The sequence below is a fragment of the Thermobia domestica genome, chromosome 3, assembly GCF_964235325.1.
Source record: "Thermobia domestica chromosome 3, izTheDome1.hap1.1, whole genome shotgun sequence".
NCBI lineage: Eukaryota > Metazoa > Arthropoda > Insecta > Zygentoma > Lepismatidae > Thermobia > Thermobia domestica.
Genome location: NC_137456.1, coordinates 335228561 through 335372739, shown reverse-complemented (window position 1 = coordinate 335372739; position 144179 = coordinate 335228561). Strand labels below are relative to the sequence as shown.

Sequence of the window (144179 nt, the reverse complement as noted above, 5' to 3'; positions counted from 1 at the left end):
GGCGGGAGAAAGATTATTGCTTGTGTTTTATCTGGGTTGAGTTTGAGACGCAACTTCGTACACCAGGTGAGAAAAGTTTGAATTGCTGCATTAACTTCAGTACTTATACGATGAATAGTCCGGCCTAATGTAAGAAATGTAGTGTCGTCTGCATACTGAAAGATATGTGTGTTTGGCGGCAATGGTGGCATATCTGCTACATATAGAAGATACAGCAAAGGTGATAAGGCAGACCCTTGTGGTACTCCAGAGAGAATAAATATCGGGTGCGAGAGAGTGTCATTAAGAGCAACATAAACAATACGGTTGTAAAGAAAATTATAGATAAACCTGATATATGATATGGGAAGTGTCAGACCTATAAGTTTATATATGAGACCTGCATGCCATACCTTATCGAATGCCTTTTCCAGGTCGAAGAGCACTAGACAAGATGGAAATTGTGTATTAAACTGATTGGTAATAATATTAGACAGACGAAGCAACTGATCAGTGATAATAAAACCGGGGCGGAAACCAGAATGATGCAGAGGGATTATATTACGTTCTGTTAGATAAGAATGAAGGCGTCGAACAAGGATTCTTTCAAGAATTTTGCAGTACACAGAAGTAAGTTGAATAGGCCGGTAAGAAGAAACAGTATTTGGTGGTTTTGTGGTTTTAGGAACATCAGTGTTTTGGAAGTCTTCCACTCACAAGGAACAAAGCCTGTCCGAAGGATGAATGTATAAATGAGAGAAAGAAGGTAAAGCAACTGATAAGGCGCTTCTTTAATATGTCGATAAATAATCCCATCGAAACCACGGGCAGTATTATTCTTGTTCTGGACAGTTCGATTTACGTCCGTTACTGTAATTGGTTGTGTAAGAGCAGTCTTGTGCGAGAGAGTGTGATAGATGTTAGGTTGAAGACGAAAGATGTCGAATTTAACTTTCTCAACCGGATGAAGACGCTGAGAGTATGCAGGTGGTAACGGAGTAAAGATTCCCTGGAGATACGTTGCAAAAGCGTCGGCTTTATCCTTGTCACCTTGTAGTGGGGAATCTTTATCTATTAACGGATATGAAGTACGAGTGGATTGTCCTGTGAGCTGACGGAAGCGCTTCCAGTGTTGTGTTGGATGAGCTGTTTCGGCTAAGGAATTACAGGCTTTTATCCAATTGCGTAATTTATAAGCTTTAAGGTAATTGGAGACGGTGCGTTGAAGTTGACGATGATGACGAAGAGCTTCTTCGTTTCTGGTATGGATATATTCTTTGTAAAGGGCTCTGGAACGTCGTATGAGAGGTAAGTATTGCAGAGGTAACGGAGGACGGCTTGGACAAGTAAGCTTGGTAGTAGGGATGTGTTTATTCCCGGCATTTTGAAGTGCTGTGTTGATAGTATCTAGTGTAGTATAAAGTGCTTCTTCGGTTTCTGGACTAGGAGTTTCCGCCAACGCAGTAGCTATATCAGTTCTATAAGCTTCCCAGTTTGCTTTATCGAAACGCAGGATACGTCGAGCAGTATGACTGGATAGGGTTTGAGAAGATTTTAAACATGTGATTGTTAACTTGATTGATAAATGATTGCTACCCAGATTCCCCATAACTGTAATATTACAGCGATTATGAAGGGAGGCAGAGGTAATCACAATGTCTGGGGTGGTTTGTGAGATGGGTCGTGTGTGCGCTGGAAGTTGATGAACGATGCCTGTCGTGTTTGTTTCAATGAAGTTAATGAACTGTTGTTTCTCTCGCTCTGGCCGACTATGAATGTTAATATCTGCCATAATGATATAGTTACGGAAGTTATTGGAGATATAATGAAAGAAGTTAAGTGGGATATGGTGACCTGGACGTATATAGATGGTTGCAAGAGTGACATACAGTTGGCGAAAATAGGTCGTGACTATAAGGTATTCCGGGAGTCGAAATGTGAGGAAATGTTGTCGGACAAGAGTAACAGAATACCCAATAGCTACGCCGCCATTTGCGTGATGTGCTGGAGCAGTGTTATCGTGACGTAGAAGTTGATACTGTGGTATCTTACAGCTTTGCTTGGATGTAAGATATGTTTCACTCAATAGAAATGTGTTAGCTTTTTCTTCAAGAAGAAGATGCTCAAACAAAAGTTTGTGCGTTAGTAGCGATCGGATATTAAGAAATATAAACACAAGTTCCATAATCACTTTATGCTTAGACTGCTGTTTCGAGGGGGGCAGCGTGGAAATAAACAGATTGTCCGGTGTATGTGGCATTGAGGTTAATATGAAAAACATTTCTGGCAGCATATTGGATTTGTTGAAGAACATGTGGCCTATCAAAGGGATGTATGTTTTGAAGAGCGATGGTTATGAAGGAGAGTAGCTGAGCTACAGTTACAGTTTGTTGCGTTTGTGTAGGAGGCATTTGAGTTTGCTGTGTTGTATGAAGCCGAACTGGAACAACTAGACTTGGTTTTGTGGTGTCAGGTGCTGGGCGTGATTTACGTTTAAAGCTGTATGTCGGATGACTCTCAGGACAGGCAGAGTAAACAGGTGGCGTTTTCAGATTTGTACACTGATTAGTAGCATGGGGACCAGAGCAATAACCACATTTCGAAGCTCTCTTACAATTAGCTGGAGGATGGTCGTTATATGTTTGACACCTCTCACATCGAATCGGTAAGGGTTGTGCAGTTCGAGAAGGTTCTACACGGTGGCGTTTCTTAAAGATGTATACGCCGTTGGAAAGTAGTGTGTCAATCGCATCTTGCGAATTCGTTAGGACTCTCACCATGTAAGTCGGGCCTTGGTTATTGCGAATACGCATGCACTTATGGATGTCAATGCCTTCTAGCTTTAGTTCTTCCTCGACTTCGCCGTCTTGGATGATAGGGTCGACGCCACGGATAACTACAGATAAGAAAGGTGCTTTCCTGGGCGGCGGAGGTTGTTTAGCAGTTGGTGGTTGTAGCTTTTCAAGCTTGGCTTGCTTGCCGAAAATCTCGTAAGAGAACTTATTGCGAATGATGGTTGCAAATCGAGGATCAGTAGATCGAATAATAATGCCATTCCGGGTTTTGATAATTTCCGATACAGCTTCCCTTCGAAGATATTTAGTGATCTGCTGGAGCAGAAGTTTTGGATTTTCGAATTTAGTATCATAGTTTGTGAGTTTGAATGGATACCACTTCGGTTTCAGAGTAGACTCAAGGGTTGGGAAGTCCTGATCGTTATCGCTATGGACGTCATCGGTGTTTCGATTTGTGTGATGGCGTTTTGATGGAGGTGTACCTGGTTGTACAAAAGTATCGCACACAAGTGGTGATCGAGAACGCGAGCGTACCGAACACGATTCCGTGTTGCAGGAAGAATTTGATGCAGTAGAATTTCTTCTGCGAGCTTTGCGTTTCTCACTAGCGGGTGGATCGAGAACCTGAGCAGGTAACCCTGGGTGGAGTCCCGTGGCCATCATAGGAAGGACCTATTTCTTTGCAATGAAAGAGTAAGTAGAAAATATATTCTTTAGCCGGTAGAGATGCCAAGGTCGTCAACTGTTTTTCGGTAGCTCTACCTCCGAAGAGGAGAGAATAAAACAAATCGAAAAGCCAAAGAAATAGCAAGGTCGTCAACTTATGATCAATTACGCCTGTTTAGCTCCGTGGAGGCTTATAATCAATTCGACGGTTGTTTCCTAAATCCCAAAGAGGCAAGTAATCCAACCGTATATACGAAGATCGCGAATAAAATCAACAATTGGGGATGGGAAACCTATATGACTTGCTTATTTTTCTCCGCCAGCTACGGATACTCTATTTTTTTTTTACCTGGTTAGAGATTCCAGGTGGCCAGTTCGTATGTACGAATTTTTTTTTTAATGCTAGCCGAAGGCTAGCTCCCTTGCGAGGGTTACGCCCTCTATCCGGGGTGAGTGCTGAATGTATTGGGGTAGTAAGGAGATTGGAGCTGGTCTATGGGATGTAGGAGAACTGGAACATCATGTATTTAAGTAACACTTTATTATATTTCAACTTTATTTCATTGTATTATAGTATTCATCAGACATTATGATCTTGTGATCATAATCATAAGGGCAGGAAAAGATGATGGTGAGGTGCACTTCACAGGACAAACACAAACAGGTTGTTAAAAAGACGAATGCTGGTTATCTTCTTGTCCAGGGGCTACTCTGGACAGTGATGAAGACATGTGAAGCCCTGTTAGTAGAATGGATTTACAGTGCAGTAAATGTGGGTGAAACATGATGGGGAAGATGATCGGAAGAATAGGCAGATGCGACAAAATGGTCGGGGTGATCAGGTGGAAGAGTTTTGAGATAAAGGGAGAAGAGCAGAGATAAAGGACAGGTGATGAGTATGTACGAACCGTTTAATTGCATATATATAACCTATGAATATCATAAATCCTGTGAGCGCCGAAATAAATATTATAAGCTTTATCCGTCTTTTACATTATATTGAAAGTATCAATCTTCTGTAAAAGATAAATTGATTCTCCTTGATATTGCTAGAATAGTGTTATATTCTTCTTTCTATTTTCATATATTTATAGGCTATTCAAGATGTTGTATGTTCTGCCATCTACTGACCAGATATTAACTATTAGAAGAACTGCTTTCAAGCCACAATTTGTTTTCTTAGTCACGTTTTACGTTAATGCTACTACATGAAAAGTATGGGTCTCTCTCTGAGGGGCGCCCGAAGAAGATTTTGTACGGGGACTTCTCCATGGTTGCTATATTAGGTATGGTATTTCTTGTTTTTAATATAAATCGTTTGCTATATTATGTACATATTTTCGTGAGCCAAGCGTCCCTGACGCTCCTCGTCGGATGCCCATGGTCTCTCTGGTATGTAAAAATGAGGAAGGAGCTACTAGAAGTTGCTCCTAGACCCCAATTAAATTTACGTAAAATCCTATGGTAAATCGTAAATTACTTAAATTAAGATCTAGCAGGGTTTCTAGCTCCTGCTGTACAATCAGTGGCGGCGTAAGGGCGAAGAGGACGCTATCCCCGACCCGGGCCCCACTTTGTTAAGGCCCAGGACAGTAGGTAAAGAAATAATTACTAAAGAACCTTGTCAGCATGAGCCATGCAAGAGCCGTCAAGGTTTATAGTCCACATCTTCCCTACAAGTAAATGCAATTAATTGTCAATCAATATAACACCAAATAAAGGTGAAACAACAGAAATATCTATCTAATAAAACTAATCTGTGCCGGATTTCGGTTTAAGCTGAACAAGCTATGGTTAAGACCTCACTCTCATGCGGATCTGCAAAATAAATTTAAAGAAAAAACTCAATGAAAATTAAAAGTAATTAAAATAACAGTTTCATTATCTTGGGGGACCCCGAAAGAAATTTAAAGAAAAGAGCTGAATAGATCTATAGGTGAAAATTAAATAAAGTAAACGTTTCACTTTCTTGGGGGCCCTAAAGAAATTTGATGGAAAAGGCTGAATGTAGGTGAAAAAATAATAATACAAACGTTTCACTATCTTGGGGGAAAGCAAAACAAAAAAGAAAATGTCTGATCTAGGTTAGAAACAAATAAAATAAGTTTCACTCTCTTGGAGCGACAAAGAAATTTAAAGGGAAAAATGTATGGTGGACTATAATATGAATAAAATATAGATTTCACTCTGTTCAATAACTTCAGAAAAAATTGAAGAAAAAAGCTGAGTGTAGAGTAAGATATAGAAAAGAAAAGTAAAAGTATACTGTGTTGTTTAATTTCAAGCGGGTACGATGAATTATATGCGCTGTCTATTGATTCCAGAAATGATACGTTTCGAAAAAGTAAAGCTAATAGTCTACCCCACAAGACTAAGAGTTTCAAATTCATTTTTGCTGTCTCCTACATTGCCCTAAGTTCTACTCAGAATCAATTTTAAAAGGATAATGCTTCAAAAATAAGAAATTGACAATTCAATAGCAGTGCGAACTGATAGAGGGTTTGAAGAGCTACTAGTGGATGAAAGAGAAATTACAGAGCTCTCAAAATCGACCCCCCTTCCCATTTCCAAGTGAGTTATAATTATGACCACGGAATCCCAAACTTCAGTTTGAATATGAAATCTCTGATGAGCGCATTGTGGGTCCCAAAATTTTTTTCAAAAGTATTCTTTATTTTCATTTTTTGAATCAAGCCATAAGTAAACTAGAAGAACGGTCTTCTCAATTAAACAACCATCATGACCATTTTGGGTTTTTATACAGGATCAAAAATGAAGAAAACGGTTCCCTGATGAACAAATGTGCTGACCTTCAGCTGGCTTTAACAAATGAAGAGCATTGTGATATTGAGAGTTTTCAACTTCAACAGAAACTATTGGTGTTACTCTCAATACTATAAGGTGAAAAATGCTAGAAGCCTCCTTGAAGCATTAAAAAACTTGAGAAGTAAACAGCTGACAGAAAATTTCCCTAATGTATTAATTGCACACAGAATTGCCCCTACTCTTCCTGTCAGTGTTGCATCAGGCGAAAGGAGCTTCTCAAAATTAAAATTAATTAAAATTAGTTGAGATATCCCATGTGCCCAGGGCCGGATTTAGCATTTTGGCGCCCCTAGGCCCAATAATTTTTTCCGCCCCGTAGTCTGGTTAAAGTTACTTTCCTAAAAACTTTATTAAAAAATTATATCAGGCCTATATGTTAATTGCTTAAACACCACTCCACGATGCAATTTTATCATTGGAAGTTTTTTGAGGAATTTACTTGGTTCTGGGCTTAACAAAATACCGTTAATGTATTAACAAAAGATTGGTGAACTTTACCAACAATTATTTGTTCCAATGAACTTCAAAATCAGAATGCTTAATTAGCATGATTTTTTACTCAATTTAAAAAATATGTTAAGTTATGGCTATTTATTTTTATTTCTAGATATTTTTAATTTTTTTTTCTCTCGGCCGTGCGCCCCCTGGGAGCTTGCGCCCATAGGCCCAGGCCTACCGGGCCTATTGAGAAATCCGGCCCTGCATGTGCCAAAGGCGCCTCGAGGGACTCGCCATGGCGCGCCATGATGTCGATTGAGTTCGACATTGTTCAAGACATTGACATCGATGCCATTGTCAGATATTTTGCAGACATAAAAGCTCCAAAGGTTATTTTCTAATTATTGTGAGGTGTTGAAAATAAATGTATTTAAAATTGTTTAATCTTTTGCTAATTTTCAGTATTAATGGAATGTAGTTTTCTTAACTTAAGTTATGCTATTAGTTATCACGCCTGACGCCAAAGATCGTAAAATTAGGAAAACAATATGTCTAAATGACTTTAGATTTTAAGGTTCTGTTTTTATAGAAGAAAGTGGTAAGAATGCTTTTTCATAAAGTTCCCTGAATTGACTTTGATATTTTTTACTTATCAAACTTTTACGAAAGTTTGAGGATTTCTAATACTTAACAAAATCTGTTTTTAACCTTTAGTCTTGTAAGAGTGTTTAGGTTTTGTACCAATTCACGAAATACGTTTTACGAATGGACTTCGACTACTAGGACCTACATAAAAAGGATTGTTATATTGCTGTGCGCAAAACATGTTCAACATATGTGAAATGTATTTATTAGTATTTAACGTTATTAGAATATATTATTACATAGTTGGATATATGATAGAATGACTCCTGATGTTATTGAGTTACCAAAATAATTTAAATATTGCAGTAACCATGTCACTATTAGTAGTATTCAATAAATGTTGTTCGATATTGCTTTTTTATATACATATCGGTACGTAAATATTATTATTATTATTATTATTATTATTATTATTATTATTATTATTATTATTATTATTATTATTATTATTATTATTAACTAACTAACTAACTAACTAACTCTATGGCCTATGGAACCCGGAGGTTCAGTGCCGCGTTCACAAAAGCTCTCCACTGACTTCTATCCTTAGCTAATTGGATCCAGTTTCTACTTTGTATTCCTATCTCTGCGAGATCCATCTTAATATTATCCTCCCATCTGCGCCTAGGTCTTCCTAATGGTCGTTTTCCTATGGGTCTACCAGTCAAGACTTTGAAAGCGTTTCTACTTTCTTCCATTCTAGCTACATGACCTGCCCACATAAGCCTCCTAGACTTGACGACCCTAACAATGTTGGGTAAACCGTATAAACTATGTAGTTCCTCGTTATGAAGCTTCCGCCATTCCCCATTCTCGTTCCTCTTGGGTCCGAATATTCTTCTCAGGATCCTGTTCTCAAATACTTTCAGTCTATGTTCTTCCCTCAGAGTAAGCGACCATGTTTCGCAACCATACAGAACAACAGGCATGATTATCGTTTTATATATTTTAAGCTTCAAATTCCTCGACAGAATTCGCGACGACAAGAGATTTTGAACCGAATAGTAACACGAATTCCCTGCTTTTAGTCGACATTTAATTTCTTTGTGAATATGATTTTCTTCTGTTAATATTGATCCTAAATATTTGAAAGTATCCACTTTATCAAAAGTATTATTTAATATTTTAAGGCCTCCATAATTTGCCGTATTACGGTCCCGACGCATTTCCATGTATTTAGTTTTCTCTGCATTTACTTCTAAACCCATGTCCCTGCAAGCGTTTAATAATATCTCTGCATTTATTTCTACTGTTCTCCTATCATCCCCTATTAAATTTACATCATCAGCATATGCCATAACCTGGTGAATGCCGTTCAACTCTAGGCCCTGGTTGCTATCTTTGATTTTCCTTCAAATAATAATAATAATAATAATAATAATAATAATAATAATAATAATAATAATAATAATAATAATAATAATAACACAATGTAATTGATAGATATGTATATTTTCAAGAACTAAATACACCTATATCATGTATTTGAGTATGTTATTTTTGACAAATGGATTTAAACATTAAAATCATTGTAATAAGATATAAAATTAGGCTAGAATTAGGGGGCGCTAAAGTCACTTTGCCCGGGTGAAAATTTTGCCTTGCTCCACCCCTGTGCAAATCTGTCTTCAAAATTGGGAGGCACGAACGGTATGACCGTTCCCATGACTTTTTTTAATCGATTTGCAAAATATTAATGAAGTTGAAAAACAATGGCGTCGAGGATCAGGGGAGCAGAGTTGTCTTCAACATTGGAAGGTGGGTAGATTTGAGGCTTATTCTGCGGGGACATTAATTTTATCTTACTTTCCTTTGTGGCAATCGGACACAAAAAATCACATTTTTTCTATAAAAAAATAAATAAAATAAAATAAAATAAAAATAAAAAAAAAACATTTCAAATCGGATTATTGGGGGGACAGTCCCCCAGTTCACAGATTGGAAGGGACAAGTCCCCCTCATCTCCCCGGAATTTGCACCAGTGAGTTAAACAATATGTGGATGTGTATCAATATTTGACCGTAACTGTATACTACTATTCAAACTTTCCTGTGGTAGCTGTCTGTGTACAAGGGCGATGAAACGTCTTTTCAGTTGTATCATGATATATATATAATATGTGTGTGTGTGTCTGTGTGTAATAAGTACACTTGACTTCTGTCCTTGAGACAAATTTAGCTTAATAGTTGAAGACTTCTGGAACTGTTCGGTGTTTTCTGCAACGTCCTTGCTGCCTAGAAATGCAATCAAGCGCTTCGTGTGACTCAACTGTTTCTTTTTCTCTGTAACTCAAGCCGACTTTCATAAGAACCGCAATGCAGTTAACAAAAAGTAAACATTGCACATATGGATGTTCTTTCATTAGACGGCTAATATTAGTTACGGCAGTAGGCAAACAATTAAAAATATACAAACTAGCCAAGAGAGAGAAATCAGGGATTCTAATTTTAAACCGAATACTTACACACATGCTTCATGCATAAGCGTAGCTACACACACAGCCACAGGTGCGTTGGTTGACACAAAAAAATGCATAACTTCTGTGACTCTAGCAAAACGTTTAGATGCATAATTTTTAAGGATGCAACTAAATGCATAATGAAAACTATGTTAATTGATGCACTTGTGTGCATAAAATTCATTATTCAGGTAAACGTTTTGCTGAAATCACAAAATGTTATGTATTTTTTTGTCTCCTACTGAAGCATTTACATGCATTAATTGAACCAGCGGTTTGTATTGCTGGTTGCATATTCCCTAAATATACAGGATTTCCAAGGGTGTGGAAACGATTAAATAAATTTAGAACACTACTAAATATATGTAATCGAGGCTTTTTGGGTGATGCAGGACAGAATGCAAATATTCCATATTACATGAGAACCTCTATGGCTATTTTGGAAGTTGTGATACTGGATTTGAGTTAATTAAGTGAAATATAGACTTTACGATACACTACTATTTTTGAAATAAAGTGTGATTTTTAAAGACATTAACAAGAGTGTTTTCTATATTCTTTGTTAACGAAATTTTAATCACATAGGTCTAGAACGTATACAAAAACTTGTCATTGTGAATTTATGATCATAATTTTGTTCAGGATGCAAACAAGCAGAGAGGAAATTACTATACTATCATTACGAAATCACACCTTATTTCAACACTAGTATCGGATCGTGAAGTTCCCATTTCACTGATTTAATTAAAATCCAGTATGATACCTTCCAAAATGGTCGCAGAGGCTCTCATGTAAAGTGGAATATTTTCACTCTGTCATGCATCACACCAACAAACCTCGATTTCATAGTTTTGGTAGTGTTCTAAATTTATTCCATCGTTTTCACACCCTTGACAACCCTGTATATCAGATGTGTAATATACAATTTAGGCCACTCAATTTATGAGACCCATCTAAACTATGTCACAACCATTATGAGAAAATAGTTACAAACATAAGGCCTTCAAATAGTATATCTTACAAGTCAAAAAAGGAAAAGAACTCAATTTATTATACCTAGGTACATAGCTTTTTTTTACAGGTTGCTCTACAAGAGCAGGTTTGCCATTTTCACTAAAGCTAAAACCCCAAATTATCTTTGGTAAAATAAAAGAACATGGGTCAATGTTAGAAAAATCGTACCGATAGCAAATCTAGCGATGAGAAACACAAAACTTTACAGAGTTAAAAAAAAAAAAAAAAGTGGAAACTACCAACTCAGATTATAAATCAAACTTTGTTTGTCTATGTTCTCTGAATCTTTCTATCGCTTTTTATAATATATTTTAGTATACTAATTTATGCCCGTTTAGGCTTTTTCCGTTTCGTCTTATGCCCTCAAAACATTCTGCCATACAACCGATAAGGATGTTATCTTAAGGCGGAAAGGGAATTCCCGTTTGGCCTTTTCCTGCTTGACCTTATAACATAGAAGGGAATTTTCACTCTGTTTCTGTAACAAAGAGGGATTTATCTTATTCTCAACTGCAACGTCTCTTCTATTCCAGACAAATTAAACTCAAATATCTTAGAAGAATATAAATTTTATTATCACACCCGAAATAGCATATCAAGTTTCTATGTGGATATAATATGAAACATCATCAGTATATGAAATTACATCAATTTCACTGTTCCTAAGTCTATCTTTTAGGCGGTGAATCCTGTCGTCAAACCGTCTCTACTTTAGCTTTCTAAGTGTTTTCTGATAACCCACTTGAAGAAGTACTCGCAATCTTTTATTTTCCCGTTGCCTGTCTTTCATTAATTCAATGAAAGAATGTATGTCTAAGTGATCCCTTGATGCATTTCTTCGTAATTTGACGTGCCACTGTCCTGCATTGTTAGTCGTTCGTTCTTGATCGTTTTCCAAGTGATTCTACAAGTCACTACAAATAGGTAAAAAATACATCATTAGCACATTAAAAATTCAAAGGATTTGCAGGAGAATCTACGTTAGAAAGTCGAAGCAAAATTTTGGGTGAACCTAATTTATTTCTTTTGTAAATCAAAAGAATGTGTTCTTTTAATAATTTACAAATCAGTGTATACAGAATCTCCAATACATGCACGTCGCAAGAAAATCTATATTACACTTTACATGAGGTGTTAATGGGGAAAATGCTATACTGTAGAGTGCTCGAATAGCTTAATTAATGATTTAATACTTAAACAAAACTTGCACTAAACGCCATCTATTTATGTAGGAAAGAAAACATACTTAGAAAATAACGAATCACCATCATCCAGCCAATTGTCTACAAGATAATCATGGAACTCCTCCTTACATAGAACGTCAGACGCATCTTCTTGCAAACGTAAAAACACTACACCTAAATGGGAAATTGGTACCAGAGGTAGTGCTGCTGCATGTCGAATCCATCTTTCCACTTCAGTGCTTTTTTTGTACAATTGAGGAAGTCCTAACGGCTGAAACTTCCTCCAACAGACTGAGAGAAGTGAAAGGAACATCCTCTGATTTTAACCAGGAAATACTTTATTTACAGCATTGATTGCTACTTTCTCAGGATCAATAGAAACTTCTTTCAATTTGAAACGCAGTCCAAATTTCTCAGCTTCTTCCCTGATTACCTCCTGTAATCTTACATGTGTCTTGCTTTTTACTGGGAAATATGCAGAAGAGGAGAACAAATACCTGGCCGAAATATTTTCCGTGCAGGGTGTACATTTGGGAGAAAAGGCGAGCTACAGTCTTAAGTGTCCCATCCATTACAATCCTGTCGCACTGACGAAGAATCTCCAAAGTTCCAACAGTGCCGAAACCCTATTGAAGATAGAAATAACACAGACATTCTAAAGAAAATGCTTTAATATTAATATTCTTACTCCTATTACTATTGTCATATCAGATTTTCACAATTTCCACAAAAACGCAAGAAGAAAGTAGGAAACGAAAAACTATTTTCTTGACTACTAAAATATGACTCACAAGAATTATACTGGTGCCAACGCCTTCATCCCTCAATAAAAGTTTTTGCCGTCGTGCGTTTCGCTCCACGATCCTTTCACCTCCAATTTACTCAATCTTTGCGATTGTGGTGCCCAGTTCATGCTCATACGTAATATAGAGAGTGTTTGACGGCACGAAAAATAGGGACAACAGATGCAGTTTCACTACAGTAATTTCCCTTAGCAATCTTCTTCCTGGAGAGAAGAAAATAAATTCATTTTAAACATCAACAGAAAAAAATGTCATACTTGACGGAATATTGCTTAACTACGACCGGTTAATTGTGTTACACTATAAATAAAAAATGGACTATGTATTTGTGTGCTAGCTAGGATGGCATTTAAGAAAAGTTCCATATCTAAAGTTCTAAAATAACTTTTGGAGAAGTTGCAAGAATAAATATCAGAAACATGCAGAGAAGCTTCAGTGTCACTTATACCTTATACCTTATTACTTATTACAAATATTATATATACTTACCTATACTTACCTATATGTCTTAGTAATTGTTGATGTTCGTTCTTCCGCCGCTCTCTTCTTCATATGTGAGTCACATGTACAAGGCTACATGAGCATTTTTTAAACAGTGACGCAAATAACACAGTATTCTGAATACTTGCTTTGATTATACGCTGTTCTGTTCGTTCAAACGTAAATACTACTAGCCTTACAAATGTTTTCCAAAATGACACTAAATTTCCCTATCATGATTTGAAAATTTCCTTCGCTGGTGTAAGGCGAAATGGAAAGGACAAACGGGAATTCCTGTTTCGCCTTACAATCAAATTAGCATATACTATCTTAGCATCATAGCCGGAAGTAATGAAAACAGGCCCAAGGTGAAACGGGAAAAGGCCAAACGGGAAGACACCCAAAGTTTCATTTTAAAATCATCTGAAAGAATTGATCACTTACATTTTCCTGTGTTTAATTTTTAAAGATATATTTTGCAAACGGAAAAATACGTGGACGTTTCGAATTAGGTACAAAAATATGAAAACTGTTTTTGTGATGTATAATTACAATGTTCTAAAAAAGTTATATTTCTGGGATAAAAGTCTGTAGGTCTATAGTAATTTACCATGTTAAATTCAAATCTGAAATTAGAATTTCGCTATCAGGTTTACTTTCTCAGTAATATATGATTTTATGTAAGTACACGACGCATGTTCTGAAAAAAAAACTGAGAATGGAACAGTAACTAAGGCGTTACTGGTTTAGCCTGTAGCATGTTTTGTGGTGGATATGTCTCTTGTCTCTACTGACACATCATCAGAAGCCTTCTGGCATGCTGATTTATGTTTCTTTCATTTCCCATTCATGAAACAACGAATTTTAATTAAAAAGAAGTAACAGTCAGTTTAAATCTCATAATCAAATTGAATTCAATGGAAGAACATAACACTAGTGGAAAATCCTGTTAACCTCTGAAAAGATAACCTGATAGTGTTGCCAGAAATTACATTTGAAATTTCCTTTTCTTATTATACGCTGTGTTCAAACGTTACTATTTACATTTCCCTATCGTGTCCCTGAAACGGAAAGTTTGAGGGAAAAAAATGAGGCTTTTGGAAAAAAAAACCCTTTTTTCTATTTTGGGTCCCTCCGGAACACCCTGTGTTAACACACAGATCTCAAAATCTACTGAAAAATGCTAAATGGAGTACGAAACGTGTGTACAAATTTTCAAGCTTCTATCTTGAATAGTAAATATGAAAAAAAAAATTACCAATCAGCTAACAACATCCCCCCAGTGGCCCAGATCACTCAAAAAGATTCGGATGTAATACAAAAGTTTTCTGAGACATCCTAGGGTCATGTTTTACACTTCATTCTCTTAAGAATACAACGGTTTTTCAAACGGTACCATTCATATGTTTCCGTCATGTATCTGAGGCGAGAAACATTGCAAAAAGTGGGATTTTTGTTTAAAATATCCAATTTTTCTTAGTACCTCTGGACCCCTCCTCTCTTTGTTGACAAACAGATCTCAAATTCAACTAAAAAATGTTAAGGGCATAGTGAATATGTCTACAAAATCTCAAGCTTCTATTTAGAAAAGTAAAGTAAAAAAATAACATATGTGCTAAGAATATCACCACAATACCCCAAATTCCCGCATAAAACGGAATTTTTTTGGACATTTCAATTTATCCTAGGATCATGGTTCGTACCTCATTCTCTTCAGAATGGAAAGTATTTTCTAACGTTACAAATCACATGTCTTCATCATGTATCTGAGGCGGGAAAATCTCGAAAAAGGGATTTATTAAAATATCCCTTTTTTAAAACCTTTTTAGCCGTTTGAACACAACTTGTAGCAACGCAGAGATCTGAAATATATCTGCAAAATACTAAGGAGTACACTGAATGTATGTGCAAAATATCAATCTTCTAGGTGCAAAAGTAAGCCTGCCAAAATATAATATGCCCACAGTACCATAAATTCCCGTTTAAAACAAGATCTCAGGTAAAATTTCCTGAGACATCCTTATTTATACTAGGATTATGGTTCGTATCTCATTCTCTTCACAATAAAACAGCCTTCTAAAACGGTACATCGCATGTCTCCGTCGAGTATCTGAGCGGGAAAATAGAGAAAAAGAGAATTTTTGTTCGTCTTCTTCTTCTTCTTCTTCTTCTTCTTCTTATTATTATTATTATTATTATTATTATTATTATTATTATTATTATTATTATTATTATTATTACATTCTTGCACCTCTGAACTGCCCCTGTGATAATGTAGAGATCTGAAAAATATTAAGGAGTGCACTGAATGTGTGCAAATTTTCAATCTTAATAGGTGCAAAAGTAAGTCACCCAAAAAAATAGTAAAAATAGGCCTAACAAAAAATTCTTTTGTTTTAAGTTATGACGCCATCACACCCTATGTTTCGACCCAGAAAGGCTTGAAACCATACGTAACGTGTTCTACAATGCTTGCACGCTAGAAAAAAAAAAAGCTTTATTAGTACTTTTGAAATCGAATAATGAAAATACTACCTTAACGTATAAACATATACGACGTATGTAAGGGTTAATGCCGTCCTACTATTTTTAATCTTCAATTTATTTCCTGCTCAATTGTAGGCATACCCGTGTTTTGTCAATATTTACTTCAATATTATGAAATCGGGGCTTTTCGCCCGATACTGTAACCAAAACATCAATATTACGTGATCATGTGTGACCTTTAGTAGTTAGTTTACTATTGGTATGTGCAGGACAAGGGCGCTGCTTTTTGTGTAACTTTGGGAGGCCCTACCCCATCAGGATGCCACGGTCGGCAAGAGGGATTGCCGCCGTCGACGGTGGCAGGCCGCCGGTAGGCAGCCGGCAACGTCCGCGGCGGCACGACGATCTACTTGTTCAAAATTGCCGACCTTTTGCCGAGGCGGCAAGCGGTCAAAAATCGTAAAAAAAAAAATGCCCCTTGCCGACCCTTTTCCGACTGCTGCCGACCGTCAAAGTCGGCAAAACAGTCGGAAAGACCTCTTTCCGACCCTCTGCCGACTTCTTATGCCGGCCTCTTTTCGACGGCGGCGCCGGCGCATTTACTGCACCTTTACGGCTGTTTGCCGACTGCTCAGCAAGGCAACTTTCCGCCGGCGCCGCCGGCGCATTTAATGCTCATTTCCGGCTGTTTGCCGACTGCTCGGCAAGGCAACATTCCGACGGCGGTGCCGGCGCATTTAATGCTCATTTCCGGCTGTTTGCCGACTGCTCGGCAAGGCAACTATTCGACGGCGGCGCCGGCGCATTTTATTCACCTTTCCGGCTGTTTGCCGACTGCTGGAAAGTACCTGTTTTCGACGTCGGCTTCCCGATTCTCTCACAGGCGGCATCCGACTTCTTGCTGCCGTCGAAAAGTGGCCCTTTGCCGACTGGAAATCAACGCTTCAGGAAGGCAAAATTTTCATCAGTTTTTACATTAGTCTTGCCTCCTTGCTCCATGCTATGATTTCTCGACAAGGAGCACCCTTGCAAGTTCTTGAAGTATAATACTTGCATTTTTTTTGCGTGTCCTAGTATAAAATTTGTTCCTTTTTGCTTTTTTGCAGCACTCTAAGCCAGAAGAAATGGGACATGGAAGTATTATATACTTTCAGAACTAGCAATTGTGCCCTTCATGAGAAATCATAGCACGGAGGCAAACTTAGGCAAAGCTACTGTAAAAAGTGGTGAAAATTTTGCCTTCCTGAAGGGTTGATATTCAGTCGGCAAAGGGCTACTTTTCGACTGCGGCAAGAGGTCGGATGCCGCCTGTGGGAGAATTGAGAAGCTGACATCGAAAAGAGGTTCTTTCGAGCAGTCGGCAAACAACCGGAAAGGCGCATAAAATGTGCCGGCGCTGCCGGTGGAAAGTTGCCTTTCCGACCAGTCGACAGACAGCAGAAAAGATGCGTAGCACAGGTCTGTGAAGTTGGCCTACCCAAATTAGCTTACCCACTTTTATCTACATGAGCCGTTAGTTCCTCGTTAGTTCCCGTTAGTTCTTACAAAAGTATCGTTAGTTCCGCGATTCTAAAGAAATTATACACGAAAGCCAATGGGTAGGCCAACTTCACATGTGAAGTTGGCGTACCCAACAACCTTTCATACGTCTTTCAACATAAATCGTTAGTTCCTCGTTAGTTCCCGTTAGTTCTTACGAAAGTTCCGTTAGTTCCGCGATTTTAAAGAAATTATGCGCAGAAATCAATGGGTAGGCCAACTTCATATGTGAAGTTGGCGTACCCAACAACCTTCCCCAATTTTTTCCACATGAATCGTTAGTTCCTCATTAGTTCCCGTTAGTTCTTACAAAAGTTCCATTAGTTTCACGATTTTATACAATCTAGAGCATTAAAAAATGTGTGGGTAGACTAACTTCACATGTGAAGTTGGCGTACCCAACAACTTTCCCCAAATTTTTCCACATGAATTATTAGTTCCTCGTTAGTTCCCGTTAGTACTTACAAAAGTTCCGTTAGTTCCACGATTTTATACAATCTAGAGCATAAACAAAAATGTGTGGATAGGCTAACTTCACATGTGAAGTTGGCGTACCCAACAACCTTCCCCAAATTTTTCCACATGAATCGTTAGTTCCTCGTTAGTTTCCGTTAGTTCTTACAAAAGTTCCATTAGTTCCACGATTTTATACAATCTAGAGCATAAAAATGTGTGGGTAGGCTAACTTCACATGTGAAGTTGGCCTACCCATTTTTTCTGCGTATAATTTCTTTAAAATTGCGGAACTAACGGAACTTTTGTAAGAACTAACGGGAACTAACGAGCAGCTAACGATTCAACGGGGAAAATGTGGGAAAGCTTGTTGGGTACGCCAACTTCACATGTGAAGTTGGCCTACCCATTGGCTTTCGTGTATAATTTCTTTAGGATCGCGGAACTAACGATACTTTTATAAGAACTAACGGGAACTAATGAGGAACTAACGGCTCATGTAGATAAAAGTGGGTAAGCTAATTTGGGTAGGCCAACTTCACAGACCCGCGTAGCACTGCAATGAAAATCATGGCGGATTCCCACCAGTAATGTTGCACTCGGTACATACGCAGTACATTTCTACAATTCTCAGTACGATTTAAGTGCTAGATAGAGGGAAAGTATCTGGGAATTACTTACAAATGCTTAAAAGCGAACTAAAAATAACAACTGAACAGCTAATAATGAACGTTAAGAATAATTCAATTAGCATGTCATCAAAAACTTATAATAGTCAGTACATTTTCCCCCTGAAAGCACATCTTTCACTATCACGACCACTAGGAACAACACTGTTCTGTGCAATCAAAATTTGCTAGTTGCAAACGCTTTCTTCGAAAAAAAAAAAAAAAAGCCGCAGCAATCCGTCGGAATACGGTCTTTTCAGGTTGTCGTTTTCCCATCAACTATTGGAAAAGGATTTTAAACGTCAATGATATTCTAAATTTTTTAAAGTACAGGGGTCACATTCCCAATGGAAAATGAGATTTAAATAAAAATTAATGAAGTAAAAATTATAAATAAAAATACTGTAATAAAAGGTATGTGGTGGCGGAGATATTCAAACCGAGCCTACACGCAAAGAAAGATTACTAGTAAACAAGAAAAAGGTGGACAGTAACCAAGTTAGTTTGTCAATATATGGAAAACAGAGACGTGTGTCCAAGCAGCCAAGCCAAAAAGGTTAACGAGAGAAGGTGATAGCAACCTTGCGTTACAGGTTAATATTGGTAGATTACAGTGTAATAACTCACAGGGGAACGCTAACAGATCACGTAGTTACCACTATCTATCATAGCCTGTAACCGATAACCTAGTTAGTATGTTGGAATAACCGACTGCTCGGTTAATGAAACAGGCTGCATCAACTGCAGTAACCGAGTATTTTGGTTAATATAACATATTCAATTACTTAAAGTAACCCATTTACTGGTTTAAAGTAATACGGTAGGACAAAAGTATAACCAAGTAGATCGGTTCATATAACAAATTAAATTATTTAAGATAACATATTTACTCGATTAATGTAATAAGGTAGGGCAAATGTTTAACCGAATAGATCGGTTAATTTAACCTGTTCAGTTAATTGAAATAACCCGTTTACTCGATTAATGTAATAGGGTAAGTTAATTCTAGTAACCGAGTATCTCGTCTAATATAACATCCTTTATTAGTTGAAATAACCATGACTCAATTTGTTATAACCTCTTTTGCTTTGTTGTCCATATATTGACAAAGTTTCCAGGGTTAAAATTGTGTTTAACCTTTCTGAAGGTTAAAATTTTATGCCCAATTCAGAATTGTTCTCGCTTTATAATTTTTGAACCACTTAACGTAGCGATGTGAAACAAACGTTTATGTACAAAACTAAATTTTTCTCTAGTTTATAAAACCACGTAAAGTGACGTATTTATTTTCAATATGAAGCCGAGGACGGTGTCTTATACAGAAAGGTAAAAGCATTGTTTAGAATGATTCAAAATGAATAATTGGAAACGTTAATTAATAATAGTATAGAAAAGGGTTATTAATGCAATGCGAAATGGTCATTCCTTAATTTCCTATAGCAATTTGCTAATTGAAATTTGAAAAAATATTTCTACTACAACATAACAGATTTCTAAAAGTACAGTAGAGGGTCTATTTAATAATCCATAAAATTATGTTACTACCTTTCTGTATCATTTGAAGAAAGACGGAAAATGTATAGTTTTATAAAAGGGACAGAATTTAGCTTTGTGAAATGGATTTGTTTCACGTCAAACTTAAGTGGTTCAACGGTTTATACTGGGACACATTTCTGGGTTCGACATAAAATCTTAACCTTAAAATCAATACAAAATTTTAATCCTGAAAAATATAAAGCACTTCATAGTCCTGTAAAATATAAAGCTTTTATAGTCCTGTAAAACAGTAGAACAGGAGCTCTGTGAGTTTTTACACATTGTGAACAATATGAAACAATTGAAATAAAAGCAGAACAATGTTATAAAGAGTCATGACAGTATCCCATCGCCCTTAATGAGAATTCTACTTTCCATTTCCATACTGCAGAGTTTTTGATATTCTCTTCGATTTACTGCAAATAGATGGTGAATATAAAATTAACTCGAAAAATTATTCACAGAGTCAAACTAATTAAAATATAATGATACTGCAAAATATCCGTATAGCTCAACCGTTAGGGATTATGTGTATGAATCAAGCTTCAAATACTAGCCACAATGTTAAACATTTTTCACTAGCAATTCCACGCCTGCGTCTCTGAATGCATTCATTTTCTTATACTACACTGAAAACAAAAATGTCTCTGCATTTGTAACTTTGGTAAAAAAAAAAAAAAAAAATGTCGCCGGAGCGATCACTTGTCTGCTTGTCCGGCTATGGTCGAAAGTGCGGGGCAATAATTTAAAATCCCCGATACTAATGCATCATGTATGTATTGTTGAAACCAGGGTCAAGGGCGCCGATCCTGGAGGACCTAGCCCCTTCTCAAAAAGCTAATGTGGGCTTCCTCACATTGTATTTATGAATATACCATATTTGGTATAATTTGAATGCAAATTGTCATTAAATCTCTATGTATGCCTTTTGCATGTGGATGCCCCCTTCCCCAAATTTACAGAGAAATCGGCACCCTTGGCCAGGGTACAGCTTTACTTGCACCCAGGGTTAAAAGTGTATTTGAAAATGTAGGGAGACGCATGAATTCCTCCGTACCTATCTTTGCACATTGTAATTAAGTTAGAAAGTGGGGGTACGCCACGGATATTTCCTGGAAGTGAGGGGACGGCGTCCACCCGCATTGTCCACACTTTTACCCCTACTTACACCCATGACTATATTCGTAGAAACCAAACACTGAAATGCACTAAACACAAGTTCTAACGACTAAGCTATCAGTTATTTTTTTTTGCTAGCCATGGGCTAGCATCCTCTTAGAGGGCTACACCCTCTTCTAGGTGGGGGAATTTTAGGTGATAGGGCTCAAGGATTAGCGGGTTGATGGGCTAAGTGATTTTGTATATTTATTATTTATTTATTTATTATCACAAACCGGGACATTATGATCTTTGCGATCATAATCATAAAATTGTGGTAAGGTAAACAATTATACATTAATTAAATGATGAGTTGTTACGTTAAGAATGAAAGGAACCTAAATAAAGAGATGAAAATATGAAGAAAGTAACCAAAAAAATTAGATAAATAAAGAAATATAAATATATCGAAAGTAACATGGAGAAATATAGATATTTGCATGCACATAAAACAAACTTCGAAATATAAATATAAAATATTGATGGTGTAGAGATTGGTATATGTTCAGCTATGGTTTAGAATATAATGAAGGTGAGTGATGGAGTGAGGTGCGATACACAAGACAACACAGGAGATGTTAGCAAGACAGGTGAAGTTATCTTCTGCCTAGGGGCTGCTCTAGGCTGATGAAGACATAGGGAGCCCTGTTAGAGACAGAAGGACTTACTCTGCAGAAAATGATGGAAATACGTGAGGTAGATGGGCATGAATTTGATAGTCGTCGAGTAACAGTAAATCTGGGTGCTCAGGTGGCAATGTATAGCAGTAGAGAGTGAATAGCAGACTGAGTGGGGAGTAGGCATAGCGAGGACGAACAGGATGAAGAGCATGATAGTGCATAGTATCGAGAAGTAAGGGCTGGTGAGAATTATAGCGGACTGTTATGAACTTCTGGCGAAGGGATTTAAGATGAATCGTGATGTCGGGAAATATGATGAGATTATATAAGTCGCGGGTTGGACTGGGTAACTGAATACAGTGTGCGATGCGGAATGCGTGACGCTCAAGGACTCGTAACTTTTCGTAGTATGTAGGAAGAGCGGAAACCCAGGCGGTAAAACCGTACGTAAGGACTGGGCGCATGAACGCTTTGTATGTGTTAAGAACTGTTATAGCTTGTAGGCCCCAGGTTGTGCCAGTTAGGCGCTTTAGGAGGTTCAGGCGCTGATAAGCTTTGGCAGCTACTTTCTTCAGGTTAGGTTTCCATGTGAGTTGTGAATCATAAAGAATACCCAGATAGGTAGCTGTTCGAGCTGGAACAATTGGAGTGTCATTAACTGTGAGTGAGAACAGTGACGGATTGCGGTGAACTCTAGATCGTTTTCTGGGTAGTATGAAAGTAATGGCCTGTGTTTTTGCGGCATTTATTGAAAGACTCCACTTTCGACACCAACTAGTGAACCGATTAATCGCTTCCTGGAGAGCGTGATTGATCTGGTGAATAGTATTTCCTAAGGCCAAAAAAGTGGTGTCATCTGCATATTGAAATAAATATACATCAGGAGGAAGTGCAGGAAAATCGGCCACAAAGATGATGTATAACAACGGTGAAAGAGCAAAACCTTGGGGTACTCCTGACAAAAGGAAGATAGGATGAGAAAGTTGATTATTGATGCTGACGTAGGATGCTGACGTACAAGAAAGCGATAAATGAAGCGAATATAAGTAATGGGTGAGACGGTCCCTTTCCCGCTCATGTATAATTGTTTATATTAGTATGAGATCGTTGGGATCTGAGGAGCCAAAATGGCGCCCTGTTTCGAGTTCGATCCAAAGCCACATCAAGTGTTCGTTTATAGTCCTCGCTGTGCGTGAATGTGCTGCCACCAAGTGAGAAAACATAAAAAGGAAAAACAAAGGACATCAAGTTTTTTTTTGTAAAATTTAATTTGAAACTATTCCCAGTAGGTAATTAATTTAGATATTCTTACTTTAATTGCAATCGTTTTAATATATGTATATTAGGTCGATAAGCATGTTAAAATTTCAAATATTTTCCGGTAATCTGTACCAATCAGGAAAAAGGGGGCGAAGTGAAGCTATCCTCGCCGGGAGGGGATAGCGTCCTTTTTCGGTTTTGACTATGGCTTGTGTTAACATCCCAGGTAGCTACGGTGGACTGAAACCTTGAAAAAAAGCGGAAACCCACTGCGTGTAATATGTGAGTTATTAGTGAAAACTACAATTAGGAAGGTGGGGTGAAGGCCTAGAGGACAACTATGAAGTGAGACAGCCATAATTCGAACTACGACAGAATTCCTCGTCCCTGGTGATGATGCACGTGGCTTACCCATAATGGATTAGTTCGCAGTGGATGTAACAAATTACAAGGTTTGACCGTTGGTTTCCAGGATTACAAGGTAACATCAATGCTCTTTTTTTATTATAATGCGGCTGAAGTAAAATTTAGAAGATCAGTTGTAAAACTGGAAGAAACATGCGACTCGGAAGATTCCAGGCATGGGGGAAAGTGATTGCTGCCGTCTAAATTCAATTTCGGACGAATTGGCTGATGTTTTATATGTTACGGTATCCGGGCTCGATCCGTGTACCTTCCCGATTGAGACTTTTGTCCCTGTGAAGGGCTTAGCCATTCTATTACGGTCCTGGGTTCGAGCGGCATAGTGCTGCGCGGTGCACACCATCCTCAACCAGCCTCCGCAGAGAACTCTCACTACTCTTCGCCCTCAAATAATATAATTTTGCACTATTTTATTTGAGGGTTCAGAAACTTCGTCCCCACGACTATCGTTTAAGGAAGGCGCGACACACCTCACCGTTACGGTCCAGATCCGGACGGAACCACCTGGGCGAAGATCTAAGGCGGGTTATGAAAAATAGATGATAACATCACCTACTCTCATAGATTACTTACAAGCGATACAATGACTTACTTCTTACTTCGTCATGCGATCTAGAAAAAGAGAAAACGAACAAATCTAAACATTACAGTGCCATTTATTCAATAGATAAACATACCAGCGATACACTGATTATTTTGGATATATAGCCCCGGTTACGTAGTAAATTCGTAAAAACGCGTTAAAATCGTCCACAATGACAGTTTGGTCCGTCGTGGCGCCAGTTACTTTAGTCACATTTGTTGTTCACTCACCGAATCTGAAGTAATCTCCACATAGAAATTGTCCTTTCTTCAAATTTCAAGTGTTTATGTAACAGTCGTTCCCGGCCGACTTAACAACAGCATTATGTAGCAGCTACCGTTGGATGATACAAGTTATTCAGACATTTTGGTTTAGTCTGTAATTATATGTCCATTACCTCCAAGAGCAACCTACGAAGTTCTTCTTTTCACTCGTACTCTCGATCACACGTCCCCCTTGTCGTTATAAAATATTACTTGGGGCTGATTTACTTTAATAACGACTTACGTAAAAAACACCAGAATATTTAGATTAGCAGTATTATTTCTACTGAGCATTTACGCATATTCGAAGATAACGATGGATTTTCCAAATCACATGACAACTTCTACTTTTTAAATAACGTCTGGTTACAAGATCATGACATGATCAGCAAAAAATAGCTGAGTCATTAACATCAACACACACCAACACTTACAACGAAAAACTAACTATTACCTCTCTCTTCTTTCCTTTTCTTCTTCTTCTATCCTGTCTTTTAGCACCACTAGGCGGCAGCACGATCAGTGAGAAACATTTACCACACAAAGTGTACGAATCCAGATGAACGTCACATAATGCACCAACGCAGAATTTGCGTTTATACGAAAAATATTTTAAGTAAAATTTTGGTACAGTTACATTGGCGGTCGAAAGGAATGTACGTGCACCATTGAATAATGGTAAACGTTCAACAACCCTGACTGTAGTTTCACTTCAATAATTAAAACTGTTCGAAAGTGAAGATGAACACTAGTTCACAAAGAAGTTTATAAGAACTTTCGCCGAGTTACGCTTCATCAGATGAAAAAAGTTTCATTTAACGTAGTAAAACGACATACGCGTGGGGCATTTATACGCTTACATAAATGTTTCATGGGGCTTTTATATGTAAAGTCTTTAGTTTTTTTTTTTTTTTTTTACATTCGGCACTGTCACTAAATTAAACATTTATAAGTGCATGACTCACAATTGATATACAAATAATTCTCATGATATAGTTTTGATATTTGTATTGCAATATTGCTATATGCGCTCTTATTATTAAAAATAACACAAACATTATATGAAATCATGGCATTATTTAGACGTAAAATTTCACATTACTTACTTTACGATATTATATGAAAACTATAGAACATGAACAAATCATTATCATGAATAACTCAACTTTTCAACAAATAGATAAAACAAACATTATTTGAATAATATATTTCAATATTCCACAAGAGGAAATGAACAAACTTATTCTACACACATTATACTTAAACTGCATAAATGACGAAGCATACTTGCACTTCTCACGCTATTCTGACAAAGAAGTTACGAAAACAAAATTGTTATTCACAAATACAAGGATTACACATCATTTAAACATAATAACTACATGAAATAAATTTATTACCACTCTTTTGTACTGTTACAATAAGAGTGAGGCCGGATAGAAGTAAGTCTGCCACACTTTTACGCTAATAAGCGCCTATCCACTTAAATTTTTAAGTCTCCCTTCCCCATTTTACATTTATATTATCATCCCACCCCCTTTGGAATGGCAACAAGACCTTCTAGTGAGGTAAGAATATAAAACAACATAGAAAAATGAACCCAAAGGTTAAAAATAAATGAAGGGGGGAGTTGCCATTCATAATTCAATGCTTGTGTCACAGTGTTCCACTGACACATAAAAACTTACTCTCACTCTGACAAAATCAGAGCTTATCATCGTTTACATTTGTAATAATACATGAATACTAGACAACTCACCTCATACAATTGGTGGTTTAAGATCTTTCAGTTAGTCTTGATAACTTATCGCAAAGGATCAACAAGACAATACAATAATTTATGTAAACAAGAGCTTGTAACTCATGTTTCCTTTACATATGAATACTAATAAACATCATTCTCATACATATTAGCATTTAAGAAATAATCATATGAGTGACTTTTTTTACATGTCACGTCTGTTTAGCTTAGGATTCAGCAAATGATTTAAAGCTAACATAAGAATACGATACCGACAATCTAGCTTATCGTTTAAATATTGCAAATATGTATCACATTTCAATACCTCTTTCAACAACAACTGAACATTGAACTTATTACTTTCGCTCTGGTTGAATACAGACAAACTAACTTTTGTTATATTCAAAGAATTAACATTTACTAAAGTCTCCGGTTCACAAGAATCAGTTTTTTCACTATTTTCTTTTACAGAATGAAATTCTCTTTCATGTATATGTTTCTTAGCTAATTCTAACCAGATGTTCCTAGTTTTTTGAGTGGGTCTCCACACCCTCATACGATCGATAGAATGTATGCCACAAGATTCTCCAGTTAAAGGATCTACAAGTTCAAAGACTTTGTTTGAAATTTTATTTTTACAAAATAGTGGACCTTTGTGAAGCATGAAAAACTTGCGAATCTTTTTGTCTAATGCTGAACTCAAATGAGATTTCAACAAAAATACCAAATCATTTTCTTTTATTTTATATTTTCTTTCTTGGGATGCATTATATTTCTCGTTTCTTTTTCTAACTTTTTCACTTCTGCGGTAGTCAGCCATTATGAGTTTATTTTCCCAATTTACAGGTTCACTTTCATCATAGCTTTCGTTTGTTACAATGCCAAAATGCTTCAACACAGAATAATTTGCTTTCACATTTAAATGAAGACTAGCAGGGCTGACACCTAAACTACTACACACAGAATAGTTCAACAAAATGACAATTTGAGGTATGTATCTCTCCCAAGAAGTATGTTCTTCGTTACACAATAATTTGAACAACCTATTCGTCTCCCTATGGATTCGTTCTACAATTGAGCTCTTAGGATGGTAGGGAGATACATAGTGAATTTTAACACCATACTCTTCCATTTTAGATTACAATTTTGCCGATACAAAACATCCACCATTGCCTACTAGTATGGATTTTGGAATTCCCATGGTTACAAAGTAATAATATTCTAAACATCTCAAAACACATTTGGTCGTTGCATTTCTGATTGGGAACATTGTGTAATATCTGCTAAATACATCTAAAATTGACAATGCAAATTTATTTCCAGTATGAGAAGGTGGATAAGGTCCTAACAAATCAATCGAGACCATGTCTCTTACATTCTTTACAGCTACAGTTTGTAAAGGTCTAGCTGGTGGTGAAGTTTCAACTTTCGTACGTTTACAGACAACACAATCGCGCAAATAGTTGCTGATATCTCTACGCATGGACTTCCAATAACAACAATCACTTACAAAGCCTAAAACCTTTTCAAAACCAAAATGACCTTGTTCATGATAATTTTGAATTACATCGTTCACAAGTGAAGGAGGAATACAAATTTTCCATTGATTAGGAAAATGGTAACTCCGATTCAACAAAATTCCATTTTCAATTTTGTAAAATTCACCAATATTACGATTCTTGACTTTAACATAAGGATCATTGGGATTCTCTAAGTACTTCATGATATTTTCATACTCTGGGTGTTCTCTTTGTTTACTGATCAAATCTTGTACAGACAAATGTTTAAAACAAGATGGCAACACTTCGTACTTATTAACTTCATGCTTTTCAACCTCAGGAAACAGAATGATACGTGACAATGCATCGCTAGCTTGATTATCTTGACCTTTAATATATACAATTTGTACATCAAATCCCTGAATTTGTAAACTCCAACGAGCAAGTCTAGAATTCCACTGTCTCATTTTGTGCAAATATACCAATGAATTATGATCCGTGTAAATTTTTACATGTCTTCCATACAACAATTGAGACCAACGTTTGAGCGCGACTACAATTGAAAGACACTCACGTTCAGTCACAGTGTAATTCTTCTCAGCAGGTTTTAACGTTCTACTATAAAACCCTAAAATATGTTTCTTACCGTCTACTTCTTGAAAAAGAATGTTTCCCAAAGCAACTGAACTACAGTCTGTAATTAAACAAAAATCATGATCTAACAAAGGATGTGCAAGCATCACCTCTTGTACTAAATCACTTTTCAATTGATTGAAACTGTCTTCACAAGATTGATCCCAGATCCATTTTTTATTTTTCCTTGACAAACCAAACAAAGGTTCAGATTTTTGAGCGAAATTTTCAACAAATTTAGCACACCACTGGAACAAACCTAAAATTCTTTGTAATTCTTTCAAATTTCTAGCCCTTGGTTGGTCTTTGATACACTGTACATAAGAAGGATTTTTTGTAATGCCTTGCGGACTGATGTCAAACCCTAAAAAACTAAATTTCGTGTTACAAAAAGTACACTTTTGTAGATTTAAAGTCATGCCAGCCTCGTAAACTTTCTGAAATATTTGATCCAAAAATTGTAACTGTTCTTCAAAAGTCATAGAAATTACAGAGACATCATCGATGTACGAGACTACTTTTTCATATAAACCTGCCCCAAGGACATTTTGCAAACACAACATAAAAGCAGCTCCTCCGTTTATGTAACCAAACGGAACTCGAGTATACTGATACATTTTACCGTTCCAACAAAAAGCTGTGTATTGTTTACTTTCTTTACTTAAACATACTTGTAAATAACTTCCCACAAAATCTAAACAAGATACGAATTGAATTCCTTGAAATTTGATGAGAAGATCATCGATCTTATTGACTTTTAACTGCTTTAATTTCACAAATTTGTTCAATTGAGTTAAATCTACAACAGTACGAAGTTTACTAGTGTTTTTCTTAGCTACACACAACAAAGGATGACAATGCACAGAAATACATTCTTCCACTACGCCACATTCTAGCCATTCAGCTATTTCCTATTCAATATTTTCCTTATATTTAAAGGGTAATGGGTACTGACGTTTTACAATCGGTTGTTCAGTTTCTACTTCGATAGTGTATTCAAATTTATTACATTTACCTGGCAAATCGCTTAAAACCAATCTATGTTTCAATAACAAATCATAAAGTTGTTGTTTTTGAACATTAGATAAAATTTCAATTTCAAGAACTTTTGTTCTAATTTCAGTAACAGAAGGAAAGTGACTTTGGGTATTACGAGAAATTTTACTTGAATTACAAACAACCTGATTTATTTTTAAATTATTATGAGACTTTGGAATTTCCTCATCCAATTTATGAATTTGTTCCCCATAAAAATGATACAAAAAATTAACTTCAGCAGCTTCGTTCAAACGTGCTTGTTTTATTTGCTCTACATTTAAATCATTGTTGACAGTATACTTATTTACGTTTTCAAATGCTTTACTGTTTTCTAACATCCATTCCTGCGTCAGCTGTTTCTTATGCATTTCTAAATTCTTAACTATTGGACACTCTAGCACAGGTTCGACTACATCTTCGTTTTCGCTTTCAATAGCAGAATCAGTGTCAACACAATTCACGTTTTTTAAATGAAAACCAACCTTATTAACACTCTCTCTAGTAAGTATCTTTACTTTACCTTTACTTTCTTTATTCAGAAGGGGGTCACTACCAAATCCGTGCTCATACACTTTCATTGGTACCTTACAAGTGTTAGGGTCGTAACCTACAGTAACATATTTCTCGCCAAAGTCTAATTTCGCATTAGCTAGCGATAAGAAATCTCTGTCTAGCAAACAATTACAATTAAGGTCATTGACAACAATAAATCTAACATCACAAATTAAAGGTCCAATTTCTACACAGAGGGTAACCTCACCCTTAACTGATTTCGTTTTTTTTCCACTACAATCTACTAGAACAATTTGAGGAGCGGGTTGTAATACAGCGTTTGATACTATATTAGATATTTTCTTCCATGCATTATAACTTAACAAACTAGCCGAAGCACCTGAATCGCACAGAGCGTACAGATTCTCGTTCATGATTTTGACAAGAATTTCAGCAGTGGCACATGAATTTACATTAGTTTTACAAAAATCTTTACTTTCCTCTTCGTCAGATGAGAAAACATCATCCCACTGTACTAAGTTTATTAGATTTTTATCAAGCTTTACAAAAACAGTCTGACCATTTGGAAGGAGTGCATTATTTAACTCATTACTACACGTTTGAATTAATTCCCTGCTATGAGCACTCTTCAGGCAGGGTGCTTCTAGTTTGGGGGAGGAAATCTATTTTGAAACCCAAAATTGCCTGCAGTAGTATTCATGAAATTTGGTCTCGGTGGCCTAAACCCAGTTGGATTACCAAAATTCGATGGATTTACAAAATTTCCATTACTGAAACCGGTCTGAGGTGAATTCCTCGTTTGGGAATTACCATTCGCTGGCCTATTATTCACACCGCTAGTGGCTTCACTTTGGTTTACTTTAGCATTGTTATTATCTACATTTGAACCATGATTACAAAAACACACACTTTCTTCATGCCTATCAGAACTACTGTCATTATTCCACTTTTTCTTTTTGTTTCTACGAAAGGAATTTTTTCTTTTCCGATTATTCCTGTTGTTTGAATTTTCGTTCGAATGTACCTGATCTGACTCATCACAGTCATTAACGTTATTCTGATTGCTTTTACGCTTACCATTCTTATCAACAGACACCTGGTTGACTTTCAGAAACCTATGATTATTGCCGTTGTTACGGTTATCAGACCTGGGAATTGCTTCCAATCTTTGTATGACGGACAATACAGAAGACAAATTCATAGTGGACAAAGTTGTTAACTGACGTCGGTAGTAAGGTGGAATCAAATTGAGAATCATACTGATAGCTAACGATTCTTTTATGTCGGGATTAATTTCTTGAATCTTATTACATCTATATGACACAAAATTGTATACACTTCCGTCGACTTTTGCATCATATGGTTTGTATTGCAATACCATTAATTTGTTAGCACGAACCTGTTCATTCTCAAACTCTAATTTGAACAATTCGGCAAAACGATCGAAAGAAGTGAAAAACCCACAATTGTTGATGTACCAATTTTGCGCAGAACCAGTTAACAAAAACTTGATAATGTCTAGATATTGACTACGAGAAATTGACATAAGCGAAGCTTGATCTTCAAACTTGCGCAAGAAAGCAGTGGCAGTCAATTCATTTTCGTGACCAGAGAATTTCTCGAAAGAATCTAAATCTCGTAACTTTATAGCTACTTTTCTTTGACGCTTTTTCCTCCGTTTGATAGTTTTTACCCCAACAAAGCTATTATCACTGTGAAAATCCGAAGAATCATTTTCACTCAACACAGAACTAACATCGTAATCAAGAAAAGGATTGGTGTTTTTACGTACACTGGTGTCAACTTTTTCTTCTTTAATTTCCACCTCAGGTTTTACATTTCCCACAAACGTTGATGACCTAATTTGGCTTTCAATCATACTTACGCGCAAGTTTCTGACCTCTTGATTCACTATCTCGAACTTACTTTCTACTTCACCCTTTACATCATCTATCATCGTTTGGGGATGATGAGCTATTTCACGGGTTGCTATACTTACATCATAAATCTCACGAACATTTTGGTCTAACTTCATGATTCTACTTTCGTGTTCACCTACTTTTCCCTGCGCTCGCTCAGCTTTATCATTTACTAAATTGACATCGGAACTTAAATCCTTAACTTTATTTCCAATCGTTATAATACGTTCCTCAGTGTCTCTAACTTGGTCTCCTAACTGATTAGCTTTAGCATTTACTAAACGTATTTTCTACGGCAAGCTTAACCTCATCAACCTTTGTTTCTTGCACATTTAATTTCTCCTGAAACCGTGCTGACAGTTTTTCAAAGTTATCCGCATAAGTACAACTAACCCTGTCTATTTCACTTCTCATTTGTACTAACTCAGTCGACAGTATCTGAATTTGCCCATCCATCCTATGTTCTAACATTTCTAATTTACCTGTAAGGTCGTTAGAGAACTTTTCTATCTGAGCTTGGGTTTCAGTTTTCGACTCGGTAATGACATCATTGAGTTGTCGCTTAGTGTCATTTACACTACCATTAAGTGATTGCATTTGTTCTTTAGTATCGTTAACAGCAGCGATAATTTTATTAATAGCTTCAAACAAAGTTTGCAAACTCGAATTTTCACTTTCTGCCATGATTACCAGTTACAAATATACAAACACAACAAACACCAATAATATCTTCAAGTTAGCGCATATAGCATATCATGAGGAATGAAACCTGTCGAATATTACACCTAGATCTTCTCCCAGATGCTACATCCATTACGAATCAATTAATAAAAACGTGAATTATTATTAATTGATCCGTCCCTGGAGGGAAACGCCATTCTATTACGGTCCAGCATAATGCTGTTCGGTACCCACCCTCCTTAACCGGCCACCGCGGAGAACTCTATATACTTTGGCCTCAAATAATATAGCTTTGCACTATTTTATTTGTGGGTTCAGAAAGCTCGTCCCCACGACAATCGCTCAAGGAAGGCGCGATGCACCTCACCGTACGGTCCAGACTCGGACGGGAATCACCTGGGCGAAGACCTAAGGCGTATTACGAAAATAGACGAGAGCATCACCTACTTTAATGAATTGAACACAAGTTATTTAACAATCACGTTCTCACCACGTCATGCAATCTGTGAAAGAAAAAAACTGACAAAATTACATATTATAGTGCCATTTATTGGAAACGAACAAACGTACCTGAGATAAACAAACTTTTCTTTACATTAGTCGCCCCATTTGCGTAATGAATTCGTAAGTATACTTTTATTACTCACTTCAATATTTTCTGTCCGCCATGGCTCGTCGAGAGATGTGATCACATTTTAAGTTGAAACACTATATATCCGTCGAATCCACTCACAAAAACCGTCCTTTCTTCCGATTCAGAGAATTTAACAGACAGTCATTCCATGCGAACGCAGTGTCAGCATTATGTTGTGATTTCTGTTGAAGAATTGACTTATTTCGACAAATTTGTGTATTAGTCGCTGACTATAAGTCCATTACCTTCAAGTGCAACCTGCCAAGTTCTTTGTTTCACTCTTAATCTCGATCACGCACGCCCTCGTCGTTATAAAATATTACTTGGGGCCGATTTACTTTAATAATGACTTACTTAAAATCACCAAAATATTCAGTTTTGCAAAACTATTTTTAATGAGTTTTACGCATATTCAAAGATAACGATAGATTTTCCAAATCATATGACAACTAACACTCCTTTTTACATTACGTCTGGTAACAAGATCATAACATGATCAGCAAAAGAAAATTGCTGAATCATGTTTCACACACACCAACACACATTGAAGTCCAACTAAAAACTGTATTCTTTCCTTTTTCTTTTCTTCTAATCTGACTTTTAGCACCACCAGGCGGCAGCAGATCAACAAGAAGCATACACCGCACAAAGTGTACAAATTCAGATGAACGTCACATAATGCACCAACGCAGAATTTGCGTTTATACGAAAAATATTTTAAGCAAAATTTTGGTACAGTTACATGGTTGCCCTGGCGACAAATTGGCGACGGACGAAATATATGGAAAATGTAGCTACTTTTGACAACCTATCTTAAAACTTCAAATTTTCCGCCATAGCTTGAAAGAAGTTAAGAAATTAGGTTATTACAAAACATTTATATTAGGTTAGAAAACATGTGACAAAATTTAATCAATTTGGGCTTTATGCAGAGTAGTTCTGACGCGTGATTAGTGTGATACTAAAGAGATCAACTAACATATTTCCTGCAATAATCAGGCTTTTAGTATTTCGCTAATCACACGTCAAAACGATTTTGCATAAGGCCAAATCTATCTTCTGCATTTAGTGCTGGTCAAGCCTTAATCAGAGTATTGTTTTGGGGAAAGAGGGTTCACTTGTAAGGTATAAGTACTATTGAGACAAAAGTATAGAATTTTTTATGAAGTTAAATAGTATTATATAGTAGTTTCTTGGGGAGAGAAATTAAAAACAAAGTAGGATTAACGAAAAAACTTCTTTTTTTAAAAGTAATTGTAATGAAACATTTTATAAATTTTATACTTGATACATGTATCGACATTATTTGCACGCTAATCTTTGTTTAATTTATGTCAAGTGACATTATTGTAATTATTCTTACATTATAATTTAGAAGTTATTGTACGCAGTAAGAATAAAACATATGTGTCCCTTTTCTTTCATTTCTTCTATTTTTAGAAGAAAAAGATGTTTACAATTACAACTGATGTTACATAATGTTAATACGTTAGTATAAGATGAAATGAAATCATTCCGCCTTATGCAGAGACGTTTCGAGGTATGATTAGCGTCATACTAAAACACTGACTACAGGCGGATTTTCATGCCCGCGTTAGAACGGAAGCATCACATGTAGCGTATTCACCGTAAAATTATTTTCGTTTTCATACATCCGTGCGTATATTGCGCCAAATTACTACTCCCTAGCTAATGCGCATGCGTAAAATAGAAAGTTTGCGACTTCCGCCATGTTAGTCAGTGAATACAATAGTGTACGCGCGCTACTTCCGTCAGAATTGAACAAATTTCTACTCTGACGCGAGTGTAGCGCGCCATCTCCGATGCGTGATTTCATTGGCTGTTTAGCACAATCGCTCGCAACTCACGGAGGTAAAGGACACATGAAAATCCGCCTTACTGCTACTGATGTTAGTCAAACTCTTTAGTATGATACTAATCGCGCTCAAAACGACTCTGCATAAGGCCCTTTGAGTTTTACGTTCCTCGATTATGCCACTGAGGCTAAAAGATACGGTGATTATGAGAAATGGTGGAATGAAGAAGGTGGAAGAAAACCGGAGAGCCCCAGAATACACACAAGCACGGCGTTTGTCCACCACAACGTCCACACGGCACGAGCTGAGATCGAACCAGGGACCGAGCTGAACGATCTACCACTGAGCATCCGCTTCTCCTTAATATGTTAATAAACAAAATTATAATAAAAGAATGATAAGTATTGACCGTGACCTTTACTTTAATAATATTAACTCAAAAAAAACTGAAATTCATTTTTTTAATTCATGAAATTTAGTGAAGTACTAAATCAGGGTTTCCGTTTAGAATTTAGTCCTATTATTAATTTGTGAAATATTTTGCACTTTTGTTAACAGCGTTTATTTCCTTTTTTTTACAATTTATGTTTAATTTTATAATGCAGTGAAAATAGCGGAATTTCAGCAAGGGTAGCGGAAAGTGGCGGAATTTTGGCGGCCCAGTAGTGACTTCTCGATTTAGGGACCTGGCAACAGTGGAGTAATTATTCTGAAATTTTTAAAGATGTGATTGCAAGTATAAAATTGCTTCTATGAACGTTCTTGTAAGCCATTTCATTAACACATGCACCATAAAATGAAATGGAAGTATCAAGCATAGTTGCAAGTTCGTATTAAATTTGTAGCCATAATGGCTGGTGAAGCATCTGTTAAGTTGGAATTTTTGTACAAAGAAGAAATTGATTATGGTTTTCCTCAGGAAGATCCACTCGAAGGGAAAGGATGGACATACGAAATGATAACTGACAGCAAAGAATTAATATTATCTTCAACCGAAGGAGAGCAAACAAGAGAGAAAGACGTAGCTATGTATTCTTCGGATGTCAAATTAAACATTGGTACGATGAAATCTGAATTTGCAGTAAAAGACCCTGCCTTTGAAAATAATATAGAAACACTAAGAAAAGTAGATATTGAAGAGACTTGCGCTTCATACTGTGATGACTACACACAATTTACTACAAGTAGTTCAAATACAGTTGGGACAGAAAGGTAATGTTAAATTTTATGTACAATAACTGGTTCAGATTGATAATACAGATACATGGGTACGAAATTTTATAGTTATAAGGAATACTTTTCGAGAAATAGTTACGGGAGGTAGTCCTACGTCTAACGTAAATTAATAATCAACAGTTTGGAAGTGGCGCGGCACACGTAGACTAGTTGTACCCAGAAACACAATTGAGTGCACCCTAGTGATGGGTAAATTCCCGGGAAGATATTTTTCGGGAAGATTCCCAAAATGGGAAATTATCCGGGAATTTATGTACAATCAGAAAGAAAATTGCATTCTATTACTATATTATGATTTCAAAGTTGAGTTAATTTTATTATATCACAGCATATTATTACTGTTGTCCACAGAGGATTCTTTAAAATGTATATTCTGAACGGTACTATGTTACTTTATTAACATTTTATTAGGATTGAGTATAGCCCGATCCCCCCAGTGATTTTTAACAAATCATAGTGATTTTAACGATTCATACTTGTTCATAATGAATCGGAATCGCATGTTATAAAGATTTAAGATGTAAATCTTGCGGTAAGGAAGCTCTTTTATTATAAGTAGTAGTAGTTGTAGTAGCGGTAGTAGTAGTAGTAGTAGTAGTAAGTAGCAATTGTAGTAGTAGTAGTGGCAGTTAGTAGCAATAGTAGTAGTAGTGGTAGGAACGGGTTAGAAGCCCCGCAGGGGTTGGTTGGGATCTGTTCTCGATATAAGTAGCAGTAGTAGTAGTAGTAGCAGTATTAGTAGTAGTAGTAGTAATAGTAGTAGTAGCAGCACTGGCAATAGCAGTGGTAGTAGTACTGACTCTTCCAGTTCCGGTGACAAAGAACTGGGGGGAGCGCGCTATACACAAGCCTTTTATTACATCTAGAAAGTACGCACAAATGAATATTTACAATATGTTCTCTCAATTAAATATGTGTAAAAAAATTATATAGTAACAGTTTTAATTTATATGTAAGTGGATTTGCTCGACTTGACTCTATTACTGATATTATAAACACATTAAATTTATAAATGTTATAAACCAATTAGATTGGGTAAATGCTAGAAGATACATGTCTCACCAATTTATCAATATTTGCGCATACATATTTATGTTCACAAAATTTGAAAGATACTTACTTATCTTTATATCTTAGCACGCAACATTGCCATACACGATCTATCATTCTACCTATTTCTCGAAATTCCATACGTTAATTCACATGTAAAATGAGTTTAGTACTTCTTCAGAAATTCGAGTCAGAGAGAGGAGACAGCCCGACGTCTATTACTAATGGTGGTTCAGGGTTTATTAATATTACTTCATCTCTATTTCTACATAATTATAAATTACTTTACAAAATGGTTCTTTTCATCATTTGTAAATTAGTACTTTGCTAATTTTAGCTGCTATTTAGCATTGGGGGCCAGCTTTTGCACCTACCTTTTTGCGATATTCTATTCCGATGCGTTTGTTTTATGTTTTCATGCGTTAAATTACGTTACCAATATTAAATTCAGACAGCGTTGCAGAGCGAGTGTTAGCGAATGAAGGCGGTTTAGAGCCCCGCATGGCACGTTCTTTTCTACCTTCGTTACCAACAGTTCACTTTCTTTTCCCACGAAAATCACTTCCATTTACCTTTCCGTTTTGTATAAATTCCCTACTGCCCTAAAAAAAATGTGTTCGAAACTTTCTTGACTACTTGAACATCCCTATCAACTCATTTCTTCCATAAATCATCCTGCTTTTTGCTACTTTTGGCCGCCCAATTGTAAACAATTACCTTACTTTTTAGTGCAAATGGTAATGGAACTTAAAACAATCGTATTATTAGTTATATAAAGTATCGTCAAATAATATTAATTTTTTTAACCTCCAAATTCTTTAAAACTTAGAAGTAAATCATAGTATATTAAAATAAAGTAATTAGTCATATGGTTCTTATAATTTGGAACATAAAGTAAAGAAATGGAAATAAATTCCTTCCCGAGAAATTATAGGCCAGGGAAAAAAACCGGGAATATTCCCATTTTTAAATTCCTTCCCACCGGGAATATTCCCACTGCCCATCACTAGTGCACCCATGTTAATGGAGGAATCATTACCTAAAATTGAATACACATTTCAAACACACAATTCTAGTAGATATTTTTGATATTGGTATTTTGCGATAGTGTTCCATATATAGTGGCCGAAAAACAAACGTGATTTCTTTATACCGGACAAAACGTATAGATGTTTGTAATTTTATCCCCACGTTATCTCGAGTACGTCACTTTTCCGAAGGACTTCCAAAGTCAGTAATAAAACATAAGTCTAACTAAAAAAAGGTGGATATTTATTGAAAAACCTATACATAAACTCATTGCATATTTTACTTCGTTTGCTGAAAATCGGCTCTTTTTATTTTCAAAATCAGTTTTGGGGGACGGAGTTGCACTCATCCATATAGTTTGACATCATAGCGCTCTAGTGTACGTATACGATAAGAATTATTATGTAAAAGACACGAATCAAATTGTGCTGGCTCTCCACTAGAAAGAAGTAAGGCTATGTAAGTCAGGGCAGAACCGCAGCATGTTGGCCGGAGAAGGAGCGAAGTGTTGCGTAGGGAACAGGCTTGTCACAAATGGTCAATATACATGTGAACAAGGATAGGACAGAACAGTCTAAATGGCACAAAGTGTATTATTTTTCATTCTGAATTGTGTATTTGTACGCTAGTAAAGATGTTGTATGAAACATTCCAATATATTGTCATTTCTTACATATTTGCGTTCCAACATAAGACATTACTAACGTAAATCTTGCAATTGTGTTGATCCCTTAAGTCTCGGATATTTCTCTAGTACCGCGACAATTACATTTATACTTCATTTCATTTACAATGGTTACTAGTTTCTTTGTGTATGATTCCGCGCATAACAGGTTCGATCTTGATTAATTTATTTTTATGAACGTATTTATCTTACAAGTAAGATATTTACGATATCTATGTACTAGACTATTAAAATATTATTTGGAATTGTGTCAAGATTTTAGTTTGGTTCGGGCAGTGACTTCAATCGGTTGTTATAGATTCAGTCAGTTCCTGGAACTGTTTCTGCCTCAGTCAGTTGTTGGAACTGTTTGTGCCTTTGGAGCTTTCACGTGGTATATAGTCCACTTTTCACACGCAAATTCACTAAACGTTTAAGGACCGGACATGGATCCACCGCTGCCAATTATTCAAAATTTTCAATTTCTGTCCTTTTTTCACCCCTAATTAAATTTCTGTTTTGATTTGTCGCGTACCACAGGCCAACATTTTGTGATTTGATTGTCCCTTTTGGGTACATTGATACCTCGCGTTTGCAGAATTAACGTCTTAGTTTTACTTTCACAACACTTTCTCTAATTATTTAATTAATCAATTACATTAATGAATTTCACACAGTCCACGTTTCTATGACTTCATTACACAAAATCACGCATATATATATATATATATATATATATATATATATATATATATATATATATATATACGAAATACGATTTGCATATCTTCCCTACACATTACATATGTTAATACTTGAAAGTATAAGACATTGTTCATACACAGAGCAAACTCAAATGTATCTAACGTTTCTTCTCTTGTTACATTTGTGGTAGATATGAGGATAAATATATATTGGAGGGCTCGACGTTTTTATGTATGAGTACACTTGAATATCTAAGAGCTTTTATTTTAGATATATATTTACCATTCTTACAACTCACTTACTCTTAGTATATGTACCTGTATTTATTAGTATTTTTATAAACTATATAACTATTACTTTTTAGAAAATTGAAAAACTTATAATAGCAAAAAAAGTTTTTCAAATTCGATACTATTGTGCTGCCAAAATGTCTTAAACCGTGGCAAAAATTCGAACTAAAGCTCACACCCCGACACCCATGCGTTTAGCCAATAAGTGTTCAGCAGCTGCTAAGCGAGAGATCCTTAGCGAAAGAGAGTGGAATTCTTTAGCCGATAGCAGCGCCTGAAACGGAAGACTAGGTGTCAGGTCAATGTGGTATATTTATAGTCATGAATTTTGCTGAGCATAAGCTAACAGTCTTTTTTTCAGGTCTTTGAAAAGATGCTTACAACCTATGGTACTTTGGAGAACACTTGTGATGTAACCTCTCTTGACACAGAAAACACATTTTTCTTGTATTAGATGTGCACACTACTCATCGTTCTTGTGATGCATCTACAATGTAATGCGTGTCAGAGTTTCGAGCTTCGATAGGGATATGCGATCTTGGACCTGTCCTAACTGATGCCATGTTTCCAATGCGAAGAAGACCCATGGTAACTTCCCTCAAAAACTAGATGTGTGTGTTCATTGTTCGTGTTAAATTCGCAATGCAATTTCCAAGAAGAATCAACTGCTAAATTGAGCGCATTATTGAAAAAATTCCACCACCATTTCTTGGATCTGAGTTTGGGTCTGTATGATGCATGAAGACCATCCATAACATCAACTCCTCCCATTCCTTCATTGTACTTTTGAATAACGAATGGTCGACTAATTGGAACTTTTATTTTATGTACACTAGAGTATCTCCTCACTGATTCTACTGGCAAGTTTGTAAAACAGTTTGAACCAACAATTAGAACCGCACTCTAATTCCACCTTACAAAGCACACATAACCATCACTTTTGGCGTCAAACTTTGCTCTTTCGTCCTTAACAAGTTTTTCTGTGGAGTCACAGGACACTGTTGAACACGATTATCTCTTACTGTTTTGTTAGTCGATTGCCTTTTCCTTCTAATTCTAAAGGAACGTCATAAGACGTGAAGAAATTATAGAAAGGGACTTCGTGCTGGGCATTATTTTCTATGATTGATGTGAGGCTACGAATAACTCGTTCTAATGGGATATCCTCAGTAACGTTATCAGTACTATTGTCTTTTACACCATAGAGGTCCATTGCATATGGATAACCGACAGAAGAACATAAAAAACATATTTTGTAATCAAAACAGAGCATTTTCGTCAGCATTTTTAAAAATTATTTTCATGCAACTGCTGGTGTTTCAACTGCAAATGATGAAATAGAAGTTAATGCCGTTGACAATAACAATTTTTAGCTAACCAAATGCAATAAGAATTATTTATTTTAAATTACTTTTTGACAAAGCACACAAGAAATATAATTGCAAAATGTATATTGATAATCATACTCGTTGAGTATTTGAGGAAATCACAGCATGCAGTTTTTTTACTGATATGAAGAACAAACCTAAGAAATACTCTTCCTCTTTAATATTGAGAATATCGCCAATGATCCGTAATGTTTCGAAACCCGCTTCAAGGAGGAAAAGCTAGGAAATAGGTCTTGACATATCTAGGTCGATATTTACACTCCTATAGATTCTAGAAAAGATATTAACCCATTACATTGGTCTAACAAAATTGACGTGATTTCAAATTGTACCCTATATTAAAAGAGAAATAAACCATTAATCGTTCATAATTCAAGGCGTGTATCTAATAGAATTATTGGTAATTTTTTCATGCCTCATACCTATGCCTTCGTACACTTTTCCAAATTCTAAAAACAAAAACAACTCAATTTGTTTCATTGTTGAAATTTCAATATGATTATTTAAAATGAAACACTTCCATGATAGTTTTTTTTCATATTGGCGTAAATAACAGGTCAAAATTTAGAATAAATGGAAAATAGAAGAGGAAAAGAATTTCGTTGTTGGTATCTGATGACATTTTTACAGTAGTTTGCACAAAATTATATATATATATATATATATATATATATATATATATATATATATATATATATATATATATATATATTTACTCACGTAATAGATGTAAGAAAATTTCAAATTATATCCTTTGCATTGAGAAACAGAAAATCTACCATTACAAATTCGAAGTTCGATAACATTTAAAATAGAATGATTGGTAACTTTTTCGTAACGTTTTCTTGACTTGTAGTTTTTAATCGGAACCATTCAACTTCAAAATGCGAAACGTATAATTTTTTTATCTTGTAATTTTTATGAGATAATTGTCGTAAATTTAAGCTTTATCTTTCCGGATGTGAGAAAAATGTAAGAGTGTATCTAGCTACAAGTTACAAACAGAGTTTGGTTCGTTCTATTTCAAACACATTCTGGCTTAGAATATCTTGTTTGTACCTTATTGGAAACTATCGTCGAAGTATATATTTGACATGACAACTCTACTGGCAAGCTATGAAAACATTTTTGATCGTTGTATATAATCTTGTTGGAAGGTTGGGCATCTAAAGTGCTGCTTTTCGGCTTGTAACTGCGGGTGGTTAAAATTGAGATCCTGTCATTTTTTCGGTGAGTGACATAAACTGATATCATTTTTGGGAATTTAGGAAACATAAAAGATCTCTAGTACAAGCCACGAAGAGTTTCCCAACCGCTCTATTTCAAGTATATTTTGAGCTTCAACCATCTTCTGTATTGCATTTTTTTCTTCTAATTTCAGAAAATGGAACCTGAGGTCGTCTTTATTACTAGATGAATAAAATAAATCATGTGTTGCTGTTTTTCTAGATTTTGGACGTGAGAATGACCCTAGATACAAAAAAATCAATTTTTTTTTTATCTGTTTCATTTGAAAAGTCTTTTGACATTATGCGGATTATTCTCGCCACTGTAGCTTGCATTTATATTTACTTTCGGCCTTATTTTACTTTTATTATACGAGTGAAATAAATATTTTTGTAATCTCTTAGCAGTGAATGAATCACACTGCATTTTGTAGAAATATTTCTTGTATGCTTTGGTAAAAAATAAAATTAAAATCAAGGATTTTTTTTTTCATTTCTTAAAATGGTTTTGAATCTGAGATAATACCATCTCTAATTTTTTGAAATGTATACAGAAGTCTTTTTGGTAAGTTATATTACATAATGTCCATAAAACCAAAGCAGCTTTTGAGACTTTTAAGGTGTTACGTGCATAAGTTTAATATATTTAATAGAAAATTTTAATATATCGAGAAACGAATGTTTGTGCATGATTCATCGTCTTAGCACAACATTCAAGGCTATTCAAATTATTTATTTATTTAACAATTACCAAATACAGCTCAGAGGCCATTTTATAGTGGATACCTAACAACAACAATAAAAATCAAAAGGAATAGGGAAGATGTGGGCGAGGGCCTATTTACTTCGTTCTATCCTGGTATTTGCCTAGTAGGACTGAAGGGGACTGGAAAACACCAGTCAGGATGGTCGACAACGGGAATGGAACCCAAGACCTCCCGAATGCGAAGGCAACGCTCTACTACTTGCGCTATTTCGCTCAGTTCTCCCGAAACGGAAAGTAATTCAAATTTACTATGACGTCCGGTTCATGACTGATTCCCGTACAAGATAAACGGTCAAGTCTTTCAAGATGATTTTATTTTAAGTATTTCAGTGTCTTAAGGATAGGTCCAATTTTGTCCGTTAACCCTGTTTTCAAACCGAACTTTATTCAGTTTAGTCATTTTGATTTTAGCCTTTATTGCCACAGAAGGTAGCTGTAACACACAACGAGAAGCGATTGTTTCTAACGATTCAGTATCATGACTGTCTTTAACTCTGTCAAAACCGGATGTTGTTCAAATTCACAATTACTTCAGCTTCTTACATTTTCTGCTAACTACTATTCAAACCGGAGCGATTGAAACCGAGTATGATGCGTTTCGGTTTAAATATTTGTCACCATAGAACCGGAACGATAACAGATATTGACAAATGTCTTCTTTTTACATTCAATAGACGGTCTAAAGAGGACATACTTCACGCGCAACAATCTAGCAAATTCGGAAGTGTTTGAAATTTAATAATATAATTCTATTCTATACTGACTTCTATCTACAAAAGACGGTAAGGGATATCGAGATATGCTTTGTTACAATCGGTTCAGTTCCCAAATGTAGGTTCCATTTTCTCCGTTAAGCCTTTATTCCGACCGCTAGTTTTTTAAATGACCATTTCCAGTTTCAACATTATAGCTTCTGAACAATAACAGACAAGCGTGTGTATGTGGATTTTTCTTGGTTCTTTTTTGTTCATTTCAATATTTCATTCCTTTTTCATCATTCCTTTGTCCTTTAGACTAGCCGACATACTCGTGAGACGTGAATCTAAAGAACTCATTTAATTTAATTTTTAATTAAAACGGGTCAATTTTTGAACATTCACCTCTGATACACCGAGGCAGTGCTACGATCCTAGCTTGCGCCAATCGGACTTTGTGGTAGACAAACACCGTGTAAGTAGGTTTCCTTGGGGTTCTATTTTCTTCGTTTCGATATTTCATTCATTTCTCATAATCCCTGTCCCGTTTAGCCTGGTCGGCATAAGCGTGTGGCATAACACTTAGATTTCATTTTCGTGTCAAAACGAAAACGGTAGCAGGTAGGGTAATGCGGGTCTGTGAAAACAATTCGGCGTTTAATTGCAACATATGATAACGAGAAACACATTTGTGCAGAGGATTCAGCTTCGCAACACAATGTATAATGACTATCCTCAACATTCTTAAAGTGAGGACGCACTGGCTCAGTAGTAGAGCGTTCGCTTCTGGTGCATGGGTCCTTGTTTCGAACGCAAGTGCTGCCAAGTGAACTTTGTGTTGGACAAACACCGTTTGCGTGGGTTATGTCGGGCTTATTCCCCCATCCCGCTACTATCATTCCACAATTTCTTTCATTTCTTATCATCACTGTCTCCTTTAGCCTAGCCGGTGGAAACGTTGACCATAAAACTCAAAGAATTTTAAAATGGCAAGTTGATCCCATTTACAATTACATCCAATTTCAGAACTGATTTTTTTTACAGCAGAAGCGCTAAAAGCTATTAACTTGCGGTTTCTTGCAATCGATTTGGCATTTAAAGAACATGTTCAATTCCTGCGTTGAGATTCTATTCAAACAAGAAGTGATTAGAAATAACGATGTGTGGTTTCAACATTTATCGCCACACAACAAACACTAGTAGATAGGGAGAAGTATTTTCTTCAAACGGTTCAACCTGACTATTTACAGCACTATAAGAGAAACGGAAATCTTAGATTTACCATTGCGGTTTAACCCTTAACTGTTTTTCGTTACCATATGGTTACAAAATAATCGAACTTGTCTAACGTAAACGCTAATTCAATATTCCGTTGTTGGTCATTGTTACCATATGGCTGCACCTTTCCGCTTCGTACGCTGACTCGTTCTGACACCTTGTAGTGGGTTCGGGTAACTTTACGAGGGAAAGATGTTTTGTGTTTGTTAGTAGAAGCCAGAATTCACAGAGGGTGAAGAGGAAATATTCCTGGTATTAGGTAAGTAACCGTAATTTTGTTTTGTTGACTTCTAGTTGTTTATAAAGCCTAACTGAAAGATTTTAAATTTAATTTTATCAATTATATCACTTTACGAGTACGTTTAGGGCTGTTAAACCTCACGTAACCCTATGGTTACATTGTTCAATGAGGAAATAAAATTATAATATTTATTGAGCTGTATTCTTCTCGATTTTATGTACAAGTGTATTTACTGAATTGTCGATATTCATACATGAAACAAATGCTTTATGTGTCTTTACTCTGTGAAATTTTCCATATTAGAGTTTGGTTCATCAATTTGTTTCATTAAGGAGTGTCCATTTTCATTTTCGGCTTTCGTAAATCTAGTGAACTGTGATCAGGGGCGTTGTCAGTAAAGGTTTTGTTGGTATTACACCATTTCTAATAATACTTTTATATGGGATATCGTTAAATGTAAATGTGTTTTAGGTACAATTTGTGTACCCCTTTTTCTTTTACCCAGATCTATCCTGAACGCTGATCTATGAGAAATAAATTTATAGCTTACTGACTTATTATATTTTTTAGTTTGTTCATTTCAGAGTTCAGTTCGTCGTCGCTCAAAATGGATGGGGATTGTATCTCGGTCAATGTGTTTTACGAAAAAGTCTTAAGGAGCAACAGGTGTCATATCCGATTCATCGCAGTTGCCTGACATTGATTCGTCCGAATCCGATGAAGACCTAAGTTCCTCAAGATCAAGATTATGTACCTGACAGTGAGGTATGTTGAATCATTTAGCACCTATATATGTTTATGCATCTCGTAGAAGTATTCTGCTGTTGCAAATTTTCTTTGTGTTGCTGCTAAATTGTAGCATATTATATGCTTGATATTGAATATACATTTCAAAACTACTAGTAGAAAGTGGATATAAACCCTTCCCTTTTTGTTTCCTACATATTCACTATTCACATCCATTGGCGTAATATCTATCACTTGCTACTGGTATTTTCAGTAAATTCTATGTAGCATAATACAATTCTAAATCACGTTGTTTGAATCCAGATATTTACCAAAATCTATTTCATGCTTGAAGGTTTTACTTCATAAAAAGACAATCGAAAAATATCTGATTTAGAATAATTTTACCTTTGTTTCTTTTTTTCAGAATAATAGCATTCCAAAAGGTCTTACATCTCTACCAGATGACATAATCGATTCTGATGCTGACTCCAAAGTTTTAAAGAGAAAGTGCATGTTTAGTGCCTAGCTATTATCAAATGATAAAACAAACATATAGGGGCAGTGAATAAATCAAATATGCTAACTATAATTTATCGTACAATGAAAGCCAAACATTGGTACCTCAAAATCTTCGGCTACATCCTAGACTTGGCTGTAGTAAACAGCTGACTGATATGCAGGAGAGACCGTAAAATGGTTAGAGAATTAGACATATATTTGAAGGTATATCGTTCTGATATTACGTACGCACTTGCTACGTATGGGAAACCAAAGAGAGAACGGTCCTCTGTAGAATCGATAATAAAACCGCAAGGAAAGACAGGTCGACCACTGAAAACTTCGCCCGAGTGATGATACTACAACAGATAATATACCCCACTGACCTATCCATACGTCTAAAGGAAGGTGCCGGTTTAGAAATGTGGTACTAGTCGAATTACGTTATGAAATGTGATGCAAGGTTGTCTTTTACTGAAATAAAAACAAAAACTGCTTCCTGGTATTCCATTCATAGAAACTAGCTATACTGCTCTAAAAATTTTATTATATGGTAAAGAAATATGTCCATAAGCACTACATTACAGTGCAAGAAAACATCCAATACCATAACCATTATTTATAATTTATTTAGTCCAAATAAATACACTGTCATTTTTATACTAACTGGCACTAAAAAAAGTCACCATCATTTCTTGACAAGTGTCTGTAAGTTGTAATTATATGCCCCAGATATTTGATAACATGACTATTTAGGAGCTGTAACACAAAAGTATTGTTTGTAATTGAACACTGTTTAAAATATATTCAGTATTTTGCAACTGGCCTTATATTTCAATTTGCTATCGTACTGCTCTAGTAGAAATGGTTTTTACATAACAAGCACACCATATTGACCAATGTTACCATATGGTTACACCTATGAATACAGGCATATTGTACAATGTAATCATATGGTAACAATTCATAACTCGAAGAGTTTTGGCGGGAAAATTTTCAAAATCAGTAGAGATGATATAGAGTGCCTATATATCATCCTGTACAAGTTTGAGATTTTTTGGCCAACTCTAAGTCATAGTGAACAGTAAAGGGTTAAACACTGATTTCCGTAGAGCCAAAACGCTAAGAAATATGGATGTGTTCTTCGACTCGAGTTTGCTGGTCGAGAAAACGTTACTTTGCGTTGAAGCTCTATTCAAACCATAGACTTTAAAATTACCATTTTCCAGTTTCAACTTTTATCGACGTAAAACGAAAATTGTAACAAACAGCGTGTAATTATTTTATTTAAAAAGATTTCAGCCATTTCCAGCGTCTCAGGACAAGTAAGCATAACCATCGACTACACTGTTCCAAAACAGAAATTGTTTCAAGCATACCAGTTTTAACACATCTATAGAACAAAAACGATAAAACATATCGATATGAGTGTTTTTTAATTCATTAATTTGACAAGAATTGGTTTTGTTTTACGTTAACTCTAAGATGAAACCGGAAGAGGTTGAAATTGTCCATTTCTGGTTTCAAAAGTTATCATAATAAAACCCAAATGATAATAGATGTCGACAAATTATACTTGGAAAGCATATAACTTCTGTTTCTTATATAAAACCTCACAACCCGCAGCAGCACATCGAAACCGGAAGTTGTTGAATGTATTAGTACTTCATTTATCAGATTTTCATAGAGAAAGACTCAAAAAGATTTAGAGAGATGTTTTTCAGACCTTTTCAGCGTCCCAAGTGTAGCTTCTATCTCATCCCCCCACCCTCTATTGAAATTGGAAGTACTTCAAATTAACGATAGTTTTCAACATTTATTTTCACAGAATTAATAGAGTAAGGGAAAATAACCCCTTCTTTACATGGAATCAATGTCCAAAGAACAAACACTATTTTTGACATTGTTTTCTATTGCAACCAGTATTTACAGATGTTTTACCTCCAGTCTGAATATTGAATTCGCTTAGTTTGGAAGTCTTAGTTTCACACTTTAAATCTATATTCACTTGTTTAACTTGGGTATTGGTACTGAAGACTCGTGCAATATTTGTCACTAGGTTGACTCCTAGTCATAGATGAAAACATTCGAGCAGTGTAACAGATTTGTGGCAGACGTGCGAATTTTAAGCAAGATGTAGCTCCTTCACCCGTTTTTCCTCCAGTGCCACCAGTGATTGTTATTTTAACTACTATCCAAAAATAAAGCAACGATATTTAATTCGTCATTAAGATAATGATATATGTGTTACCCACGCTACGTTCTTATCGTTTCGACATTTACCTTGTATATCTTACACATTCGCTCACATCCTATCATTTATTCAATTGAAAGCATTTCACGAATTCGTTTAACTTGATCATTTGTAGTTCTCTTACTGTAAACAAAATATTTCTGTGAGATTTTTAAACAGCTTTTTATTTCCTCATTTTCATATGTACGCAATACTTTGTCCGCTTCTATCATTTTGCTAAGTATCTTATAAATAAAAGCTAAAACTATTGGGCATTATGCAGAGTTGTTCTAACGTGTCATTAGAGCCATGCTGAAGAGCTCGACAGCCTCTAGCATAACGGTAATCATACGTCAGAACTACTCTGTATTAGCTTCCGGTAACGCACCGGACTTACAAGTGTAAGGTCGTGAGTTCGATTCTAATTTGGATCACATTTTTTGGTATCCAATAATATATTCGTTAGTACATGTGTAATTATATCAGTAAACTTTCGTCCCGTTCAATGAATTTTATTCATGTGTGTGTTAGAAAAGTTTACTAGCTTGTATAATTCTAAAGCAAAATACCAGTGGTGTGTTGTAGAAGAAATTTCGTTTGGATTTATAATAATTTATGTAAGTGATAGTTGTTGATGTAATCATGGAGATAAATGTAGATATTTGTATAGACCTATCACACAGCTACAGTTGTATTTTTAACATATGGCCTGTAAACATTACTTGCAATCGAGTAGAAAGAAAATACTGTCTGTTGAACAGATTCACAAGATATGTCAACTGTAAATAATGCACATGCAATACTACGTTGAAAAAGGGATCATTTACCCAACTATCTCGCCTTTAATTAAGCTGAATAACATTACATTGTGCATTATATTGTATTATATAGATGGGTAATAACATCAGGAAAGAAGACCTACGAAATTTCAAAACAAAATTTGAGTAAGTTACTTAACGTTATGTGAAGTAAATGAAGGTTCACGTCGCTAAATGTATAGTCGATGTCTATAAAAGAAAGATATCACATATATTTACAAAAGTATTGCAAACAAAATGTCTAAGTTAATAGTTTCACTTTGCGACAGAAATATGCATGGAAATTGTAATATTCTTCTGAAAGTATAAAACTATGTAGGCGGGTTTGTAGGTCAGAAGCAACAAGAGAGTATTATACAACAGGAGCCTATTAAAGTTCGTGATAGGAATCCAGGGCAGCTTGGTTTAATCGTGGATTATATCCAGTAGAGGTGGTTTATTTTCTGACGCCATGAGCCTACGGGACCACTTAATCACAGGGTGTCTGTGTTTTGTATATTACCGTATGTATACTTAAGTTTAACGATGAAGAGTATATTGCATTTTCTTCAGTTCTCACGTATGCAGGTAAAATTACACAGCAAAAATTACTATCAAAACTTCTGTTGGAACTCGGGTCTGTTGGAAATATTTAACTCTTTAGGTTCTCATTCATAATTTCGTGAACGTATGCACAATAAGTTCTTTGCTTGTAGCCAGTGAAACAAGCACCCGATACCTCTAAAACAGTATATCAAAAATACCAATGCTTAACTTCAACTTTTGAATTCCAGAGATCGTTCCGTATACAGAGCCAGGGTAAACTTATTGTACACTGGCTCAGAATCGTTGCACTTTCACAGTCATACTTTTGGCTGGATTGAAATATTGACCAGTTTCAAGACGCATTTCTACAAAGAAAAAGAAACTTTAACTAAGAAAGTATAAGTGTAATGTGTATTTTCTTCGGAATCCGTTGGTGAATCCTCGAAATACGATATTTTTTTTTTAAATTTTTATTTTAAATGTGTTCTTCTTTTCTAGTTTCGGCCTTTTGAATATTTATATAAGTTAAATGTTAATCCAACATTAAGAATATTGTATCATAATTTTCAATCCCTCTATCGCTTAAAAAAGGTTATACCATGTATAAGCCATTAAAACTAAGTAGATGTACTGAAGAAAAATTTCCCACAAGGTGCTCTCCTTTGAATATTTTTGTGTATTAACTCGCGAACAAAACTGGTAATTTGAACTAGATTTACTTAAGAAAAAAATGTGATTCTGTGGCCCGTTTTGCCAGTTCACATAAGTAAACGGGAAATTGCGTTATTTATATGAATAATGATGAAAATATTTTGTTTGCCTGATTTTTTTTTAATTTTGTGCCACGAGACCTTCTGCAGTTTTAGACGTTTTACATGTTAGAATACCGAAACTAGTCTATATGTAGTGTTTAAGATGTATGGGTTCACAGTTGAATAATTTTTCATGACATTCCAACAAAAATGTAGGTATCCTAGTTTATTTTCTTTCATATGCTGGCAAAGCTGTGATCACTAAACTGCATCAGATGGTGTGTAATGAATATCTGTGCAATACATCTTATTAGGAGATCAGATCGAAAGCAACGCGCAGTATTTTTTCCCCAAAAAATTTAATATACCAAAACCAAACAAAGCACAAAAAAAGTTACGTATTTGATCCACTTTTCTACAGTCACCAACTTTCTCCATACATGTCTATGAGCGTGGTACCGGTTTCAGGATGCCCTGTTCATGAAAGTCTGTTATGGTGGAGTATAGGAATGTGCGGACTGCTGTTTTCACTTCCGTATCTGTCGCAAAATTTTGACCGGTGAGGAATTTCTTCATGAGAACATAGAGATGTGAAAGTGAGAGACGAAAGAGACTTGTGGACTGGCAGTAATGATGAAGTTTGACGTTGTCACCATTATTGTAGCGGAGTTTGTCACGCAGGTTACGACGCAACGTTAACCAAAGTTTTAATTTACGCTGCAGCATTTACAGTTGTCCAGTGTTTAACAAATCCCCCCAAAAAACTACAAACGTCCCAGAACACTGTCACAAGCACTTTTCTCGCAAATTGAATTACGTTTAGTTTTTGTCGAGTTGGAAACCAGTATGTTTCCACTCCATAAAGACGTGCTTGGTCTCGGGCGTCTAATAGTATGCCCAAGACATCCACGATTGCATACAGATGGCATAACGCGTTAGGTGATCCAAGCATGTCATCATTCGCTGAACTTCGTGGTTATCTGTCAAGTTCTTAAGCACCTAGCGAGCACCAACTTTATGGAATTGCAATGTGTCCTGAGTAAGGTCGTACACTACAGCATGGTAAATGTTGAATTTCTGCAATAAGGTTCGCACGTGCACACGATGGTCACTTAGAATTGCTGGCTGGATGGCGCTGATAATCTGCGGTGTTGAAGCTGTTACCGGGTGCCTGGAACTTGGGGGAATGCACAATAACTGGAAACATTGCAACAGTCCATATAATCGTCCCCATATACGGTACGCATGTTACAGTAATTTTCTCTTGGTGTATGCCCTTTGATTCATTGAAATCTAATCATGACTGGCTTCTCTTCACATGTGAGGGAAAGTAACAGGACGCCATTTTTCTTTCGTAGTTCAAGTTTGTGTCGCTAGAGCTACATAGGAAAACAAAGAAATCTCTGTAGCACAAATTTCAAACAATCTCGTAATGCAATTTCTCCATTTCAGCTGGAATACTTGGGGAGAAAAAATTTTGTGGTTTATCTATCTGCCCTCGAATTTAAATCATATGGTAATTTTATGTATTTAGTAAATAACGGGAATTTTTCGTTTTCGTTCCTTAAAGCCAATAACACTTGCCCACTGGTTTTCAGTAAAGATTTTAATTACGAGACCCGAAAATAACGTAAGAAGAATATCTTTTTAAGCTGATGCTGGCAACCCTCCAAACTTGAACCGCCACTACAAACCGGGTAAGGGAGCTTGTACGAGGCAGTTAATATCAGACGCACATTTTCTCGATTTATGTTGTTTATCCTCAATCATTTTCACGTTTAATCGTCTATCCTCTCAGAGAAGTTCCCTCTCTCTCTATGCTCTCTTCCATCCATATTGTTGTAAGTCGCCCACTACGATGTTCATCTTCGATTTCTGTTCTGCCTTCCGCAAACATTTTGTACCAACAATATACCTCTGCTATTGGTAACAGTATATTTCCAAAGGCCTGCTAAATCTTCCGGTACGTTATCGAGGCAGTCTCACCAAGTTTCATACAGAAGGCGATTGCGTAGCACTGGTCAATATTACGTGCTTCCGTTGTTGTGACGGGTCGAACATACGATCGCACTCTTCACAATAAAAAATGTTTCGTGCGTTCCACGTGCTGTGCTATTGGAGCAGGCCCAAGGCTACTCTCTGGCGACGGTTTCACACTGCAGCGTTGCCAGCAGAAGCTGAAACAATTTTCTTATTACTTTCTTGTCGAACTTCGTATGTTGTAAATTTCACCTTCGTAACGTAGTCCACTTGTCAGATACTCTGCTTTGGCGTAAAGTTTTTCTCTTACTCATAGAACACTGATTCTAATGATAGTAACGTAAAAAGACAATAAAAAGTAACAAAATGGGGAGACAAAGTGCTCATCTGTGTAAAGTATACTTTCAAGGTATTCACATGTTTCCTGAAACTATAGCAGAAAATTTGTATCTCAACTGTAAGTACTGATAAATATTATGTTGAATGTTACTTTTCTGCCTCTTAATTATAGCATTTTCCAATACACCTGTGCATTCACCCGTTTATTTTAAAGGATAAGCTTATGCTAATTTTCCTTCTTTGACAAGAATGACACATGAGATGATAATTTTTGATGTGTATTTCTTGATCCTCCTTGTCTCCTTATAATACCAATTTGAATGAAAGCAACATGATAGAAACTCAGGTAAAGGTAGGTACTGAACAAAATAGCTAACTTATTTTAAAAAGTAAAGCTGCCTTTCTTTTATAATTAAATGTATACCATGTTTCTTTCGTTTTGTTAATATTCAGGGCGTAGCATTCTCAAACGTTCTTATTTAAGGAGAGTGCTTTTTTCACTTAGATGTATATCAATAGACTTGAAGATTGTATAACGGTTTAAATCTTAATATCTCAGAGCATTCAAATGATATTAGAAGCACTAGTAGAGATTAGCATACTGCTTGAAATGACGTATTTTGTACAAAATTTTAAAAATGGTTATAGTCTTGTTTTCTTTCTTTGTCATAATACGAACAGTTTTGGTAGTTGTAATTGCAAAAATCTCTCGGAATTGCTAAATTATATACCACAAAAATTTTTTGATTTAGTACACAAGTACTGTCAGTGAGAGCGTACCACCATTTTTACCTGTAATCAGATGTTCATTCCATGGTGTAAGGTGGTAGTATGCATTTGAGTGAAATCCGATAACTGATAGATAAATGTAGATGCGATTTGAGATATCAATTTAAATGACATGCTTTTCTTTGGAGAGCAGAAATGATACTAAAACACCTCAATAGTTCTCTTCTCCTAATATCTACAAGATTTTATGTAATATTACAATAGTATTATAAATCAGTTTATGGGGGGAAAGTGCAAAACATCGTATCTCCACTTTTATGAAATTTTAGATTTTGGGTGCATTCAATTTCCCACATCTGATTCTACGTGCGTGTGAGAGATCGTAAACGAAAACCCGGTAAAGAAAAACGTGAAAAAAATAACTTTTAAAACCTGGTATCGCAAATAACTGTAAAATCAGAACAGATTTATTGCTATCCTGAAAGTTTGGTTATGGTGAGTTATGAGGTATAGCACTTTCGCCATTCTAAAACTTATTATTACCTTGAAAAGCCTCACGATAAAAATTCAATATTTTTGTTGTTCTATTTTAGATGGTAACTTCTGCATTTCTTTGTTGTTCCATATAGTGTACCTAGATTTCCACTCAATATTTTACTGAATTTATTACAGGATCAATACAAATGAAAAACCTCACACATGCAAAGAGTGCGGCAAACAATTTAGTCATCGTTCACGTTTGGCTACACACATGTTAATCCATACAGGTGAAAAATCTCACATATGTCAAGAGTGTGGTGGGAAATTTAATCGACGTTCAAATTTAGCTAAACACATGTTAATACATACTGGTGAAAAACCTCACACATGCAAAGACTGTGGTCACAAATTTGGTCAGCGTTCAACTTTAGCTAGACACATGTTAATACATACAGGAGAAAAACCTCACACATGTAAAGAGTGCGGCAAAAAATTTAGTCGACGTTCATATTTGGCTACACACATGTTAATCCATACAGGTGAAAAACATCACATATGCCAAGAGTGTGGTGGGAAATTTAATCGACGTTCAAGTTTAGCTAAACACATGTTAATACATACAGGTGAAAAACCTCACACATGCAAAGACTGTGGTAGGAAGTTTAGAGAACGTTCATCTTTATCTAAACACATGTTAATCCATAAATGTGCAAAACCTCACACATGCAAGGAGTGCGGCAAAAAATTTCGTCATCGTTCATCTTTAGCTAGACACATGTTAACACATACCAATGAAAAATCTCACACATGCCAAGAGTGGACACAAATGTGGTCAGCGTTCTAGTTTAACTAGACACATATCAATACTTAAAAAAGAGAAAGCTCACACATGCCAAGAGTGTGGAAATAAATTTAATTACAGTTCTGATTTAGCTAGACACATATTAATACATACAGGTTCAAAACCTCACACATCCAAAGAGTGCGGCAACAAATTTAGTCAACGTTCACATTTGGCTACACACATGTTAATCCATACAGGTGAAAAACTCACATATGCGAAGAGTGTGGTGAAAATTTAATCGGCGTTCAAATTTAGCCATACACATGTTAATACATACAGGTGAAAAAACTCACACAAGCAAAGACTGTGGTAAGAAGTTTAGTCAATGTTCATACTTAGCTAGACAGATGTTAATCCAAATGTCAAAAATTTATTGATCGTTCACATTTAACTAGGCACAAGCTAATACATACAAGTTAAAAATTCACATATGCTAGAAACAAGTTAAAACATACATGCATATAACCTCATAAATGGGAAGAGCGTAGAAACAAATTTTGTCAGCGTTTAAATTTAGTTGCACACATGTTAATACCTACAGGGTGAAAAACCTCACACATGCTAAGAGGGTAGGAATAAAGTTTTTCGACGTTCACATAGAGCTGCACACATGTTAATACATTCAGGTGGAAAATTTCACATGTGCGAAAAGTCGAAATAAATTTATTGTACGATCAAAGTTGGTTAAACATACGTTGATACATGCCTGTGAAAAACATTACTTATCACAAAGGTGTGGGATATTTTTTCGACGTTCAAATTTGACTAAACATATCTTGATACACAGTTAAAAAACCTCATACACTCCAAGACTGTCAGTACAGCTTTCGTCAAACTGCATTTGTTTATACATACGTTAATACATATAGGTGAAATTTCTCTTCAATGGCAAGAGTTTGAAGTTGATTTTGAGTTTAATGTCCCGTTCTGCAGCGAGACTAGGTGGACTTTCTTATAAGCGTGGTATCCAAAACACGAGCTACCGCCGGGAATCGAACCCAGGATTCCCACACCAAAGGTGCGTACGGTAACGGCTTAGCCGTGAAGGAGCTCCCATGCAAAAAATTTGGGATACCATTTGTGCAAAATTAACATTTGGCGGAAGACAGTAATTAACACAGAAAAAAGAGCTCAGTGTGTGAAAAGTGATTTGGTTTAAGTTCAATTTTGGCAAATCATATGTTAGCACACACTAATGAGAAAGCTGATATATCGAAGGAGTGTGGAGAAGAAAGATTTTGGAAAAGATCAAACACTGCAAAGATATTGAAACATGAAGGTTATAAAGCTCACAGGTACCATGAGTTTATAAATTTTTCTCGCAAATTCAATTTTTGTAAAACACCCACACAGCACAGGCTCATTCAAAAATGATCCAGGAATTTAGCCGATTCAAGTCGTCTAAATGAATGGAAGATGAACCAACATGTTACGTGCGAACTGCGTCCATGAGAAAGTAAACATCCATTGATACTTAACCATGAACATATTGTGTACCTTAACAGAACACTAAGAGGATGTCCACTGAACGTTTGTATAGATCTTAATAGTACCCCATGCAACGTCCATTAGATGTCCGCTTTTTTAAGAGTCAGTGGGTCAGTGAGGGGTATTGCGGACGTAAGTAGATTTTCAGTATATGTGATCAAGACATCGATGTGTACGTTTATAGACGTTCATTTGTCATGGATGTGAACCCTAATAGAGGTAAATCTTTTGTCGAAAATTTTTCCAGTAAACCTTCAGGAATTAGAATGTGTGCCCAGTGGACACCAGATACGTACCTGCATAAAAGTGCAATGTATGCCGTGCGGATGTCAGTAACTGAGCTTTATGAACGTACACAAACACCCAGTATTCTGCCGTAGACGTAAAACGCAGGTAAAACGAACGTTTAGTCCACTGGACGATTCATACGTATATCGAAAGGCGTTTCATAAGTATATAGAGGGACGTGCACTAGATGTTAAACAATCTCTGTGTGTGCGACTATGGATGTGAAGAGGCGTCGAATGTCCAAATTAAAGAAAGCTCGTAAGGGAAATCTTATAGGTAAAAATATAGTTTTCTCGTGCCGAACTCATCCATTAAACGTATATTTTAATATAACAATATACAACATTAATTCAGTAGAAGAGGTTGCTTTTCTTTCCTTAGTTACAGACAAGAAACCTCTTGATTTTACCGAAATGCTTTTCGTTAGGAGACGCCTCTAATTTTGGCTACATGCTTCGTCTATAGCGCTAAAACAGCTCGTCATACCAACGTACTTGTGGAAACAAAATTGACCAAGTCAAAACATTGAAGTCTACAATAAAGGCTATATAAAAAGTGGATACCAATCGAGCAGTATTTCGAGAAACATTGTAAAATGTACTTCAGCAATCAGGTCTTTGACTTTTACGCGGATATTATATTTGTATTACATTAACTCTGGAATACATTAAGTAACCAAACAACTGTTAAGAATTACCAACTACATATTAAAAATCTTCTACAAATAAAGATAAAAGTATATACGCCCTTGGTTTGGCTTTACTCTTCAAGATAATATTTACTACAAAACAAAGAATTAAACACTGCTTCCTCGCACCTATAATACGTGTAATTCTTCCCCACGTGCAGGCAAAGCTTGATAGTATAATTATGAATACATGCATTCCATGTAATTAAATTATAATGGACAGGAGTGACTGACTGTATTTGCGCGATTGACTGTACGAAATTGACTTCAATTTTGGTTATTATGTCCACTTGCTTCACAATTTTGGCCCACAAATGAACCTTTCATTTTTTGTCCAAAAAAATCTTTCAAGTTAAACGTATAGTAAACATATTTAAACATCAAAAATGTCCTCGATAGGATATTTTTTTTTTTTTTTTGTAATTTTCAACTGGCTGTCTTCACCAACGAAACTGAAATAAAAAATCACATATTAAGACATCAATATTGCCATTAATTCCTTCACATTCAGTTACACATACACATTCATCAATACAGTTATAACTAAAATTAAACAGGTAATTGGCAACACATACAGCGTACATATGCCTAAATATGTCCAGTGGAGATTCTATGTACGTGTACACTGCCTTAATCAAGGGTTTTGGGACACCCAAGAACGTGCCCCCTTACGACGGCTTAGCCCTTATGTATTGAAAGCGACGATATGAAAAACATCTTTGGCGAAGCATTTCTATAGCTAATAAGCTGGCTGGATTTTCTTAGTTTGCCACCAGATGGAACCGTGGCGCTGGTGTAGCTCGTTCGGGACGCTCCCTCCACTCCCTCATACCATCAACTTTTGTGGCTCCACTCCAGATCCACCTCCTCTGTTCTGCTTTGGAGTCCCCTTGTTCTCTCTCTTCCACTATTCTTACCCTAGGTTAATCTAGGAGGTAGACTATATAAGGAGTCTAGAGATGACATAGATAAGTTCCGGTTAGCAGAAAACCATGAACTATCGAACTGATCGGATGTGTTTTAAGCAGTCTCCGATAAATCAAGATATAGCAGGACTTAATCTTTTTGCTGAGACTCACTGTAGCATGTAGAGTTCGACTTCAAGTAAGTAAGATGCATCACCCTTCACACAGCAGAGGTTAGTCCAACGCACTACTCTTTCCTTTCGAGTTTTATTCCAATCGACTCTGTCTCCTTGTTATTTTTCTCTTTTACTACTTTTCCCTCATTCCGGAATTTGATCAATAAGTTGAAGGAATAACAGAAAGCGTGGACACATTCTTAAACTCGATTCTTTGGAACATAATGTTCATTTTACTCGGACCTCACTCACTCTGGCACTCACAGTGGCAGTTGGCCCTCGCCCTCATTATTGTCCTCATTTCGGAAACTTGTCCTCGCGAAGGGAGTTGTCCATCACCCTCGCGTCGTACTGGAAGTTGGCCCTCGCTCTGGCGATCGGAATTGTCCATCGCCCTCGCTTGCCCTCACCCTCATGCTTGAAATTGGCCCTCGCAGTGAAAGTTAGCTCTCGACCTCGTTCAAACTCGTCCTCATGAGGATTTTTGTCCATCGCCCTCGCGTTCCTACTGGAAATTTCTTCTCGCCCTCGTTAACCCTCATCCTCGCGTAGGAAGCTGTCCTTCGCTCTCTCCCACATATCATTGAGGGCGAGGTTATTTTAGGGTAAGAAAGCCCTCGCGAGGATCAGATCCTCAATTTTCCAGCATATTTCCTGAAGTATTTCTTTAAAATACCTCCTAAACGAAGAAAATTAAACATTCCACCGTATAACTTAGTCCGTAATACCTAAAATGGAACAAATCATTGACCACTCGACGCTTAATATTACCATGAATATGTTCAGGTAAAATTTGAATAGAGGTTCCTTTAAACCTTTCAGTTCAAAACTTGTGTTGCCCATGGGACGAGTCGACACTAGAAATAAGAAAAATAAAGTGAAGTGTTTGAGTTTTACGTCCCACGGTAATATGTGGTATATATTTCTTATTTGCAAAAATAATTGGCCCATTTTTTAATGTTAGTTTTGTGTGATGAGGAAGATACCTCTACTAAATTCAAAGAAATTTTTACGTCATCACAGGACGAGGTGTCGTTTGCCCCTCTCGTTAGTGTCCCTATTGCGGCAGATTCAGATCATCGGAGAAACCTTTCTCTGCCCCCAAAGAGTCCGTCGTGAATCCTGGTCAGGATTCCAGTCCAAGATTGCCTTATAGCTGCAGATAAAATCTTAGGCTTTATAGCTGCAGATAAAATCTTTTCTTCGGGTACTGTAAATTAAAGATTCGTTCTGACGACCTTTCCAAAGAATGCGTATTGGTTGGTTGGTAGGTAATATTGTCTGATGTCTAATATTAATACCGTATTTACTCGCGTAATTTTCGCACTTTTTTAGAGGAAAAAAGTTGTTTTGAAACAAGTGTGCGTAAATTATGCGGGGGAAAAAATTAGCCACATCAGTGAATATCATCTAATTTTTTTCCCACTGAAAATAACATGAAGATACCGGTACACATTTTCTTTGTAGCAAGAATTGACAACAAACAACTAATTCTAAATTTGTAGAAAAATAACATTAAAAAATTGATTAAGAAGCCGTGTGGTTTCTTACAAATCACTGCCAAATCCTCGCGTGCGCAAATTACGCGAGGAAAATAAAATATACAGAAAATGCTCTTCAAAATTGGGATGTGAAAATTATGCGAGGGCGAAAATTACGCGCGTATTTATGGTAATAATAATAACATGTGCCCGAACGAACTCTATACTACTGCATAAGAACTATTTAAGAAATTATCATATTTAATGTGTTTTTAGCATTACAATATGTCTTCAAACAATTAAAAGTAGAGGCTGTTCCTGAGGGAACTCATATAGTTACAAATTTAAACCTTTCTTGCTTCAAAGTAACGGGTAAAAAGGTAGTATAATGAAATTAGAAGATGCAGGGCCCGACTGGGAACACTATTCCGGGACCACAGCTTCCCAACTAATTTGCAAATACAGTATATTGCATATACTAGAGTGCCCCAGGGTGTGTGTGTGTGTACTTTGAACGTATAAAACTTTTTTTGTGTGGAACAACAACATATTGCTTGTTTCCAGAAACTTAACATAAACTATTCATCTAATAATTAAGCGCAAGACGAACTGAGGGAACTGAACCAGTCGAAAGAACTGAGTCCGAGCCCGAGCAAGCCCAGTGCAAAATGGCAATCTATGATCAAAACTCATTCAATCAAGTCTTTTTCCATCTAATCTACTGCATTCTGTTGGTTCTCTCACTGCTTGTGTTCGTTGAGATATCAGCGCTCTTAAGATTATGTCATTTACTGCTGAATGACGTGAGTCACTGTCTGTCCATCAGTAATCTTTAAACGTGAGAGTGTAGACACTTTTTAACTAAAAAAGTCTTTAGATAGGCAGGGCAACAATGAAGCACACCCGCTTCTAAACGTAGCGCTATTTCTATCAGGAAACTTTCCTGACAAACATGTAAATATTATATTCATTTGCATTATTATTTTTAATAATTATGTAGAAGCACACAAGAGAAATTCTCCACTGCAATTAAGTGAAAGAAAGAATACGACTATTCCATAATCTTACTATGACATCAATTATCATATAGCGGACATATCAGATGTTATTTTAAATATCATATTCTTCTAAACAGTGGTGAAACTGCAAATTCAAAATAGTTGTTGTCTCAGAAGGCTTGTCCGTCTCCCTCGCTTGCCTTCGTTCTCGCGAAGGAAATTGTTCCTCTCCCTCGGGCAACCCACGCCCTCGTTCACTCGCCTTCGCGCACCCTCACCCTTCCAGTAACAATTGATCCTCGCCCTTGCGAAAGGATTTGTCCATCGCCCTCCCGCTCAAGACGCGTCCTCGCCCTGGCGAAGGGAGTTGTGCATCGCCCTCACTCGCCCTCGTATTGGAAATTTTCCCTAGCCCTTGCGCATCCTCGCTGCCGAAACTTCTCACCCTCGTGCAATCTCGTCTTCGCGAATGACGTTGTCCATCGCCGTCGTCCTCGTGTTGGAAATATCTCCTCACTCTTGCTTACATTCAACCTCGCTTCATTGTGGGCGAGGGAGCTTGAGGGTGAGGCTGCCCTTGAGAGGGCCACCCTCGCGATGGTGAAAATCTCTGGAATAGTGTATCGGGCAAAATTATAGACGTTAATCTTAGCGATTTATGTAATCACGACACATATAAGAAATTAATGTCTCACATAGTTATGTTTCCTCTCTTGTACTCATCTTGTATATCTATTCTAATATTGTAATAAACTCTGTTATGTCTCATTGAACTTCTCCTAGGGGGATATTATGATAATATGATTAGAGACAACAAACAACTGAGCTAGGACTTCGATATGTATTCTCTATGAGCTTCACTTCATACCAGCGAATCAAAAAAGATAGGAGTATCTGGATTAAATGCGGGGTGTTAACTAATTACAGCCGCGTTTGGAAGGAAGGAAAGAGAGAGAGAGATTTGAGTTGAGTTGACTTTAGTTTAGCGTCCTTTTCAGCAACGAGGCTATATGAGACGTGGATCTACTGATTAAAGTGGAATTCGAACCACATACGCTCCCGCCGGGAATCGAACCCGGGTCTCCCACGCCAAAGGCGCGTACGGGAGAGAGAGAGAATGAATTCCAAATCTATACAAAGCAAAGCTCTATAATGAAAATTGTCTTAAATGGAATAGTGTGTGCTTCTTGCCACGAACACACACTATGTGGTTCGTATCACGCCTCTCAAACACGTTGGAGCCCTCAAACAGTTAGTGATCGGCTGCCGGATTACAACCGCTGGACCGCGTCATCTTCAGTCACCAAGTCACCACAGCACCGTAAAGGTTGATGGAGTTTCGCCAGGTATGAATGGTGAACTCTACACAGTAACTATACACCCCAACAACCCCAACTGTAATAGTTGCTGTCAACCTCCGGTGGTACTGACGTTTTACTTTTACACTCGTTTGTCGTTTGCCCAGGCTTGTGCATCGGTGAGACCAGTTCTACAATGTACCAGAGGTACAGTTTTACTTTTATATGTAAAAATACACACTTGGTTTCAGCATTTAAGTATTACTACCGTTTTGTGTTTTTCTTACAAGTGAATCATGAAAATAATTACTTTCATTGGTGTCGTAGTATACCTGCTAAATAGTATGTAGTCAGTGAACAGTGATGTATAATACCGGGATAGTGCTCAACCTACAAATACAGATATGAAAACGATTATAATAAGTAAGTAGTTTTGAATGTAATTTCTCAATCGTTTCCTTATCTGGAGCATAGTATTAACGCACCATTATTCTCTTTGAGCTCTATTATGTGACGTTCGCTAATAATCCTCGATTAGATCAGAGCCTATGTTAATTTCGTGTTGCGTCAAAGTGAAACATCCTCTCTTTTAAGTATAAGACAGCAAAAAATATTGTATAACGGAAGTGAACAGATTACACGAAGTAAATTGAATTTTATTTTATCTATATTATCCAAATGATAATACAGCAATAATCTTAATACTCGTTCTAGAAAAATAGACAGGAGAAGGAAACGTAACTATCCTCTTAAAGCAGGAAAAGAATTCTTTATTTTTAATCTTCTTGTATGTCACTTCCTGATGAAGTAATTCTTCGCGAATTAAATTATTTCTGCTGTATGCATGTTTTTACAATAAGATCTAGGTTAAATCATAGCGTTGCTACAGATATATGTTGAGCCACTAATGAAATAAAAAGAAAAATTGAACACTAGAACCATGAGTTTTCCGCAGTAAATAAAAACGCTGGCGCGAAGTAGGGAAATCACATTGCCCAGCTGGCGATGGAAAACCTTATTATATATGGGATTCATATGGCAATGTTTATTGTTTATATAGTGATAAAGGAAAAGTATACGCTATTCCTCAATTTAGTCGATGGCAACATAGTAATGCGCCGAAGTATATTGATACGTAGGATAGAACCTTGTATTTAGATCCTCCCACTCCGACTTCTGACGTGCAAGAACCACCTGAGATCGGTTGTGAAACAATAATTACATAGGAATATATTTTCATAGAAATATCCCTGAAGTTATTTGGTGTGTTTTATGTCAAATCTAACTCAAAATTAAGATAAGTTTTATTTGCACTCACAGTAGACGGAAAATATATTTTACGAACAGTATCACGGCACGTAGAGTGTCCGGGGCCAAAGTCCGCAGAGGGCAAAAGTCCTTTTTGGGGTTTTGGGGTACTTTTGTTGGAGTTGTGCAACATTGCTTATGCTACAGAAAGAATAAATGCCGGCGGTGTAATTTTCATTTTCGTGATGGTGTGCGGTGAAATTTGTTAATACAATGTGGTAAGTTATATTTTGGCTTAATTTGAGTAATATTTTGTTTTATGAGAAATATTACTACATTCTGTGGGAGAAGTTACGACTTATTTTATGAAAACACTTTTTCAGTAACAATATATACTACCTCTCCTTTTGCCGGTATCAGTTATAAAGTCAGCATTTCATTGTAATTTAAACATGTACGAATGGGGCAGAAGTCCGATTTTTTTCTGGAGCAAAAATCCGAATGCAGACTTTGTGCGCAGCACTCCAATTTGTAAATAATTTTATTCTTAAATTTAAAATCCAGTTTCTAACAGTAGACTTATTTAAATTCGTTTGATACGTAGGCTTTCTTTCGCTTAACTAAAGTTATGCAGGCCTATATGGAGGTTGATCTTTGAATTTGGGCAAGCAACGCTCAACACTGATTAGTATACCGATGGCACCAAGGGCACTGCTCATATTTCAGCGGTCTAAACAGAGCCTAGGATTAATAGTAGTTAGTGCTAACACATACCCGTTTGTGTTGCTGAATCCATCTGTTGAGGTGTGAAAAGTGCTCTTGATGTCATTTGGTTCATCGGTGCTGAGAGAGATTTGTCCTTTGCTATTAGAAACACTACGAAAAAATATGGTTTAAACTTAAACAGATACAACATCTTTTTCGGAAGGTCAAGAAAAAAATACGTTGTCTGTGGTCTGGGCAAAGAAGCAGTCGTGTGATTGCCCAGAACTCCAACGCGTGCCACCTCCAAAGACCTGCAATAAGCCACAAAACCGTTAGCCACCTCATTAGGAAATTCATTGTAACTTGTAATGTTCCAAGCATACCACGATCAGGTCCCCCACGAACCGCAACAAATGAGGATACATCCATAATGGTGCTTGCTGCGCGCGTGAAAAGTCCGAAGCGCAGCATAAGGTGATAACAGGCGTACCACGTGCTTCCGTGATGAGGATTCTCCATACAAACAAGTGGCATCAGTTCAAGCTGCAGCTTGTCCACAACCTTTCAGAGGATGATCCAGACCGGCGCATGGAATTCGTGAATTGGGCTTTGTTACAATGTGACCGAGATCCTCATTTCCCAGCCAGCATTCTCTTCACAGACGAGGCAAACTTTTATTTGGACCGGGAAGTGAATCGCCAGAACATGCGATATTGGTCGCATGCAAACTCACATGCGATCAATTCTTGCAAGAGAGATACCCCTTCTCATATCATGGTGTGGTGTGGCATACGGAACACGTGGATCATATGACCCTTTTTCATTCCTGGCACCCTAAATGGTGTTCGATATCTGGGCATGTTATAGGAGTTGGCGTTTCCGTTGCTTCTCCGCCCTGATGCCACCTTGCCGCGATATTTTCAGCAAAATGGTGCCCCACCGCACTATGCGCTGTATGTGCGGGAATGCTTGGATCTGCATTTTTCTGGACGTTAGATCAGTCGCCGAGGCCCTGTGGAATGGCCAGCCCGGTCGCCGGAACTCTTTCCCTTGGATTTTTTATGGGGACACTAAAACACCTGCTGCATCAGAAGTTTCGGGATGTTGCACACCTACAGGGACGTACTCAGGACGCCTGTGATAGTATCACCCCAGATGTCCTGTTATGGATTCAGGAGAAATGCATTAAGAGACTCCGGTGTGTGCTGCATTGGACTAGAAACATGTGGAGCACATCCTGTAGGCGGGACTTTGAGGCGTCATAACTTTGAGAGGGGAGATGATAACGTATTTCTGCTTGCGGGACTGCATTCCCCTGCAACAAACAGTGTTAATTGATGTCACGTGCCCTCCTTCCCTTTTGAAAAAAAAACTGGATCCAAGATGGTTGCCATTCACCATGTATGCATCAATCGGTAGTTCCTTTACCCAAGTCCGCCCTCCACTGGTCAGATTTGCTTTTCTCATGTTTGTTTCCAAAATAATCCACTGTACAAATGCTTATGGACCATCCTGTAGTTTATCAATACGAGGAATAGCTTTATACTTTGTATGTTTATTGAGTTCTTCTCAAGTGAGGTAAACTTATATTTTTGCTTCGTCTACTTTTTTTAATGCGAAGAATCACTTCATGCTTCCTATGCTCTTTGTTTATCTTAAGATTCTTGAAGAAAACAAAATAATTCAATAAAAATGTTTTATGTCGATTTCCTACTTCGTGTATTTCAGCGGACTTTCGTCCCATTGCGATAGGACTTCTGCTTCCTATACGGGGGTAAAAGTCCGAATTTGTCCATCCTTTTTTAAATTGCTATATCTTATTAAGTAATAAATTGGAAGGCTTTCTAGCACCTTCAAAATATAGAGGAATGTTCACTTATACTTCTGTGCGAAATTCTTTATTTTGCCCTATATCTTTCTGCTCCAGCGCGATTCAAACACCAAACTTCGGCTTTTTGCCCCCGCTTTCTCTACATATTTCATACCAAGGATGTTCGGATTCTAATAACGCCAGAGGCAAACATATTTTACGAGAGGGAATCATATCGTCGATCATTTCAATGTAAATGAATATCGGTCGCTCATAGAACAGATAAAAGTTCCTGTCGCTTCTAGTACTAATTCGAAGAATTCTTGCATTAGTTTAGCGTCCCACTTAAGTTGTTTCAGTTTCTAGTATTTTTGCGTAATTAGTTTGGTTTGAAAGTTTGTTGGTTTCGTTTAGCGTCTTACTTAAATTGTTTCAGTTTCTAGTATGTTTGTGTGATTAGTTTGAATGTTTGTTGCTTTGGTTTAGCGTCCCGTTTAAGTTGTTTTAGTTTCGAGTAATCATGCGTAAATAGGTTTGTTAACGGTTCCGTTTGTTTTAGCTAAACACCTTTTTTTAGTTCTTGCAGTTTTGAGTATTTTTGCGATGTTAATTTGATTTGTTGAAGATTTAATATGTTTTGGTTTAGCGTCCATTTTGAATTCTCAGATTTTTGAGTACTTTTACAACATTAGTTTAATTTTTTGAATGTTTCTTTCGTTTTAGTTTAGTGTCCCAGTTTATTATTTAAGTTCTTTGCCCTTTCCTCATTTGGTTTGGTTGACTGATGCTAGTTTACTTATTTAAATTACTAAAGGTTGAAGTATACCCAGTGAATTAGCCTCTTCATTGGTTGTTGGGGGTTATTTTGCATTCCAACTTGATTATTTTTAATTATTGTTAAATCAACCTTGTGAATTGGTCCATTAAAATTTGTTTGTTGGAATTTATGGACCCTGTTGGTTTGCTTTGAATTCATATTTTTGATTTCTTTAGATATTTTGTTTCAGATTAATGTCCATATAAGGAACTTTATTGCTCTTGGCCTACAAAAGTTAGTTGGTTTGAAATTTAGCATCTTTTTGTATAGATTTCGAGCAGATGTTGAATAGCTTCCATGGATTATTGCTGTTAAGTGAAACTATTTGTTGGTAGTTAGCTTCAGTTTTATATATTTTTTTGAATCCTGCATTTATCAGTTTTCTGGGATTAAATCTTTTTCCTTGGACCTAATTAAATCGCTTTAGCTTCTGTTTATAATCTTTTGTGGATTATTAATTTAATTCGTTTGAGTTCTTGATTTGGAAACTAGCGTCCCAATCAAACCTTTGAGAGTGTTAAACACCACTTACTTAATTTGGCTTGCATAAAATTTAGTATTTACAACAAAAAAGTCGTTGATTAAAAGTAATAATTCAGATGACCGTTTAATGTATGACCAATTTTTGAGCTCATCTTATGTTTGTTGAGCTTAATAACTGATTTTAAAAAGAATTAGCAAATCTTCAAATGAAGCTATTTGATTTGGGATATAAAAGAAAATCTGATTTTATCACTTGACTATCGGCTTACTGATCATTATAAGATTTCAAATTGAAGTTTGTCCAGTGGTAGAGATTTCTGATTGACAGTGTGAGCATCTGAATTATTCTAGTTTGTACTAAAAATTTTGATAATTTCTGGTGAGACTAGTAATTATTAATTATTAGTATTGTTATTCAATGAATTGAATGGGAGTGGAATTATACGCAGAGTGATTAAAAAGTAATGTTTATTGTAATTATTTTTTCATTTTTTACGTCAAACTGTTAAAGAAAATAAATTGAATTTAGTTTTTTTAATTGATAAGTTACTTTTATAAATCCTCTAAAAGATAGTTATTTCTTGAGTTTGATTTATTTTTTGATGTGAGGTTCTCATATTGAGATTGAAATAGTGTTTAGGATCACGGATGTGATACTTAAAGCACCTCACTATATTCTGATTGGCCGAATCGTCCTTTCTGGTAGCTCTTTACTCCGGACTTTTATTTTCTTTTGCGTGATTGTTGGAAGAATTAGATGGTTTCTCACTATTAAGCGCGGGAGAGTTACAAAGATTCTTCCAAGCTTCTCACCATAAAATTTCTGTCTAGCATTTCACTATATTTGTCTTGCACCTCGCCATTTTTTGGCATTGGAAATTGTTGATCTGTATTTATAAATTGAGCTCGGATTGTTTCAGTTAGGTTGTTATTCGGTTTGTTAACCCAAGCGGCACACCGACGTCGAAAACACGTGTTTTTTTTCGTGTAAAACACCGTAAAATACACCGAACATGACGTGATTTACACGTCTTTTCCCACGTGGAAATGTCCGGGAATATGACGTGATTTTTATGACGTCTTTTACACGTCATAGAATATGACGTGATTTTTATGACGTCTTTTACACGTCATAGAATATGACGTGATTTTTATGACGTCTCTTACACGTCATAGAAATGACGTGTAAATCACGTCTTTTTTACGTGATTTCCACGTGTAAATCACGTCTTTTTCACACCCTTCATGTGAATTGGGGGGGCGTTCTCGAAATGAGGCGGCGAGAAGCAAAGGGGTGTAAGCGATATTTGCAATAAAGTATGGATGTCTCAAAAATGGATTCTGCACAGCTAAATATACAAACTGGATGGTGAAGCTCGTCGCAGTCCAATAGAAAGTCTACCCATGAATGCTCTACGCCGAACTGCATTATGCAGTTTGTATATTTTGCAATGCAGAATCCATTTTAGAGACATACATACTCTATTGAAAATGTCACTTACACCCCTTTGCTTCTCGCTATCTCAAATGTGATGGAAGTCTGACAGGATTGTTCAGTTCCAAATGTCAAAACCATTAGAAATTGATGTGCATCCGCAGTATTGATATTAGGAATTTCAATCCATGTACTACCTCGATTATTCGCCACACTTTTGAGGCTATTTACCAGCCCCTATTCAACCGTTTTGCACCAAAGTTAGGGGTTAGGCTACTAGGGCTACCTAGTTCTGGCCCTGTAAATTTTGAAATAGATTGGTTGAATAGTGGTTGAAACAAATAACCCTGAAACTGTGTCGAATAATCGAGATCCTACTATACATAGATTGAGATTCCTAATGTCAACACTGGATACACATCAATTTATGATTATTTGGACATATGAAACTGAATAATAATAATAATAATAATAATAATATTAATAATAATAATAATAATAGTAATAATAATAATATCTACTCTAAAACACACAGCTTACAACACATTTTTTTAAAAAAAATGATAAAAAAGAAAAAATCATACTTTTTCTATTTTCTTAACTGCGTTTTTTTTTTCTTGACAGTTCTGAACTGATCTCTGGCCGCAACACTTTTCTTGGGTAAAAAAAAAAGTCTACGAATAACAATTGTACAACGATTATTATAAGTAAAAACAATAATGAAAATAAATTTATCCTTGTGGCTGCTGCTTGATTTTTCACCATTGTGTTGTAATTTGCATAATAATTTACAAGCTCCTATACCAGATAAGTAAGACCACTGGGTTATTGTAATAAATAACAGATCAGGATAGACCCTAAGAACCCTAGATCTTGCCACAGCGAAATACATCACCACCCTCTCTCGGAAGCACACATTGGGGAACGTCAAAGTATTGTGGTCTATTTGATTGGTCTGTACCAAGAATTTGGAAATTTCGCTTCTCCGAATGTTCGTATTATCTATGGATTGGGGATTTCCATATCCAATTAACCACCTCTAGTTTTGTTGATTTATATTTTTTTAGTATTTGGATACTAGCCTATTGAAGAGTATATATTCGCCTTAATGTGTGGTATATTTATCTACACATTAAGAAACGAATATACAATAGCTGTCGAGGAATAATTATATACCTAATGCAACAGGAAAGAAACGGCAGCGCTTGCTCCACGAAAGGATAAATTTAAAGCCATACATTAAAAAGAAAACCGAGACGCATTGAATCGACTTGAAAAACATAAAAAAAAGCCCTTGAATGTAAGACTCACCCTTGGCGGAAAAAAAGCCCTACATAACTTTTAAGAATGAGAAAAGACGAATAAACATGGTAAAAACAAAGAATGAAATGGAAAAATAAAGGAACATTGTACTTACAGTCCTAAGAAAATGAAATGAAATGAAATCTTTGAGTTTTACGTCCCACGATTATACCGGTTAGGCTAAAGGAGACGGTGATAATGAGGAATGAATGAAATGGTGGAATGAAGAAAGTGGGAGGAAACGGGAGAACCCCGAGAAAACCCACGCACACGGTGTTTGTCCACTACGTGGACAAAGTTCACTTGGCGGGGGCTGGGATCGAACCCGGAACCCCAAGCACCAGAGGTGAACGCTCTACCACTGAGCCACCGCGGCCCTTAGTACTAAGAAGAATCCACTCATTTCGTCACTGGAATTTATTCATGTGTATTTACTAGTACCTTCTTCTTAATGAAATTACGGTACAACACGTGCTTCCATAAATTTTATAGCTATCCATTATTACGCTAGTATGCGCACACATACACACAAACACAACCACCCACATCCAACACACACTCACATACACAAGAACAATGGGTTTTATTGACAGTACAAAATTTAGGACTAAACTTTTATAACTCCAATTTAAGACACCTTTATTTTGGAGGTGAAAAATCGAAAAAGAAAGTACATCTTAAAATTAATTAACCTCTGAGGGATGAAAGCGAAAACACATAACCATTAATTTGAATTCTACATTTATTAGTTATATGTACAATGTGCACGTTTTGTCGTATAAAATAATATTCATGCTATTTGTAATGCAACAAGAAACACTGATTGTCTTTATTATTTGTAATACAAACAAGAAATATGTAGACAATGCAAATCTGTTGGTTATAATCTAAAACTTACAGAGATCTTTCAATAATATAAAATAAAAAGAATCAAATTTTTCTATAAATTTCGTATGAAGGAAAACACCTTTCATAGTTATTGAAAGTACAGAAATGCAGCATCATATCAAAAAAGCCTCACGTGCTTAAGTAGGTTAAAAATGGGGACTGCGGTAAGTATCCCACTTATTATCCCATCTATTATACCAGTAGCAGTTTGTTCCATCTTTTAGTTTTCGAAAGAGATGCCTTTACATTGATTTCCAACAAAGCGAGGAGGAACAGGTCAACATGTTTCAAGCATGCCGAATCCTTTTCATCCTCAAACAACAAGGCAGATTGAAGTGAATATCTTTCTACTAACATTTTGAAGATTTGTGGCATTTGTTCATTTGAAGATCTTTATTTTTACTCACGAATGATAAGTGTCTTTAAGGCTAGTTTGCACAACGTGAACTTTGCTCTTTTTTCCGCGGGAGTTAAATTCCATCACCAGCTCTTTGGAAACCAAGCATCAGAGAAAGGTCCCTTTTCCTCCCAACGATGACAGATAGGAACACTGAAACAGAAAAAAAAAAATCATGAACAATCATAGTGCAATTTTTCAGGTGGGGAGAAAATTTTAAAAAATAATTACAATACGTCATGTGTAACTACAATCAATACGCAATAAAACGATTAGTTACTGCACTCGCTTGCATGAAGTCCCACTTTTAACGGCCTTCCAAACAGCGAAATTAAACTACCATTAATTTTAGTTATTCTGTAATAGCTTAACTTTTGATTTTATTGCAGCTGTTAACTCTGATTGTTCAGGAGGATCAAACAAGTTGGGGGATATAAGACTTTGTATATACAGATACATGACAAATAATTCTGAAACACTCATAGAAGGCTACATTACGTATGTGCTCACAATATAAAATGCCACTCCAAGACCAACTTTAGGATGTGAGCTAAAAGTGACGATCAAGTATATTGATACGATATTGATACAAACAAAATGGTGTATAACTTATGTATTCCGAAAAGTAAAAAAATTGTGAGCAAACTGGAGTATCACTTGTTACTGGAGTATTTTTAAAAAATAAAACTTCTAGAACCAGAATTCTGTCATAAGCAGTAGGGTGAAAATCGTCACATTATTTGTTCTGTGCAGGGTTATAAGTTGCGGCAGTTATTATTATTATTATTAATAATAATAATAATAATAATAATAATAATAATAAAACTTCTCATTGGTGAAAATTATATTTTACCCCTCTGTTGAGAAAAATATTTTCGGGATGAGTACTTTTATCCATTCAAAAAAAAAAAAAAAAAAAAACGCGAACACTATAACATGTGATACATTCCATATTAAAGCTTTGCTTATATATAAATACTCAAGTCAAATAAAATAATTGCTGAAGGAATAAAAATTAATAAACACGGAAACCTTCAAAAATCTAAAATAATAAATAAATAAATAAATAAATAAATAGAGTGTATCTGAAGAAGACAAGGGTAGTTGCTGAAACAGTTACATTTAAATAAAATTGGCGCAGCTGTGGCTCGGTGATAGAGCGTTCACCTCTGGTGCTTGGGGCCAATGATTCGATCCCAGCTCACTTCAAGCGGCTTTTCTTGGAGTTCTCCAATTTTTCCCACATTCTTCATTCCACTATTTAATTCACTTCTCATCATCATCGACTCCCTTAGCCTCAGTGCCTGATCGTGGAAGTTAAATTGAATATTTCATTTATATAAAAGTATTGCCTTGTTCAACAATTATTTTATTTTAGTTAAGTACTAATAAAATATTACTACTTTCTTTCTTTTCTTCTTACTCGGCATTTTCTTACATGGGTATTATAAAATAACATGTCAAAAACTCACCTGTCGCAACTTTGGTATGTATGTCATCATCCACAGTGATATTTCTAGAGCAGCTCGACGAGCAGAAAGGGGTCAGGTGGTCTGCTGTTGATCAATTCATCATTTGCAGGAGCATTGGCCACACGCTCTGGAAAGTGGGAGTACATACAAGGCTTATTTTGGCAAATAACATGTATTTACACCTAGGCTTATTACAACGACTAAATACATTTAACATGAAATGAAGCAGTTTAATTTTATGTAAACAGTAAAGTGGGTTTTTACTACATTTTGTATTAAAAAAAATAAAAAACAGAGCTTATAGAAAGAAAAATGAGTTGGCAGGAAAATATCAGCCATAAATTTCACATGCTTTCTGTTCTGGATATTTTCAGTATTAAAAAGGAAGGTGTGAAGAAGAGTCCGAAATCGTCCCAACCTCGATGCAGGAATGGCCACTTCTTAAATGGAAAGATACGCAAAATAAATATTGACAAACTTGTGGACAGATAGATTTTATGGATTATTGTCTGCCCGTTGTGAACAAGAAGCAGGGATCGGAAAATCTTTGAGTTTTACGTCCCACGATTATGCCGATTAGGCTAAAGGTGACGGTGATGATGAGTAATGGATGAAATGGTGAAATGAAGAAAGTGGGAGGGAACGGGAGAACCCCGAGAAAACCCACGCACACGGTGTTTGTCCACCACAAAGTTCACTTGGCGAGGGCTGGGATCGAACCCGCGACCCCAAGCACCAGAAGTGAACGCTCTACTACTGAGCCACCGCGGCCCCATAAGAAGCAGGGATCGGTTTTGAGAACGGAGTGAGAGCGTAAAATATCGCATCTTGAACACAAAGAACACAAATGACTACCTGCGTTTTCGAACGCGGACATTTTCTGACCAAAAACACCAAGGCAAGTAATTTCTTGCTATGTATTGCTTCATTTAAATTCTGCAACGTGAAAAAAAAAAGTTTTTATCTTACATTTATAATACAAGCTTGAAAAAATCAAGAGCTCCAATTCTGGGGTAGGTTTTATTTTTTTAAAAAAAATGAAAAATATCCTACTCTGGGAGGGGCAGTCGTCACCTCTGGATCCGCCCCTCTTGTGTACACACCTTCCTTTTGGTGGCAGCAGATATGTAAGCCCCGAAGCAATGAGGTATTTTTTTTTACTGATGGGGCTGCAGTGCCTCAGTGGTAGAGCATTCACTTCTAGTGCGTGGGGTCCCTGGTTTGATCCCAGCTCGTGCCAAGTGGGCTTTGTGGTGGACAAACACCATGTGCCTGAGTTTTCTCGACACTCTCCCGTTTCCGCCCACTTTCTTCATACCACCATTTTTCACATTTCATTATCACCATCTTCCTTAGGCTCGGTGCCTTTCCTGGGGCGTGAAACTAAATATTTAATTTCATTTCTTCTTAATGATGAGATATTGGTGTTCCACCTGAAAGCAGGTTTTTGACCCAAAGAGACTTCCGTTGTTAATGTGCGCATAAACATTAGGAGGATATTCCCTATGTCAAGAGCTCTCTTAAACACATCTGACTGGAACCAGCACCAGCCCCCAACCACGGTCACTTAATAAGACATTTGGTTTCCTTTGAATCGTTTCACGATTAGCAGTGGAAATCATAATAATATAGTCATGTAGAGGATACTTAATTGAGCTGGAATATATTTTTTTGAACTTCAGTGGCAACATTGATAAGTACCCATCATCACATGCTGGCACTGGAGTAAGTACTGTAATCTAAAATGCGAGGGAGCTGTCTACTCAATTAATGAACAAAATATTCGAACAGTCAAAAACCCGTTACATTATGATTTCCACACCGAATTCTGTAGCACAGTTACGGTAGCCAAGTGTCTTGTGAGGGTGTGTAGGTGCAGCAGGGCGATGGTTGCAGTTTGAGAGTGCTCTCAACTCAAGGTGAACAGACGTCCCGTTTTGGCCGGGACAGTCCCTTATTTTCAACCGTTGTCCCGTTTCTTTCAGATTCTCAAACGGGAAGCCTAAATGTCCCGTTTTTAAGCAAACATGACCCAGGTGTCCCGTAATTATTATTCAAAATATAAATAGCCAATGCTAATTCTACACTCTTCCGTACCAACACTTACTGGGAAGGTTCACCCGTGCCTAGAACTTCTGAATATTCAAATGAGAATTGAGTGTTCTGTGGTTCAAGTGGAAATTGAGTGGGAATTCTGAGTGTTGAAGTAGTTAAAAGTATTGTTGGGTAATACTTAAGTTAGAAACGCTGTGTTATCATTCTTACTTTGTATTTTGTAAATTGAAAACACTGCTGAGTCTCAAAATGCAATGTGAAAGTCACCCCACCCCCCGTCGCCGATTCGTATGCGTCCCGTTTCTGAAAGTAAAAGTTCTGGTCACCTTGTCTCAACTGGGGTAATATCCTCCCATTGATTATGCACATATACAATGGGGGCACTACTTTAGCAAACGGGTCTACCAAATATTCATCTATTTTGTGGATTTTTTCACTAGATTTAAGACAGTAGTGCTACAAAAGGTTAAACAAAACATAACTGAGTGAGCGAAGGGGTTAGAACTTTCATAGGGCTCGTTGTTTCTAACTTTGAAGTCATACACGATTGGCATTGCAACAATTGCCGAGGGTCATTTCCCAAAGAGGTTCACTCGAGCAGTAGGTTCTACCTAACAGAAAATTCATAGGTAACATACGATGTGAAACATATTTTTGTGAAGGAATAAAAGTGTGAATGTCAGTAATTAATGTCAGTACACAGCAAATTGAAATGAATTTTGGGCATTATTCGAGCAGACGGTTCTACCAAATTTTGACATATTTCTTACAGTTTCATATCAGGTTAGAACAATGCATTTCTTTTAGCAGAGCATGAACTAAATCAGAAGCTCCATTAGTGCTTGCAGATTGACTTCAGGCCTCAGTACAAATACAGAGTGGACGTAAAGCGTAACAATTTCAGTGAATAAAAAACACGAACCAATTTATTTCAGCTCCCCACTAAAAAGCAGGGGTAGGAGCACAGCAACAGGGTCCGAACGGCAGCGACGGGATGCGTCCGTAGGGAGCAGGCGCGTCAGCGACGGGGAATATACGTCTAAACGAGAAAAACCACACTTACATATGCAATACTTTCACTGATCACTTAAAATTCATTTCAATATGCTGTACACTGACAGTAATTACTTATATTCACACTCTCATTCCTTCACGAAAAATGTTTCTTATAATATTTTACCTACAAATTTTATATTTGGTAGAACCGTCTGCTCGAGTGAAGCCGCATTTTGAGTGATAGTGAAATCATTGTAAGCGTAAGTGTGCTATTCCATTATCCTTCGCTGACGTGCCTGTTCCCTACGAATGCACCCCCTCGTTGCCGCTCGGGCCCTCTTGCTGTGCTCCTGCACTGATTCCAATAGAATGCATTTGTGCTTTTTAGTAGGCACCTAGCAAAAGTTATTTCGTGTTTTATGCACTGTACTTAATATGCTACGCGTCGGGAAGGTTCTGGAACACAAGTCCCCCCCATATAGGTTAACAGCTAGATTGGTTCTTTTCTGTAGCAAAGTTTAACATTTAATTCACATAGTATTGTTGAGCGTGCGTCAGCGAGTGAAGGCGGGTTAGAGCCCCGCACGGCACGTTGTTTTCTGTCTTTGTTACAATTAAGTGGGAAGGGGTACCTGTGTTCTAGAACCTAGCCCCATGCGTCTACTCTAAATTTACACTAACCTCCGTGAAGTCAATCTGCAAGTAGTAATGGAGCTCCTCATTTAGTGCATATTCTGCTATAGAAAATACAATGCTCTAACCTAACCTGAAAATGTAGGAAATGTATTAAAATTTAGTAGAACCGTCTGTTCCAGTAATGCCTCCAAAAGCATACACTTACTGTCATCTCGTTGTTTGCTTGTATTTATCAGTCTTTCGCCTTGGCAAATAGTACCACAATGCGTGCAGCTTTTATTATACGGATTCATAGTATAAGTAGTAGTAGTAGGGACGGGTTAGAAGCCCCGCGGAGGTTGGTTGGTCCTGTTCTCGACATGAAATAGGCAAATTAAAGACTTGTCCAATTTTTTCCGTATATTTTACAATCTACGGATCTGTATAATAAAACTGCACCACAGAATGACATACTTTCCCATGCATACACACTCCCATATACGGTTTATTGAGAAAAAAAAACACATACATTATCATTTTACTACCTTCACTATTAACATTTTATATAGTATTCTACCTAAAATATTTAATTTCATACAGGCGTCTGCAAATGTTAACCTAATGTAGGTATCCTCGTTCTTTCTACGGAATTTTAATACACTGTAATAAGAAACCGTAGAATACTCAATCTGCTGAATTTTACACAGAATGCACCTAGATAGGAATAGGATAGGAATTATACTTACTTGTCTTAAAGCTGACCTTTATCACAGGTGACTTTAACAAAACACATTATTTATATTCACAAACAATACCATCAAAACACGATTCCGCAAATGGCTCACGATTCCCAGCATGCACTGCTCAAACTGCAGTTACAGTACGGGGAACGTCCGCGCTTTTTAGCACCTAAAAAAGACGTCTATTTTTGGTGATGTCCGACACGTGATTCTTTGTACCATTCTGGCACGTGATAAACACGTACAATTTAGGTCATGTTTGACACGTCATTTTTGTTACCATTTTGGTACGTGATAAAGACGTTCCAAATTTTCAAAAGATGTCATTTTGAATTCGAACCCCAAAAAAAGACGTGTTTATGACGTGACTGTGCTACTTGGGAAGTAATCAATTGTTTGTGTCTCTACGAATATTGAGAATTGTTTGGATCTCTGCAACCACGTCAATTTAAGATAGTATTTCTGAAAAAGAAAAGGAAAATAAAATAAATCCTAAGGTAAATTTTGTATGAACGGAAGTTTCAATTTAAAACAAGTTGTGTATTTCTGGTAGCAGCTTGTATTTGAGGGTCGATCTTTTTCTTCTTTCTTTAGTAATTAGTAGTTAGCGTAGTGTGAAGTATATTGTTTGTTATATTAATGTTAATCAAGTGTTAGGATAATTTAGTTCTTGATTATTGAATTGATATTTCTTTTGTGGAAAGATTTACTTCTATTTTTTATTTTTTGTAACATTTGATCAACTTTTGTGTCTTCAAATCAGATTGAAAATGTCTTCACGAGAGAAGTCAGCTCTTACTCTTATTTCAGATGATAATCTACAATTTGTTACTACTGATCAGACAGGCCACATGACAAATGATAGGGCAATTATGAACCTGACCCCTCCTCGAAGTCACATTTTCCAGTTTTATGATCGTGTAGAAGATAATTCGAGAATTTATAGTTTAGAAGAACCTTTTCCTAGGAACTTTGTTGTCTTGCTCAATCTCCAACACCAATTCCAGCGGAGACTGGTCAACTATTAGAGATAACTTAGGTTTCGGTACAAGGTATTAATCAAAATTACTAGTTTAGTCATGTTACGCCTAGGCAAGTTGAATTTCAGTTTCCATAGAATAGTTCAGAGTTGCCAACTCCTGATAGGCCAACGAACAATAATTAGCGCCTTTCTGATTACTATGAGAGTTTCTTTAGTTAAAAATTCGACTCCTATAGGCATGTTTTGGACGGGTAGGCCAATGCCTCATGATCATAGATATTTTGATAAATTGCCAAATAATTTTTCAAATTATGATAATGATGCTCTGGGTAATATTGCAGTTGTTAGTACAATTCCGCATTATATTAGTAAATATTTTTTCCACAAATTTATTGAATGATTTGAATCAAAAATAAAAGGGTTTAAAGTCATTGATGGAAGAAATAGTTTTTTTTTTTTTTAGTTTTTGATGTTCTACTGATAATTGAATAAATAGTGGAGTAATTTTCTTGCCCAATGACAGTTGTCTATAGTACATTGTTAACACGTAGTGAAGGTGATTCCCAAGTGGAAGTACAATATGCCGTCAATAATAACTCTTCATCGGATTTATTTAAATGTAGAATACTTGATAGATTTGCGTCAAATACAGTAAACATTGCTTAGTATCTGAAAGATTATTCAGGAAACAAAAGTTAAATAAAGCCGTGGATCAGTTTGTGGAAGATTTATTATGCATCTCTTGTTTTGAGATTTAATTGTAGTGATTCCCAGCTTATTAACATCTTGTTAATGGGATGAATCCATCAGTTATAGAATGTATCAGAAACCATTCACCTGGTTCAAGCGTTTCAGCAGTTGTATTAGGTGAATGCTGAGAATACCAGGAAGGCTCAGCGTCAGTACTATCAGTCAGTGGCGAATCTAGAAGGTTAAAGTTTGGGAGGAGGGAGTCAGAACCCAGACTATGATAGGTATATTGTGAGATTATTATAAATTTTCAAAAAAATATGAAAATAATAGCTTCAATTATTATTGTCACTCACAAAACTAGGGGGCCCTAGGCCCCGAACAAGATCCTTCACTGCTATTAGTTGCACAACTCTACATCCATCTCCAAGGCCAAGCATGCAGCCGAAATATTAAAAAAAAAAAAAAAAGAACATTAGAAAACATTGCGGTGGTAATCCATTGAAATCTGAGTTTACATTCATGAATATTTTACCAGTGGTTGTACCCACAGCTGCAAAAGAGGAAACTTAATTGTGACGAGAAAGGAGAAACTACTTAAAATAAGTTTCTGAACAGCTTCCTGCGCGAAGACACAGCAACGACGTCACACTGGAATCCACTAAAGAATTGAGCTTATATCATTCAATACAACCTGGAAAATGCGGTGAGAGTGAAAACAGATTTACCCCAAACTTCACGGAACGACTACGCTATTACCTATGAGAAATTACAATTTGAATTTAATTAATCAAATTATTTCAATAATTACTTTGGATGGATTTTTCCTCCATCATTTTAGCCTCTGTTTATTTCTCCTGCATCTCTGCATATATTTTTCCGCTTGATGCTAATGAATGTCTTGTTCTATACTGTTTCTTTTGTGTGTGTATGTGAAACTACCTTATTTTTGGATTGGATTTTTATGTAAAAAATGGTGAAAAACAAGGACATAAATAAAACTGATGCACGAAAAACATGCATTAGGAACAATTTTACTTACACCATAATAGAAGTAAATACAAAACAAGAAAACAGTTTAGACTAAAATTTCAGAGCCAAAACATCACAGGAAAATTTGAGAATATTCATATCATATTCAGAACATTATATTGCAAGGAAGCGATAAAAAAAAAAAGAAGAATCTAGCTTCGAAAGATGTTTAGTACAAAGTGCAGTATTTGTAGAGGGAAAACTTTTGCCCACAGTCTTCGATAGTAATTAAATGAGAAAGTAGAAATATCTGGGGACATTCGTTTTTGAAATCAGGACATGAAATTGATAGGAAATGTGTCAAAAATATTCTAACATCGTACGAAAATTGAGCGGGAGCCACAACTTGCTATATCTGCCGTTCTCAAATAAATGACATAAGTAAACTTACGTTGTGTGAACTGATATCTTCCTACGTTCTATTGATTAATGCTAATAGCTATTCTTTCTGTGGCAAATAAAACAGTAGGAGTAGAAATAATGTCTTTTTAATGACTATTTAACATGGCCTGTCGGGTTGCAATGATGGGGACTTTAGGATACATGACTGAAATTCAGCTCAAATATAGAAGAGTCAATGTAGATTTCAAAATTGTCCTAAACTGGATGGAATATAGTAAAGATCCACGAAACATGAACATTAATGTCAGTGGAAAATGAATGACAAAAATGAAGTCGTCACCTACCTCAAAAACTATACTAAGGAGGTGGCTAATTGAAAGATTATTTCCAAGGCATAATGAAGAGATTAAAAACAATGTATAGCACGTAAGGTAAATATGGAAAGAACATTCTCAAATGTCAAGTTCTTTCAGTAAAATCAATGATATTGAAAAAGCAGTGGCGGATCCAGGACAGACTTCTGGGGGGGGGTTGTAATACTGCCACTTAGAGTACTTTTAAGAGTTCCAAACTCTCGGATGGGTTTTGTTTATATATAAAATAAGAAAAAGTTCCCTCTTCTGGAGGGGAGGAACAATTGCTCCTCCTGTAAGAAAGTATAATGGATTTTCTGAGAATTACCAAGGACGCCCCACGTGGAGGTTACGTGCTTGAAATATCACACGTCTGGATTTGGATCTCCAGACTCGATTTAGCACCCTATGTGACTTTCGAGCCGATCACGTGACGTAGTCTATATGGGAAATCGAATAGGCTCTTCATATGTAATGAACATATTATTATGGGGTTTTAACGTTATACATAACAGAAGGGTTGAGAATCACCGAAATGACTACAACCAACACTCCGTACAAAAAGTTGCAAAATTTAGTTGTAAATGTGATGGTTTAATCGGTCACATTTTTTTTTTTTGCCAGCTAGCCGACGCTAGCTACTACCCGAAGAGGGTTACGCCCTCTGTAGGGGAAGAGATTTTTAAATAGATTGTGCTGTTCAGGAAGCCGTGGTTGGGATATGGGTTGATACATAAACTTTATTGTTCAATTGTGATGGTCATTATGGCCTTTAACCATAATCATGAGGTAAAGGAAATACATAAGCTTCAGTGAAGGAAAAGCATAACTGTAAAATGATATGAGATGAGAAGATGAAATGAAGTGCGAAACTCACTACAACACATAGGTTCTGTTAGTGGAACAAATGCAGGTTATCTTCTCGCCTAGGGGCGGCGCTAGGCATCAATGAAGACAGAGGAGCCCTGTTAGTACAGAAGGTATTACTGTGCATATGATGGCCATATGTGAGGTAGATGAGCGTCTGTAGAGTATGGTTCGTAATAGGCGGTGTCAGGGTGGTCTGGAGGTACAGTGTAACGGTATAGAGTAAACAGTAATGAGAGCGGCGGGAAAAGAGCAGCAGTAGGGGAGATGCTTCGGGCGTGGTCTTCAAAGGTTTTCTGGAGAAGTGGATGATTGCTGTGCAGGCGCTGGGTGATGTATTTGGTCCGGAGTGTTTCTAAATGATACAAGATGTGTGGAAACGTCAGTCTGTCATAAAGATCTTGAGTGGGACTTGGTAATTTGATACGGAAAGCGATTCGCAAAGCATGACGTTCCAGGATGCGTAATTTCTCATAGTAGAGGATCGGAGCAGATATCCAAGCCGTAAATCCGTACGTGAGAATAGGACGGAGAAAGACCTTGTATGTGTTGAGAATTGTATGAGCATTGAGTCCCCAAGTAGTTCCAGTAAGACGTTTCAGGAGATTGAGGCGAGAGTAAGCCTTCTTGGAGATATCTTTTAGGTGTGCTGTCCAGGTTAGATGCTGATCGAAAGTGACTCCAAGATATTTGACACTGCGAGTAGGGTTGAGCAATACATCTTGCACTGTGAGGTGCAGAAGTCTTGGATTTCTGTGGACTCGGGAACGATGCTTCGGAGCAAGAAAGAGAATTGCTTGAGTTTTTCCAGCGTTTATTTTTAGTCTCCAGTGAGAGCACCAATCAACAAAGGCATTGATAGAATCCTGTAGAGCGAGATTGAGTTGGTGAATGGTTTTCCCTGTTGCAAAGAAAGCAGTGTCATCGGCATACTGGAAGAGTTTAACTGTAGCTGGAACAGGTGGAAAGTCGGAAACAAAGAGAATATATAATAACGGCGACAAAGCCGATCCTTGGGGAACTCCGGAATGGAGAAAAATGGGAAATGAAAAACTGGAGTTGATACAGACGTATGCCAGTCGACATGAGAGAAAATTAAAAATGAATCTGATGTAAGCAATAGGCAATCGGAGCTGTTTGAGTTTATAAATGAGAGCGGGATGCCAGACCTTGTCGAATGCCTTTTCGAGGTCAAACAGGACCAAACATGATGGATTGCCTGTGTTAAAGTGATTATAGATGGAATTGGAAAGGCGAAGCAACTGATCATTTATGCTGAAAGAAGGTCTGAAACCAGCTTGTTCGAGTGGAATGACGTTGTGTAGTGCCAGGTACGGATGAAGACGTTTAACAATGATGCGTTCCAGTATTTTACTAAAGGTTGACGTTAGTTGAATAGGGCGGTACGAGCTAACAGAGGCAACAGGTTTATGTGGTTTGAGGAACATTAGGGTTTTTGAAGTTTTCCAATCAGCAGGTATAAAGCCAGTTCTAAGAATAAAGGTATAGATGAGACAAAGAAGATATAAGACTACGTACGGACTTTCTTTAATGTGTCGATATGTAATAGAGTCCATGCCAGGGGCTGTGTTACGTCTATGAGCTACCACTGAGGTTATTTCAGAAATCGAGATAGGTGCAGTAAGTGGATTGTTTTCGGGTAAAGTGTGATGAACATTAGCCTGCAGATGAGGCGAATCCAGATTGAGGTTGTCGACTGGATGAGATCGATGGGGATATTCAGGTGCGAGAGGTGTAAAGATGTCCTGGAGATACCTGGCGAAAGCATTGGCTTTATCTGTATCAGTATGAAGCGGAGTATTGTTGTCGATGAGAGGATATATTGTGTGAGTATTGAGACCAGTGAGTTGCCGGAAACGTTTCCAATACTGAGTAGGATGTGAAAGAGAGCCGAGATTATTGCATGTTTTGACCCAGCATCGCAACTTGTAAGGTTTAAGATAGTTGTGAACTGTTCGTTGCAATTGTCTGTGATGCTGAAGAGAGTCAAGGTTGCGAGTTGCAGCATAATCTCTATAAAACTGTCGGGATCGTTTTATCAGCGGTAAGTATTGAGGAGGTAATGAGGGTCGAAAATTTGAAACTGTTGATTTGGGGATGTATTTTTCTGTGGCGTTTTGCATAACAGTGACGATAGAGTCCAGAGCATGAGATAGGTCGGATTCAGTGGTCGGTGAAGAAAGATCATTAAGATGATTCTCAAGGTATGATCGGTAGGCATTCCAATCTGCTTTATCATAGCGGTAGGTAATACGGGGCGGCGGCGTTTGAGAAGTGGTATTGCTATGAGTCTGAATAACTAATTTGATTGGAGCATGATCACTACCAATGAGGTCAAGAACATTAACAGAACTACGTTGTGATAGGTTGCTCGAAACAATGACTATATCGGGAGTAGTCTGACTCGTGGGGCGAGTCGGTTTGGGTAGTGGCAAAATCACTCCGGTGGTATGACTGATAATGTAATTGAGGAAACAATTCCGCTGCGTAACTGTCCGGCTATGTAAATTTACATCTGCCATGATTATGTAAGTACGGAAGTTGTTGGAGATATATTGAAAGAAGCTGAATGGAATATCATGACCCGGACGAACGTAAATGGTTGCCACAGTTACGTACAGTGCTTGATAATATAGAGATGTAATAAGGTATTCAGGAAGATTTGGAAGAACTGGAGAATGGCTTCGAAATGGAATAGAGGGCGAAAACCCAATCGCTACTCCCCCATTGGCTCGTCTAGCTGGCATCGTGCTATCTTGGCGTAAAAATTGGAAGCGAGATATGCGGCAGGGCAGTCTATGGGTGAGATGAGTCTCATTTAGGATGAAGGTATTTATGTGTTCTTCTAGTAAAAGCGCTTCAAAAAGCGGCTTATGCTGTGGTAAAGAGCGGATGTTTAGAAATAAGAAAGAGAGCGCCATAATGCAATGCAGAATAATACGGATTGTGACTGGATAGCGGTTAGACTTCAGTTTCAAGGACATTTGAATGATAATATACACTATTGCCTGAATATGTTGGACAGATGTTGGCATGGAAAATTGCCTTGGCCGCGGATTGAATTTGTTGAGCGATGTGATCTCGTAGAAAGGGGTGGATGTTTTGTAGCGAGAGAGTTAGAAACGTCAGTAACTGATGAACAGTGACAAGTTGTTGTAAAGCAGGATTGGTCGGGGGTTGAATTTGTTCTGGTATGCGTAATGGTGCCACAGTCTCCGGTTTCGATGGCCCTGGAGCTGGTTTGGAACGACATTTATAACTGTATGTTGGGTGAGAGTGATCTTGACATGTGGAGCAGGTCGGAGGTAGTTTGAGATTTGTACAGCTGCGTGTAGGATGTGGTCCTGAGCAGTAACCACATTTAAACGGGTTTTTGCACTGTGAAGTAGAGTGCTGGCCATAAACCTGACACCGCTCGCAGCGAAGAGGTAAAGGAGCAGAAGTGCGTGATGGTTCAACGCGATGACGTTGTTTGTATATGTATGCGCCACGAGTTAGTAACTCATCGATAGTCTGTTGAGAGTTGGTTAGTACTCGCACCATGTATGACAAACCATGGTCGTTTTTGATCCTGAGGCATTTAATGACATTATGACCTTCTAGTTTTAGTTCTTCAAAAACTTCCTCGTCAGTGTAACTCGGATCTACCCCTCGTATCACAACAGACAGTGTGGGTGTTTTTCTCGGTGGCGGCGGCTGTTTTTTGCGTTGATCAGTGAGCTTGGTCATAGTTGATTTAGATCCAAAGATCTCAAAACTGAATTTGTTCCTGGTCGTACGCAAAAATTTCGAATCCGGCGTCTTAATAATCATGCCGTTCCGTGTTCTGACAATTTGAGTAATATTAGCCCGAGGCATATACTTGGTAATCTGCACCAAAAGAAGCTTAGGATTCGAAAATTTAGGGTCAAAGTTCTGGAGTAAGAAAGAATAAATTGGTGGTCGATTCGGAGGAGGCAGGTTGGGAAACTAGCGATCATCCTGTATGTGTATAATCATTGATGCTTCAGAGCTTGCATCGCTTAACTTATGCTGGCGTTTAGCAGGCGGTAGCTTGGTGGATGCGATAGGAGAACGTTGACGAGAAGAAGAGCCCTGGCTGGTAGAAATTCGTTCCAGAGAATGGCGTCTCCGTCTAATCGGTTTCCCGGAGGAGCAAGAAGGTTCCGGTGCTATAGGCGGTAAGCCAGAATGTTGTCCAATGATAGGTTGGGACGCCATAAGTCACGGTGAAGATAATGAATGAAATAGTGTGACGAAATGAAAGATGAAATGAATGAATGAAGCTAAGCTTCCAAAAATATGTACACTAATGTGTACGGTAACGCAGTCTCCACTCGAGTGAAACCCTTAATCTCTCCCACTCTCTCGCCCGTTGCTGAGACTTGCCGTACTTGCGTCCACAAATACGTAATAATCACAGCCTGGACTTGACACTGAAAAACAATGCCTCCAATGGGAAAGCTGGAAACCAGCGAAGTATGTCTGCTAACGCTTTTTTTTGTCCGCTAGCAAAAGCTAGCTACTGCCCGAAGAGGGTTATGCCCTCTGTAGGGGAAGAGATTCAGAAATATTATGGCAGTCAGAACAACATACAGATGGGATATGGGTGGTTAAAGGAAATACTTTATTGATAATCAATTAATAGGTCATTATGGCCTTTAACCATAATCATTGTTAAGGTGCAATAGGTACAGATAGAGGAGAAGCATCAAGTTTGGATGAAAGATGAAATGAAGTGCAGATCACATCACAACACAGAGGTTCGGTTAGTAAGACGAATGTGTGTTATCTTCTCGCCTAGGGGCGACGCTAGGCATTAATGAAGACAGGGGTGCCCTGTTAAAACAGTAGGTGTTACGGTGCATATGATGGCCAGATATGAGGGAGATGAGCATCTGAAGAGTATGGTGCGTAATATTGGCTGTCAGGATGGTCAGGAGGAATGGTGTAACGGTACAGAGTAAGCAGTAATGAAAGCGGAGGAATGAGAGTAGCAGAAGGGGAGAGCTTACGGGCGTGTTCTTCAAATGTTTGCTGGAGAAGTGGATGATTCGATTGCAGACGGCAGGTAATATATTTGGTGCGAAGTGTTTCCAGATGGTATAAGATATGCGGAAATGTGAGTCGAGCATAGAGGTCCCGGGTTGGACTGGGCAGCTTAATGCGAAAAGCTATACGCAAGGCATGTCGTTCAAGAACGCGTAGTTTCTCATAATATGATGGTGGTGCAGATAACCAGGCTGTTAGACCGTAGACAAGTATAGGGCGCAGAAAAACTTTATAGGTATTCAGGATAGTAGTCGCAGAGAGTCCCCAGGTTGTTCCAGCAAGACTTTTCAACAGATTTAGACGACCATACGCCTTTTTTGAAATATCTTGTAGATGTGCCGACCAGTTAAGGCGGTGATCGAAAGTAAGGCCAAGATATTTAACAGTACGAGAAGGCTTGAGTGGTACATCTTGAACAGTGAGATTTAAGAGCCTGGGGTTACGGTGTATACGGGAACGACATGTTGGAGATTGGAATACAATAGCTTGAGTTTTCGTCGGATTTATTTTCAAGCGCCAGTGAGAGCACCAATCGACAAAAGTATTGATTGCTTCTTGTAAAGCCAAATTGAGTTGGTGGATAGTGTTACCAGTGGCGAATAAAGCAGTGTCGTCTGCATATTGAAATAGCTGTACTGTGGCTGGAACAGCAGGAAAGTCGGCAACATATAGAATGTACAGTAATGGTGACAAAGCCGATCCTTGTGGAACCCCAGAATGTAGAAAAATTGGAAATGAGGAGTTGCAATTTATGTAGACGTAAGCCAGGCGACAGGTGAGAAAATTGAAAATGAAGCGAAGATATGGAAGATTTAATCTGAGCTGTTTGAGTTTATATAGAAGAGCAGGATGCCAAACCTTGTCAAATGCCTTTTCTAAGTCAGACAGAACCAAGCAAGATGGATGTCCTGTATTAAAATGATTGTAGATGGAATTTGTAAGGCGTAATAATTGGTCGTTGATGCTGAAGGAGGGTCTGAAACCAGCTTGTGCGAGAGGAAGACTGTTGTGAAGTGCCAGATAGCAATGAAGACACTTGACAAGGATACGCTCCAAAATTTTACAGAAAGTTGATGTTAGCTGAATAGGCCGGTAAGAGCTGACATTGTGGGCCGGTTTGCCTGGTTTGAGAAACATAAGGGTTTTGGACGTCTTCCAGTCAGCTGGGATATAGCCGGTGCGAAGAATAAATATATAGATGAGAGAGAGCAAATATAAAACAGTGTAGGGACTTTCTTGAACGTGCCTATATGTGATAGAGTCCATGCCTGGAGCAGTGTTGCGCCTATGAGAAACAACAGAAGTGATGTCAGAAATTTGAACTGGCTCAGTAAGAGGATTATTCTCAGGAAGAGTGTGTTGAATATTTGGTTGTAAATGCGGAGATTCAAGGTTTAGTTTGTCGACGGGATGACGACGAGGAGGCAAATCAGGTGTGAGTGGTGTAAAAATGCCTTGAAGATAGTGTGCAAAAGCATTTGCCTTATCAGTATCGGTATGAAGAGGCGTATTGTTGTCTATCAGAGGGTAAGTTGTTCATGTAGTTTGACCAGTGAGTTGCCGGAAACGCTTCCAATACTGCGTTGGATGAGAAAGAGAACCAAGATGGTTGCAAGTTTTTATCCAGCATCGTAGTTTGTAAGCTCTAAGGTAGTTACGAACGGTACGTTGTAGTTGTCGGTGATGATGCAAGGAGTCTAGGTTGCCAGTAGCAACGAAATCCCTATAAAACTGACGAGAACGTCTAATCAGCGGCAGATATTGAGGAGGCAAGGATGGCCGAAATATAGAAGCAGTAGACTTAGGAACATATTTGTCGGTAGCGTTTTGCATGACAGTAACCAGAGAGTCGAGAGAATGGTAAAGTTCTGACTCAGTAGTAGGTGGCGATAGATCAGAAAGATGGTCCGTGAGATGCGATCTATATGCAGGCCAATTTGCTTTATCATAGCGATAGCGGTAAGTAGTTCGGTTATGTGTATCCTGAGAAGTATTGGCTGAGCGAGTTGTAATAAGTAGTTTGATGGGAGCATGATCGCTACCAATGAGATCAAGGACCTCAACACTGCTACGATGATATAGGTTATTCAACACAATAACGATATCCGGGGTAGTCTGACTAGAAGGCCTGGTATGTTTTGGTAGTGGCAGAGTCACGCCAGTAGTATGGCTAGAGATGTAATTAAGGAACTGATCTCGCTGATTGGCTGGTCGGCTATGTAAATTCACGTCTGCCATGATTATGTAGGTGCGAAAGTTATTCGAGATGTATTGGAAGAAATTAAGAGGAATATCATGGCCAGGACGGATATACACAGTAGCAACGGTCACGTAAAGTTCCTTATAGTATAAAGATGTGACAAGATGTTCAGGAAGATTTGGAAAAGCTGGTGAATGACTGCGGAATGAAATGGAAGGAGAAAATCCAATCGCTACTCCCCCGTTAGCTCGCCTTGCTGCTATCGTGCTATCCTGTCGTAGCAATTGAAATCGAGGTATGCGACATGTCAGTTTGTGTGTGAGATGAGTCTCATTTAGGAGAAATGCATGTATCTTTTCTTCGAGCAGAAGCGCTTCAAAAAGCGGCTTGTGTTGTGGTAGAGAACGTATGTTCAAAAACAAGAAAGAGAGCGCCATAGTGCAATGAAGAAAGATAAGATGGCTTTCAAACTTCGGTTTCCAATACATTTGAATGATAAAGACATTATTACCAGAATATGTAGGACGGATGTTGGCGTGGAAAATTGCCTTGGCTGCATACTGAATTTGTTGAGCGATGTGGTTACGTAAGAACGGATGAATATTTTGTAAAGAGAGAGTGAGAAATGTTAAGAGCTGATGAACAGTTACAGGCTGTTGAAGTGCTGGATTTGTAGGTGGTTGGATTTGTTCAGGTATGCGCAGTGGCACTACTGTTTCTGGTTTTGATGGCTCAGGAGCTGGTTTGGATCGGCATTTGTAACTATATGTCGGATGTGAATTTTCTTGACATGTGGAACACGTCGGAGGTGATTTTAAATTTGTACAACTGCGTGTAGGGTGTGGACCTGAACAGTAGCCACACTTAAATGGATTTTTGCACTGAGAAGTAGAGTGCTGACCATAAACCTGACAGCGCTCACAGCGAAGAGGTAATGGGGAAGAGGTGCGAGACGGTTCTACACGATGGCGCTGTTTGTAGATATAGGCACCGCGAGTAAGCAAGTCATCAATAGTCTGCTGTGAGTTAGTAAGGACGCGCACCATGTATGTCGGACCATGGTCACCTTTGATCCTGATACATTTGATGATAGTGTAGCCTTCTAACTTGAGTTCTTCAAGTACCTCATCATCAGTATAGCTCGGATCTACACCACGAATAACAACAGATAGAGTGGGCGATTTTCTCGGTGGTGGTGGCTGTTTGGTGCATTGGTCACTCAGCTTGGTCATGGTAGATTTTACTCCGAAAATTTCGAAACTGAATTTATTCCGGATTGTACGGAGAAATTCCGGATCCGGTGTTTTGATTATCATCCCGTTCCTGGTCTTTATGATCTGATTGATATTGGCACGAGGCATGTACTTCGTGATCTGAACAAAAAGAAGTTTCGTATTAAGCAATTTCGGATCAAAGTTTTGAAGTAAATAAGAATAAAGAGCTGGTCGACCCGGTGGAGGCAGATTAGGAAATTGGTTACTGTCGTGAATGTCAATATGCATTGAGGATTCGGAACTAGCGTCACTGATCTTATGCTGTCTTTTAGCAGGCGGAAGTTTTGTTGATGTCACTGGGGAACGGGAGCGAGCTGAAGAACCCTGGCTGGCAGAAATCCGCTCCAATGAATGACATCTTCGTCTTATCGATGTCCCGGAAGAGCAGGAGGGTTGCTGTATAACTGGTGGTAAACCAGAGTGTTGGCCACTCACTGGTTGAGATGTCATAAGGCACGCCTGTGCTCGTGATAGTCTCCGTCCTGTAGTGAGTTGAAGTGAAAATGATGATGATGAAGAAGAAGAAGAAGAAGAAATGATATATGAATGATGAAGCTAAGCTTCCAAAAATCTTGTACACTTGTGTGCACGGTAAAGCAGTCTCCACTTGGGTGAAACCCTTAGTCTCTCTCACTCTCTTGCCCGTAACTAAGACTTGCCGTGCTTGCGTCCACAAGCACGTAATAATCCTAGCCTAGACTTGACACTGCAAGCATTGCCTCCAGTGAGAAAGCTGGATACTACAGAAGATGTGACTCTGCTAACGCTTTTTTTTGTAATAGTAAAGGGTTAGGGATTTAGGGAATTCTTTATTCATCATTTGTTGTCATCGTGATAATATTCCTAACCCTAGCCATTAGAGGGTTACGCCCTCTCTTTGGCACAGGTGTTATTACACATTAGTTTCATTGCATTGGTTGATGGACTATGTGCAATTGTGAAATGAAAAGGTTGATGAAAAAATATATACATATCTAAATATGAAATCGTGTAGAAAACATTAAATATAAGTGCAGAAAAAAAGGAATGCATATACAATAAACATACATATATAAGGGGTGCAAGTACGTTTTTTTTTTTTTTTTACTAAGTAGAGAAAAGAGTGTATAGAGTTGTGTGCTTATGAATAAATATAATGAAGATGAAAGATGAAGTGAAGTGCATGCACGCCACAATCACAGACACAGTGTTAATAAGACAAATGCATATTAGTTCTTCTGTCTCGGGGCGGCTCGAGACTGATGGTGACAGGGGGAAAGCCCAGTGTTAGTGATGAAATTATATATGGTGCAAAGATGGAAACAAATGAGGAAGATGATCCGGTACATGATAAATTTGAAAGATATCGCGCTCGTCGGCGGTAGGATGCTCAGTATTGAGATACAACGTAAGAAGGATATTTAATGGTGTGTGCAAGTACCTATACGGGGCGTCAGTGTCAGCATCAGCCTGTAAAGTGTCAAGAAAAAAAGGATGTGAAACAGTCAGACGAGAGAGTATGTATTTCAAACGGATATCTGCGAGATGTTGAGGCAGTTGAGGAAAATCGATATGCTCATAAGTGAGAAAGTTTGGATATGGTAGCCTTATGCGATGCGCAAGTCGAATGGCATGACGTTCGAGTATTGACAATCGGTCATAGAATTTCGTGGGAGCGTTGCACCAAGCTATGTGTCCAAAAGTTAAGATGGGCCGAAGGAACATTTTATATGTATTTAGTAGCAATGGCGCGTTTAGGCTCCATGTAGTTCCAGTAAGGCGATGTAGAAGATTGAGTCGGATAGTAGCCTTTTGGGATATTTTCTCAAGATGAGCCTTCCAATTTAGTTTGGAGTCGAATACAACCCCAAGATATGTAGCCGTTGAGGTAGGTTGAAGATGATGGTCATTAAGTGTGATTTTGAGGTTTCGCGGATTGCGATGAACCTTGGAGCGGCGTTTCGGGGGTAAGAAGACCAATGCTTGTGTTTTCTCGCTATTGACAGTAAGCTTCCAAGTTTTGCACCACTGCATAAAGTCGTTGAGAGTGGATTGCAATATCGTGCTGATCTGATGCATAGTCTTGCCGAGAGCTAGAAAGGCCGTGTCATCGGCATATTGAAATAAAAACACGTTTTGCATTGGTTTAGGTATATCAGAAGCATACAGTATGTATAAGAGCGGACTGAGGGCGGAACCCTGTGGAACCCCACAATATGGAAATATAGGGTGTGAAATAGCAGATCCAATGTAAACATATCCTATACGATTAGCTAAAAAGGAATATATAAAGCGTAAGTAGCAGATCGGGAGGTTAAGCTTCTGTAACTTTTGAATAAGGCCATAATGCCATACTTTATCGAAAGCCTTTTCAAGATCCATTAAGACTAGGCAAGATGAAAAAGCCTTGTTATATTGATTTGTGATTATAGTAGAGAGCCGAAGTGATTGATCATTAATTGAAAAGCCTGGTCGAAAACCTGCTTGGTGTATGGATAGTAAGTTATGCTGTTGGATATGTAAATGGAGTCGCTGGACAAGAATTTTCTCAAACAGCTTACTGAAGACTGATGTTAGTTGTATTGGTCGGTAAGACGTCACGGCGTGTGCAGGCTTTTGAGGCTTAAGAAACATACAGATTTTGGATACTTTCCAATCCACAGGGTAAAAGCCTGTACGGAGGATAAAGTTGTAGAGTGCAACAAGTAGTACAAGTAAAGAGAGAGGAGCTTCTTTAATTAGCCGGTACGAAATGTGATCGATGCCAGGTGAAGTATTTCGTTTCTTATGAAGTGCACGTTGAAGTTCATGGGTAGTGATAGGTGCTGTAAGAGGATGGTCGATATCTATGACGTGTGAGAGTGATGGTTGTAAAACTGGAATAGAAGACAAGTCTGTGCGTTGACGAGGATTATATGATATTGCAGGCGTAAAGACTGACTGTAATTGTGTTGCAAAAGCATTAGCCTTATCTTGGTCTGTAAATAAAGGAACAGTATTGTCCAAAAGAGGGTACGATATTTTAGTACTTTTGCCCGTTAGTCTTTGGAAGGTTTTCCAATAACGGCTTGGTGAGGCTTCATCGTTGAGTTTATTACAGGCACTGATCCAAGTGCGACGTTTGTATGCTGTAAGATAATTTGTAACAGTGCGTTGCCATTTTCTGTGTTGATGAAGACATTCTTCGTTGCCCGTGCGTTTATATTCTCGAAACTGTTGTCGTGATTTCTGTATTAGAGAGAGATAGTGTGGAGGCAATTTTGGCTTAGACGGATAAATTTTCTCTACAGGTATAGCTTGTTGAGCACCGCTACGTACGGCGTCCGTGATATGGTTGACAACATTATACATTTCAGTTTCTGAAGTTGGTGGTTGAAAAGTGGAGACACGGGTATTGATGGTGTGTCGAAATTTAGGCCAATCAGCTTTATCATATCGGTGGATAATATGAGGTTCTAGTTTTGGTAGAGATGGACGAATCTTTTTGATGGTGATTTTGATGGGACAGTGATCGCTCCCGATCGTGTCAAGAATCTTCACCTCACAGTCGCTCATAAGCGTGAGAGATGTGATTACTACATCCGGGGTTGTTTGGCTAGCTGGTCGAGTGGGACCAGGAAGATTATGAATGTGAAGTTGTAACGTATTGGAAACAAAATCCGTAAAACGTTGTTTTTCTCTAGCGCTTCTGCTATGAATATTAATGTCAGCCATGATGATTATATTTTGAAAATTATGGGCTATATAATCGAAGAAAGTAAATGGTATTGGATGACCAGGGCGTATATATATAGTAGCTACATTGACTGTAAGAGAAGGATAATATATGGAGAATAAGAGGTGTTCAGGAAGATGTGCAAATACAGTAGGATTGTACTGTCGATAAGGACGTTTGGGAGAAAAACCAATTAACACTCCTCCTTGAGCACGTGCGTGTATATCATAGTAATCACATCGTTGAAGTTGGTAGCCAGAAAGTCGTGCTGAAGAGCCTGGTTTTAAAGCTGTTTCGTTAAGGGCTACGATATCGATTTGTTCTTCTAACAGAAGAGGCTCTAGAAGTACTTTATGCTGATGGAAAGATCTGATGTTAAGAAAAAGTAAAGTCAGAGCCATAATATATACTGCCATATTGGTTTTAGACTGCTGTTTCTAGAGGTGCGATGTGGAAGTGAACGAAAGGTCCTGAATATGTTGCAGTAAAGTTAAGGTTAAAGAGAGATTTGGCTGATGAAATGGCAACACGAAGAATGTGCTCTCGCTGAAAAGGAAAAACATTTTGTAACACAATTGTGATGTAACGAAGAAGATCTTCGACAGAGAGAGGTTGTGCGAGAGACTGTGAGGGTGGAGTTGCTTTGTCAAAGCTTTGTACTGGCACTGTTAACTCTGGTCGTTCCGGTTCTGCGCGAGGTTTTCCCTTACATCGGTAGCTGTATGTTGGGTGATTTTCGTTACAGGTGGAACAGTTTGGTTGTTGTTTTTGATTTTTACATGATTTTGTGTCGTGAGGTTGACCGCAATAGCCACATTTAGATGGATTAGGGCATTGGTTTGTAAAATGAGCGTTATAAGTTTGGCAGTTCTCACACCGAAGTGGTAACGGCCCTGGTGTCTTGGAAGGCTCGACACGATGAAGTTTCTTATAAATAGGAGCACCATGAGCTAACAGATAGTCCAGAGAGGTCTGATTTTGCGACAAAACGCGTACCATATAAGTAGGGCCAGTGCTATTTTTAATGCGAATGCATTTGTGAACCTCGATTCCTTCTAGTTTGAGTTCTTCAAGAACTTCTTCATCGCTAATTTCTGGTATCACACCCCGGATAACAACAGAAAACATGGGTGGTTTTCGAGGAGGGGGTGGTTGTTTTGTCTTCCGATCTGCTTGTTTCGTTAATTTAGCTGTTTTACCAAATATTTCGTAGGACGCTTTGTTTCGGAGTATTATGTCAAAATTCGGGTCTTTAGAGCGAATTATGAATCCATTTCTAGTTTTAACAATGGTTTCCATACTAGCTCGAGGCAGATACTTGATTATTTGTAAGAACACCATTTTAGGATGAGTATATTTGGTATCGAAGTCTGTGAGCAGAAAAGAATAGATTGGTTCTTTGGCTGTATAACAGGATAAATTGCCAGAACCAGTGTCCATAGCCGAGTCCAGGTTAGTAGGCAGAACAGGAGACCGAGATCTATCACGAGGTCGCTTACTTGATTGAACAGAATCGCCAGAATCATTACGATCTCTGGGTCTAGTTGTTCGTAAATTGGGTTGGCTGCCCCACGAAAGATGCCTAGTACGTCCGGAGCGAGATACAGTTTCACGCTCTACTGCAGAAGAGCTAGGAGCCGGCGGCCCCACGAACTGGGGTAGGTTCCTGTGCATTGGTCAAAGGACCAGCACAACCTATCCGTGTGATTTGACAAGAATAGTGATGAAAATAATAATGAAGATGATAAGGATGATGATGATATTCCAAAAATGCAAGCGACCCTCCGAAAGCGTCAGCTTCCGTCAATCCCCTAAATAGCGTATGTCTGTGATGCTCACAAGTGCGTATGCTACACCTGATCCTCGCTAACAGATTAACAGCTATAAGAGAGGCTGGGTTCTGCTCAAAGGGAAAGAATGTTGACCTGCTAACGCGCCGTAGCTTCTTACAAATATCTAATACGTTGCTATATTAGCCGCGAGTACTTAAAATATCTACCACTTTATATAAAAACGCAGAAAAATGTTTATACTTTAAACACAGCGTTCAGATAAAGTTTATACTGTAAGTTAAACTTGAAGTTTATATTAAAATATCTGCAACAGTTCTGTATTCTTTCGCGAAATAATTTGGCTCAAACCTCCTGCCATCTATGTTCACATTTATGCTTTATACATAAATACTATAATTCGTTATGCCTCATGGTTACAGAAATATGAGGAAATAAAGAGCGATATTATAGGTACGTGGGACTAGAGTACTAGACGACCCAATTAAAAAAAAATAATTAAGTTTGTCCTTTATTCAAGCTAAATGCTAACAACGCGAACACTACCTTGTCGCCGAAAGAGATCAGCGTCACGTGGTTTTTGAGAACAACTGAAAATCGAACGCGCGCTGGCTTTTTACTTCAATATAAAGAAAAGCGTCTCGCAAGTGAAGCGTGGGTTGCCCGCACTACAGCTTGCGCTAAGCAGAAATAAGCTTTTGTGTATAAGCCAAAGCGAAATAAAATCAAATAAAAGCGACAGGCAAGCTTGCGGTAAGCAAACATGCTGTCTGGGTAGAGACAGGGAAACCAAAACTTAGAAGGGGGGAAATTCCAAGGCTTCCCTGGCTACAAATAAATCCCTGGCTATTTTAGTGCGCCTGCGTTAAGAAAAAAAAAAACTTCATTGCTTGATTCTTCTGCTTGTTGAGTGCTCTCTCCTCTTCACCCTTATGCACGCTTCGTAAACAGGACGACGAAGCTAATTTGTTTCCTTCCCCTTTCTCACGGCATGACATCTTTTAACATCCAGCGATCAGAATCCAAGGCTTTAGCCATACAAGCGAACAAACAACAAAGTCATAGAAAAAGGTGTGGTGCCGTCTATTCTCTAATTATATACAAATTGTTTCAAATGTATTTACAACTATTTACACTGGCAGTCTTTCTTACATATTTTCATATAAAAACAGAATTTGGGGGACTTTGGAAGATTGCAATCACCTGCGTGCAGTTAGCACCCCCCCTTACAAAAAAATAAATAAAAATAAAAATAAAATTATTTTTATGTCAATCGTGTGATCAGGTATGCTCAACAATTTTTACGGTTTGATTAGTTTTACTAACATAAATATAACTATATTTAGTAGGGGGGACTAACTACATGCTAGTCCCCCTTCACGACTGATTCTGAATTTTTCGATGCCAATGCAGTAGCGTCATTTCAAATTTGGCTAGGGGGGCAAGACCTCTTGATATATGTAAAATTTCGCGTTTTTCACTGACTTACTACTATTCTATTGGTAAAATCTATATAAATCTCAAACTAAGGGTTGGGCTAATGCCTCTCCCTGCCTCCCCCCTAAATGACGCCCCTGTGCCAATTGTTCGATCAGGTTTGATAAACGATTTTCAACGTTTGATCAATTTTACTAACAGAAAAATAATGGTTAGAAAATGGGGGGCAGTCCTCCTACACCGCCGATTCGACTTTTTCTTATGTCAATCATTTGGTCAACGTTTGTCAATCATTTGATCACCAATTTTTAACGTTTGATCAGCTTTAGTAACATAAATATAAGCTATATTTAGCAGGGGGCTAACTACACGCTAGCTCTCTCTCCGGCTATGGCTTAAGGGACCAGATAGTTCACAGCAGCAGAAACAAAATGTCTCCATCTGTTGCCATTTTGAGCAGCTCTAATTCAATTTGAATCCTTATACGGCTGTGTTCTAATTGTCAAATATACGGCTGTGTTCTAATTGTCTCGTACTTTTATTGCATTTGTAATAAGCAAAATCGTTTTGAAATACAATTATCAGAATTAAGTAGATATAATATTTAAAAATACCTCAAAGATAACAATTTCTCATTTAATGCCGTTAAATCCATTGATCTAGTCGCTTTCTTCACATAGATTTTTTTGAATCGTAATTTGTGGTAACACTGCAAATGTCTACAGATATCAACGCTAATGCTTGCTTTTATGCATCTTTTCTGGTGCATAACACCATTATCTATGATTATGGTTATTCATATTGCAGTATTTGCTTTAATTCTTGACAAACTAAGAGACAAAAGACAAAAACGTTAAAATGTTATCAGATTCGATGTATTACCTGCTCTCAAAGATTCTATTTCATCCTTAGGATTATAGGATTAGGAATTAGGTTTCTGGGCTTTCAGCATGGATGGCTACGTTAGCCCGTCACGTATGAGGGATGACGTCCTCAGCTAACCGGGGGAAGGGGAAGGAATTAAGCGTCCTAGGACCTATATATTGGGTACCATCCCGGAATTTGTCTGGTGTGAATGAGGAAGAAACAGGAAAATTAAATCAGGATGGTTGGCCTCAGAAAGATTTTACACTTTTTCTACCGAGTATCCCCATCGGGAATAGAACCCGGGACCGCTCGCACCAAACTCGAGAAAGTGTTAGCGACTACGCTATGCGATTCTACTCTTACAATTCTTGCGCAAAAAGTACCGGTACAGTAGCGTCATTTCAGATTTGGCTGGGGGGGGGTGGCAAGACACTTTGATATAAGTAAAATTTCGCGGTTTTCACTGACTTACTACTATTCCATTGATAAAATCTATATAAATGTCAAACTCAGGGGGGAATTCCCCTCCTTGCCCCTCTTAATGACACCCCTGTACCGGTACATTAAATTTTTGAACCTTGTCGAATTTGTCACTTGTAGTCACTTTGCTAATTAATTTATTTAAGGAGGACAGAACCCAAGTTCTATTTAGTCACGGAAGATTTCAATTCTTCCGGGGGAGGAATTCCAAGGTATTCTCCAAGCAGTCCGCACACTGCTTGTAGCTGTTGTTTGTAAAGGCTTGATTTATAGTGGAGCCCAGAAAGTTTTGCGTTCTACATTTTGTTATCTCAAATTTCATTCTATTTTCCCAATATTTCCTTACTTTCGAAGGATAATTCACTTCAAATTCACGTAAACAACCAACACTAGTTTTTAAAGAAAAAAAGTATATTAAAATACAGTGAAACACAGCCCTTCATTCTTTGTCTTATTTAGCCGCTCCACAGTTATTCACAAGAGTACTATCAAGTTTATGGCAGTTCTACGTTGGGTGTTTATTAAGGAAGGAAGAATGAAAACAACTATTTTCCACAGCTCGCTGGTGTTGCTCCCTCTAAAAAGGATGAAGCGGGAGGTGCTATTTTCTTTTAAAGTCAGTTCCCTAAAAATATTGTTTCCTTTTCTTCCTTTCAGTCACCCGAAGCAAAATTGTACTTGATTGCTTTATGAATAGTATGGTGTCGAAGATATACGAACTACTAGGAAGCCAAACTGAATACATTGACGAAAACGATGAACAAGCTTTTGAAAACGTGAATGAGTACGGGTAATCAGAACTGAGGAAAAGGCAATTGAGTACAGGAATTCAGAGGGACACATGAATCCTTGTAATCAAAGTAACCATTACTTTTTATGATTCCTTTAACTCAACGAATCCAAAGGAATCGAATACCAAAAAGGAATCAGAATTCCCATCACTATTATCAATGTTGACATCCTATCGTGAGTTTTCAGAAGAGCTGGGAATCACCGAAATGACTACAACCGACACTCCTTCCAAAAACTTATAAATTATGCATGAACCGTGAATACATCAAAAGCGTTTTTTTTTTTTTTTTTTTTAGGGTGAAGGGTCAGGGTGTTTCAGGTGGTACTTTATTCATCAATTTTCATTCTCAAAATTAGATGATTCGGTGTATGACTCCTAGCCCTAGCCATTAGAGGGTTACGCCCTCTCTTTGACACAGAATTGTAGATATTGTTGTTTTAAATTATATATGATGGTCTAAGTGCAGTTTTATGAAAAAATAGTGCTGAAAAGTAAGAAACAATAACAACAAAAAAAAATATCAGGTGAGTGAATAAATATACATATGGATACAAGAAAACAAAATACAAATCTAAATAGTGCAAATATAAAGGGAACTGGTATAGAAGGAGTATGTTGTGCTTTTTGAAATAAACATGATGATGTCAAATGAAATGCAGTGCTTACACGCCACAGTCACAAACATAGTGTTAGATAAACGAATGCAGTTTAGTTCTTCTGTCTCGGGGCGACTCGAGACTGATGGCAACAAGGGGAAAGCCCAAAGTTAGTATTGAACTGAGACATTGTGCTAAAATGGAAATAAATGAGGAAGGTGATCAGGTATATGATATATATGAAAGATGTCGTGTTCTTCAGCTGTAGGATTTGCGTTTTTGATATATAACGTGATAAGAACGTTTAACGCTGTATGCAAATATTTATACGGTGCGTCAGTTTCGGCATCAGCTTGTAAGGTATCAAGAAGTAATGGATGAGAGACTGGCAGGCGAGAGACTATGTATTTCAAGCGAATGTCGGCAAGGTGATGGATAAGGTGAGGAAAATTTATGTGTTCATAAGTTAGGAAGTTCGGATATGGCAACTTTATGCGATATGCAGTTCTAATGGCATGTCGTTCTAGTATGGATAATCTGTCGTAGAACTTTGTTGGAGCATTGCACCAAGCAATATGGCCAAAAGTTAAAATGGGCCTGAGGAACATTTTATATGTATTAATTAAGAGAGGTGCGTGTAATCCCCAAGTGGTTCCTGTGAGACGCCGTAATAGGTTGAGCCGTAAATTAGCCTTTTGCGTTATTTTCTCTAGATGGGCTTTCCAACTTAATTTAGAGTCAAAAGCTACCCCGAGATATGTAGCCGTAGGAGCTGGACGAAGTTGATGATCTTGCAGAGTAACATTAAGGTTCCGTGGGTTACGATGAACTTTCGAGCGGCGTTTAGGAGGTAGAAAGACTAGTGCTTGCGTTTTGGCGGCGTTTAAACTTAATCGCCATGTGTTGCACCATTGCATAAAATGATCGAGAGTTGACTGTAAACGTGTGCTGATCTGATGCATGGTCTTGCCCAGAGCTAGAAAGGCTGTGTCGTCAGCGTACTGGAATAAGTATACATTCTGCGTGGGTTGAGGTATATCGGAGGCGTACAGTATATAGAGCAGTGGACTGAGCGCGGAACCCTGAGGAACACCAGAATAGGGAAAAATAGGGTGTGAGACAGCAGATCCAATGTAGACATATCCGATCCGATTAGTTAAAAAGGTATATATGAAACGTAAATAACTGGTCGGTAGGTTTAATTTCTGCAACTTTCGAATGAGCCCGTAGTGCCAAACTTTGTCGAAAGCTTTTTCAAGATCCATTAAGACGAGACAAGATGGAAGGCCTTTGTTAAACTGATTGGTGATCAGTGTTGACAGACGAAGTAATTGGTCATTAATTGAAAATGCTGGCCTGAAACCTGCTTGGTGTACGGGCAATAAATTATGTTCTTGGATATGTAGATGAAGCCTTTGTACCAGTATTTTTTCAAACAGCTTACTAAAGACTGTTGTGAGCTGTATAGGGCGATAAGAACTTACGTCTCCTGCCGGTTTATGAGGTTTAAGAAACATGCATATTTTGGAAATCTTCCAATCCAGTGGGTAAAAACCGGTGCGGAGAATAAAGTTGTAAACTGCGACAAGTAACGTGAGTAAAGAAAGCGGAGCCTCTTTTAGTAGCCGATAGGAAATTCGATCAATCCCTGGCGCGGTGTTGCGTTTCTTCTGAAGTGTACGTTGGAGTTCATGTGTAGTGATGGGTGACGTAAGAGGATCTTCATCATCAATGATGTGTGAAAGTGATGGTTGTAGAGCGGGAATAGTAGCTAAGTCTATATTGTCATGAGAATGAGGTGATATCCTAGGCGTGAAAACTGCCTGTAATTCTGTTGCAAAAGCGTTGGCCTTATGTAGGTCAGTAAAGAGAGGGACACCATTGTCTAACAAAGGATACGAAATTTTGGTACTTCTGCCTGTGAGCCTGTGGAAAGATTTCCAATACCGACTGGGAGATGCTTCGTCATTTAGTTTATTACATGCCCTGATCCAAGTTCGACGTTTATAGGCTATGAGATAATTAGTTACTGTGCGATGCCATCTCCGGTGATAACGAAGACACTCCTCGTTTCCAGTTAGTTTGTATTCACGAAAATGTTGCCGTGATTTTTGTATTAAAGACAGATATTGTGGAGGCAATTTAGGTTTAGAAGGATAAACTTTTTCCTCAGGGATGGTTTGTTGAGCACTGGCATGTAAGATGTCTGTGATGTGATTGACTGTGGAATACATTTCTTGTTCAGAAGTTGGTGGATGAAGAGTGGAGACCTGGTTATGAACGAACTGCCGGAATTGAGGCCAGTCGGCTTTATCATAACGGTGAATAATATGAGGTTCTAGTTGTTGTATAGATGAGCGAGCCTTCGTAATGGACAGTTTGATTGGACAATGATCACTTCCAATCGTATCAAGAACCTGCAGCTCACAGTCATTTGCAATCGATAAGGAAGTGATTACTACATCCGGGGATGTTTGACTGGCTGGTCTAGTGGGAGCCGGAAGATTGTGAATATAAAGCTCTAAAGTAGTGGAAATAAATTCCTTAAAGCGTTCTTTTTCCCTGGCACTTCTGCTATGAATATTTATGTCAGCCATGATGATTATGTTTTTAAAATTATGTGCTATATAATCGAAAAACGAGAACGGAATTGGATGACCAGGGCGGATATAGATGGTAGCGACATTAACTGTGAGAGAAGGATAATAAATAGAGAAGAAAAGATGTTCAGGTAGATTTGCAAACACAGGAGGATTGTATTGCCGATAAGGAAGTCTTGGTGAAAAGCCAATCAGTACTCCTCCTTGAGCGCGCGCATGTGCATAATGGTAATCACAACGTTGAAGTTGATAGCCGGAAAGTCGCGCAGAAATGGCTGGTTTTAAAGCTGTCTCATTCAGAAGTACTATATCAACTTTTTCTTCTAGCAAGAGAGGCTCTAGATGTACTTTATGTTGAGGAAATGATCTGATGTTAACAAAGAGTAAAGTCAAAGCCATTATGTATACTGCCATGTTGGTTTTAGACTGCTGTTTCTAGAGGTGCGATGTGAAAGTGGACAAAATTACCAGAGTATGTTGCAGTAAAGTGTAGATTGAACAGAGATTTTGCCGTTGAAATGGCAACACGAAGAATGTGCTCGCGTTGGAATGGAAACACATTTTGGAGTACTATTGTAATGTAACGAAGAAGATCTTCGACAGTGAGAGGCTGAGCGATAGACTGAGTGGGTGGTGTGGTTTTATCGAAGCTTTGTATTGGTACTGTGAGTTCTGGGCGTTCTGGTTGTGCTTGGGGTTTACCCTTACATCGGTAACTGTAGGTTGGATGATTGTCGTTACACACAGAACAAGTTGGTGGTTGTTGCTGATTTTTACAGGATTTTGTATCATGAGGTCCACTACAATACCCGCATTTAGATGCATTTGGACACTGGTGTGTAAAGTGTGAATTGTATGTTTGACATTTCTCACACCGGAGTGGTAGAGGCCCTGTCGTCTTAGAAGGTTCAACACGATGGAGTTTTTTATAGATAGGAGCTCCATGAGCTAAGAGATAGTCTAATGAAGTTTGATTTTGAGAGAGAACGCGAACCATGTAAGTGGGGCCATTACTATTTTTAATGCGAATGCATTTGTTAACGTCAATTCCCTCTTGTTTGAGTTCTTCTAGAACCTCTTCGTCACTTATTTCTGGTATCACTCCTCTGATAACAACTGAGAACATGGGTGGTTTTCGAGGAGGTGGTGGTTGTTTTGTTTTCCTATCGGTTTGTTTTGTTAGTTTCGCAGTTTTGCCGAAGATCTCATAAGAAGCTTTGTTTCGGAGTGTTGTGCCGAAATTTGGGTCCTTCGAACGAATGATAAATCCATTGCGTGTTTTAATGATATTTTCCATACTGGCTCGTGGTAGGTACTTTATAATCTGCAGAAACACCATCTTAGGATGGGTGTATTTGGTGTCGAAATCGGTAAGTAGAAACGTATATATTGGTTCCTTGGCGTTGTAGATATTAGAAGATGAAGCGGAAGCCGTGTCCATTGCTGAGTCTAGGTTAGTAGTTAGAACAGGAGATCGAGATCTATCGCGAGGCCGTTTACTGGAATGAGTGGAGTCACCAGAATCTGTACGATCTCTGGGTCTAGTTGCTCGCAGACTGATTTGACTGCCCCACGAAAGATGCCTGGTACGACCGGAACGAGACACATTTTCACGGTCTACTTCAGAAGGACCAGGAGCCGGTGGCCCCACATACGGGGTAGGTTCCTGTGCATTGGTCCGAGGACCAGCACAACCTAACCGTGTAATTAGGCAAGAGTGAGAAATGAAGTTATGAAAATGAAGATGATGATGATGACAATAGTCCAAAAATATAAGCGACCCTCCGAAAGCGTCAACTCTCGTCAATCCTCTAAATAACGTACGTCTGTGATGCTCACAAGTGCGTGTGCTACACCTGATCCTCGCTAACAGATTAACAGTTATAAGAGAGGCTGGGTTCTGCTCAAAGGTAAAGATGATCAAAAGCGAACACTTTATTTAAATATGTAACCATTTGTTTCCTTACTTCCAATGAGCCCCAATGTCAATAGTATAAACTGTTAAAAGGTTACCCATTATATCAAAAATGTCTTTATTTTCTCAAGATCAAAAATATTTTGCTTCAAACTTCGTAAAATATTCTTACATTAATTTTTTTCTTGGTTTCAAATATTTCAAGGGTATTTGAAGAGTAGTTTTTGCTGCCATCTACTGACCATATATTAACTATTAAAAAATAGCTTTCACAGCATATTTGTTTTCGTAGCTGCTAGCACTAATGTAATATCAGAGAGAATAGTATATTCTGTTCACTCTGGTAATAGCTTTATCTGAGTTTTACGTTAACGGGACTACATGAAAAGCATGCACATGTCCGTCATGTAAAAATTCAGGTGGAATACTGAAAACAAAGAATCCTTCTAGCCCCAATTATATTCGTAAGGTAAATGGGAAACTATTTAGATTAATAGCTAGCGGACTTTCTACCTCTGCAATTACAATTAAAGCGTTTGTTTCCAAAAGGTACTGTCATGTAAAAACTCAAGTGGAAAACTGAAAACAAAGAATCCTTCTAGCCCCAACTATATTCGTAAGGTAAATGGGAAACTATTTAGATTAATAGCTAGCGGACTTTCTACCTCTGCAATTACAATTAAAGCGTTTGTTTCCAAAAGGTACTGTCATGTAAAACTCAGGTGGAAAACTGAAAACAGAGAATCCTTCTAACCCCAACTATATTAGTAAGGTAAATGGGAAACTATTTAGATTAATAGCTAGCGGACTTTCTACCTCTGCAATTACAATTAAAGCGTTTGTTTCCAAAAGGTACTGTCATGTAAAAACTCAGGTGGAAAACTGAAAACAATGAATCCTTCTAGCCCCAACTATATTCGTAAGGTAAATGGGAAACTATTTAGATTAATAGCTAGCGGACTTTCTACCTCTGCAATTACAATTAAAGCGTTTGTTTCCAAAAGGTACTGTCGTGTAAAAACTCAGGTGGAAAACTGAAAACAGAGAATCCTTCTAACCCCAACTATATTAGTAAGGTAAATGGGAAACTATTTAGATTAATAGCTAGCGGACTTTCTACCTCTGCAATTACAATTAAAGCGTTTGTTTCCAAAAGGTACTGTCATGTAAAAACTCAAGTGGAAAACTGAAAACAAAGAATCCTTCTAGCCCCAACTATATTCGTAAGGTAAATGGGAAACTATTTAGATTAATAGCTAGCGGACTTTCTACCTCTGCAATTACCATTGAAGCGTTTGTTTCCAAAAGGTATTGTCATGTAAAAACTCAGGTGGAAAACTGAAAACAGAGAATCCTTCTAACCCCAACTATATTCGTAAGGTAAATGGGAAACTATTTAGATTAATAGCTAGCGGACTTTTTAGCTCTGCAAGTACAAGGTGGAAGACTGAAAACAAAGAATCCTTCTAGCACCAACTATATTCGTAAGGTAAATGGGAAACTATTTAGATTAATAGCTAGCGGACTTTCTACCTCTGCAATTACAATTGAAGCGTTTGTTTCCAAAAGGTACTACGGTCTTATCCATTTTTTCTTCACAAATTGAAATTTTATTGGAACAAAAAGGTTAGTGGAACTTCTGCATAAATACGATGATATTGTGCCACAATGCTCTGAAACCGTCTTAAAAAACAAACTTTAGAAACACATTTTTTTCCAATAGTATGTATTATATCTAGAAATTATTTATTTTTCAAAACATACTATATACTTTCCTAATTCCATAATGTAGGCCTACTGTATCTAGTATTGTCTTAGTACGTATGTTTTCCTTTTCGTGGCAAAATATATTACATCGAAGCAAAACAGCCAAGCAGTCTCTTTTTCTAAATATTCTCAGGGGAAAATATTTCATTTGTAAATTGTACTGAAAGGATTCATGCTTTAATATGACAACGCCGCTACAACAATGCAGTAAACATTATTGTTAAGATCATTGTTGATTTCAATCTTATTGCTAGCAGTGCTCCATTTTAACTAGTTTGCATGTTAGTTGCTGTTCAATATTACACTTTTCAAGTTCTTTCTGTAATACGTTCGTAGTTCGCTCTTTTAATGAGTATGATAATGTTATCGAGTGCAGAAGGAGAATATAGTGATTAAGATGCATGGGACTGTGCTGAAACATCACCAACACATTCACAATTTTATCATCTCATGTAATAAGGAATAATGTCAGAGTGTATGGTTTCAGTGTACTGTTTATTAAGCCTTCTTCTTATTATTCACCTCAACCATAGGTTGGTGGGCAACATCGAAATTTTATAACTTTTATCTCGCTTGGGAGAGCTGTTTTATACGTTGATAAGGCCTCTTCTTCGTAACTGCATCTAGATATTCTATCCTTGGTCTTCCTCTTCCTGGTTTTCCTTCTGCCTTTTGTAAGACGCAGTCTTTATTATTTTTATTAATAAATTTTATATAGTAGTATATTTAAATGTTTTCATTAATTTGCATATCAAAATGGAAATGGTTTTCTTTATTTTCATATATTATTTATATTATTAATTAACTTAGAACCATATTTCTTTTTATTTCCCAAGTATTGGTAATATTCAAGTTTATATCGAGAATGTAACTATAGATATTGGATTTCGTATATAGAAAGATAGACTCTAGTTAGAGAATTTTTTTTAATGCAGACTTGTAAACGACAACTAAGCTCCAAAAGGTCAGTCACTTATGCTTGGTCAGCCTAGCCAACTATATTGTGAGTTGAAACAAAAAATTACTGTTTTATTTCTGTTAAGCAGCTATAAGAATACCGTTACTATTTAAAAAAAAAACATAAAACACCCTGAGTTGTGACACTACCGAAAAGGCGACAGAAAGACGGGTATTTGTCTATTGTCAAAATTTAACACATAGGTATAAAAACGGAAGGACAAAGATGTGTGAAAATCTTGGGTTAACCGCCGATTTCACAAGAATTCTAGCTGGCGTAGCGAATCTAGCAAAACAGAATGTGAATTCGTTCCAGGTTTACCAGATGAAGCCGTTTGTAATATGAAATAATAATAATAATTAATATATATAAGAATTATTGTGTTTAAGAGTCAATTATGTACTGGATAGCTACGCGTACCCTTATTGTTTATTACCTTTCCCATCCTTCCGTATATCGTATCATAAAACTTTCTTTCAGCAGTGAGAGAGAGAGAGAGAGAGAGAAAAAACAAATACTATCTGGTATTGGAGTGTGGAGTTTTGGCTTTCTGCTGGGGACAGACGAGGACTGGGAATCCTTACCCTAAGAAAATGTTTCAAATAAAGTTAATAGAGGATGACAACTCCATACCACACATATATATGGTAGCAAAGATGTGTATATACTTGTAAGTAAAGTAGATGAATGTTTAATTTCATTCTATAATTAATAATTTATAAAATTCTCACCCGGAAGCAGAAAACTCCAAAGTATTATGGTTGTCCGCGACATTCTGAATTCTGTCCGCTAGAGGGCACCAGTGACTAGACAAACATAAGAAAAGAAAATGTCAGGTGGTGAAAAAAAACATATTAACCGACCTATTTTAAATGCAAAATTTTAAGGTTATATCAGAAGGGGACTATAACATATTTGGTATCTAATGAAAGGCCAAAGAATGCTTGATTCGAAACGAGGTGAAAATCTATAAGAAGTGAATTATTTGCGTACAAAGTCAATGTAAATAAAAATCAGCATACTTCCTTGCAAAGTTCCGTTAGCAGGTAGATAGACAATAGAAAAGGTTATCTATTGAAAAGCCAGTAGCTTTGATGCGAAGCACGACTCTTGTGGGTCAAACCCCTTTTACAAAACCGAAAATCTGGAGAAGAACAAGGCAGTTGGCGGTTACATCGGGTCTGTGAAGTTGCTGCTCGTGTGAAAATAGGTGTTTTCATCATGAACACTATAGATTAAACAGAGTTAGTTGCAATGGAAGATATGTGCATATATTTATATTGAAATTGAGTTTAATTAAGTGCGATAAGTTGCACCATTGGTGTTCAAAATAAGTTAAATGAACTGTTTCAATGTTCTAGACTATATGCATTTTGAGATCCAATCTGACAATACTGGAAACAAATTCACGCATCTTGCGTATTAAGCAACGAACCATTATATATATATATATATATATATATATATATATATATATATATATATAGAAGTGCAACTAAAACCAAGTTTGAAGTGGTTACAAAGTAGTGGACTTAAAGTTATAATCAGGCATCAAGGACTTAATCTACGCTAGGATGTTACGGAAACCATTTTAAAAGAAAATTATCAACATGAAAGAATAGACACTGAAATTGGGATTAACGCTGTGAAGTAACGGACATACCTACCTGGGAATTAAAGAAGATGAACTGTGGAGTGGATACAAATACATGTTATTAACTATGAACTAGTGATTAAAAAAATCATAAGATGATTTTTTAAAATTATTTTAGTTCAACTGTGAGCATATATTATATCGATATAAATTAAGTGTTGTGGTTTAAGTGATTAAGTGTTGTGTTAAAAATAAAAGTGTTGATTAAACTACATGGAGTTATCACCTTCCCTAACAGAATTTCGGCTGGTATGGTAAGTACCAGAATAATTTGTTTGTTTCTTGCAGGCTTGCTAGATTCCATGTTCTTTAATATAAGATGTTCGAAACTAGTAAGGTAATCACACAGCTTTCTTTGATAAACCAAGGTGGCAGATAATTCATGCGTAAGTCCACATATCAAGGAAAGTCCGAAAGGGGCTACAGGACTTTAAATAAGGAACTCACACTTACAGGAATGGCACTATAGAAATTTTATAATATATATATATATATATATATATATATATATATATATATATATATATATATATATATATATATATATATATATATATATATTATTATTATTATTATTATTATTATTATTATTATGTTAGCTCTACCGACTTTTATCTAAATTTCAGTAATTTCTATTATTTTATTTGGCATATCTTTTGATTTTCTTTAAATTTGGATGATACAACATTCCTGTAAGTAAAGGGGTAGTAAGAGAGAGATTTACATATGATTTCAATACGGAGATTTCTCTTTTCTTCCCCTGCACTCCACACTTTCCATCTATCAGTACAGTGATCCAATCGGAGTGTCGAATAAGATGGCCAAGCATGATGTTTCTCCTTTTTTCTATTATCTTCATGATCTGTCTTCTTTCATTATCTTCCTTTAGTACGCTATCTTTATTTTATCAAAACATTTTAGCGTTTAACACACATATGAATAAATAAGGTGCAAACAGAATGTTCTGTCAATGTTGGTGTGTGTGTTCGGCTATGATCAGCTGATTTGTGTTTGTTCGTCTGTACGTAATATTGAAAGTTGACAGAGAAAATTTTTGCGGACAAAAATGTTATAGTTTAACTTCTTACCAAAAACTTATACTCGTGATATTTCATGGTAGTTAAGGTTATTTTATTTAAAGCCTACTTACTGTTTTCTCTCTCTTTTAACAAGTTCAGTTATTTGCCTTAAAATTAATTTGAAGTCGTCTGCTTCATGAACTACATGACAAATTCTAGATTCTGTTCGCAGACACCACAATACCTACTCTAAATACTGTTGGGTTTTAACAAGTAAAGCTGTAATATACTCGGGCACAATTACATTTGAAGATTGATGATTTTGTCCTATCATGGTCTCCATTTATGGATATGATCGACCTTCGCGGGTTTATCGCGAATGGGACGACTAATTCTGATTTTGAATTGCTAATAGTCGACATTTCTCTCTCTCTCCCGTTTCACTTGCTCCAAACTCTGGTTTCGTGGCTTCCAGCGAACACAAAAGGTTATCATAAAACATACAAGCAGTCCCCGTCTACACCGACCACTGGAAACGTATCGGAGAAGAGAAGAGTGCTTGCCGTAAAAATTAATGAATAAGGTAAATTAAAATAAATAATGTATGAATTGTTGTTACACACTGCTTGTTAAACTACGAAGGATTACCAATTGGAATTAAACTGAGATTTAAAATTACGAGTATTCTATATTACGAATAAACAAACAATATACAATAAACAAACTACAAGCAAATTATGTATTTAACAACCTGAGCGCTCAAAACAATTATTTTCCCTTTAATTTTTATTTTCTTAAACCAATTTACATTAATCAGATTGCCTTCTAGGTTTATAAGAATGATTGTTTCTCAATTTTTACTAACAGCTTGCGCTGGCGGCATGGGATGAGAATAGAGGGTAACTATGTAACACACGCGTTTCATTGTACACACTGTACTGCACGAGGACGGTGGAGATTAAATTAGTCGCAGTTTCCTCTTCCGCGCTATCCTCTTCTCACAAATCTGGTTCCCAAATCCAATCAAGTAGTTCATTTGCCATACGAAAGAAAACATCCAACAGCTATGTTGCTCACAGCTTAGTTGTCGTTTAGGTGTGCCTTAAAGCGTTGCTTATGCTGAAATTCATTAACAGCTGAATCGCCTTAAAATTGACTTACTATCGTCTCTTTCTTTGTTGAGCCGCCACAACACGTTGAATTGCAAACTAATAAATTCAAATTCAAAGCTCGTTTTATAATTGTACAACGCTTTATTCACTTTCACTGTAACCTTTTAGGAACAAAACTCCGAACACTAAACTTGTGTCGACGGGCAACGTGCAAGCCCGTGTAAAATAGCTAATGATATGTGCCACGCACACGTAAGTGTGTCAAACGCATTCTTACTTCGCTGAGTCCCTCCACTCGACTGATTTGATTTTTTCGCCAATCCCTTGTACTGTTTCCCCAAAGGGAAAATCACGGTTTTGACTTAAACGCTACAGACTGATGTAATGACTAAACTTAGCGATGATAATTCTTGCTGAAATGCTCTGTGAAACGATTCTTCTTTGTATTTCGCCACATAAGGAGCTTTGGGCGATTTGATTGAAACCACTTGGTAACTCCCAGTACTAAATACAACAATAAACTCTTCATTTTCTACTGCACGTGTAGCAACAGTTACTGGAACAAAGACACCAAACGGACGTAACTGAAGTTCTAAGACGTAGAAGCTTTATACGCAGTTCTTAAAGACATGAAAACTAAAAGAGATTAATGTTAATAAAGAGTCCTTTTTTATGATTTGAGGCTTCCAAATTATGGTTTCAGGCTGTCTGAACAGTAGGTCCCGGCCTTGTCAAAATCTGACAAAAATAGTGTGGATCATTTGTGCAAAAATATGTAACACAAAGTTTCGTTTGTGCAACAATGAACAATAATGTAGAACTAAAACAAATTGATCCCGCTGTCTAAACAGTAGCTCCCACCATCTTAAAATAGGTCGAGAATGGTGTCAATTGTTCGTGTAGAATTGTGCAATACAAATTTTCGTTTGGGCAACAATGAAAAATGATCTAGAAAAAAAAACATGTTAACCTCTACTTGTCGTAACCAGTCAGAAATGGTGTCAGTCGTTTGCATCGTTACACAAATAATTAATTACAAAATAGTGCAATAATAACAATAATTGTTAATTGCTATGATTATCTTGCTTTCATTGTTTACTTGATAATTTCCTTTATTTAAGCTTAATTTGCAAAATTAATTTTATTTTGACGAACTTCTGATATTTTGAAGTACTTTCTTGACATTCAGTTGGTATTCGTAAAACTGATACAACTGAAGTCTGAAATTGAACTTAGTTAACGTAGAAATAAGAAAGAAAAACGTCAATAATCAAGACTATGTTATCGCATGAGAAAGTGTTTTAGTAATCGAAAGAAAGTTTTTATTCTAAGGAAGTTATCAGATGCAAAGAAAATTATTTTAACAAGGAAAATTTCTCTCTTTACAACAAAAATGATCATAATTTACGGGTTTTTACAAGAAAGAGTATACAAATGCGTCCTTTACTAAAAAAAAAAAAAAAAAGTGTGTATAAAAGTGTTTACTTTGAAAATCCACACCTGTGCTCTTAAAAGAGCACACTAAAAATATTTCATAGTTAAATTTACAAAAATCGGTGCCAATCGGTTTGCGAAGCCTGTATGTAAATCAATTTACACCTACAAATTAAAATTACTAATACGAAATGGTGTAAAATTACATTTTTATCAATAAAAACATATTTTCTTATAAATTTACTGTAAATTTGTAAAAAGGCCCAGCAAATTTAGTAATTTAATCTGAGGAAATGTATATCAACTAAAAAAATGAAGGGTAAATTATTTTACATTGATATTTGGAAATTTAAACTACATATTTTTTTTCCTAGTGTACACCTGGTAATCTAAGCAAACTATAAAGAAAAGTCCTCGATTAGTTGATAATGCAACTGTAATTCACTAGTAGACCCAGAAATTTTTGACGTAGGTGGGCCAATACTTATTTTGGCTGTGCCATCTATTTATATTCTTAAGAATGTTTCGTTGTTGGGAATACCCATTACTTATAAACATTTGCATTCACTTCCAACTTCATATATTATCTCTTCCCAACAATAGATGAAGAATGTGACTCCACAAAACGTAATGCCTAGACATCGTATGTTTATTCTATACTATATAGGGAGAAGTATAGAAAACTGTGGATGCCGTGTAGACAAATCACGAGAAAGGAAATTATCATAAATCAATAAAACATAATTAATTACCTATACTAATCCTCCAAATATTGATGGTCTTTTTCAAAATAGTCCCCACTACGGGGACGCGTCACAGGACCTAGAAGTCATTTCTCGGCACAAGTCCTAAACGGCACTAGACTTAAACGACACAAGATCTAAATGGCACTAGATCTGAAAATCTCTTGTGGTGCTACCATCGTGTCCGTGCGAAGAATACTTACTATCAACCTGTTAGTCAGAATTTTAGATATAGTGTTTCATATTACAGAACCAGATTATTGCTTAGTTCTTACAAGAAATTTGTACAAGTACATATTCCATCGTTATGAAATAAATAAATATATAAAGCGTATTGTCCTTTCTTGCTCTTTGCATGATAGCATTTGTATGATCACAAAATTTTAACTGCCTATCAAACGTGATTCCCAGATCTTTCATAATATCTGTTTCTTTCTATTTCCTCACCATTGACATCGGATTAGTAATATAAAGTATTTTGGTCATGTACGCCATAAATGCTGCTTCCTTTGTGCTGATTTCAAGTAAATTATTTATACAGATGTATTTATTGTATTCAACTCTTTCTGTAGCAAATAGTTGTCATAATTGTAATTAACTATTCTTTACCGGTACTCGTTACAATTATTAATAATAGTTTTAGTATTAGTAACATAGGTGTTACCGTTGAAATTTTTATTATTATTATTATTATTATTAATAATAATAATAATAATAACAGTAGTAGTACATTTTAGATATGCTACAGTTTTTAGACCTGAACCTTGATTGTACGTGAAGTTAAAATGATAGTTTATGCCTAGTGATAGGCAGTGGGAATATTCCCGGTGGGAAGGAAAATAAAAAATGGAAATATTCCCAAGTTTTTTTCCCTGACATAAATTCCCAGGAAGGAATTTATTTTAATTTCTTTACTTTATCTTCCAAATTATAAAAATCATATTACTAATTACTTTATTTTTATTTATTATGATTTACTTCTAGATTTTAAATAATTTGGAATTTAAAAAAATTAAAATTCGTTGACTGCACTTTATATAACTAATAATATGATTTTTTAAATTCCATTTCCATTAGCACTAAAAGGGAGCAAAGTACTAATTTACAAATGAAGAAAATAAATCAGTTTGTAAAGTAGAAAGACTCAACTTGTAGTAATATGCCAAGAGAGTCACTCGTCTGAACCCTTTATATAAGAGTACAGAAGATAAACACAGTCAAACAAATGGACTTCCATGAACAGTTTTCGATTTCTTATGACTAACTTATTCGTACATTTCACACAAGCTGTGGTTTTAAATTCACGCACTGTCAAGATCCAGGTTTCAAAAAGGTAACAAACTGGAAATATGATAATAATAATAATAATAATAATAATAATAATAATAATAATAATAATAATAATAATAATAATAATAATAATAATATATGTATTTATGTACGTGTGTAATATGTATATATATGTATTTATTGTCTTATTGAAGCTTTCGTAACCTGGAAATAAACTTTTGGTTTGCTTTTAATATGTAAAATGCCTGCTCCCCTAGAAAAATTTACTGGATACATCCCTAAAAGAGTAGGTATTGGTTTCTACAAATGTATTGTGTTGCTTATTATATTAGCAATTTAGCAATATTTGTTAATTTTTTCTTGCTTATACATATCAACTCTATCAAAACACACTGAAATATAGTAACTATTTTGTACAATAAACGTTCTTTTTTCAACCTTAAATTTACCGCGTTATTAATGTATGCAGTCTGTACCGCTTGTTCACTTGTGAAATATCTAATAGGCTTTTGTCCTAATTAAGTAAACTTTTCTCCTACCTTTGGAAAGTTAGAGTGGGCTTTTGTCCTACTCTTAATAAAATACATTCCACAGAGCGTATATTGCAATTCTGAATGCTTGGTTGGTTCCAGAAAAGTCTGGTAAAATATACTTTTTAAACATTTTTATTTAATTATTTTTTAGGAATTTGTTATGGGATCCTCGTATCTCCATTTGAAAGAAACGAAATTCTTATCCAACTATACAATTAGTTCTTTGAATGAAATAGATTATATAATGTAATTCATGTATAATTGAAGAACAGATAATGATACAATTATTTTAGTTTTACAAATATAGCTGTTACCGTTGGAATTAGCTACGTTAGTAACACTATTTCCAACTAGTTACTGCAATTTCGTGTAGTGGTGGCGAATTTCAGAACAAAGGCAAGTGAATGAAAAAGGCACAAGACCTAAACGGCATAAGACCTAAAATTTTGGTATAGTGCCTATATTTTTTAGGTCTTATGCCGTTTAGGTCTTGTGCCGTTTAGGACTTATGAATTTTACCCCCTAATACATGCAATGCACTAGTCCCATCGTTTTTACCAGCCATCAAAGACGTGCTTAAAGCCATTTTTGGACAGATCCCTCGAAAACACAACAACAATTTTGTTCCTTTCTTTAGCTTATTGTTCATTGTTCATTGTTATACAAATGAATATTTGTGTTGCTTATTTCTGCACAAACGATTGACTCATTTTGTCAAATTTTAAAAAAGTGGAGTCTACCGTTTACAACCAAACCACATTGCTTTTGTCCTAGCTCATTCTGCACAAACAAAAGTTTGTGTTGCACATTTCTGCACAAACAATTGATACCATTTTCGTCCGATTTTGACAAGGTGGGGACTATCGTTTAGATAGTCCCAACTTTCTTTTTATTCTAGCTCATTGTTTATTTTATTTATTTATTTATTTTATTTAGTCTTATTTTACATGGCGAAGTTAAGGCTAACAATGCCTTCTCTCCCACTTGACCATGCAATGACCATGATTTATAATACAACAATAATAATAAAATATGTATAAAATATATAAAACCCTCCCAATCACACACATACACACATGCATCACATCACCTGCACACATGGATTATAACAAATAACTACATAATATAGTCACGTTCATTTAGTGAACAAAAGGAACATATAAAAGGTAGGAACAATAAAAATCAGCATTTTAGATGTTAGTAAGCCTTGATAGACTTATGGAAGATCTGCTCAACCGACTTCTTAAATAAATCGATTGTCTGACATTGTCTTGTGTTGGATGGAAGGTCATTCCACGCACGGATAGTGAATGCAAAGAACGCATTCCAGTAGAATTTTGACGAATGCAGGGGAAGAGAAAGAAGTTTATTTACACCTGATCTTGTATTGTGATCGTGGTGAGCATTTAGTGGTTCCAAGCGTTGAAATAAGTAGGAAGGTTGTTCAAACCGTAAAGCCTTAAAGAGAAGTGTGAGTCGATGCAAATAACATCTATCGGCAAGTTTCAAAAGGCCCAGCTTTCTGTAGTATGGAGTTAAATCATTTGTTCGTTTGAAATTATAAGCAAACGTATACAGGCATTTTGGATACGTAGCAAACGATACGCTAATTCATCATTTAAGTCTGATAGAGCTATAGCACAATATTCAAGGCGAGGAAATATTAGAGATTTTAAAAGTAGTAGCTTTGTTTCAGTGGGTAGAATTTTCTTTAGTCTCGTGAGTGAACGCAAAGACCAGAACGTTTTCTTACATACAGCGTTAATGTGAGGTTTCCACTCAAGAAATTGATCTATTATTACCCCGAGATTTGTGACAGTTTCAGAAAATGGAATAATTGTTCCATTTATCTGTACTGTTGGTATATTCGAACGATGCATTTGTATGAGTCATTTAGAGGAGGCGCAAACGCACTTCGATTTAAGTGAATGTATGGTTAATCCATTTTCTTTTGACCTCAAGTAAATGCGGTGCAAGTCGTCATTCATTTGTTGAATTGAATTGTTCAAGTTTTCGGGTAGACCTGAGATATAGATTTGAAAATCATCTGCGTACAGATGATACTTGCAGTATTGTAAGATAGAAGGAAGGTCGTTAATGTACAGACAGAATAGGAGAGGGCCAAGGACATTCCTTGAGGGACGCCGTGAGTGAGATTCCGTAGTGCAGAAGAAGTATCGGCTACGGTTACAAATTGCTTCCGTCCCTGTAAATAATTTTTAACCAATTTTACAGCACCATTGGAGAAGTTAAATTTCGTCGCCAATTTATGGACGAGAATCTTATGTATAATTGATTGAAAAGCTTTAGAGAAATCTAGTAGAGCAAGAACAGTTACTTTCTTTCTATCCATTGCTAGTCTAATGTCGTAAGTGACATAAGTAACAGCTGTAGCAGTACTGTGGTACTTTCTGAAGCCTGATTGAAACGGGTCAAAAAAATTGTATTTCATTAGATGGGTTCGAATTTGATCACTAACAATGTATTCTAATGCCTTTGAAAGAGCAGGTAAAATACTAATTTTCCGAAAATAATTAATACTTGTAATATTACTTGTTTTGGGGAACGCTCGGACTCAGCTGTTTTCCAAGCAGATGGAAAATTGCCGCTCATAAGAGAACGGTTGAAAATATTAGTGATGGGATTTAGCATAAAAGGCAATTTTTTAAAAAAATAAATTCAATACTAATTTGGTCAGCTCCTTGATTTTATTCTATTGATGGCCTTCATCACTGTTAGAGGACTGAAACATTCCAAGGAAAAAATGTTTTCTGTACATTCTGGACTGTAGTCATATGTAATTTTAGAATCTGCATTACTTAAAAACTTAATGTCACAAAAATTGTTATTAAGATCATCTGCAGTAAATTTATTGTTAGCCATATTTTGTTTCCTACTACTCTTGATCCCTAATATATTTAACTTTTTCCACAACATTTTCGAGTTACCAGTGCTGTTCGCTAGGTTCGAGACAAATTCCATTTTGGCTTTCCTAATTAAGTGTGCACATCTATTACGTAAGATTATATATATTTTTAAAACACTCGCCAGCCTGTACTGGATTATCTTTACGAGATTTCGTGTATTGCCTATAAGAGGGATCGCGTTTAGCCATTACATTTAGAATTTCTTTAGTTATCCACGGGGAAGAAGGTCGCGATACTTTGCGCTTAATGAGTGGAGCATGCTCATTGTGGAATTGTTCATTTTTCCACAAACTAACAGCTGTGTTGGACATTTCTGCACAAACGATTGACACAATTTTGACCGATTTTGACAAGTTGGGAGACTACCGTGTAGAAAGCCCCTCCCACTTTGTTCTCGTTCTACCTGATTTTCATTGTTGCAGAAACAAAAATTTGTATTGCACATTTCTCCGCAAACGATGCACTAACGATTGACAATTTTCGACCGATTTTAACGAGGTTTTTGCTACCGTTTAGACAGCCTCCACTTTGTTTTTGTTCTAGTTCATTGTTCATTGTTGCACAAACGAAAATTTGTGTGGCAGATTTCTGCACAAACGATGCACAAATGATTGACACCATTTTCGACCAATTTTCAGGAGGTGGGAGGAACTATCGTTTAGGCAGCTCCAACACTTTCTTTTGTTCTAGCTCGTTGTTCATTATTGCACAAACAAAAATTTGTTTCACATTTCTGCATAGACGATGCACAAACTGTAGACATCATTTTTGATTTTTTTGATGAGGTATCGAGCTGTCTAAATGGACGAGATTATATCATAATTATTAGCCACACTATATATTGTGTGCTGTTGTATTGCACTGTATTAAAAACTGTATTGCAATCTTTTTTATAATAAATACTTATATATACTCATAATTCATTATCATTGTAGAGTCAAATAATAAAAGACTAAACGCATATAATAGTATGTATTTACAACATTTTAAAAACACAAAGACCCAATGTTACCAAATAAGAACACGAATTATTTCATACATGAAAAACGATTTTTGTAAATAAAACTCTAAATTAACTTCAATTTAAAAGAAAACAAGAAAATGTTGGTAAGATATTTACTTTCTTCTTAATTCGGCAGGTAAACGGTTAATTCACTGCATATGGTACCGTGTTTTGTGTTTTCTATTATACATGTAATTTAATTCATGTGTGAGTAAATGTCGTTTATATTGGATCATGCAAATAATATTCTGTCTTAAAGGGAGAGTGTGATGCATTTTAGACTTAATTATTGCTTTTTCGTACAGTTAATTCATGTGTGAGTAAATATCGTTTATATTGGATCATGCAAATAATATTCTTCCTTAAAGGGAGAGTGTGATGCATTTTAGACTTAATTATTGCTTTTTCGTACAGTTAATTCATGTGTGAGTAAATATCGTTTATATTGGATCATACAAATAATATTCTTCCTTAAAGGGAGAGTGTGATGCATTTTAGACTTAATTATTGCTTCTTCGTACAGTTAATTCATGTGTGAGTAAATATCGTTTATATTGGATCATGGAAATAATATTCTTCCTTAAAGGGAGAGTGCGATACATTTTAGACTTAATTATTGCTTTTTCGTACAGTTAATTCATGTGTGAGTAAATATCGTTTATATTGGATCATGCAAATAATATTCTTCCTTAAAGGGAGAGTGTGATGTATTTTAGACTTAATTATTGCTTTTTCGTACAGTTAATTCATGTGTGAGTAAATATCGTTTATATTGGATCATGCAAATAATATTCTTCCTTAAAGGGAGAGTGTGATGTATTTTAGACTTAATTATTGCTTTTTCGTACAGTTAATTCATGTGTGAGTAAATATCGTTTATATTGGATCATGCAAATAATATTCTTCCTTAAAGGGAGAGTGTGATGCATTTTAGACTTAATTATTGCTTTTTCGTACAGTTAATTCATGTGTGAGTAAATATCGTTTATATTGGATCATGCAAATAATATTCTTCCTTAAAGGGAGAGTGTGATGCATTTTAGACTTAATTATTGCTTTTTCGTACAGTTAATTCATGTGTGAGTAAATATCGTTTATATTGGATCATGCAAATAATATTCTTCCTTAAAGAGAGAGTGCGATACATTTTAGACTTAATTATTGCTTTTTCGTACAGTTAATTCATGTGTGAGTAAATATCGTTTATATTGGATCATGCAAATAATATTCTTCCTTAAAGGGAGAGTGTGATGCATTTTAGACTTAATTATTGTTTTTTCGTACAGTTAATTCATGTGTGAGTAAATATCGTTTATATTGGATCATGGAAATAATATTCTTCCTTAAAGGGAGAGTGCGATGCATTTTAGAATTAATTATTGCTTTTTCGTACAGTAATTTTGTTCGTTTGATTTTAGATATTTAAAAATACATGTTTTAGAAATTTCGAATGTTGGATGATTCGGATTCCATTTATGTTTTATTGGACGTGAATTAAAAAGAGTTCGCTGTGTATCCCAAAGTCTTGGGGTGGGGTTAATATAAATCCCATATGTATGGTCTTAATCTTAGATTTTATCTGGAGGCTGTAGTTAAATTCACGAAATATCAGAAAATAGGGAACTAAGTTTACTTGTAAATAATTGTATGAAGAATTGGATTATGATTTAAACATTCTATTATACAATTACTTGTGTGAAGTCGCTCTGTGAACTAGCGACAGCTTCCCTTTCATAACGAATGAATTGATTACGGAATGTTGGCACAGATATATTTCTTATTTTCCATATTCCGAAATTTATTCGAGAACTTCTGTAATCCGGAGTTGAAATAAAATCAGATTGCATATGGTTTTACGTCACGTCCATGAGCATAGTGTCCACTGCTATTCACAAAATAAATGACGCAAGGTCTACGTCAAAGACGCAAGATCTACGTCATTGCATATCCATACATGACTTCCTTATACCTAGGTACATAGCTAGTCATTCGCTGTCATATAAACACACCTCGAATTACGAACTGTAAGGCATGAGGATAGATGGTAAGTTATATATAGAAGTACGGAGGCGTAACAAGGGATCTAGAATGCTAAAGGTAGGGCGAAACAAAGTTTGGTGCAGTGGAAGTAACTGGTGATTGTGCAAATGGTCATGGAGTCGTCGAACTAATATGCGTCCAAAGATTTTGCTTAGTGTGGATGTTAGTTGTATCGGCCGATAAGACGTCACGTCAGAGGGAGGCTTATTAGGCTTTCGTAAAAGTAAGACTTTTGAGTACTTCTAGATTATGCGGAAAAGACCAGTACGAAGTATGAATGTGTAAATGATACTTAATATTGCGAAGACAACAGGAGGAGCGTTCTTTATCAGAGTATAGGTAAGAGCGTCAAAGCCTGGAGCGGAATTTCATTTGTTGAAAAGTGTAGCCTAGATGTCTATAGGTTGAATCGGTATTGCAAGTGGATGGTTTAATTCCACAGCATGATTGTGATTAGGTTGTAAGTGTGGTAATTTGGGGTCTGATCATCTATCGATAGCTGCGTTTAAATATAAGGGAGTATGACAGCCAGGTAGAGGAGTGAAGGTAGTTTGAAACTGTTCGGGAAATGTGTTGGTTTTGTCTTGATCAGAAAGGGGTGCTTGCTGACTAGCAACTAGTAGGTATGGCGTCCGTTGATATTTTCTGATGAGCTGATTGACTGTCGCCAATATTTGGTAGCTTGTGTATTTTCGTTGAGTTTGTTACAAGTTCTGATCCATAGAAAGAATATGTATGCTACAAGATAATTATTAATGATGCGCAGATACTGTCTGCGGAGGCGAAGTGCTTCTAAGTTACGACTGCGTATGTATTCTCTGTAAGCACGCCAAGCTGCAGTAACGGGAAGTAGGCATCGTTGAGGAAGTTTAGGTTTATGTGGAGTAATATATGTAGTTGGAATATGCTGCTGTGCTGTTGCCTGTAAAGTTTGAGTGAGACGGATAACAGCGTTGTCAAGATCATCTTGTAATGTTAAGGCGAACTTAGCAGAGACGGATTCTGTAATGGTCTCATTGTAGGCTGGGTAGTTGGCCTGATGATAGAGATACATTTTCTTCTTGAATATGATATTGTACGGAGAAATATTGGTAGTTAATGACAGCTTGATTGGAACATGATCGTTCCCTAATGAATCTACAACGTCAATTGTTATGTGATTATTGATCGTTGTGGAACAAATTAGAATATCTGGTGTGGTGTTGCTAGAGTGGCGAGTTGGCTGAGGTAGAACATGAAAGATGCCGGTTGTATTAAGATTAATAAAATCCAAAAATCACTGTTTCTCATGTTGAGGCCTACTATGAAAATTGATGTCTGTCATGATAATGAATTTACGGTAGGTGTCGGCGAGGTATTGAAAGAATTGGTAAGGTATATCGTGTATCGGCCTGACATAGATGGTTGCGAAGGCTATTGCATGACCTTTGAGATATGATAACACAACATTATATTCTGGCAACCGCAATGTGTGTGGTAAGGTAATAGTGCGATGTGGTATGCGATATTGTAAACCAATGGCTGTTCCACCGTGCAGACGTGCGTCGCTGGGTCCATCGTGTCTGTGGAGAACATATTCGGGAATAACACAGGAAATATAAGGAGCAAGAAATATTTCATTGAATGCAAATGCGAGTATATTCTCCTCCAAAAGGAGTTGTTGAGACAACACTTGATGCGTGAGGAGAGACCTTATGTTAAAAAAATAACAAGTTAAACGCCATAACGGATAAGGCAAGAAGAATGGTAGTACTAGTGAGACGACGGTTCATGTTCAAACAATTGATTCAGTAGGTTATATTTGGAAATGGACGTTAGATCCACTGTATGTGGCGTGTAGCTGGAGGTTATAGAGAAGCTTGGCAGAGAGAACAATTTGATTGAGAACGTGAGCGTCCTGAAATGACAGCATGTTTTGTAAGGTCAGAGTTAAGAATCTTAATAGATCTTCGACTGTAACAGGGTGTGTCAATGAGTTTGCAGGTGGGGTGGGATCATCTGAAGTTTTGATGGGAGATACTAATTCTGGCTTATCAGATGTAGGAGCAGGCTTGCCACGACAGCAGTAACTATAAGTAGCATGCTTTTCAGGTGCATTGAATTTGGGCAATTTCGTGTCAGATGACTACCGCTACAATATCCGCATTTGACAGTGTTGATGTAGTCTAATGGTCATTGTAAGTCTGGCATTTCTCGCAGCGGATTGAAAGCGAAGGAGGCGTTCGAGACGGTTGTACCTTGTAACGGCGGTGATATACATAGGCCCCATTAGCTAAGAGCTTATCAATAATTTGTTGTTGGTCATTGAAGACATGAACGAGGTAAGAAGGACCAGCGTTGTTACGTATCCGAACACATTTCTTGATTTCTAGACCCTCATAGCGACGCTTATCAAAGATCTCATCGTCTGTGAGTTCAGGTTCAATGCCTCAGATAACAACTAATAGGAATGGCGGACGACAAGTTGGTTGAGGTGATTTCCCTTGGCTCGGAGTAAGAGTCGTCAACACAGCCTGCGGTCCAAAGATTTCAAATGTAGCCTTGTTTCGAACATGTATATCGAAGTTAGGATTACGAGATTTCAAGATGATGCCATCCCTTTGATTAACATCTGCGCGCGGTATATGTTTATTAATTTGCGTGGAGATTGCGCGTGCAGTACGGTGATTAGCGTCCAAGTTCTTCAATATGAAATTATACATTATATCCTGATTAGCTGACAAAGTGCGAGAGGGTGGAGCATTAGCCCTGTCCATCTTGTATTTTTCGCACTCACTGAGGCGGTGGGACCTTTTCCACCAGAGCTATAGTGTCTTGGTTTCTTAGCGTCTGATAGCTTGGAGTTTCCAATTGGAGATCGTGAGCGAGATCGAGACTCAGCCTGTTTCGAGGTATCTGCTTTAGTGGTCTTCGTACCAGCACAGTGACCTGGCTTCGTAGCTGTGCCCTTCCCTCCCGTCGGGGATGGGGCCATGATGACGATTTAACCTAACAGAGTATGTAACTCAAACGAAAGTGTACTGTATGAGAAGATGAAGATGAGGAATGATGCAATAACTGGCCTCTTTCGGGCGAAACCTTCTATCTCGCCGCACCACTACGTAGTGTTGTGTCGATCATGAACGATTCGATCATTATGAACGAATCATAGCGTGAATCAAATGAATCATGATTCTTTTCACAAATGAATCTATTCTTCTAATGAATCATTTGTACTTCTCACTGAATTGCTTGCCGTGATCGAAATGATTCGAGAATCACAAACTTCCAGCTTGTGTGAGACAATTGGTGAGGTTTCTTCTGCAAATGCGCTTGCAGTTCACGGGCAGTGAAAAAAAAACTATACGCACCCCTTTTCTTTCTGCTTTTTTAGACGCGTTCAATTTTTTTCATTTTGCGTGGTAGTGTTGTTTCCTAGGAAGGAAGGAAGCCGCGTTGTTAGAAACAGATTACTTCAAAATAAACTTGACTGTTGCTTGCTTCTCTTCATGAGATACTAACAGTGTTGCTCAATTAGATGTAATACGATTTCGTAGTTAATATCAACATATCCTTGATGAGCATTTATCCATTTTATTAATATACTGTACGTACATTGGTTAAAACTATTATCATCACTTTCAACTGCACTAGCCAAAAAGATCAATTTTAATGTTTCATAATCAACTCAAAGTACTATATTATATTCAATCTAAATACAATATTTACACAGAAAAAGTGCACTGTAAAATATTTGTACTGTACGTAATGGATTTTACCAATGTATACATACATAGAAAAACGAACGAAGATTGTTTCTGGGAAGATAGTGTATTGCATCTTTCAGTAGAAACACTTGTCCACATGGAACGAAGCTTAGTGGTACATACTTTTCACTTTACTACTATTGAAATAGACAGAAGACACAAATTGTTTTCTAAGCTTCCGTGTAAACAAGGAGATGTGGGAGACCCGGGATCAATTCCCAAGCGGGAGATCATCTGGTTCGGCTTCCATATGTAATCACTAGTCCACGTCTCATATAGCCTCGCTGTTCAACGGGATTTAAACTCAAAAACAGCTCAACCCAAATTTAACTAACTAATGATTTTCTCCTAGAAATATAGACGAACAGTGATGATTTCAGGAGTAGCCGGGAAGACAATCCCCTGGGCTAAGAAGTTTCCTCTGGGATATTTCTCAGATTGCATTCAATTGTGGTTACCGGTATTTTCGCAAATATATGTTCATCTTTAGCTTCTTGAGGTAGTGGTGGCTCAAGGTAAAGCCTTCACCTCTGATGAATGGGATCCCTGGTTTTCTCTTACTTGCGCCAAATGTGCTTTATGGTGGTCAAACACCATATATGTGGGTTTTCTAGGGTGTTCTCCAGTTTTCGCTCACTTTCTTCATTTCACCATTTCATTCATTCTCATCATCATCGGTTTCTTTAGTCTACATGATGATAACCATGGAACGTAAAAGTAAGATTTCAGTTATTCAAAGTTCCCCGAGGGAAAACTTTTAAAATGATCACATTAATATTAAATATATGTTAATGTGTCAACTCAATTTCTTTTCTAGCCCAAAGGAAGTCAAATAGATCATTATTTTTTGCCAGTCAAGAAAAAATATAACATATTTTTAGAAAGTAATAGGATAAAATAGAAATCTTACAGTTTAACGTTCCACGATTATGTCCATTAGCCTAAGGAAAACGAATGATTAAGGCAAGTAAGTGACGATGAAAGAATAGGCGGAATGAGAGTGTGAGAGGAAAAGGGAATACCCCCTACAAATCACACGGGCAACATGATTTACACCTCAAACTTACTTAGCAGTGGATCAAACCAGGGACTCACGCAAAGGAGGCAACAGCTTTATCAGTGAGCCATGGTAACCCCCAGGATAGAATTGAATGAATTGCGATATAACAATTTATTTTAATTAATCATCCGTCTCTTTAGCTTATAGGACATAACTGTAAGACTTATAACAACAAAAGAAATTCATTAACATGACTTGTATTTTATAAAGTTTATATGACCTGGGAGACCTGGGACCCCAATATATAAACCAGGACTTAAAAATCATGTATCCTCTTATAGGCCAATATCTCTTCTTTCTGTAATATCAATTTTCTGCGAAAAAATAATCAGACAAGCTACTTAAATTAACCTCACCTTACATCCACAGTTCTCAGCACGGCTTTCTGCCGAAAATCTCAAGTCTCTCAAAGTTAAGTACTCTTCTTTCCTGTGCAGTCAAATGTATGAATAACAATACTCAATTAGATGTTATCTACTTTGATCTCTCGAAGGCCTTTGATTCTGTCAGTCACATTCATCTTCTTCATAAGCTCTCCAATAGATTTAATGTACATGGCAAATTTCTCTCTCTAATCACAAGCTACTTGAAGGACCGTAAACAGAGAGTTGTTCTTTCAGGGGCGACTTCTAACCCCCAACCAGTGATCTCAGGGGTGCCTCAGGGGAGTGTACTTGGGCCTCTGCTGTTTGACCTGTATATGGATGATCTCTACACGCACTTATTAGCTCAACCTAGTGGCCTTCTGCTTTTTGCAGACGATTGTAAGTTATACAGAGGAATATCATGTCTCCATGACACAATTGCTCTACAGTAAGACATAAATTACCTTATAGGCTGGTGTGAAATGTGGAACTTGAAACTCAACAGTAAGAAATGTTACAGTATTACTTTTACTTTGAAAAAGTCTCCTGTTCCCTCCACATACCATATCAACGATTCCCCTAACACACTTTCTGCTAGTCATAATGATCTTGGTGTCATCTTTGATTCAAACTCACATTCTCTGACCACATCTCCTCAATATTAAAGAATTCAATGCGCATGTTGGGACTTCTTTATCGATTCACCGAACTACGCACTGTTTCTTCATTAGCAACTTTTTATAAAACTTTAATAGCGCCCAAGATCGAATACTGCTCTCCCATATGGGCCATGGCCGCACCTACACATCTCTCCAGAATTGATTCAGTTCTCAATTTCTTCATCGCTATAGTCCGTTTTCGTGTTCCTGCACTTCGAGTATTATCTAAGAAGGAACTCTTGCGACATCTTAATATTCAGACTCCTGAAGTACGCAGAATTATCTATGACCTGAAATATCTTCATAAAATAGTTAATGGAAACTTAAGATCGGAAATATTACTTCAGGAACTATCTTTACGTGTCCCTTCCCGCATCACCCGGAATACCCACCTATTCCATCTTGCCCGTCCTAGGTTGGCTATTATACATAGGTCTCTTTTTTATAGAATACCAAACTGTTATAATCAAGTAAACTGATGTGGACATTTTTTTCCAGCTACCCAGTGTTTGAAAGAGCAATTAAACGAGTTTTGACGGAATAGTTTTACTTTTACACTCTTTTTTCTATGTTGTTGTTATTGTTGTCTTGTTTTTTTCTTTCTTTTGTTAGCATGTCCCTGTGTAAAATGGCAAAGTTATGCTGTATCTGGGATTTGTTCAATAAATAAATAAAATAATACGAACCAAAAATGAATATAGAACTATAGACTCATTGTGTAATGCTTTCTGTATTTAAAACCAAAAGCATGAATGTAGTCTCTAAAGAGCTCTATATTCTTCCCTATAATAATATGTACGACTATAAGAAGATGAAAATAAATTGTTCCCGTGCTCGTACCCCGTGCAAATCTTATGGAGTATATTTCAACAAAATATTTCCTCACAAAGCTGAAATTGGCATTTAAAAAAAAAAAGTGGAGATTGGAACAGTTTTAGTCTTTGCCTCAAGCCGTAATATGAAAACAGCATGCAAAAATAACAACAATGGGAGTAGAGCAAAACCATATTATGCCAGTTCCCGAGCCACTCCACTTATCCCAAGGCAGCGCCGTCTTCGTCATGTGGCAAAGATGATACACGAGATTGCATTTCCTCACAAGGAATTTATGAAGTTGCGCAGAAAAGAAGTGCAGTAGCTCAAGCGATTAATATGATCGAATAATTCTCACTCAATTCATATAATCGAATTACAGGGGCGTGTAGTGCGTATTACCGCTGTTACCGACCGCGACGGCAACAATAAAAATATGACAGTTTTCTGTTGTTTTCGTATGTCTCTAAATTTCATCATCAACATGGGAAGATGTTTACATTTTCTTTTTCTTTCTCCTTCTTTTCTCTTTTAAAAAAAAAAGTTCGGACGGCCTATGCCGCATTTACAATGTGAATGAACGCAACATGCCAGCGCCAAATAGGAACATACTGTTGTTGATACCGCGGATTTCAGACGTAACGAGAACCCCCATAGCGGTCATTCACTCCAGAAGCACCTTTCAGTGTGCCAGCCAGAAGCATCCTGCGCGCTCGTATTTGGACTTTCGGAATGGCCCTTTATGTTACCGTTTGGCTGAGTGGATCAGGAAAAAATAGGAACGTTCCAATAGATTGCAGATAAGTGTTTCTTTCAGAAAAAAAAATGTTCCAGGACGACACACTTAGTATACGGAGGGGTACATGTTATCTTCACACAGTACTATTATATTTATTTTTATATAGATGTATTATTTTGGTCTCCTCCGGGGACACTATCAGAGCTCGGTGGGGGCAGTGTCCCCCCAAAAAAACTGACTGGAAGAAACACCGCAGAGGATGTCAACAACGAGAAAAGAAGGAAGATGGACCTTATAAGAAACTGTGGTGGATACTGTAACTTAAGATTAAGAAGCCAGATTGGTAAAAAATAGTTTAATATTCTAATCGTGTTCTAAAGTAGACCTATATACAATGTGTTTTGTATATTTTTAGAAGTCCACACTTATGTAGAAAGTATAAGAATTTTACACTTTGAGCTGACTAGTGATCAGCGCAAGTGTTGATCTTGCAGTTTGTGCAAGAATCTTGCATACAAGACCAAAACCAAGACCATATCTGCAAGACCAAGACCAAGACTCTTACGCACACATCTTGCACAAGTACTGGTACTACTTGATTTTTTTATAGAATGTAAAAAGGAAGGGGAAAAATCATTACATCTTTCACATGAATTTCTTGGCTTCTGTAACAATGCCGCTGGAGTGTGTGTTCCAGTAGTTTATGCAATCCGTGTGAGTCGACCTGCCCTTGTAGCTACAATATGGCGTTTCCGGAATCAGTCATTCGCGACAAGACCGAGAGCAAACGTCTATGAATTGTTACAAGGTATAAAAACTTCAGAGTCTGGTTTACTTTGGTCATCATTTGATTAATTTACGACGGCCCAGGATTGGATTTTGGGAAATCATACATGTACTTGTGTCCATAAGAAGCGAATAAGCGAAAAGTAAACTAAAGTATGTTATGGCCGCGTTGGCTCAGTGGTAGAGTGTTCACCTCTCATCCATGAGGTGCGTGGTTCGATCCCAGATTATGTCATGTGAGCTTCTTTGGTGGATAAATATGGTGTGCGTGAGTTTCTCGGTTTTTTTCAGTTTTCTCCTGCTTTCTTCATTCCTCCATTTAATTCAGTTCTCATCATCACTGTCTACCTTAGTCTCGGTGCCTAAACGTGGGACATGAAACTAGATATTTCATTTCATTTCAAAGCATAGTGGTGGTGTTCTTCCAAAACTAAAGAGAAATATAGTATTGAACATCAGTAATTGTTACACAATAGGTGCCGACTACATGGGTATGGCCTTGGCTTCAGGCTCAAGCATCCGTTGAAAATTTTTAATGTGAGCTCATAAAATTAATATCGAAATAACATTTTCATGACATTGGCAAAAACTTAGGGCATGTGACCGCAAGTTTGATTTCATGGGCAGTTGCTTATACGTTGAATAATTGTTTATCAATATAACTTTTAGCCTCCTTACGTATACGGCACATCGAGGATTGAGTGATTACAACAATAAATAACCCATATTCACAAATGAGAGTGTTTTTGGACAGTTATTGGAGTTTGATACGGTTATTTTGTACTTCTAATATAGGCCTAAAGTATTTATATAAATTGAATTTCTACAAGAGACATAGACAGTTCAGAAATTTTCAGTTTTCACTCAAATTATTCTAAAATGTTAATTGGTTTGATTAATATTATTATTACTTTAATTTTTATTTTTTGGCCAATATTGCTAAACATATCATCATCATCATCATAGCTATTCTGCCATTATTGGCAGGCCACTTGCTGTAACTGAGAAGCTTCGATGTACGGTGGTTTTCAGCTAGTCTCCTCGTCTTGACGCAGTAATTTTGTTTTAATGCCTTCCTTTAACTAGTCCCCTTCACCCCCTCCCTTTCTTTTCTTCCACCATATCCTCTATCACTTTCATCATAATACAGTTCCTCCTCAGTCAATGTCCCAAACAGTTCCTCTTCCTTCTCTAAATTACATCTAAAATTCTTCTTTTTTCACCTATTATTTCTAACACCTCACTAGTTTTCCGTTCAACCCAGCCAATTCTCTCCTTTTTCCTCCGTATGTACGTGTCGAAAGCCTCCATTTTTTTCAGTGTTTTTGCCTATACGTATTTCTGCCCCATAGAGTACATATTAGAATCAGTAAAACAAAATTTCAATATTTAATAGGAAGTTTGTTCAATAAAAAGATTAACTAATTGTGGTTGAAAAGAAAGAAATCTAAATCCTTTAGAGTGTAAAAATAATTTCGCAATTTTTCGTATTTCAGTAATCTGTGCCGTGTTGATTTTCTTTCATGCGTCTCAGGGGTAGCCTCCCCAGTTTGGAAATCGGTGGAGTATTGGATACGTTAAAAAACATAAAAAGATTACGAATGTTATGATTAATCTTATAAGTGTTGAAGCGTGGACACCCATTGAAAAAAAATGTAAATCATCCTCTATATTGTACACTATCATCATATTTACACGAAGATAAACTATATTACATTTAGAAACATAGATTGTATTTCCGTTGCTATTGGCGCGTTGTAGAATGTATTATCCCTTATGTCCACAGATAAATTTACTTATGAAAAGTATAAGATTTCTTAAAAGCAAAACTTGCAAGACCAGGATCAACACCAAGGGTTCCAGCCAGTGGCGGATTTTGTTTCTGGGAGGGCTTTGCTAACTTTCGGGGGGGGGGGGGGGGGCTTTGCCTGAAAATGTGAAAATTCTGCAAGATATTTCATATACTTTACTATAGTAGGTAAGATTTCGGGGGGCTTAAGCCCGGAAGCCTCCCGCCCCTAAATACGCCACTGGTTCCAGCACAAGACCAAGACCAAGACTGAATTGTGCAAGACCAAGACCAAGATCACCCGGGTCTTGGTCTTGCATTTGTCTATCACTAGAGCTGACAGAAAATTCGTTTTTTTTTATTGTAAACCTGATGCACAAAACATTTTTCTATTCACTAGATTTGTATTATGTGCTGGTAATTATTTACCGAATATTGTGATGATTAGCAATATTTAAAATTTCCATATTACTGAATGGAATACAATATGGAATAAACGGAAAACAATATTCATTAAATACTATAAATATTTATTTCTGTTAGGCTGATGATAGTGGGGAGTAAAACATTTACATATTAGTCCTCTCTCTCGCTCTCTCTTTCTATAGATTTTTCATATCGAAAATGGAGCAAAGAGGTCAGGAATAGAGATGCTCTTTAGGGTTCTGTCAAAATTACTGCTCTGAGTGGTCATATTTCTTCCATACCGTCACCTCATCTGATGTCGCTTTAAGCACTGCTTGGCTGTAATTTCCGTATCCGTAAGGTTATTTCATTGTCTTAACAGTATACAATTTCAGACAAAAATAAGTAGCAGATTTTTCATAGTAATAGCATTAAACATCTTCTATTGTGAGACTGTATGTTCCTAAGTGTATTGCATATATGTTAAAATGTAGTTTTCGCATGACTATATGTTAATATGCTATCTTTAAATTTGAATAATATACCAACAGAGAACAAGAACATATTCAATAGGATATTCTAACAAACTTAGTATAGGTTTGCTTTCCTTCAAAATAGCTTCTAATTGACTGTTAATTTGAGCTATGGAAATTTATTATTATTATTATTATTATTATTATTATTATTATTATTATTATTATTATTATTATTATTCTTGAGATTTTATTTTTCCGCCAATTGACCTTCTGAACTGTTTCATTAAATATACAGGAGGTGAAATACACTGTGCTATATGTGAACTGTTTCAAGACCAAGGGGGAATAATAAGTTTTAATGATACAATTAGGGAGAAGTAAAGATGTTTCCCGGCGCTCCTTCTAATTCGAATACTTATTATTATTTAGAATTTATGCTAATTAACTTGAAAATATTTTGTTTTTAATTAGTTTAGAATACTTTCGATTCAGCAAATTTTCACCTCTAGCATACTAGTTGAATTTGCACTTTGATGCAATTTGATATGTTGAAAAAGAACTGTGCAATCGTCTTCATCATACCGTAGTTTGACTGTCCCAAATTGTGTTTGACTGTCTAATTTTCATTACGGAAAACTTGTTGCTCAAACATGCTAGCCTCTTGTTAAACAAAGATATACAGAAGGCTTAATTTTTCATTGTTATCCCCATAGGTTTAATTTAGTTTTGGAAAAGTCCGTTGACTGTACAAACGGTTGTAAGTATTTTTAAAACTATGTCGTGACCTGCTCCTTTTTTCTCGAAGTCTTCAAAAAGAACAAATGCTTTGGACTATGTAGTCAACAAAAGTATCCCAACAGCTTTAAAAACAAAATGGAACTATAGAAGTAGAATAAATAATGTCCTATATAGCTTTTAAGATGAACTGTTAGGACTCTTTAAATTCATGACGAAAACGTCGACGAATGGGATTCTCAAACCAGAGTTCGTGCAGTAAAATTCTACCAAATCCTTCAGAGTTTTGACTTCATTTTTTTTTTATTTGAACTGTTTTATGTTATAGCATCAAGATAAGAAATCTTGTTCAATATCTTACAAAAGAAAATTCATGACCTAGTTTACTGCAGAAAGAAAATAGATGACTTTGAAGAATATTCAAGATCATTGAGAGACAGTTTCAATTACACTTAGTAAAAAAAAAAAAAAAAAAAAAAAAAAAAAAAAAAAAAATTGGAAGAACCTGAAGAGCCACACTTTTCAAAAAGATAAAGGTAATTGAAGTAGGATTTGACCCCTCCCTAAAAAAGTCGTTGTCAATGCCTATAGTTAGGGATGCGCACGAGACGAGTCGAGACAGGATTTTCCTGACAAAATTCGAGTCGAGACACGGCTCTTCCAATAGAGAAATATACAGTTTTCGAGTCGAGACATCACTTTTACAGCAGATTTTCGAGACGAGACAGCCACAAATCATGTCTCGTGCGCATCCCTACCTATAGTTTAAAATAATTGATACGCGGGAAGAAAAAATACGATATTTCCTGATATTGAAAACTGGAGATACATACTTGTAATATCAAAAACTGGTAACAAAAACCGGTAACAATCTTCAAAGTGTCACATCACGCCACTGATCGAATAACTTATTTAGGCAAAATAGATGCGCGGAAACCTAACTTGATTCAATGAGCGAATCATTCCCAAGTAATTTACTTGCACCAAGGGAATGCGCTGACGACCAATTCATGTGGACGAATTAAATGACCGAATCATTTTAGTGAATCAGAGTAAATGAATCGTTTTGCCCATCACTAATAATGAATATTGATTTCGAGTTAGGAGATAATTCATTATGTCCTTCAAGTATATAATTAAAGGTGGAATTCTAATATGGTAACATCTTCCAGATCCTTTCGACAAAATATAACAAATTAAGAAGCGTTGGGAATCACCGAAATGACTACAACCAAAACTTCCTCCAAAAAAAAAAAAATATTGTATACGCTCAATTTGATTCTCAGAACGGTGGTGCTTTATCTGAATATATAATATTTTATTTATAAGAATTTTGTGAGCTGCAATATAAATGGGTTAAACCGTACACATATTTTTTATTATATTAAAAATATCTATTTTCTGTCGAAGATAAAATTATTCTCCATTTTATTTCGTAAAATATTGTTTCATTGTCCTTTCAAATTTTAAATACTTTACATTTCTTTTAGAGGGTATCTCTGCTACCCTCTAGTGACCATATGTTAACCACAAAAAAATAAATTTCATACCACAATTTGTTGTTTTAGCCGCAAGTAGTACGTAAGGTATTTATGATAATAGACCAGTAAAAATACTATTTAAACCAGAACTAATTGGAAAATAAATGAAACCAACGTCAATTGTTTAATTTTACGTTCTTATTGAAGGCAAAAAATGTATAACTTTATTTGAGTTTTACGTTAATGCATGCAGGCCCGTGCTGGCTCACCGCCGGTGCACCCTCCGAAACATCACGGTATACATAAAGGTAGAAGTTTTTAGTAATAAATTCTTACAGTTTTATTGGTAAAAAATCCGTGAAAGGTGCAGTGCGCCGTATCCATTAGGCGCCCTTGCGAGTCCACATCAAAGATGAACGATTTTATTTACTCTTCTGTATACCACGGTTCTGTACAATAAATACATAAAGAACCCGTGAAAGGTACAGTGCGCCTTTTACATAAGGCGCCCTACGAAACATCACATTATGGATAAGTGGTTTTAGTTATCCTGTGTACCAGCTTTATATAAGCGCCCTTTCCCTGAGATGCCCTGCGGAATACCACATATATTTTTAAAAATTTTATTATTCTGTATTTCAGTTTTGTATTATAAATTCATACAGTTACTATTGGCGGAGAACAGGTAAAGAGTATAATCACTTATAAAAATATTATAAAGTTATATAGCTATAAAACTAAACAACGTGATAGCCTACATCAAGAAGATTTCGGGTAGTCAAACGTACGATGCATTCATGAAATACTACACTGGCACTAGTCTCTAATTTACGATTTTTACGGCATCGAAGCTTTCACGATCTTCATATGCATCCATATATCCGAGCATATTAATTGTTCCTGTGTGTTTTAAATCAGTGTTCGGATAATCAGTACTTATTGTAATTCTAAAATATAGCTATATTGATTTCTCTACGATGTGGTCTTTCTGACACCACGGCACACCGCGTCATCAGGTTGTGGATCAAGGCAGGGTCCAGAGTTGGAGTGGGTCAGTGGGTCAAGTGGATCAAGTTTTCTGAGTGGGTCAGTGGGTCGTGGGTCAACAGCATGTGACCCACTGCGACCCACCACCCACCATGACCCACTGTGACCCACCACCCACCTTGACCCACTGCGACCCATCACCCACCGTGACCCACTGCGATCCACCGACTCAGTATGGTCTACCGACCCTCTCTGCTCACTGCATTGTAGACAGTATCTTCTGAAGACTGGTAAATTTGTCGTTTTACTTTCAAGACCTTTATTTCCCTTCCTTTTCCACTTGTTTCTGTCTACTTACCTGAGGTGAGTATATCTAACCAAGTGAAAAAAGAACTTCAGGCACTTTTGGATATTGATATTTTTAATTGTAATAATAGCAATAAAACTTACACTACAACTTGGCTTTCGAGACCTGTGAGTTTTTAGAGCTAACTACTGGAAAAAATACATTTTTGAATCACTGTAATATATAAAAAATGCATGTAACTATGTGTGCCTGATCATCACGGTCAAATTGCCAAGTCAAATGAAATTACTTTTGGTATATAGTTCGGCCTTAATGCAATTTGTGATGTTATATTGCTTTTATTATAATGCATAATATCCTAAGGAGGTAGTGAGGATTCAAATTTTTGCGGAGAAAAAAATGAGTATCTCGCAACCCGTTAAACTTACGGAGCTGAAATTCAGTGTATTAACTCTTTATTGAAAATAAACAGAATGTGTCCTAGCATTTTTAAAATTCTCCTTTATGTGGGGGAGGGGCACTTTTCTATATATGGAAAATTGGTAGTGAGTTGGTTTGTAAAAATTAGGGATGGGTACGAGCGAGTTCGAGCGAGTTTTCTTTGAAACTCGACTCGACTCAAAACAAACATGTTTGAACTCGACTCGAGAACTCGGCTCAAAAAATTTCCTCCAACTCGACTCGAATTTGGTTCGAGTTTCGAGTTGAGCCAAATCGAGCCTAATCGTGTGTGTAGTTCAAGTACTCTCTTCAAGTATTATACATACACAATACAATTATTATCAATGACACTACTACTTCTTATTATTATTATTATTATTATTATTATTATTATTATTATTATTATTATTATTATTATTATTATTATTATTAATTTCAGCACGCAAAGTGTCACACGTAAATATTTTCGTGAAAGCAGAGAAATGAACTTGTTTTTTCCGATTGCCTTTGTAAATAGCTGTGCGATTCTTCCTGTTATTTGAGGAGTGTCTGCAAATTTTGACTACCATAGCTTTGCTCAAATAAATGACACACTGCCGCAGAAAAGTAATATTGTTCTTCTCCTATTTTTATTGCCTCCTATAAAAAAGGAAAGAGTTTAAAACTATTCAGTAAAGAAAAGTCTGAACCTCTGTAGGGAGGGACCTCTGATTACAGATTCCGTTTGGTGGTAACTTGTTTACTTGCAGACTTGCAGAGTTTCCTCCCACTTTCTTCATTCCACCATTTCACTCATCTCTCATCATCACCGTCTCCTTTAGATTAGCCGGCAAAATCGTGGGACAAAGATTTCATTTCGTTTTTACCATGATATGAGAGGATTTAGCGAACATCATGATAATTGTCACTTCTAGTAAAAGTTATTAGGTGGACCGGATTGGTATTAAACCACAAGGGAAACTTGTTTGGTATGTGTCATTGTATCGAATTGCATAGGAATGATGAACTTTCTTTTCATACTTACTCGAAAGTCAGAAAATGTGGCATACAATTGTTTCCACGAGTTGCCCATATTATACAAATAACAACATTGTTATCCGGAATAGGCTTTTTATAATATTGGTAATAATAATAATAATAATAATATGTAGAAACTAGATGACGATTATTCTTCTCGCAAGAAATTCTAAATATGAGGAATTTAAAAATACCATGGGAAAATTATAAAGCTAAAGACAATATAGGAATATTGCTAAAGAGTATTATGAAGATAATTTAAAGTTAAGTATGATTTCTTTTGTCACTAGAATTCTTTATAATGATTGATACTAACAGAAAAACAAACTAATAAACCAATATGTTAATACTGAAAAATTAGTAATTTCTCCACATAACCTATGATAAGATGTTCAGAAAAGTGATCAATTTTGAATTATTCCTTTTATTAATCATTCATACTGGAAGCCATTTCAACACAGCTATACACAGTCACATATATAAAGACAAGGAGATTTAATGTTGATAATTATGGTAGGAGGGGTTATTCGAGATATATATGATAAAATATTGGAAAATATGGTAAATTTTATGTATTAATTAATTAATTACGAGTATTCATAACGTGAGAGCTGCTTCAACACGGCTATAGCATAAAGGTGTATACCAGGAGATAAATTGATGCCCACATCAATTTGATTAAAGAGGAGTTACATGAGACACATCATGTATAGGCCTATATCCATCTTCGAATACCCCGGCAACCCTGTTTTTTTTTTTTTTTTTTTTTTTTTTTTTTTTGTTGTTCTGGAGTTAGTAGTTATCTGAATCACCGCGGTGCTCCGCCCGTATTTAGGGTTGTCAACGGATCGAGTGGCTCGGCTCACAGCTCATCTACTATCGAGCCGAACCGAGAAATGAACCGAGCCAACACCTCACCTAACCGAGACGGCAAAAACCGATGGCTCACCAGGGTCGAACCGAACCGATTCGGTGGCTCATCCCGAACGAGTCGGCTCAGGCCATCGGCTCAATTGAGCCGAGCCGATGGCTCATTCCAACCGAGCCGGCTCGAGCTGTTTGCTCAGTTGAACCGAGCCGAGCCCGTTGACATCACTACCCGGGTTGGGCTTCTGCTTAGGTTCAGAAATACGACCGTGCAGGTCTCATCCTTGATGGTTACCAGCCCAACTACAGTATATACATATATTGGTGCTCACGACATTTGAGGCTGTCCTTTTATTTAAAAAAAAAATTTGTGCTCTCGTTATCGAGACGAGATGAGGTGCAAGCAGTGTCCCCTCTCGTGAGCAACACTAAAAGTATTCCACAGTACGGCTTACATTTCTCATGGCTTTCGCTTTACAGTTTAACCAGGCCATGATTTCAAATCGAGCTGAAACGAGCTAAACGAGCGAGCCATGTACCAAACTTGACTCGACTCGAAACTCGATCTCAAAAACAGTAACTCAGCTCGAAACTCGACTCGAGAAAACAACCTTTCACACGGCTCGAAACTCGACTCGAATTCGAGTCGAGTCGAGTTTCAGCTCGACTCGTGCCCACCTCTAGTAAAACTGATCGAAAACGATCGATGTTATTTAAGAAAAAAAATCAGAAACAAAAAATACAGTGCTTGGCTTCATATATCCATTGCTTTCTGTTATAATAATTGCTGAAGCTTATGTTTATTATATGGAGCGCTTACAGTACAGGGCAATCAACTCATAAAGTTGTGAGAAAAATAGGCATAAAATTTGTACTGTAAGCTTAATTACATGGAACTTTTAAGTTTGGATTGTACGCATAATTGTTTGGAAAATTTTACACTTTTTTCCTTTATGTTGGTCTACTTACTTTGATTTGGAACTTTGAAATTTCATCCTTTTTTCCACTGAAAAGTATTGTTAATTCAACAAGGAAATAATTATATTATGATAATTTAATTGAAATTCATCGTAATTTGGCACATGGCTAACACCAGTGTGGTAATTGAAGGGGAAGGAGGGAAATTCCCATTCACCTCTGAACACTTTCCAGGAACCTCGTTCCCTTTCGCTTTCTAGACGGGGGAGGAAACTTGGTAATGGTATCAAACCTTCATGTGTAACTACAAAAATTAAAATTTATAAACAAATAAGAAATCATCAGTTTATCAGGCTTTAATTGATAATTTATTCACAAGATTCCCTATCAAAGGTGTGGTAGATGAAGTTTCTGTTCTACATGGGTCGACATTGCCAACTGACATGGTCGATATGGAAAAGATGTTGTATGGTGATGGAGAGATGATACTTCTTGCTGACAAGTAAACCTTACGTTTGGGTGAATCGAGTTGCTGACTGAGACACATATGAGAAAGTAGTACTAAATGTGGACAGTATTTCAGTGAAGTTGTAGGTGCGAAGCTCCAGGGGTTTAGGAGATACAGCTACCAGAACATCACATGGAAGTACAGAATAGTCTTCATACAGTTGGAGGTAAAAGCTCTGTAAGACCTCTTGTAACGACAAAAGGTGAATAACAAATATATGGGTACATATTAGGACTAGGGGGAAGTCGTATAGTAAGGGTATACCTGACGGCGGCCATCTTCAAATCCTCCATTTTGAATTAAGGTTAAGTTTTTAAAATAGGAATAGGGTCATGTGATACATGATTTAAGGCGCAAATTTAATCAGAAGAACAATGGTGACGTTAATTTTGATTTACGCGCAGTTGGTAAAAAGTTACAGGGAAATTAAATATTATTGCAGCATATGTATTAGTCCTTTACCCCACCTTGTAAATTTTGTGTTAATGATAATAATTAAATAAGAAGCAGTTGGATAAATATTAGGTCTATGGTAAGAGTTGCCTTGATGGCGGCCATGTTCAAATCCGCCATATTGAATCAGACAAATGTTTTAAACAAAACGCATAATTGACACCTTATTAATAGCAAATATTACCGTAACTCCAACGGTATAACCATTTTTTCTTTATCATTAACCAGCACAAAATTAAATGGATCACTCCTTACGACTACTGCTTTGACGGAATTGTTAACGACAAATGTGTCAAGTGTAACTCGATTGCCTTTGTCAGGTGTGCTCACTGTGAGCAGAGCATTTGTGCAAGTCATGCACTCTTTTCTGAACTTCATATTGATTGTACTAATTGAGGACTTTTCTGGAAGAAAGACCCAAGTTCAATTATGACTCAATTCCACTTTGGTCATTTTTCCTTAAATTAGTAACTTGTTTATGCGATAACAAATGCTGGTTAATGATAAAGCAAAAATGGTTATTCCGTTGGATTTATGGTAAAATTTGCTATTAATAAGGTGTTATGTTAAGCGTTTTGTTTAAAACTTTTGTCTGATTCAAAATGGCGGATTTGAACATGGTCGCCATCAAGGCAACTCTTACCATAGACCCAATATTTATCCACCTGCTTTTTTTAATTAATTATTATTATTAACACAAAATGTACAAGCTGGGGTAAAGGACTAATACATATGCTGCAATAATATTTAATTTCCCTGTAACTTTTTACCAATTGCGCGTAAATCAAAATTAACATCACCGTTGTTCTTGTGATTAAATTTGCGCCTTAAATCATGTATCACATGACCCATTCCTATTTTAAAAAACTTAACCTTAATTCAAAATGGCGGATTTCAAGATGGCCGCCGTCAGGTATACCCTTACTATATGACTTCCCCCTAGTCCTAATATGTACCTATATATTTGTTATTCACCTTGTGTCGTTACAAGAGGTCTTACAGAGCTTTTACCTCCAACTGTATGAAGACTATTCTGTACTTCCATGTGATGTTCTGGTAGCTGTATCTCCTAAACCCCTGGAGCTTCGCACCTACAACTTCACTGAATTACTGTCCACATTTAGTACTACTTTCTCATATATGTCTCAGTCAGCAACTCGATTCACCCAAACGTAAGGTTTACTTGTGAGTATTTCAAACCTGACCAAGAAAAATCGTTATCAGACTTGAGTCTAACAAGTAGATTGTCGATGAGAAGTTGCAGAAATCGTGTAGAAGTATTATCAATTTCCACGACAGAGTGCAAACCGGGATTTCTCCTTATGAATTTACAGATGACATATTAGAAATAGACTAAGTGCTCAAACATTTTCTAACTTGTTGCTCATCAATGTTAATGACCCACCGTAGACAAGCTCGAAATAGACGAGCTAGTTATTTCTTGGCTGAAGGATGGACATCATTCCGCTGCGGACGATTTACCACGAAGAAGTTACCAACAGGAAATAAATCCGATTTCAGATTTGTTTTAAGGTGGAAAATTACGAGTTACGGAAAATGTATACTTGTATTACTAATGGCTAATTACTTATGTTATTCAACTTTATACCTAATTTTTAGTAAGTGGGTCACGGTGGCTGGTAGGTCAGTGGGTCGTGGGTCAAGTTTTCATTGACCCACGCCAACTCTGGAGGGGCGGATCCAGGGGCCGCCCCCAGAAGAGGAAACTTTCTTATTTTATATATATAAATAAAACCCATCGCAAAGTTTAGAGCCCTTAAAAGTAGCAGTATGACAACCCACCGCCCCCCCAGAAGTCGGTCCTGGATCCGCCCCTGGATCAAGGAGAAGGTCTCTGGGATATAGAGGTTAGCTGCGAATATACTAAATAAGAAGTTGTGTACAGACAAGGGGTGACATTCCAGCTTGGGGATTTGGTGTGGGGTTAACAACCTCATCCTGTTAAAAAAAAGTCTTGTTCAGATATATTCGCAGAATCCTCTTATCAGAACTGATAACTTGGCACGAACTCAGGAAAGTAAAATCGACTACCTATTCGGGGAACGAATTAAAAATTACCAACTAGGAACAAGGCTTTTCGTTCACAAACGAATACGTACTATCAGCAATTACATGAGTTGAATTTGTTAGTGATAGATTTTCTTTCTTCTCTTAGGGGTCGGTGGTGTAATATTATTGTTTTAAACGTACATGCCCCAACAGAAAATAAGGTTGACAATAATAAAAAAAAAAAGTTTTTACGAAAGAATAGAACGGATATTTGATCATCTCCTGCAATACCATGTGAAAATTCTGTTAGGCGGTTTCAATGTGAAGGTAGGACGAGAGGGTATTTTCAAACCGATTATAGGGAATAAATGTCTGCATAAGGAAGGTTGTGACAACGGCGTTAGACTCGTGAACTTTGCAACATCCAGAAACCTTATCATGATGATTACAAAATTCCTACATCGCGACGTTCATAACTATCCTTGTACCTCACCAGGCGGAAAAACACATAATCAATCGATCACGTTTTAGTAGATAGAAGAAAACAACTTTTGTTTCCGGGTGTAGACGAAATTCTGGTTGATTTAATTTTAGCTGGTTGGGAGATTGTAGAGCAAGATACACAAACTCATTCTCCTTATCTGGAACAAGGAGGAATTACCACAAGAGTGAAAAGAATCAATCACTGTCCAGTTAAGAAGAAAAGCAACAACACTGATTTAATAATTATTGAGGCATTTCTCTTCTGTCGACATCCAATAAATTTTCTTAAACATTCTATTAGCAAGATTGACTCCATACGCAGATGAAATTATTGGAGATAATTAGAGCGGATGTAGGTAAAATCAATCAACTATCGACCAGATATTTACTATTCAACTAATAGTTGAAAAAAAATGGGAATACAATATTCTCGGACATCAATTATTGACTTTAGACTAGGGTAGGAAGGAAACATTGTACAACATGCTTAAAGAATTTGCAATACTGAAAAAGGTAGATTAATTAAGATATGTTTAAATGAATCCCACAGTAAGGTTCAAGTAAAGAGATTCTTGTTCACGAGTTTTCACGTTGAGAATGGCCTGAAAGAAGGAGATGCGTTGTCGCCATTATTATTTAACATTGTTCTGGAGAACACTATAAGGAAAATCAAAGACAGGAATCAGGTTCTAGAGCTGAATTGTATTTACCAGGTTATGGTGTATGCTTATGATGTAAATTTAATAGGGAATGATAGAACAATAGAAAGGAATGCAGAAATCTTAACGCTTGCAGGGATATGGTCTTAAAAGTAAATGCACAGAAAACTAAATAAATGGAAGTTGATCGGGATCGTAATACAGCATTTTATGGATGGGTTAAAATACCAAATAATATTTTCTTTCGACAAAGTGGATACTTTCAAATATCTAGAATCATTATTAACAGATCAAAATCATAATCAAAAAAAAAAAAAAAATTGATGTCAACTGAAAGCAGGGATTTTCTGTTATTATTCAGTTAAAAATCTTTTGTTGTCGCGAATTATGTTGAGGAGTTGTAGCTTAAAATATAAAACGAAAATCATTCCTGTTGTGCTGTAAGGTTGCAAAACATTGTCACTGACTCTGAGAGAAAATAGCAGACCGATAGTATTTGAAAACAAGAATCTTAAACCAATATTCGAACTCCAAGAGGAACGGGAATGGGGAATGGCGGAAACTCCATAACGATGAACTGCATAATTTTATATCGTTTACAACAGCATTGTTAGGGTCATCAAGTCAAGGAGGCTCAAATGGGGAGGTTATGTAGCCAGAATGGAAGAAATTACAAACGCTTTCAAAGTTCTGACTGGAAATCCAAATAGGGAAACGAAAATTAGGATGACAGAGGCGCAGATGGGAGGACAATATTAAAATGGTTCTCGCAGAGATTGAAATATAAAGTAGAAACTAAGTCCAGTAGGCTAAGGACGGAAATCAATGGAGAGCAAGTGTAAACGCGGGACTGAACCTCCTGTGTCCATAGGCCATAGAGCTATATTAACTTGTTGATACATTTAGCTTCTTTTTATTTGACAGAAATGTTACTACATGAACTAAAAAGTTTTTCTCTAGTAAAGAGGATTTCGATTCAAGGTTTCCACAAATTAGCTATTTAAGTTAATATTAAAACAAACATAACAAACAACTTACAATTAACAGCGGCGGTAATAACAATATATACTCCAGAAACATTATAGGAAGTAAAAGACCAGCCAGTAAATTAGACTCTACCCCTGACACTATCACATCACAGTGCGAATATTATCGTATACCCACCGTCTTCGACACGCCTTACTGAACTAGTGAACGGCATTATAGCTCAAGATATAACATAAAGACAACTCGAGGTGTTGTGTGGCAACTTAATACTTGGATTATGAACTATATATACATATATGAGACAATACGGAGTTCCCGCTACTAGACAGACATGAGCTAGCCATCGCTAATCAATCTTTACTTTATCAAACGTAGTACTTGAAAAATAGACCATACGGAAGCCCGCTACTAGACGAACATGAGCTAGATGGTAGCGAGTGATACATTATACATCTACGTAACTCGGGGAAATGATTCCATTCAAAGCAAG

General features: G+C 36.8%; 1 protein-coding gene and 1 long non-coding RNA gene across 3 annotated transcripts; one reads left to right on the top strand and one right to left on the bottom strand.

Moving 5' to 3' along the window:
• Positions 1-35461: 35461 nt before the first annotated feature.
• LOC145681235 (uncharacterized) lies at positions 35462-67916 on the top strand. Of its 2 annotated transcripts, none has more exons than XM_081752784.1 (2): positions 35462-35965; positions 54597-67916. In XM_081752784.1, exons 1-2 carry the CDS (start codon positions 35604-35606, stop codon positions 55246-55248), a joined length of 1014 nt encoding a protein of 337 aa, XP_081608910.1. In that variant the 5' UTR covers positions 35462-35603; the 3' UTR covers positions 55249-67916. The 2 variants fall into 2 exon arrangements, with proteins under 2 accessions (XP_081608910.1, XP_081608911.1); XM_081752785.1 differs by lacking the exon at positions 54597-67916 and adding an exon at positions 42497-42814.
• A 3202-nt stretch (positions 67917-71118) lies between these two features.
• On the bottom strand, positions 71119-81157 carry LOC145681236 (uncharacterized). Its single transcript, XR_014130744.1, has 3 exons — positions 77540-81157; positions 73128-73254; positions 71119-71808 (listed from the first exon to the last, which is right to left on the bottom strand). It is a non-coding gene; the product is annotated as an uncharacterized LOC145681236 (long non-coding RNA).
• Between the last annotated feature and the right edge of the window lie 63022 nt (positions 81158-144179).

What these genes read in the sequence shown, in the direction of transcription:
- LOC145681235 (XM_081752784.1), top strand. Translation starts at nt 35,604, where the DNA reads ATGGCTGGTGAAGCATCTGTTAAGTTGGAATTTTTGTACAAAGAAGAA. An exon ending in AATACAGTTGGGACAGAAAG is followed by an intron (nt 35,966 to 54,596) that starts GTAATGTTAAAT and finishes AATTTATTACAG; the next exon opens with GATCAATACAAATGAAAAAC.